This window comes from Schistocerca gregaria, chromosome 1 (assembly GCF_023897955.1).
Source record: "Schistocerca gregaria isolate iqSchGreg1 chromosome 1, iqSchGreg1.2, whole genome shotgun sequence".
Classification (NCBI taxonomy): Eukaryota; Metazoa; Arthropoda; class Insecta; order Orthoptera; family Acrididae; genus Schistocerca; species Schistocerca gregaria.
In genome coordinates this window covers 668,174,263-668,315,784 of record NC_064920.1, presented here as the reverse complement: position 1 = coordinate 668,315,784, position 141,522 = coordinate 668,174,263, and the positions used below count along the sequence as shown (strand labels likewise).

At 42.1% G+C, this 141,522-nt stretch overlaps 1 protein-coding gene and 1 long non-coding RNA gene across 4 annotated transcripts; one reads left to right on the top strand and one right to left on the bottom strand.

Annotated features, from left to right (window-relative positions):
- The first annotated feature begins 27,938 nt into the window (after positions 1-27,938).
- LOC126362350 (glutathione S-transferase C-terminal domain-containing protein homolog) lies at positions 27,939-75,200 on the top strand. Of its 3 annotated transcripts, none has more exons than XM_050007873.1 (5): positions 27,939-28,162; positions 33,896-34,041; positions 51,443-51,539; positions 53,722-53,901; positions 73,295-75,200. In XM_050007873.1, the coding sequence occupies exons 1-4, from the start codon at positions 28,107-28,109 to the stop codon at positions 53,882-53,884; spliced, it is 462 nt and encodes a 153-aa protein (XP_049863830.1). In that variant the 5' UTR covers positions 27,939-28,106; the 3' UTR covers positions 53,885-53,901; positions 73,295-75,200. The 3 variants fall into 3 exon arrangements, with proteins under 3 accessions (XP_049863830.1, XP_049863831.1, XP_049863829.1); XM_050007874.1 differs by lacking the exon at positions 73,295-75,200 and adding an exon at positions 65,010-65,249 and having other exon boundaries at positions 28,019-28,162; XM_050007872.1 differs by lacking the exons at positions 27,939-28,162; positions 33,896-34,041; positions 51,443-51,539 and having other exon boundaries at positions 53,720-53,901.
- LOC126362386 (uncharacterized) lies at positions 55,444-86,075 on the bottom strand. The gene is made up of 3 exons (XR_007566238.1): positions 85,854-86,075; positions 84,687-84,843; positions 55,444-55,574 (listed from the first exon to the last, which is right to left on the bottom strand). It is a non-coding gene; the product is annotated as an uncharacterized LOC126362386 (long non-coding RNA).
- Positions 86,076-141,522: the final 55,447 nt, after the last annotated feature.

Here is a 141,522-nt window from a genome sequence, read left to right as displayed (position 1 = left end):
ATGCAAGTCGAACCCCATGATGAACCCCGTGATGAGCCATTTGGTAAGAAGGCAAGTCTCTGTTTTTAAGTCCCAAACCAGCATGCAGTTTCAATCTATGTACCAGAAAGTTTCAAAACAGTACCCACTTCACTTCAAATGTGGTTCCTTCATTCTGCAAAGAATCTCTTACATTGCTTGAAATTACTTTCAAAGTTTTAGTAACTACACACATAAAAAAAAGTTTTGCATAACCTCAGTTCCGAGAGTTCCGGAACCTATCAGAAAATTGGAATAGAGTTCAACATAAACATCATTTCCTCCCTTTTTACTACTCATGTAAACCACACATTATATTTTGTACCACCATACAGAGAAACATTTAGATGTGATGGTCCAGATTGCTTAACACACCGGTATCCCTAATACCTAGTAGCACGTCCTTTTGCATTGATGCATGCCTGTATTCATCGTGGCATACTATCCACAGTTCATCAAGGTACTGTTGTTCCAGATTGTCCCACTCCTCAATGGCGATTCGGCTTACATCTCTCAGAGTGGTTGGTGGGTCCCGTCGTCCATAAACGGCCCTTTTCAATCTATCCCAGGCATGTCCCATGGGGTTCATATCTGTAAAACATGATGGGCACCATAGTCGGACGATGTTGATATTCTGAAGGAAGTCATTCACAAGATGTTCACGATGGGGCCGCGAATTGTTGTCCACGAAGACGAATGCCTCGCCAATATACTGCAGATATGGTTGCACTATGGGTCGGAGGATGGCATTCACGTATTGTGAAACCGTTATGGTGCCTTCCATGGCCACCAGCAGCGTACGTCAGCCCCACATAATGCCACCCCAAAATAGCAGGGAACCTCCAACATCCTATAATCGTTGGACAGTGTGTCTAAGGCGCTCAGCCTGGTTAGGTTGAATCCAAACACGTCTCCGACGATTGTCTGGTTGAAGGCATATGCGACACTCATCGGTGAAGAGAACTTTATGCCAATCCTGAGCGGTCCATTCGGCATGTTGTTGGGCCCATCTGTACCACGCTGCATGGTGTCGTGGTTGCAAAGATGGACCTCGTCATGGACGTTGGATGTGAAGCTGCTCATCTTGCAGCCTATTTGCGCAGATTTTGATTCGAAACACGACGTCCTGTGGCTGCACGAAAAGCATTATTCAGCATGGTGGCGTTGTTGTCAGGGTTCCTCTGAGCCACAATCCGTAGGTAGCGGTCATCCACAGCAGTAGTAGCCCTTTGGCGGCCCGAGCGAGGCATGTCATCGACAGTTCCTGTCTCTCTGTATCTCCTCCATACCCGAACAACATCGCTTTGTTTTCACTCCGAGACGCCTGGACACTTCCCTCGTTGAGGGCCCTTCCTGGCACAAATCAACAATGCGGACGCGATCGATCGGCGGTATTGACCGTCTAGGCATGGTTGAACTACATACAATACGAGCCATGTACCTCCTTCCTCTCGGAATGACTGGAACTGATCGGCTGTCGGGCCCCCTCCATCTAATAGACGCTGCCCATGCATGGTTGTTTACATCTTTGGGCAGATTGTGCGACATCTCTCAACAGTCAAAGGGACTGTGTCTGTGACACAATATCCACGGTCAACTTCTGTCTGCAGGAGTTCTGGGGACCGGGGTCAATGTGTGTATATTTCAATCTGAAAAACAGTTAGCCAGAAAGAAAAAGGTTTATGGTCACTTGAATACAGGGCTAGCAAAACAAAATCACAAAGGGTAATACAGTAGTTCGTCTAATAATTTACAATGAAGTAAGAATGAAGGTTAACTACTGTGAACAATAATAGCGTCTGGATTATAGTTTTAAAGATAGTCAGAGATCCACAACTCACTAACACAGTGCATGGGCACTTGGTTAGCAGCTCCACATTTGATGAGAGAGATTGAGAAAAATATATAGTGAGACAATTATTCAGTAAAATAAGGATGACGAAAATTTAATTGTGTTGTGGAACTGGAATTCGTTAATAGGGAAAGAAATAAAAAGGGGATGTGGAATGCAGGAGAGGAAACAAATGAGAAGGTAAAACGCTCTAGAGAACACAAATTAAGTATTGAAAACACTTGGTTTTAGGAATCTTGAACCAAAGCTAGATACACTAGAGAGCATTCCGGTAACTTTCAGATAGAGGATATAATACTCCATCTGAAAATCCCTCGGAACGTCCAGTGGTACCGACCGACCTTCGTGCCATCTTCAGCTGATAGGCATCACTGGGTACAGATATGGAGGGGCATGTGGTCAGCATACGACTTTCCCGTCTGTTGTTAGAGCTGCTACTTCTCAATCAAGTAGCTCCTCATTTGGCTCAGTTGGTCTCACCAGGGTTGAATACACCCCATTTGCCAACAGCATTCGGCAGGCCTGAAGTGACACCCTTCCATGTGCAAACCAAGTGCAACAGTGTTTAACTTCAGTGATCTGACAGGAAATGGTGTTACCAGTGTGGCAAGACCATTGGCTTAAAGGATATAATAGAAATATAAAAATTTAAACACAAGTTCTTAAATGGCATAACATCTGCTGCAAATGTAGTCTCTGACCATTATTTTTTAGTTATGGAAACCAGACTATTGCAGAGAAATTTGCAGAACGTCAAGGAATTGAAGAAATGAGGACTGGATAAGCTGAGGAAACCTAATGCTGTTGAAAGTTAGGCGTTAGGCATTGAATAACTGAATAAGCAAAAGGAATATAATGAAAGTCGAAAGGAAGCTCTGGGATAATAACCAGAGAGAGTGGCACAGGAAAAATTAAGTAAAAACTCAAAATTGCAGCTGAAATACTTGGCTCACGCCTAAGATATTAATTTGATGAAAGAGTAAAATATTAAAAAACCGTTAATGAATCAAGCAAAAGGGTGTGTGAATGTCTAAAAAATTAGAATGAATGTTTAGAAGATGAGTGCAAAGCTATAGAAACATGTTCCACTGGGAGAAAGATGCCATTTATAAGAAAATTAAAGAAAACTTTACAAAACACAGAAGCAACTTATGAGCATTAATGATGCAGATGACAAATCGGACTAATCAAAGTTGAGGCAGTTAAAAGTTGGAAGAAGTATATAAAAGCGCTATACAAAGAAACCAAAGTCGAAGATAATATTGTGCAAAGGGAATATGAAGTAGATAAAAATGAGATTGGAAATATGAAAGCGAAAGAATAATATCTTAGAATATGGTATGTGGAGTAGATGAAATTCTATTAGAATAACTGAGCTCATTGGGGGCATCACTACGACAAAATTGTTTCAAAAATAGCTGTGGTTCATCACTAAGAGCTTGTAATAAATATTACTTTATTACAAAAGGATTCAGTTCTCAGATCATCATCAGGTACTATAAAACATTTCAAACAGCTTACATTTGGCATCTAATACATACTTGAGAACAGTGACTTACGCTGGATACCATGCTAATTTGCGCCATAGGCTCTATATCGCCACATAAGCTGTTTCAAAAATCTGATGATGGCCCAAGGACTGAAACGGCAGTAATTAAGAAATATACAATACATTATTGTCTCTTGGTGATGAACTCCGACTTTGCCGGCCTGTGTGGCTGTTCGGTTCTAGGCCCTTCAGTATGGAACTGCGTGACCGCTACGGTCGCAGGTTCGAATCCTTCCTCAGGCATGGATGTGTGTGATGTCCTTAGGTTACTTAGGTTTAAGTAGTTCTAAGTTCTAGGGTACTGATGACCACAGATGTTAAGTCCAATAGTACTCAGAGCCATTCAAACCATTTTTGAACTCCGACTTTTTAAATACACTGACTCAAATATTGCAGCAACAATAAATAATTAATGTAGAGTAACGAAATTTTGCGAATAAATTTGCGTAGGTAATATATGTAAGTGATTAACATTGCAAGGACGCAGGTTGCCGATTTAAGCTCAAGACCTTGCAGTAATGTGAACGAAAAGTACAGTCCTACAAATATTGTAAAGGAAAATAGATTTCTCATAGATAACATTTGGTGGCATCAAACACACTAGTGAAAGTGTTGTTTAAGTGGCCAAATAGTCATTCTAGAAGTAAATGAATGAGCAACACTCTTTTTGAACTCCATTTCTGGTACATTTGTTGACTGCACAGAAATCAGATAAACTTATGTGGGATGGTACTGAGATAATTGACAAGGTAAAACCTCTTCATCATCACTGAAATATGCTTACTGCGTTCCTGGAAGCACAGTTTCCAAATTTTAATGTCAAAGTGTGTGTTATTTACAATATTATCGAGGCACATCGAAAAATATGGCTTTTTTCTCCACAGATCTGCTTTGCTTTATTTTTTAGAGTTAATAAAGGTTCTGATAAGAAGTTGTCAGTATGCTTCCTTTACATAATGTTGCAACCAAACACTAACCTATTGTGTAGAATGATCATCATTCAGTGATTTTGCCAATAAGAACACTATTATATTTACATAGGATTTTAATTATGTAAATAGTAGCTTTAGATTTGTGAAGACACTAATAAATATACTTTGAGTTCAGTCCAAGAGTCATGCTAGCACCAGCCCATACACTTGGCTCATAATACCAACTCATCGGTACAGTTTATGCTGGCACCATACACAATCTGTACTGTCTATGGCATTGTGCTCCATCATCCCAATCAGTTTAATCGTGGAGTACCACTTTCAGCATGCTATCTGTTTCTGTCTTGGAATGAAAGATGAGACTTGGCTGTGACCAAACACTTTGTCATGCACCATGACTATTTAAAAAACCTATCATCTGAAGATGCACCTCAATCGATGCAAAACTGCGAGTGATTTTCTAATAAAAGTATCTTAACCTCCAGTGTGGCAGATTTTATTCACCATATTTCCACTTCATTGTAATATTTACACTTCATTACTATAGCAACAAAATTATCATTGTATTACAATTATACTGCATTTACAATATTGACATTTCTGCAGAAATATGAACCCTACAAAGTCCATACTCTCAATTACAATACTTTTTGAATATGCTGCATCACTTTTAATGATACTGTGTTACTTGATAACAAATACGTGATTAGAAGGAATTGTTGAAGGCTAGAATAGTTTCGCATTACAATGTTTAAGAACATTTAGCCATCTTACAAAGTATTTATGTACTTCGTTGAAACCAAGCCCACTTATTGTCATGACACTAATTATTCACATACTGTACACAAACGAACGATTCAGTACCTTTACTGCCAAACTAACGAAAGCAGATAGAGAGTAGATCCACCTAGTCATTGTCGCTTAAGATCTTTGACGCTAGTGACAAAAGGATTACGTGGCCAGAAAATTAAACAGCTTTCAAATTTTCTGATTGTCGAGCCGGATTTCCTCATACAACTTATGTCAAAGCACAGTAAATGGCATGTTGGTTGATATAGTCTGTCGGTAAACTGAAGAGCAAGCGCGCGAGTCCCCACTCTGCCTACCCTGCTACGTCACAGGGCGCTTCTACAGGCTGTTTCACAACGTAGTACCAGCCCTGCCGCGGCGCGCGCTTTAAACCTGTGGCGACGCCGTGTACAGATACGTCACGGCTGAGTTCATTTTTAGACAAATGCATTAGGACCATAAGGAATACAAAAGACGATAGCTTCTTTCGAAATACAACAATAGAGTAAATAATATTAACATAACGGAAGTCAGGATTCTGCTATAAACATAGAACCGAATGCCTGCTCATGTGAATATGGTATATGTTCTTCTGCTGCTCTATGTCTACATGATTACTCAGCAATTCAAGTTAAGTGCCTGGCTGAGGGTTTGTCGAACCACCTTCAAGATATTACTCTACTTTAACGCCCTGTACCAGCGCGCTTAAGCCTTTCCGTGCGAGCTCTGATTTCTCTTACTTTATTATCATCTCATTACTCCCTATGTACGTGGGTGCCAATAAAATATTCACACACTGAGGAGGAAGTTAGTCGTTATAATTTCTATTATGAAACCCTGCCGCAGCGAAAAACGCCATTCGCGTATCCTAGCAGTACTCCAGAAGAGGATGAAAACGTAGTGAAAGCAGTCTTCTTCGTAATTCTATTGCATTTTTTTACGTGTTCCGCAATAAATCGCAGTCCCTGGTTTTTTTCCGACAACATTATATATGCGATCGTTCCAGTTAAAGTATTCGTAATTTTAATCCCTGAATACTTAGTTGAAATTACAGGCTTTAAATTTACATGATTTATAATGCAACCGAAATTTAGCGGATTCCAGAACAAATGAAATCACGCTATTCCAGGGCACTAAATGTAACAAACCGTTGACGTGCAGTTACAATCAACACAGAGAATGACTTCTGGTCAGCTCATGTGTGGCGTGAGACTGGCACTGAAATCTATGGGAGGATGTTACTTTGTTAATTTGAGGGACAATACTACTGTCACGTTGTTTACATATTAAAAAAATCACATTCTTAAGATCTGGATTTGCGACGTAGATATTAGATAGAAAGTATTTTATGTGTTACCCCTTTCTGACACGAACTTGTTTTGTAACACCTGGGAAGGTTATTCAGACGAGCTCCTATTCGTAGAACAGGCCCCTACCAGTTATATCCACTTTAAAACTTTTAGAGACAATCTTGCCTAGAATTGAGGAAGTCACGCACGCTTCTGTCGACCGAAAGAGCTGCAGTTGCTGCTGGTGACATTACTCTCGTTACAGATAAAAGGCTTTAAACACTTTCTCCGTGCTGAAGATTAAGTTTTCCGTTTCAATAGTTGCCGCCTGCGCTGTTGTACTGCCACATCGTTAAACGTCAGGGCTTTCTTTTCCTGCGTCATCACTTTTAGACTGAGTTAGGTTGGCACCGACTAGAGCGTATGTGCACACTGTCTCTAATAAACTGATCCGCAAGTAGTTCCTTACATTCAGAATCAGTGGGCTGAGTAAGTCGTCGTAAAATCAGATTTAAATACTCAATGTACCTGTAGATTGTTAGTGGAAAAAAAGAAATATCACCAACCACAGGGCGCATGAAAACAGCACTGCTCCCCTAAGCGCTTTCCTAAAAGGTCTATCCTTCTAACAGCTTCTGAACTAATTAATTCAGTAAGCACACGAGTTACACAACGTAATTTTGAATACAAGGAAAGGACATTAATTTGGGATTCCCAAATGCAAAGCATATAGTTTAAATTTTTGAATTAAACTACTGCTATATATGGGCCACGCCATAACCGCTCCGTTCACTCATGGTGCGTACCGTAAATACGCCGTAAACAGCCAGTTTTACTGTGCGGCTTGCCTCTTTCTAACAACAATAAGCAGTTAGCCCTTGGTGACAACCATCACTGGCTCACAAATTCCGCGGGGCATCAAGAGCCTCTACTTAGACAACAAAAACATTATCCCAGGGGTCACCTCGCAACCTGTGCTGGTGTTACCCCGCTTCTAACGTAGGAACTGCACACAACCGAGAACTAAGGACTATTTCCGGTAGCAATTTCGGCTCATTTCAATTATTAGACCACCACAAAAGCAATGTTCCCTTCAGCTACCAACAACACGATCAAGTGGTTTGGCTTTTCCGTTTAATTTTTTTTTTTAATAGTGTAAAACTTTCGTCCCGTAATTTACGAAATAAAAGACTACCGTATTAGATAGCCTCATTTACTCTCCAATTAATAGAACATCACATTTAAGCGAATATTAAAAAAATGGTTCAAATGGCTCTGAGCACTATGGGACTTAACATCTGTGGTCATCAGTCCCCTAGAACTTAGAACTACTTAAACCTAACTAACCTAAGGACATCACACACATCCATGCCCGAGGCAGGATTCGAACCTGCGACCGTAGCAGTCGCGCGGTTCCCGACTGCGCGCCTAGAACCGCTAGACCACCGCGGCCGGCAGCGAATATTATTCCAAGTTCCAAATCCGATGCTGCTATTCTTAAAAGGAACCGTACATAATTCAATCAATCTGTAGAATTTAAGGCTTTTTCTTACTTTGTGTTTCTACTGAAAGGTAGAAGTTTTCTTTGAAAGACTGTATTGAAACTTAACAATTCTTGCAACGTGAAGAGTGTTTAAAAAGTAAGCAGAAATTTATAATTTTGTGTGTTAGTCCGATTTGCACTATTTTTTTGCCACTGTCTTCGTGAACATGTCTCTAAAGTATGTGTAAAATGTTATGCATATTGGCTATTTACTCTGTTGTCAGTTGTCAAAAAGATTACATGTGTTTTGGTAGCATCAACAATTATTTGTTTTGTATAAAAATAGATTAGAGACTCTGTGTCAAATTTCGTTGTAAGAATGGAATAAAATACATGAAATTTTTAGAAATGTTGAATATTGCTTTTGGTGAACTTGTTATGAGTAAACCAAGGGCATAGAAGTGGTATAAACATTTCAAAGTGGGTCTTAAGGGGCAGCAGTTTTACAAGTAGGGATGAGATTAAAAATGTGCAGTTAGAAGACCTATAAACTATCCCGAAGAAACAGTTCCTAAAACGTTTCGGGAATTGGAAAAGGCACTGGCATATGTGTGTAGTATCTAATGGGGAATATTTTTAAGAGTATAACATTGCTGTAGACGAACAAATAAAGTTCTTATCAAAAAATAAAAGTTAATATGTAAGCGCACCTCGTATGTCAAGCTTTCTGCTTGGAAGTCCAGAATCGGGGTATTTGTTTCGAAGGAAATTTCAGCGGTGTTTACAATAGCTATTGCGCACTTGTTTCAAGCAATATGTCTTAGAATCGGGTGAATAGTGAACGAGACAGAGATTTGGTGTTCCATCAGCATCAAAGGTTTTACGTGATTTTGAAACTGTCTATAACGATGGGTTTCCTCACAAAATTATTAATTTCCTAAGTGGCGATTCCAGTAAACCATGCGGCTTATTTTCGTGTTTCTTCTTTATGCATCCTATTGGGCGAGGCTGACGTTTGCCGTAATTGCAGCCGTTTGGTTGGGAGAAGTAATATTAGCCAATAGCTCTTTTCGCTTCGTCTCTGTAACATACGCTGTTCTAACAGAGACGATTAAACGCTCGTTACTCTCCAAATACCTCCTCTTCTTCGTATTCTACACATTTCATTTGCAATGCCAGACGCTTATCTATCACTTCCGGATATCGAAGTACATCAGTAAGTACACAAAGTTAACTCGATGACACTGTCAACTAAGTTCCCAGGAACAGAAACGACGTATATCACTGCAAGCCGATCCACACCGCTAGACAACGAACAACAGATTTTGGGTGGCCCTGTAGGCCGGTGGCAGCGTTCTTCCGGGAAAGGCCACTTCCCCCACCAAAAGCGCTGCTCGCTCTTGAGTTTACAGACAGGTGGCAGCGTTCTTCCGGGAAAGGCCACTTCCCCCACCAAAAGCGCTGCTCGCTCTTGAGTTTACAGACAGACTATACAGCAGTGGTGCTGTATGCTACGTTTCCACATTGTCCTGTCAAAATTCGTGTAGTGCTGTTCCAATATGGCGTCAACTGGGCGCATTCAGATTGACATTGGCGTTGTCATTCATGTTATGGTGAAGAATCCACTAAGAAGTAGAGAAAGCATAATTGGTGGATTAGGAGGTGGGTTTTGTTCAGAAATAATACAGAGGGATCAAATAAATTTAGAAACACAGTAGCACTTGTAAATGAAAATCCATTCTAAAATTACTTCCAAGTGACAAAAGTAAATTTTAAGGACATGTAGACCTGTGTTCCAAGCTCTGTTAAAGTACCCACACTCACATTTGAGACGCAGTAATTGTTAGAGTGAAACAACAACCGACACTTTGATATTTGATTTCTGGAAACTGTCTGTCACTTCTCCATTATATGCCCTGTTCCCAAAAGTACATTTCCAACAGTCTTGTGCAGCATGTCAGATGCTAAAACCTTTATGCTCATTTGAAAGCTAGTATACTGCTCAGCAAGTTAAGCACTAGATAGATGAAGTAACACACACTGATCTGCCAGATCATTATAACCACCTACCTAACAGCTGGTACATCCATCTTTGATTGAGATAACAGTGGCATGGAAGCAATTAGCCCTTGGTAGGTGGTGGGAGGGAGCTGGCACAACGTTTGCTCACACAAGCCACCTAATTCCCATAAATTCTGGGGAGGGGGCAATGAGCTTTGACGCCACATTCAGTCACATCCTAGATGTGTTCAGTCTGGTTCAGATCTGGTTACTTCGGAGGCCAACAAATCAACTGGAACTCGACACTATGTTCCTTGGACCACTCCTGGCTTTGTGACAAGGTGCATTATTTCGATGAAAAATGCCACTTACATCAGGAAATACGATCGTCACGAAGGGGTGTACGTGGCCTGCAATCAGTGTGTGATACTCCTTGGCCGCCATGGTACCTTGCACGAATTCCACTGGGCCAATAGTTGCACACATGAGTGTTCCCCAGAGTATGATGGAGCCGCCGCTAGCTTGTCCTCCTACCGTCATACAGATGTCAAGGAGCTGTTCCCCAGGAAGACGACAGATTCGGCCCTTCCCATGGCATGATGAAGAAGGTATTGGGATTCATCAGACTCTGCAACGCTCTGCCACTGCTCCAACATCCAGTGCTGATGGTCACATTCCCATTTCAATTGTAGTTGCCAATGCCATAGTATTAATATTGGCACATGCATGGGTCATCAGCTGTGGAGGCCCTTTGTTAGGAGTGTTCAGTGCACTGTGTTTTCAGACACACTCGTACTGTGCCCAGTATTAAAGTCTGATGTTAGTTCTGCAACAGTACTGTCGTGTTTTGCCAGTTTGTCCAGCCTACGACATCTGGCATGTGTAATGAGGGGCGGCTACCCAACCCCATGATGTCTGGACGTGGATTCACTTTGTTCACCAGTTTGAAGACACTCACCACAGCACTCCTTGGAAACCCAACAAGTTGTGCAGTTTCTGAAATGCTCGTGCCAAGCCTCTGGATCATCACAATCTACCTTCGGTCAAACTCAAATAGATCATGCACCTTCCACATTGTACACATGGACAGCACACTCAATGTTACTACAAGTACCATGAGTGTATGCAAGGTGACGCTGCTATCTCCTGGATGGATTTATGTTGATAGCAGGTCGGTGGTTATAATGCTCTGGCTGATCAGTGTATTCACTACTCAGTGGAAACGAATGTAAGTGCAGGAGCATGTAGTTAGAGGACCCTCAGTCAGAAAGCTGAGTGTCACATGGTATGAAGTCAGTGTAACTCTATCACCATATGGACTGGCGCCACAGCATGAGGCAGTTGAAGAAGTGGAAAAAGACAGTATGCATCCATCAGTGAACAGTTACAATGCAGTGTGGTCGTGTTATTCGTTACAGCATTAACTGGAGACAACAACTGTATGAGTTTACAAGGAGAAGAATCACTGGGAAACTGGAAGAAGGGCGAAGTGTGACGAGTGTAGTTCAGGAATCTGGCACTGCTCACAGCATTGTTTTACATCCATGGAGAGCATTCTGAACTAGAAGAATTGCTGCTCAAAGGAGAGGGGCTGGTTGCCGAAGATCAGATATAGCAGCTGATGACTGCTACATTGCACAACAGGCAAGGAGGGACCTAAGTCAAACAGTGGGTGAACTGCAAACACATTTAACATGACTGCAAGACACGTGGTCCCACACTCCACTGCAGCTCAGCACCTCTATGATGATGGTCTCCTTGCCCATCTACTGTTATGTTGTGTTCTATTGACAACCTCAAGTCGACAGCACCATCTGCAATAGTGCCAAGAGCATAGGGACTTGTATGAAATTAGATTCAATATGAGTAGTGATTCTGGTTTCACCCTGATATGGTGAGATGGGGAAACACACAATGCACCCAGGGACATTGTCGAATAGATTGTTTTGGTGCTCCAGGTTTTATGGTGTGGAGAGGTATAATGTTGCATTGGCATACTGACCTCAAGATCTACAAACACAGTACATTCACTAGCCAATGTTAATGTTGCACTGTGGTCCTTCTCCATTTATGCATTTTCTAGGGTACGTTCAGTCCTGAATCCATTTTTGGGATTGACAATTCGTGATCACATCGGACAGAGACGGTGGAGTTATTGGAAGGAGGGGATATTTGGTGAACGGGCTGGCAAGCCCATTCCCAAACTCAAATCCCATTGTGCAGTTGTGGGAAGTGTTAGGGAGACATATTACCCAGTATCTCAACTTGCACCAATGAGCACCCAGCATATGTCAACTGTGCTGTTGGAGGGATGGAACGCCCTACCACAAGAACTCCTTACTAAACTTTAGGCTGGCATGGAAACGTGATGCCTAGGATGCATTGCTGTATGTGGCGATCACACACCGTATGAATAAATCGTATCCTACATTAGTAATGCCCAGGGGATCATCGTAAACCGTGGGGAGTCCATTGTCATTATTCTCTTTGAATAAATGTGTAATTTCTGTTGGTCCCATTGTGTATTTCCTTCAGTTACCTTCTGTAATGTAGTAGCTCTTTCTACCCATGGTCTATGTTTCATCAAGTTATGTTACTTCCCAGAGACACATCATCTAAAGGTTACTTTCATCCTTAAGTTTTGTACACCAATGTGTATTCACTCCGGCAGCCCACATTATCTACAAGAGACGAAATACTAAGGTTGACTGAACATGTGTTTAAGTACATTTGTGTTCCAGTAGTAGAGTCTGAATATACTGCCAGTACTGCAGTAATTTGCATCATTTGTAGAATTAAGTGAGCTACTGTGAAGTACACAACTCCATGGCGACCACTGCAGTCCACTTCACTCTTCCGCCCCCCCCCCCCCCCCCCCAGGGAACGTCTCACGCCAGATGAGTGTAGCCCCTATGTTTGCGTGGTAGAGTAATGGTGGTGTACACATACATGGAGAACTTGTTGGTGCAACAGTCGCCGACATAGTGTAACTGAAGCGGAATAAGGGGAAACAGCCCGAATTTGTCGAGGCAGATGGAAAACCGCCTAAAAACCATCCACGGACTGGCCAGTTCACCGGACCTCGACACAAATCCGCCGGGCTGTTAGTGCTGGGGACCAGGCGCTCCTTCCTGCCCAGAAAGCCGTGCGTTAGACAGCACGGCCAACTGGGCGGGCTTCATTAATTACTTAATAATATTTACTAACTCAACACACAAGTGTTGACCATTCATCAGATAATAGAAATATCATATACTCTTACCACATAAATGAACCTTTTTTGCTGGTAATGGCAAAGGCAAATCCTTTAGCTACCAGTAGCCTTGAATGTTGAAAGGTGATATTATATTACTGTTAAAATACACATGTTGTCATGGATCTAGGACATATCATTTAGAACATAAACAGATAAATCAGGTTGTTGGTACTCAACATACATGAGGGAACATCAGAATGTAACACACAATAATTTTATTACCAATAAAGTTTAACAGGTAACAGAACAAAAAAATTGCAAATGAACTTACATCTTTTACCTATTTTTTTTTACAAAGTCACGAACGTTCTCAACGCATTTCTCCCATTGTGGTGCCAGCTTCAATAAGCGCTGTTCATAGAATTTCGTTTTGATATAGTATAGCCATCTGTGGACTGCTGATTTCACTTCCATGTGCATTGCAATGTATTGCCAGACAGGAATTTCTTCATGGGACCAAAGAGATGAAAGTCTGGTGGTGAAAAGTCCATATTTAATGTTGGGTGTTGGAGCACCTCACACACGAATTAGGCGATTTTCTCACAAACAGGACCAGCAACATGAAGGCGAGATTTGTCATGAAGAAGTTTGGCAGCGTCAGCATTTATGTTGTGGTGTTTGTCACGAAGGACACTGTGAAACTTCAGCAAAATTTTAATGTGGACTGCAGCATTGGCAATGGTTCCACATTCAGCAAAGTCCACCAATACACGCCATGCACGTCCCTGGACAGTATCACAGACACTTTCCTAGCAGACTGAGTCACTTAAAACTTTTCTTGTACTGGGGAACAAGCAAGTTTCCACTCCATAGAGGCTTACTTAGTTTTGGATGTATAGTGGTACGCTCACGAGTCTTTACCATTAGCGATTTCTTTCAGAAATTCATGCTCCTCTGCGGCATAACAAGTCAAAAGATCCAAGCTTATCATCATTTGCTGGTCCTTGTGGTTCAGATTCTTAGGCACCCAGCGAGTACCAACTTTACGAAATTTTAATGTGTCGTGAACAACATCGTACACCGCACTACCGGAAATGTTGAACTGCTCCTATAAGGTTCGCAGTTGCACACGCCAGTAATCCAAAAGTGCTGCCTCAATTGCTCTCAGATTCTGAGGGATTGCAACTATTAACAGCCACTCGGAGTGTGGCGAATCACTAAAGTTCCCACGGCTCTCATGAAAGACTGCACACCATCTTGAGACGTGGCTGTGGCCCATACAGTCGTCACCATACACGCCATGCATGTCCCTGTGAATTTCACTCGGTTTAAGCTCCTTGGCCCACGAATATTGAATTACACTTCACTGCTCTTCATAAGTTGACGATAGTAACATGTACGCAATGACGTTTTGCCATTCATGCACCCAGGTTCGGCGTTGAGTACACCATCGCAGGCTCTCCCGTCTGTGATGCAGCGTCAAGGGTAAGCGCAACCATGGTCTCCGAGCTGATAGTCCATGCTGCTGCAAACCTCGTCGAACTGTTCGTGCAGATGGTTGTTGTCATGCAAAGGTCCCCATCTGTTGACTCAGGGATCGAGACGTGGCTGCACGATCCGTTACAGCCATGCAGATAAGATGCCTGTCATCTCGACTGCTAGTGATACAAGGCCGTTGGGATCCAGCACGGCGTTCCGAATTACCCTACTGAACACACCGATTCCTTATTCTGCTAACAGTCATTGGATGTCGACCAACGGGAGCAGCAACGTCGCGACACGATAAATCGTAATCGTGATAGGCTACAATCCGACCTTTATCAAAGTCGGAAACGTGATGGTACGCATTTCTCCTCCTTACACGAGGCAACGCCGGTCAACTGCTGTTTGTGTATGAGAAATCGGTTGGAGACTGTCCTCTTGTCAGTACGTTGTAGGTGTCGCCGCCGGCGCCAATCTTGTGTGAATGCTCTGAAAAGCTAATCATTTGCATATCACAGCATCTTCTTCCTGTCGGTTAAATTTCGCGTCTGTATCACATCTTCGTGGTGTAGTAATTTTAATGGCCAGTAGTACATTTTCATCTAACTTTCACAAATTATCTCGCTTGTATTTTAAAATAACCGTGGGAAATTTTTTATGCACTCACTTGATAGAAAGTGACAAATCTCTTAGCATAATTTATATTGTTTGCAACTAGCGGTATACACTTGCTACATAGTTTTCAAAAAAGTTTTTCGGTTGCAAATGGACGTGGAGACATTATTCTTATAAGATTTTAACGCTTTGCTGTGTTCACTGATGAAAGCATCGTGAATGCTTCTTTTAGCTTTTTCAATAAATACGAGGGTAATGCCAAAAGTAAGGTCTCCTATTTTTTTTATAAGTACATAGACCTGTTTATTTCTACAATGGTTTACATTAGTTTACAGCTTGGTCATTTAGCTATTTTTCGACATAATCACCATTTCTGTCGATGCATTTTTTTAGATGCTGTGGCAGTTTTTGTACGCCCATGTCATACCAGCTCGCCGTCATGCTGTTCAGAAAGTTATGAACCTCTTCTTTTACCTCGTCGTCGGAGCTGAATCACTTTCGGGACAGATGATCTTTTGACCTAGAGAACAGGTGATAGTCACTGGGCGCCAGGTCAGGACTCTAGGGTGGGTGAGTGATTATGTTCCATTGAAACTTTTGCAGGTAAGTAACGGTTTGCCCAGCGATGTGTGGGTGAGCGTTGTCATGGAGAGTGTGTACGCCCTTGCTCGACATTCCTCTTCTCTGGTTCTGAATTGCCCGTTTGAGTTTTTTCAGAGTCTCACAGTACCTGTCAGCATTAATTGTGGTCCCAGTGAGCATAAAGTCGACCAAAAATACCCCTTTCCGATCCCTAAAAACGGTTATCATGACTTTACCGGCAGACTATGTTTGTTTGAATTTCTGCGGCTTTGGAGAAGTAGGATGCCGCCACTAGCGTGATTGTTGCCTTTTCTCAGGTGTAGCAAACTAGATCTGCTGATGATGAAGAAATTGATGATAAAAGAAATTATTCAGGTAGTGAAGGGAGACGAAAATTTAATAGTCATGGGTGACTGGAATTCGAGAGTAGGAAAAGGGAGAGAAGGAAACATAGTAGGTGAATATGGATAGGGGCTAAGAAATGAAACAGGAAGCCGCCTGGTAGAGTTCTGCACAGAGCATAACTTAATCATAGCTAACACTTGGTTCAAGAATGACGAAAGAAGGTTGTATACATGGAAGAATCCTGGAGATACTAGAAGGTATCAGATAGATTATATAATGGTAAGACAGAGATTTAGGAACCAAGTTTTAAATTGTAAGACATTTCCAGGACAGATGTGGACTCTGACCACAATCTATTGGCTATGAACTGTAGATTAAAACTGCAGAAACTGCAAAAAGGTGAAAATTTAAGGAGATGGGACCTGGATAAACTGACTAAACCAGAGGTTGTACAGGGTTTCAGGGAGAGCATAAGGGAACGATTGACAGGAATGGGGGAAAGAAATACAGTAGAAGAAGAATGGGTAGCTCTGAGGGCTGAAGTAGTGAAGGCAGCAGAGAATCAAGTAGGTAAAAAACGAGGGCTGGTAGAAATCCTTGGGTAACAGAAGAAATATTAAATTTAATTGTTGAAAGGAGAAAATATAAAAATGCAGTAAATGAAGCAGGCAAAAAGGAATACAAACGTCTCAAAAATGAGATCGACAGGAAGTGCAAAATGGCTAAGCAGGGATGACTAGAGGACAAATGTAAGGATGTAGAGGCTTATCTCGCTAGGGGTAAGATAGATACTGCCTACAGGAAAATTAAAGAGACCTTTGGAGAAAAGAGAACCACTTGTAAGAATATCAAGAGCTCAGATGGAAACCCAGTACTAAGCAAAGAAGGGAAAGCAGAAAGGTGGAAGGAATATATGGAGGGTCTATATAAGGGCGATGCACTTGAGGACAATATTATGGAAATGGAAGAGGATGTAGATGAAGATGAAATGGGAGATACGATACTGCATGAAGAGTTTGACAGGCACTGAAAGACCTGAGTAGAAACAAGGCCCCGGGAGTAGACAACATTCCATTGGAACTACTGATAGCCTTGGGAGAGACAGCCCTGACAAAACTCTACCATCTGATGAGCAAGATGTATGAGACAGGCGAAATACCCTCAGACTTCAAGAAGAATATAATAATTCCAAACCCAAAGAAAGCAGGTGTTGACAGATGTGAAAATTACCGAACAATCAGTTTAATAAGCCACAGCTGCAAAATACTAACGCGACTTCTTTACAGACGAATGGAAAAACTAGTAGAAGCCGTCCTCGGGGAGGATCAGTTTGGATTCCATAGAAATATTGGATCACGTGAGGCAATACTGACCTTAGGACTTATCTTAGAAGAATGATTAAGGAAAGGCGACCTACATTTCTGGCATTTGTAGACTTAGAGAAAGCTTTTGACAATGTTGATTGGAATACTCTCTTTCAAATTCTAAAGGTGGCAGGCGTAAAATACAGGGAGCGAAAGGCTATTTACAATTTGTACAGAAACTGGATGGCAGTTATAAGAGTCGAGGGGCATGAAAGGGATGCAGTGGATGGGAAGGGAGTGAGACAGGGTTGTAGCCTCTCCCCGATGTTATTCAATCTGTATATTGAGCAAGCAGTAAAGGAAACAAAAGAAAAATTCGGAGTAGGTATTAAAATCCATGCAGAAGAAATAAACTGAATAATGAACGGAATGGACAGTGTCTTGAAAGGAGGATATAACATGAACATCAACAAAAGCAAAAAGAGGATAATGGAATGTAGTCGAATTAAATTGGGTGATGCTGAGGGAGTTAGATTAGGAAATGAGACACTTAAAGTAGTAATTGAGTTTTGCTATTTGGGGAGCAAAATAACTGAGAGAGAATATAAAATGTAAACTGGCAATGGCAAGGAAAGCGTTTCTGAAGAAGAGGAATTTTTTAACATCGAGTATTTATTTAAGTGTCAGGAAGTCGTTTCTGAAAGTATTTGTATTGAGTGTAGCCATGTATGGAAGTGAAACATGGACGATAAATAGTTTGGACAAGAAGAGACTAGAAGCTTTCGAAATGTGGTGCTACAGAAGAATGCTGATGATTAGATGGGTAGATCACATAACTAATGATGAAGTGTTGAATAGAATTGGGGAGAAGAGAAGTTTGTGGCACAACTTGACAAAAAGAAGGGACCGATTAGTAGAACATGTTCTGAGGCACCAAGGGATCACAAATTTAGCATTTGAGGGCAGCGTGGAGTGTAAAAATCGTAGAGGGAAACCAAGAGATGAATACACTAAGCATATTCAGAAGGATGTAGGTTGCAGTATTTACTGGGAGATGAAGAAGCTTGCACAGGATAGGGTAGCATGGAGAGCTGCATCAAACCAATCTCAGGACTGAAGACCACAACAACAACAATAAAGTGGTATGCCCAGGTTTAGTCACCCATGACAGCAGAGTCCAGAAAGTTGTCCTGTTCGGCTGCAAGGCGGTTAAGAAATGTGTGGGAAGCATCAACTCGTTGCTGCATGTGGTCCTCAGTCAGCATGCGTGGCACCCATCCTGTGCACACCTTCAGGTACTTCAATTCTGTGAGCGGTGCTTCGGGAAACCTCAGAAAGTAAAGCGCAGAGATCATCCAGGGTGGTCTTCTTATCTTCACGCATGCTTTGCTCAACCTTGAACACTGTCTCCTCAGAAATTGACAGTCTCCCGCTTATTTGTTCGTCATGAATTTCGGTCCGACTAGGTGCAAACTCTCTACAACACTTACAGACATTTTGGACATCCATACACGACTCACCATCACTTCCGCCAATTGGCGATGGATTTCAATCGGCCCAGTGCCCTTTGCGTTCAAAAACAGAATACCTGATTGCAGTTTGCACTTGGCGGTAACATCCAATGGGACCTCCATTCTCAACTGCTGGCAAGCTAAACTGAGCGCTTCAGTAGGGTGTGACCATGTCTACGCACAGCACATGAAGCACTCATCGTAACAGTGTGACCAACTGCCACAAAAACAGAGTTCTGTACTTATAAAATAATAGGAGACTTTACTTTTGGGATTACCCTCGTAAATCACAATTGGGGCTCAGTTCCTACATACAATCCACAATTTCAAGCAACAGATTTGTAGCACACGTTTTGTATTTCCATAAATAAACTCGCTCTTTGTACAGTTCAGTAAACTGTACACACACGCTTTGTACATTTTAAGTACTGTGAAACACACACACAGCTAAATCGTTGACATGAAAACAAACGTACTGTGGTGGTGATGCGAAATTCACCCAAGACATGGCAGTCGAAAGACATTAATCGATGGTGGAGGAAGTTAAAGCGACTTTAATTTTCGTAGCATCGCAAAAACAGGCGTCACTAGATTGTTGCTATAGGAATATGGGTGTTTCCATGTAACTTCTGTGATACCACTCGGGTGGTGCTAAGAAACATCACTTTGTCGCTCCTGCAAACCCAGATTCAGGCCAGATGGTGCGGTGTTTCCACAGGCCAGTTTACTGGCCAGAGTGGTGGTGTGAGACCCCTGTGGAAGTTTCTGTCGCATGTGGAACCAGGGCTGTGGATTAGTGCTCAACAATATTACTGTGTGAGGGGTACAGACACACAGGTGGATTTTTGTTTTTGTATTAAACTGCAGTTACACTGAATTTAAAAACATGTATCTTTTTGCAACACTGTTCCACCAAAGTCAGCAACATGTTGGCAACATTGTTTGTTGTTCACGTCACCCTCTACATTAGCGACAAATATTTCTTCATATGTATTCTCATCAGTTGCTACACTGAACTGGCAAAATCATTTTACATTGTGTATTCACCTCAAGAACTATGCTACCACAAGTAAAGAGGAAGAATTAACGATATGTGGTGCTGCATTACAAATACTCTACGACATAAGCAGATGAAGAAAAAGATGGAGTCATTGTTGGTGGACAAAAATATTCCAAAGAAGACATGGTGGGAATGGCACACTGTGTAGGCTGAATTTGGAAGGTAGTTGTGGTTTTCGTAACGTTAGTAGGATGTCATCGTCTGATTTAAAAATTCTGATGAATATTGGAAGGCCAGCTGTTTCGAAGAAAGATACAAAAATCAGAAAAAGCAATTGCTGTGAAGTACAGACTTGGTGTTACTCTTCGTTTTCTTTTTTTTTTTTGGCGCTGGGAGATTACTATCAATGCCTTGTACATTTATTCTTCATTTCAAAGCCAGCCTTATCTCATATTCGTCCTGCAGTGTGTGAAGCTTTGGTTGAAGATTGCTGGTATGTAAAGGTAATTCATTTATTTTAATAGCACTGAAATACAGTATATTTTATTGTTCATATATTTGCATTTTGGAATTAATCAAAATTATTCGAAATTATCATTTTCAATAACAAAATTCTATTAGCCTCAGTGTCACACACACTTCCGATGAATGTGACAGGGTAATCTTCATTTGATGATCCCTGTCCGATACCCACATTTACTTATACTGCCTGCTCTCTCTTGCACACATTCACTTATTTTTTTCTCACAGTTCTTTCATAGATGGCTCCTCAGGTAATTTTCTTAAGACATATCTTCCAAAGTTATTTATCCAATCTTGTTGTCTTCATTGTTGTTCCTGCAGCATACTCTGTAAATTTTCTGTTGCTGTGTTCAAAGATGCGCTTTTTCCACCTCCTCTCTTCACCCGTTTTCGTGGAGGCATAGTTCCTGGTTTTCCATACCCACTGTTTCTACCATTTTTTCTGTAGGTAACTCTTGTGGAAGCTGACATCAAATTTACTTATTTTAGATGCCAGCGACTGCAGACGAGTGCTGTGAAAAAGAAAGTGTATTCAGTCAGGTACTCCATTTCCCCCATTGCATGGGAGCAGTTGATGGCAAGCATGTTGTCCTAGTGCCTTGTTGTTACTGGGACGGAGTTTTACAATTACAAAGGGTAGTTTAGCTTTGTGTTGCTTGCTGTTGCTGATGCCAATTATAACTTTTTTATGCTGATGTTGGCTGTCAAGGAAGGATTTCAGGTAGAGGATTTTTTGAAGAATAAATCTATAAGTAAACTATTCTTTTTAAAAAATTGAACTTGCCACCTCTTGAATATTTACATGGAGGAACAAAGCCGATACCATAAGTATTCAGGGCAGATTATGCTTTACCATTGCAGGAAAACATCATGAAGCCATATCCAGAAAGGAACGACCAAGGCTCAAAAGCAAAGATATTTACCTACCAATTGTCTATGGAAAGAATGGCTGTATAAAGTGCTTTTGGTATTATGGTCTCAGTATTTTGTGTCTTCCAGGAACAAAGTTGTTACAACCTGAAAAGGCATTAAGTGTCACCATAACAGCAAAGTATTCTATAACTTGTTTAGGGGAACGCCAAGTCAGGGAGCTATTACAGCCCACAAGGAAGCTTCGATTCCTATTGCCTAAAGACACGTGAAGTTATCTCAGTAGTGTGGAGATGAGATAGACAAGATGGTGCTGCATCACCTATTACTGAACTCCCAAGTATACCATGAAGAACTCCAAACATATGCAAAGAAATTCATGATGAATTTGCAAACTACTCGTTAAGTCCACAAAGAGTGGTACTATGGCAAAGTAATCTTTGCTGAATATTGTGGTATAGTACAGGTAACAAATAAACATAAGCAAGCATATCCTTGATTACCTCTTTATTCATTGTATTTGTTGTTTCAGTTTCTTACAGGAACTATGGGCAACTGAAACCAAGACACTTGGACTGATACACAAAAAATCCGCACTATTCCCATATTAGTTTCTCACATAGGCATTGAGAAATGAGAGACTACTGTCAAACGATTGGTGGCTGCTGTGAATCAGTTTATTGGGAGAGTTCCTTAGAGTCGTTTACCATAGTTAAAAGTCCTATCCTCTCCTGTGAATGCTGGATCCTCTAGGAAGTATGGGATCTTTCACCATTTATACATTTGACGTCGAGTAATGTCTCAGTGGTAGGTATAGGCGTTGTGTACAGGTCAGACAGGGACTAGAGAGGACTCAGGATGTCCCCCTAATGAACATGGTCAATGTGCTGTCTTCCACTGAAACTGAACCAGTGGTACTTGCATAATCTGTTGGGAAACCAGCTTTCTCCCATGTAGAGATGAGGCAAATGCAAAAGGGTGTGGGTCAATTAACCACTGGCACTTCAAACATACAACAAATAATGGTACCCATTAGACAAATGGCAGCAAATAGAGCTCACCTCTTTGTAGATGTCCACATTGAAACTGGCGTCAGTGACCATGAGGCAGTTGTGTCAACAATGATTATCAAAGTACAAAGGGCAACTAAAACAAGTAGAAATGTATATATGTTCAACAAACTAGATAAAAATGCAGTAATGTCATAGCTCAATAAAGAACTGGAAACTTTTAGCACAGAAGAGAAGTATGTAGAAGAACTATGGATCAAGTTTAAAAGTATAATTGACTATGCACTGTACAGATATGTACAGAACACTTAGAAAATGCAACAAGTCTAGTAAAGAGATGCCTGCAATATGCTTGTCTGTAATCTTCTGAAGGATTGCTATGTGGTGTGGGATAAGCATCAGATATGATTGATGGAGGACATTGATAAAGTTCATCGAAGGACAGCCAAAATAGGTGAGAGTGTTCCACAGTTATGATACGCGAAATGGAATGGTAATCATTAAAACAAAGGCGTTTTTCGTTGCAATAGGACCTTCTCATGAAATCATTTGTTGCGAGGAGACACAGATCACTCCCATTTACAAGGGAGGTAGTAGAAGGGATCCACAAAACTACTGTCCAATAGCCTTGCCATCGATTTACTGCAGACACTTGGAACGCACTCTGGACTCAAACATAATGAGGTGTCTCCAACAAAAAAACTTTCTCCATGGCAGCCATGATGTAGTCCGAAAACATCAATCGTGAAATGCCACTCGCACCTTTCTCACACAAGGCAGTCAAGTAGAGGTAGTATTTTGATTTCTCAAAAGCATTTGACTCAGTACTACGTCTACATTTATTATAGAAAGTAAGATGTATGTCGTATCAAGTGGAATTTGTGACTGAACTGAGAGATTTTCGGTTGGGAGGCTGCAAAAATTATGTTGGATAGAGGGTCATCAACAAATGTAGAAGTAGTTTCGGGTGCGTCGCACGAAGCGTGTTGGGACGATTGCTGTTCATATTACATATTGATGACCTTGCAGACAATATTAATAGTAACCTCAGACATTTTGCAGATGATACATTTATCTATAATGAAGTACAGTCTGCAAGGAGCTGCATAAATATTCAGTCAGGTCTTGGTAAGAGTTCAAAGTGCTGTAAAGTTTGGCAACTTGCTTCAAATTTCAAAAATGTAAAATTGTGCATGTCACAAAATAAAAAACGGTGCATGCTATGACTGTGACATTAGTGAGTCATAGTTGGAATTACTACCGCAGTGTAGCGCTTTGTAGGGATATGAAATGAAAAGAGCACATAGGCTCAGTCATGAGTAAAGCAGGGGGTAGACTTCAGTTTATTGGTAGAATACTGGGGAAACACGATCATTCTATAAAGAAGATTGCTTACAAATCACCCGTGAACTCATCCTACAGTATTGCTCAAAGGTGTGGGACCCACGTCAAACAGGACTAACAGGGGATATTGATCAAATACTGAGAAGGTCAGCACAAATGCTCACAGGTTTGTGAGCCTACTTACAAAGGTCCAGGATTTGTCTTTAAATGATGATTTCGTGAATATTGTGCAACCCACCTACATATCACTCCCATAGGCACATAAGAACAAGACTAGATTAATTAGAGCATGCGCGGATGCATTTAAAAAAGTCCTTTTTCATGTAAATGGCATGGGAAAATAACGTAATAACTGGCAACCCTCTGTCGTGCACGTCACGGTGCTCTGCATACTATAGATGTAGATGCAGACAGAGAGGCGACAGACAACATGCAATACTACAGACAGGACATAGGCTAACACTAATGTTGCGTAGCAGCATTTAGCGGTAGCAGGCCAGGCCGACCATGGTGCCGATCCAGCCGTGTAACGCCCCTATTGTGTTGCCAACATATTGCGAAAATTTGTAGTCTGCAGACCATTACTATATAGCCGCGGACAATGTTGCAGACCCCCCATGAACCATGGACCTTGCCGTTGGTGGGGAGGCTTGCGTGCCTCAGCGATACAGATGGCCGTACCGTAGGTGCAACCACAACGGAGGGGTATCTGTTGAGAGGCCAGACAAACGTGTGGTTCCTGAAGAGGGGCAGCAGCCTTTTCAGTAGTTGCAGAGGCAACAGTCTGGATGATTGACTGATCTGGCCTTGCAACATTAACCAAAACGGCCTTGCTGTGCTGGTACTGCGAACGGCTGAAAGCAAGGGGAAACTACAGCCGTAATTTTTCCCGAGGACATGCAGCTTTACTGTATGATTAAATGATGATGGCATCCTCTTGGGTAAAATATTCCGGAGGTAAAATAGTCCCCCATTCGGATCTCCGGGTGGGGACTACTCAGGAGGATGTCGTTATCAGGAGAAAGAAAACTGGCATTCTACGGATCGGAGTGTGGAATGTCAGATCCCTTAATCGGGCAGGTAGGTTAGAAAATTTAAAAAGGGAAATGGATAGGTTAAAGTTAGATATAGTGGGAATTAGTGAGGTTCGGTGGCAGGAGGAACAAGACTTCTGGTCAGGTGACTACAGGGTTATAAACACAAAATCAAATAGGGGTAATGCAGGAGTAGATTTAATAATGAATAGGAAAATAGGAATGCGGGTTAGCTACTAAAAACAGCATAGTGAACGCATTATTGTGGCCAAGATAGATACGAAGCCCACACCTACTACAGTAGTACAAGTTTATATGCCAACTAGCTCTGCAGATGATGAAGAAATTGAAGAAATGTACGATGAAATAAAAGATAGTGAAGGGAGACGAAAATTTAATAGTAATGGGTGACTGGAATTCGAGTGCAGGAAAACGGAGAGAAGGAAACATACTAGGTGAATATGGATTGGGGCTAAGAAATGAAAGAGGAAGCCGCCTAGTAGAATTTTGCACAGAGCACAACTTGATCATAGCTAACACTTGGTATAAGAATCATGAAAGAAGGTTGTATACATGGAAGAACCCTGGAGATACTAAAAGGTATCAGATAGATTATATAATGGTAAGACAGAGATTTAGGAACCAGGTTTTAAGTTGTAAGACATTTCCAGGGGCAGATGTGGACTCTGACCACAATCTATTGGTTATGACCTGTAGATTAAAACTGAAGAAACTGCAAAAATGTGAGAAATTAAGGAGATGGGACCTGGATAAACTGAAAGAACCAGAGGTTGTACAGAGTTTCAGAGAGAGCATAAGGGAACAATTGACAGGAATAGGGGAAAGAAATAGAGTAGAAGAAGAATGGGTAGCTCTGAGGGATGTAGTAGTGAAGGCAGCAGAGGATAAAGTAGGTAAAAAGACGAGGGCTGCTAGAAATCCTTGGGTAACAGAAGAAATATTGAATTTAATTGATGAAAGGAGAAAATATAAAAATGCAGTAAATGAAGCAGGCAAAAAGGAATACAAACGTCTCAAAAATGAGATCGACAGGAAGTGCAAAATGGATAAACAGGGATGGCTAGAGGACAAATGTAAGGATGTAGAAGCTTATCTCACTAGGGGTAAGATAGATACTGCCTACAGGAAAATTAGAGAGACCTTTGGAGAGAAGAGAACCACGTGTATGAATATCAAGAGCTCAGATGGCAGCCCAGTTCTAAGCAAAGAAGGGAAGGCAGAAAGGTGGAAGGAGTATATAGAAGGCTTATACAAGGGCGATGTACTTGAGGACAATATTATGGAAATAGAAGAGGATGTAGATGAAGACAAAATGGGAGATACGATACTGCGTGAAGAGTTTGACAGAGCACTGAAAGACCTGAGTCAAAACAAGGCCCCCGGAGTAGACAACATTCCATTAGAACTACTGACGGCCTTGGGAGAGCCAGTCATGACAAAACTCTACCAGCTGGTGAGCAAGATGTATGAGACAGGCGAAATACCCTCAGACTTCAAGAAGAATATAATAATTCCAATCCCAAAGAAAGCAGGTGCTGACAGATGTGAAAATTACCGAACTATCAGTTTAATAAGCCACGGCTGCAAAATACTAACGCGAATTCTTGACAGACGAATGGAAAAACTGGTAGATGCAGACCTCGGGGAGGATCAGTTTGGATTCCGTCGAAATGTTGGAACACGTGAGGCAATACTGACCTTACGACTTATCTTAGAAGAAAGATTAAGAAAAGGCAAACATACGTTTCTAGCATTTGTAGACTTAGAGAAAGCTTTTGACAATGTTGACTGGAATACTCTTTTTCAAATTCTAAAGGTGGCAGGGGTAAAATACAGGGAGCGAAAGGCTATTTATAATTTGTACAGAAACCAGATGGCAGTAATAAGAGTTGAGGGGCATGAAAGGGAAGCAGTGGTTGGGAAAGGAGTGACACAGGGTTGTAGCCTCTCTCCGATGTTATTCAATCTGTATATTGAGCAAGCAGTAAAGGAAACAAAAGAAAAATTTGGAGTAGGTATTAAAATTCATGGAGACGAAGTAAAAACTTTGAGGTTCGCCGATGACATTGTAATTCTGTCAGAGACGGCAAAGGACTTGGAAGAGCAGTTGAACGGAATGGACAGTGTCTTGAAAGGAGGATATAAGATGAACATTAACAAAAGCAAAACGAGGATAATGGAATGTAGTCAAATTAAATCGGGTGATGCTGAGGGAATTAGATTAGGAAATGAGACACTTAAAGTAGTAAAGGAGTTTTGCTATTTAGGAAGTAAAATAACTGATGATGGTCGAAGTAGAGAGGATATAAAATGTAGACTGGAAATGGCAAGGAAAGCGTTTCTGAAGAAGAGAAATTTGTTAACATCGAATATAGATTTATGTATCAGGAAGTCGTTTCTGAAAGTATTTGTTTGGAGTGTAGCCATGTATGGAAGTGAAACATGGACGATAACTAGTTCGGACAAGAAGAGAATAGAAGCTTTCGAAATGTGGTGCTACAGAAGAATACTGAAGATAAGGTGGACAGATCACGTAACTAATGAGGAGGTATTGAATAGGATTGGGGAGAAGAGAAGTTTGTGGCACAACTTGACTAGAAGAAGGGATCGGTTGGTAGGACATGTTTTGAAGCATCAAGGGATCACAAATTTAGCATTGGAGGGCAACGTGGAGGGTAAAAATCGTAGAGGGAGACCGAGAGATGAGTACACTAAGCAGATTCAGAAGGATGTAGGTTGCATTAGGTACTGGGAGATGAATAAGCTTGCACAGGATAGAGTAGCATGGAGAGCTGCATCAAACCAATCTCAGGACTGAAGACAACAACAACAATGTTGCAGAACGTGTTTCGAATTCAGTGTAAACGCGCCTTTGGACGATGCTGTATCCAGTCTCGATGATGCTAGCAGTAGCATATTATTGTAAGATACTAATAAATGCCCCAATTGCAGTTGCTATTAATATCCTGGTGAATAGCTGCGGAAGCATTGCTACAAAGTATGAAAGTCTGAAGATCCTTTAAAAGTGTGGGAACACGGCTTGGTATGTAAAGTGCAATCGCTTATCGCACATTATATTTGGCGCCAGTTGTAAATGCTTGTGTTTATGCATTTTGTAGATTGATATTATTTTGGCTTTAATTCGGTCCTTTACTATATAATCAGAGTCACCTGTGTATTATCTGGCGTTGTTATAGCGATCTTCTGTGTATTGTTTTGTAAGTAAGCAGCGACCTACAAATTATCAATTGCAGCTGCATTGGCAATACTGAAAAAAGAAACGACACGTGATTTCTGCTCATTGGCAATGTGTGTTTATGTGTTGTGTTTACGGTCGAAGTACGTGCGGAAAGGAGAATGATAGAATCTTGCACTAAAAAACGTATGGTTTTTGCTGTTACATGTCTCGGCGGGTGGGTTTTCTTCTGATACATGACAGTGAGTCTGCCATATTATCTGTAGTGAAATCTGAGTTTCGACACTAAATGTTTACTGAATTTCCTGTCTATGTACGGAGTTACTTCGTTCCTTTTACCATTTAATAGAGGGTGTTCATCATTGTGTCTATTGAAATTTTGCCCCTTGCGTTTATGTGGAGCGTATGTAGTTGATTCTGTATGATGAATATATGGAACAATCAACTGTGATGACTGTAGACGTGTGGATCTTTCTAGTCATATTTTATTGTAGATAACGGATGAAAAGTAAACGTTCATTCGTTTTCAGTTCGTCATGATAGCTATTTGGGTGGAATAAATATTACTATTTAGGCTTTGATGTACCCGTGCTTTGTTCGTATTTCGGAGAAATTTTTTTACCTTAATGAACTGCTTTATTTAACCATCAGTAATGATGATTTATTACACATTTTAATTTTGTAGATGTGCTTAGTTACCGTATTAGTAACTGCGTTACAAGTCGTATAAAAGAGGTTACGTTTGACACCTTCTACTGCGCCATTCAGTTATTTACATTTCCTCTTGTAACCCATAATAGCAGTTAGGTATTGGTCTTCAACACTAGTGACATATACAGATGTTTTGCTGGTATTAGTTAAATATGTCTTCATTGTATGTTTTCTCTTCCCTTGGAAAGTGTTACCGTAAAGCCCGACCCAACACACACAACTGTTGTGATGGTATGACTCCCATATTAGTTTCTATCTTGTTGTTGTTGTTGTTGTGGTCTTCAGTCCTGAGACTGGTTTGATGCAGCTCTCCATGCTACTCTGTCCTGTGCAAGCTTATTCATCTCCCAGTACCTACTGCAACCTACATCCTTCTGAATCTGCTTAGTGTAGTCATCTCTTGGTCTCCCTCTACGATTTTTACCCTCCACGCTGCCCTCCAATACTAAATTGGTGATCCCTTGATGCCTCAGAACATGTCCTACCAACCGATCCCTTCTTCTGGTCAAGTTGTGCCACAAACTTCTCTTCTCCCCAATCCTATTCAATACCTCCTCATTAGTTACGTGATCTATCCACCATATCTTCAGCATTCTTCTGTAGCACCACATTTCGAAAGCTTCTATTCTCTTCTTGTCCAAACTATTTATCGCCCATGATTCACTTCCATACATGGCTACACTCCATACAAATACTTTCAGAAATGACTTCCTGACACTTAAATCTATACTCGATGATAACAAATTTCACTTCTTCAGAAACGCTTTCCTTGCCATTGCCAGTCTACATTTTATATCCTCTGTACTTCGACCATCATCAGTTATTTTACTTCCTAAATAGCAAAACTCCTTTACTACTTTAAGTGTCTCATTTCCTAATCTAATTCCTTCAGCATCGCCTGACTTAATTCGACTACATTCCATTATCCTCGTTTTGCTTTTGTTGATGATCATCTTATACCCTCCTTTCAAGCCACTATCCATTCCATTCAATTGCTCTTCCAAGTCCTTTCCTGTCTCTGACAGAATTACACTGTCATCGGCGAAACTCAAAGTTTTTATTTCTTCTCCATGGACTTTAATACCTACTCCGAATTTTTCTTTTGTTTCTTTCACTGCTTGCTCAATAGACAGATTGAATAACATCGGGGATAGACTACAGCCCTGTCTCACTCCTTTCCCAACCACTGCTTCCCTTTCATGTCCCTCAACTCTTATAACTGCCATCTGGTTTCTGTACAAATTGTAAATAGCCTTTCGCTCCCTGTATTTTACCCCTGCCACCTTCAGAATTTGAAAGAGAGTATTCCAGTCAACATTGTCAAAAGCTTTCTCTAAGTCTACAAATTGCTAGAAACGTAGGTTTACCCTTCCTTAATCTTTCTTCTAAGATAAGTCGTAGGGTCAGTATTGCCTCACGTGTTCCAACATTTCTACGGAATCCAAACTGATCTTCCCCGAGGTCAGCTTCTACTAGTTTTTCCATTCCCTGTAAAGAATTCGTGTTAGTATTTTGCAGCTGTGGCTTATTAAACTGATAGTTCAGTAATTTTCACATCTGTCAACACCTGCTTTCTTTGGGATTGGAATTACTATATTCTTCTTGAAGTCTGAGGGTATTTCGCCTGTCTTGTACATCTTGCTCACCAGATGGTAGAGTTTTGTCAGGACTGGCTCTCCCAAGGCCGTCAGTAGTTCTAATGGAATGTTGTCTACTCCGGGGGCCTTGTTTCGACTCAGGTCTTTCAGTGCTCTGACAAACTCTTCACGCAGTATCATATCTCCCATTTCATCTTCATTTACATCCTCTTCCATTTCCATAATATTGTCCTCAAGTACATCCCCCTTGTATAGACCCTCTATATACCCCTTCCACCTTTCTGCTTTCCCTTCTTTGGTTAGAACTGGGTTTCCATCTGAGCTCTTAATATTCATACAAGTGGTCCTCTTTTCTCCAAAGGTCTCTTTAATTTTCCTGTAGGCAGTATCTATCTTACCGCTAGTGAGATAAGCCTCTACATCCTTACATTTGTCCTCTAGCCATCCCTGCTTAGCCAATTTGCACTTCCTGTCGATGTTATTTTTGAGACGTTTGTATTTCTTTTTGCCTACTTCATTTACTGCAATTTTTATATTTTCTCCTTCCATCAATTAAATTCAATATTTCTTCTGTTACCCAAGGAATTCTACTAGCCTTCATCTTTTTACCTACTTGATCCTTTGCTGCCTTCACTACTTCATCCCTCAAAGCTACCCATTCTTCTTCTATTGTATTTCTTTCCCCCATTCCTGTCAATCGTTCCCTTATGCTCTCCTTGAAACTCTGTACAACCTCTGGTTCTTTCAGTTTATCCTGGTCCCATAGCCTTAAACTCCAACCTTTTTGCAGTTTCTTCAGTTTTAATCTACAGGTCATAACCAATAGATTGTGGTCAGAGTCCACATCTGCCCCTGGAAATGTCTTACAATTTAAAACCTGGTTCCTAAATCTCTGTCGTACCATTATATAATCTATCTGAAACCTGTCAGTATCTCCAGGTTTCTTCCATGTATACAGCCTTCTTTTGTGATTCTTGAACCAAGTGTTACATATGATTAAGTTGTGCTCTGTGCAAAATTCTGCCAGGTGGCTTCCTCTTTCATTTCTTTGCCCCAGTTCATATTCACCTACTACGTTTCCTTCTCTCCCTTTTCCTACTACCGAATTCCAGTCACCCATGACTATTAAATTTTCGTCACCCTTCACTATCTAAATAATTTCATTTATTTGATCATACATTTCTTCAATTTCTTCGTTATCTGCAGAGCTAGTTGGCATATAAACTTTTACTACTGTAGTAGGTGTGGGCTTCGTATCTATCTTGGCCACAATAATGCGTTCACTATGTTGTTTGTAGTAGCTTACCTGCACTCCTATTTTTCTATTCATTATTAGACCTACTCCTGCATTACCCCAATTTGATTTTGTGTTTATAACCCTGTAGTCACCTGACCAGAAGTCTTGTTCCTCCTGCCACCGAACTTCACTAATTCCCACTATATCAAACCTTAACCTATCCATTTCCCTTTTTAAATTTTCTAACCTACCTGCCCGATTAAGGAATCTGACATTCCACGCTACGATGCGTAGAACGCCAGTGGCTTATTTGGATATATTGTGTGAATTTGCAAAATCCACAGAATGCTTCCAGTATCTTGTCTATTTTTGTCACTGCTTCTACACTGTCTCTGGATGACCAGGATGTATGGGAGGGTTTATTTTGGTTTGGAAGGGAAGGCAGCTGTCGAAATTCAGGTACTGTTGCTTGTTGGGTGGTTTGAAGTGGACAGAGATGTGGATGAAACCATAACAGAGGAGGAGGTCAACATCAGGTAAGATAGTACACTGGGTTAAGGAGCACCATGTGAGATGGATGGGAGAGAAGGTATTGAGATTGTGAAGGAATAAGATAGGGCACCTTGATCCCAAATTTAATACATGTTGGTATCATCAATGAACCTGAACAAGACCAGGGTTTTGGGGTTTTTGGTGGCTAGGAAGGTGCCATGCAGGTGCCTCTGGTGTGGCTCAAATTCATTGGTAGGGTCTTCATGATCTGGACTCAGGGCAAAGACACCCAACCCTAATTCTGTCTGAGCCTTAACACCTTTTCCCTCAGCCTTTTCACCTTGTCTTGCTCAACCCAGCGTGTTACCTTCCTAGATGTTGACCTCTTCCTCTCTGATGGCTCCCTTCCACACCAGAAAATCCCACCCATACAGTCTTTCCACCAGGAGCCAGTGTGTCTACAAGGATAAGAACTGCCTTGCCAAGTATGCTAAAGGTCTCTCAAAGGCGTTCATAGGCAGGCAGTATTCTCCAGATCTAGTCCACAGACAGATTTCCCATGCCATATCCCCACACAGCCTCAGTCCTACCACCTTACACCAGGTCTCCACACCGTCCACCAAACACTTTCTGCACCCCCTGTCCTATCACTTCCTTCCAATTCACATCCCTTCACCTTCATTGTCTGTGTGTTTCTGCCAACACACCCACCAGTCTTTTCCCCTCTCTGCTCCACCCCATTTCTGCCTCTCCCTCCCCTGCTCACCTCTCAAAGCTTCTTGATGCTGCATCTGGCAACTTTGTTGTGCATGCTCTGCGCCAGTGTGTGCTCTTCTCTCCCCCAACCTGTATCCTGTTATCCCTCTCCCATTCGTGATTGCTGCTTTTGTCAAATGCTTGTTGACTCCTCTCTCTCTCTCTCTCTCTCTCTCTCTCTCTCTCTCTCTCTCTCTCTCTCTCTCTCTCTGTGTGTGTGTGTGTGTGTGTGTGTGTGTGTGTGTGTGTGTGTGTGTGTGTGTTGGGGGGGGGGGGGGGTTGCAGTGGACCAAATGAAGCAGACATTGGGACTGTAACTGACTGGAGGCTTGTAATGTACTCAGGTGAGACATAATTTTGCCTCTTTTTCAAATGATGCTAGGCATAGAATGCATGAGCAGCCCAGTGAAGCACCACAGTGCTTGGTGGGTGTAGTTCAGCTGAAAGTGATTTTGTGCTGTTTTGGGAGTGTTTTTTGTACCATGATTTGGGGCCCTCTCATTCATGTTACCATGAACATTAAACAGGGCATTTATTTCAACATTCTAAGTGACCAAGTGCTACCCTTTTTCTACATCTTCATGGTGAATATGCATTTGACACTCCTATTTTCCAATGTAACGGACATCTTCACGAGGCTGCATGCACACCTTTCTGGTTTGAGAAATACTCAGGCACCCTTTGCACCTTGACTGGTCTGCTATCTCATCCAACCTTAATTCCATAGGAGATGTCTGAGACTATTTGAAATTGTAGGTGAAACATGGAAGTCATAGCTTTAGATAAGAAATAGCATATGGCATTAATGAATACAAATATGAAAGTAAACTAACATTCGATAGTTTCATTGGCTTAGGAGACAATACTTCCAATTAAAGTACTTACAAACCATTGTTCATAAAATTTTCAGACTTTGTTTTTCAATTATTTCCTTCTGTCAGATACAGAACAGTGTGAACATTGCTTCGTGAAAGTTTCTAATTTGCAGAAAAACATGGTGACCACTATAGGCATTTCATTTACTGCTCCATGGATTGGTGTTTATGTGGTGGACTTTGTTGTGATTCTTATCAATGAGAACCAAAGTTTTTAATTACAAATACTGTTTCACCATCAGTTTCAGAGAGAATTTTGATCACTGAAGGATTTGTTTCAGGCTGACTTTGTTTGTACTAATAATAGAAAGCCATCTTACATCGAGCTCAGGTGCAAACCATTCAAATCCTGTTACAAGAAATTCTACAAATGATTGCTGGTTAAAAGAAGACTATGAAATTGTTGAATCATGCCATCCCTGTACAGGTATGTTACGAATTTCACACTGATAAGAACAACCAATTTCTACTTACTTCTTGTGGAAATGAGTAGTCTGTACTGTTGCCTGCTGTTCAAAGAAATTAGAACTTCATTGTAAGTTTGTGTGTAATCGTTAATTTGGTAAGTTGTAATACATTAATTTTACTGATGGTTGATCATTAGAATGTTTTAAGAATCTGAAACATAGCAAGTGAGCTGAATATCTCCTCTATGTGTTAGTGTGATGTTACATTAGCAATTGTGTTTTACTCCAGGCAGTTTGTTTATGTTGTGAAGCTTTAGTATACTTCAGTCCTCACACTAATTTTAAGACCAGCTTCTCTTTTATTAAAACTCTGTTTCATTCTGTATTTAGAAGTTTTTTATGCTGAATAGTTAATACAGTGTGTACAGTTCTAGTATGACTTTTCCTCAGTTAAATAAGTCTCTCACATTATTCTTGGTTATTTATGTATGCACTACTACAGTCAAAAAGTCTGATAGGCAGAACTGGACAGTATATGTAATTCAGATTCTTTACAGAAAATTACCATTCCATTCCAAGGAGGTAATGAGAACTGCTATGATTAACCAAAATATTACATTATTAATGCCTCCCTTTTGTTGTATAATTTTTTTAAGCTTCCAGCAGGAGTGACTTATTTATTTACAGATACCTGTGTAGTTGCTAGATTATTTTTGTTATTTCTTGCATGTTGGAGTGCTTACTAGGCACAAGCTTTTATTTTAATAACAGTTTAGCATACCGTACCGCCGTTGCTATCGACCCTGGAATCGCACGGGCTTTTGTTAGTTTCGGTTAGTATAGCTCAGTGTTGGATAGACCATCGGTGACAGAGCACCTCGTGTTCCTACTGCTAAGAAGGCGAGTACACCGTTTGTTTGTTCTATATTTTTACGAGCTTCAAACAGGAGTGAGTGCTGTAATGTATAGGAACTGTGATTGCTGTGTACAGATGCGAGCTGAGTTGGCAACCCTTCGCTCACAGCTCCAGGCTGCGTTGGTTTCTGTCACAAAGCTTGAGGCTGCTGCCAAGGGGAATCACTGGGGGGGGGGGGGGGGGGGGGCGAGAGGAGGAAGGAAGCCATTGTGCACTCTGTGGTGCACACCGGAGGGAGTCATTTCGGATGTGGAAAGGCTGCTTCCGGATGCAATGAAGAGTACAAGGTGCATCAAATTGCAGGTGGTGGCACATGTCGGTACCAATGACGTATGTCACTTTGGATCGGAGGAGATTCTCATTGTGGGCAGCTAATGGGAATGGTAAAGACTGCCAGTCTTGCTTGTGAGATTAAGGCGGAGCTCACCATCTGCAGCATTGTCAATAGAACTGGCTGTGGTCCTTTGGTGCAAAGCCGAGTGGAGGCTCAGGCAGTTCTGTAACCGTGTAGGCTGCAGATTCCTTGACTTGCACCATCGGGTGGTGGGTTTCCAGGTTCTGCTTAAGAGGTCAAGAGTCCACTGCACACAGGAAGTGGCTAGTGGCTACACAGGTAGCGGGGGCTGTGTGGAAGGGACAGGGTGGTTTTTTAGATTAGAGGGCCTCAGGGAACCACAGAAAGGGTGTCTGTCTAAAAGGGGGCAGGTAAAACACAGTAAGTTAGTTGTAGAAACAATCGGTATTGTAATTGTAAATTGTCGTAGCTGTGTTGGGAAAGAACCAGAGCTCCAAGTCCTAATTGAAAGCACTGAAGCTCAAATAGGTAGAGATACAGAAAGCTGGTTAAAGCCGGAAATAAGCTCAGCAGAAACTTTTTCTAATGATTTAACAGTGTTCAGAAACGATAGATTAAATACATTTGGTGATGGAGTATTTATTGCTGTCAGAAGTAGTTTGCCTTGTAGTGAAATTGAAGTAGATTGTTCCTGCAAAATAGTGTGAGTAGAGGTTATACTTGACAGTTGGACTTAACTATTAATTGGGTAATTTTACAGACTCCCCCCCCTCCCCCCGCCCCTCTGCCCGATGACTTGGAAGGTATAGTTGCTGAACAGTTCAAAGAAAACTTGAGTCTCATTTCAAATAGGTATTCCACTCGTATAATTATAGTTGGTGGTGACTTTAATCTACCCCCGATGTGCTAGAAAAATTATATGTTTAAAGCCGGCGTCAGGCATAATAACTCATCCAAAATTGTACTGAATGCTTTCTCAGAAAATTATTTTGAACAATTAGTTTGTTAGCCCACTCGAAGCATAAATGGTTGCGAAAGCATACTTAACCTCTTAGCCACAAATAATCCTGGACAAATAGTGAGTGTTGGACGAATACAGGGTTTGGTGACCACAAGGCAGTAGCTGCTAGGCTGAATACCGTAGCTCCTACAACCATAAAAAAGAAACACAAAGTATATCTATTTAAAAAAGCTGATAAAAATGCTCTTATACATCTTTTTAAGAGACAGTCTGCACTACTTCCAATCTGATCATGTATGCGTAGAAAAGTTGTGAAATGATTTCAAAGAGATAGTATCGACAGCAATTGAGAGATATATACCACATAAATTAATAAGTGATGCTACTGATCACCCACAAAACACAAAATGGGGCAGATCGCTGTTGCAGAAGCAGTGAAAAAAGCATGTCCAATTTAAGAGATTGCAAAATCCCCAAGACTGGCAAAGTTTTGCAGAAGTTCAAAATATAGTGCATACATCAATGCGAGATGCTTTCAGTAATTTCTACAATGAAACTCTGTCTTGAAATCTGGCAGAAACCCCAAAGAGATTCTGGTCATACATACAGCACACCAGCGGCAAGATGCAGTCAGTACCTGCACAGCGCAATAAGAATGGTGAAGTCACTGATTACAGTGCCACTAAAGCAGAGTTATTAAACATGATTTTTCAATACTCCTTCACAAAAGAAGACAAAGTAAATCTTGAATTCCAATCAAGAACAACTCCAAGATGAGAAACATAGAAATAGATATCCTCAATGTTGCAAAGCAGCTTAAATCACTTACGAAAGGCAAGGCCTCTGCTCCAGATTGTATACCAGTCAGGTTCCTCTCGGAATATGCTCATAAAAAAGCTCCATATTTAGCAATTATATACAACCACTTGCTCACACAAAGATCCGTACCTAAAGACTGGAAAATTGCTCAGGTCACACCAGTACCCAAAAAGGGAAGTAGGAGTAATCCACTGAATTACAGGCCTATATCACTATTGTCGATTTGCAGTAGGGTTTTAGAACATATACTGTATTCAAACTTTATGAAGTACCTCGAAGAAAATGATTTATTGACACGTAGTCAGCTCGGATTCTGAAAATACCGCTCTTGTGAAACACAACTAGCTCTTTATACTCATGAAGTAATGAGTGCTATCAACAGGGGATGTCAGATTGATTCCATATTTTTAGATTTCCAGAAGGCTTTAGACACTGTTCCTCACAAGCTTCTTCTAACCAAACTGCATGCCTGTGGAATGTCGCCTCAGTTGTGTGACTGGATTCGTGATTACCTGTCAGAAAGGTCACAGCTCATAGTAACAGATGGAAAGTCATCGAATAAAACAGAAATAATATCTTGGGTTCCCCAAGGAAGTGTTATAGGCCCTCTATTGTTCCTGATCTATATCAACGACATAGGAGACAATCAGAGTAGCCCTCCTAGATCGTTTGCAGATGATGCTGTCATTTAGCATCTTGCAAAGTCATCAGATGACCAAAACAAATTGCAAAATGATTTAGATATGGTATCTGTATGGTGTAAGTGGCAGTTGGCGCTGAATAAAGAAAAACATGAAGTTAATCACATGAACACTAAAGAAAACCGCTAAATTTCAGTTACACAATAAGTCACACAAATCTGAATGCTGTAAATTCAACTAATACTTAGGGATTACAATTACAAGTACCCTAAATTGGAACAATCACATAGATAATGTTGTGGGTAGAGCCAACCAAAGACTGCGATTCATTGGCAGAACTCTTAGAAGGTGGAACAGGTCTACTAAAGAGACTGCTTATACCACGCTTGTCCACCATATTCTGGAGTATTGCTGTGTGGTGTGGGATCCGCATCAGATGGGACTGACAGATGACATCAAAAAAATACAAAGAAGAGCAGCTCGTTTTTTATTATCGGGAAGTAGGGGAGATAGTGCCACAGACATGATACGTGAATTGGAGTGTGTAACATTATGTGATTGCCTTATCACTTTAAATCATTCACTAATCAAGCAGTCGCTCGGCAACAGCTACAGTTAGCAAATAATGTTGCGAGAATGTAAAGGGTGAACGACCTGTGACGTAACTTGTTTATTGTCGAAGCGCCGTCAGAGATGCAGTGAGTTATTGACTTTGAAAATCGCGGCGCGAAAAACGGACAGAAGAAGAACACTTTTACACATGTTCTTTTTTTATTTACGAGATATTCTCTATGAACAGTTACTCATTCTTCTCTTGTCTCTTGTAACATGTGTCGGACGCGCATGTCTTGCCGCCGTATTATTATTGTCGTTAAAAATATTATTATTTTAGTGTAAAGTAAAAGTGCAATACTGCATAGCAGTAAATTTATTGTGCGACGTGTATGTGAAAACATCAAAGGAGCTATTGTCATTACGAGAAGAGAAGTGCCAGTCAAAACGGCATCCATGTTAAAATTCTTCATTGTAGTGTAAGTTCTTCTGTTAATTGCCATAAATTCAGATTTAAATGGAATTGGTGTATGGACTATTTATTTAGTGTAGAGTCTATGTCTCACTCCTTCATGAAGTTATTTAATTTTCTTTATGTTTCTGCCAAATAGAGAGTTCACAGTCACAAATTCTTTCGTCGAAATCGGACGGAAGTTGTATGCGGCGAAATATTTTCTCCGCGCCACATTCTACTGGTAAATGCATGATAAACTACGGTCCCTTAGGAAATTCATGTTGAGCTATCCAAAATTAATTATATTTTGAATAGGCATTTACTCTCCTCTGCAATGCAACTTCCGACTGATCAGACGATCCAACAAGAGGCAGCCGCACACGGTCGGCGTTTGCAAATATATTTCCACCACTGATTATAGCCATATGTTGCAGCACAAAAGAAACATATATTGTTATAATTAGCGACTACGAACGGGGACGTTTATAACGTATGTTTATGTATACACATTACGTAAACATATCGTTATAAGTTGCAATCGTTAAAACAAAGGCATTTTTTGTTGTGACGGGATCTTCTCATGAAATTTCAATCACCAGTTTTCTCTTGCGATTGCGAAAATATTCTGCTGGCATGCACCTACATAGGGAGAAATAATCATCACAATAAAATAAGAGAAATCGGGTCATGCACAGAAAAATTTAAGTGCTCGTTTTTCCTGCACGCCGTTCAAGAGTGGAACAGTAGAGATACAGCTTGAAGATGGTTCATTGAACCCTCTGCCAGGCACTTTATTGTGAATAGCAGAGTAATTTCATAGATGTAGACGTGTAGATGTAGGGATAAGTTCATACTTTCATGACAAAAAGCAGAGGGTCAGTATTGTTTGTTTAACTTGACATGTTGCACATTCACGGGGGCACTCCTTCACAGAATGCAATGGAACTTTCAAGCAGATTAAAGCTGTGTGCTAGACAGGAACTCAAACCCAGAACTGTTCCTTTCGAGGACGATGTTCTTATTGACTGCGATATTGAAGCAGCTTGAATTCTGCCTGTAACCCCTTCTAAGCTAAGGGTAAGCCTTTCTCTGCTGTGTCTGCCCTTCAGGGAGTTCTAGTCCAGCAGAGCAAAAAAAGTAGTAAATGAAGGATACTGGCAGAATTGAAACTTTGAGGGCAGATACCAATAGCTCAGTCAGTAAAGGCATTGCTTGTAAAAGACAAAGTTCCAGCTTAGAGTCCCTATTTGGCACAGTCTTAATCTGCCAAGAAGTATCAAGCCTAGACAAACTTCTTTAGATTCATAGTCACAGAACAACTGCACGTGATGCTATTGGAAGAAATGGGCACTACAAGTCAGAACAACTGGGGAAAAAGCTGAACCCAGAAGAAATTCAGTATGTCAACTGATACTGTACTTAGAAATCAAGCTGAGTGACAGAAGCAAAACCTGGATGGTGACACCTATTGTATCTCGAATATGCCTGAACTGGAAAGGATGAGCTGGAAGTAAGTATCAATAGACTGCAATTTTCTATTGATTACAACTTGAATATGGGGGCAGGTGCTCCCTCTGACCTTACTCATATTGGAATGTAATATTGTGTAACAGCACTGAAAGTTCATTTTTAACATCCTCGAACTGTGAATTTTTATTTCTCATACCCTACACTGCATAATAACAGGACAATGTATAGTGTTTAGTCTGTCTCTGGTATGAGAACTGATAAAGACTGGGAAAAGTGTGGCAGTGGAGGAGGCTTTGATAATGAGAATATTCTACTTCATACTGGGAGACATTTTGAAAATGTTTTGTAAGGGACAATTCCAACAAAGATGTCTGCGTCTGCTTGAAATATGAAGTGTGCCATGAAAACCCATGTGAAAACAAAATGTGCAGTATACCATTCTGTATTGTATTGTGTTCTGAGATGTACCACAGAAAAAAAATTCCTGACCACCATCTCCAAAACAAGAAATATTGAAACGAAGGTGCAGTTCTTAGTTAAGAAAGCAATTTAACTTGTATGTGTTTGCCAAAACAGTTGCTCATTATATATAAACTTCGAGGTCAGAAATGAACTGCCTGAATGAGTTACAGTCACTGTGAAATATTCAGCTCAGTGGAAGCAACTTTCAGCACCACCAACGTAAAGCCCTCAGCGTGGATCATCCGATTAGGTAATAATACCTTAGATCCCAGCAGCAATGGCTCAGCAGTTAGCCCCCTGCGGGTCTGGTTGTTGGAATAGCCACAAGGTATGCCTGTCGTAAGAGGTGACTAAAAGGAGTCTCAGACTTTTCGGCCCTGTGGGTTCAGGTCCCATTCTATGGTTTGACCTTCCACGTTCAAAATTGTACACAAGTGCGGGTAATGTGGGGAAGGACGCCTTTACGTGGTGCACGAGTTATCCATAGTGCCCTTAGATTCAATCTCCTGAATCTCTTATCATGGCTTTGCGTCTCCATCTGCGATTCAGCAATTTGGGTGAAGACAATTTCTGGGGTATGTCATCTTCTTCCGTTATCTCCTGCCCTCTTTCGCCCCAATGCCAATATTGGATTTCTCTGCACCCAATATCCGACATGGTAGCCGTTTCATTGTGGTGGGGCCATCATGTACCCATTTGGTGGTAGCCCCCTGACAAGAAAGGGATCACACAGCTGATGCCTAAGCTGTAACCTCCCCACGGTGTTCATTTCATCCGGTGCATTTACAGGGGACCCAGAGACAACAGGGTTGCTACCGGTGTCTTCATCTTGGCCTTTGAGGGTGATTCATTGCCTGAAAAGGTCAAGGTGATGGTTTATCGCTTTGATGTTAAACCATACGTCCCTCCGCCTGTGCGGTGCTTTAAGTACTGGAAGTTTGAGAACATGTCTTCCCACTGCACTTCCAGTGCCACATGTCAAAACTGTGGACATCCACTGCATCCAGATACTCCATGTGTGCCTCTTCCCACTTGTATCAGCTGTGGAGAGCACCACTACTCCTGCTCGCGAGACTGCCCAGTACTCCAAAAGGAGTGGACAATCATGGAGTACAAGACCCTGGACCGGTTGACTTACACAGAGGCTAAACGTAAATTCGAAAGATTACACCCCATTTGGTTGACGTCGACATATGCTGCAGCTACATCACCATCGCCATACCATGTGCCAGTGGTTCATCACTCTGTGCCACCAACAGTGAGCCCTCCAGGCCACCAGAATACATCTGCCCCTTGGTAGTAGGGGGCAAATCTTCGTCCATTGCTCCCAAAGCACCTACTTCAGGAGCAAGGCCCCCCCAAACACAGGGGACATTGGTCCCTTCCTCCCTGCCAGAGAAGGAACAGCTTTCTCCAGCTCCTCTTGTGTGGAAGGGGTCCCTTGTGGCCCTCTCTCCCAAGGTTTCCACTAACGCCTTGGCGGACACTCGTCCAAGGCTCAAGGAGCCAAAAGCTGCTGGATAACTGGACAAAGAGCTCCATGGTCTTCCTCCAAGCCTTGATGCTGCTTTGGAGAAGTCTTCACAGCAAGCCTCTAAAGAGAAGAGAGAGAGAGCAAGCAAACCAATAAGAAGGTCTGCTAAGAAACAGGACCCTCTGGTGGCCTCAACACCACCACTCCCTATCAGTTCTGCATCTGAGGATGTGGTGGAGATCTTAGCGTCCCCTGCGGACCTGCTTCTCACTGATGCCTCATCCACCATAGAAATGACTACAATTACTCAATCTGTGGTAGCAGGTGATCATGATTCATAACCTACCTCCCTGCACACTTCATGCCTTCCCAGCCTCATGATAACGTTATCCTCCAGCGAAATTGCGGCGGTTTTTTCCATCACCTGGCTGTGCTACGGCAACTTTCAAGCTTTACACCTGCATTCTGCATTGCCTTTCAGGAAACCTGGTTCCCCGAAATGCGAACCTCTGCCCTCCACAGCTATAGCGGATATTACAAAAATCGTAGTGACTATAACAGAGTGTCAGGTGGAGTTCACTTGTATGTCCTGAACTCAGAATGCAGTTAACCTGTGCCCCTTCAAACCCCTCTTGAAACTGTGGCTGTCAGGATAAGGACAACACAGGAAATAGCTGTGTGCAACGTATATCTTCCTCCAGACGGTGCAGTACCGCTGAACTCATTGACTGTACTGATTGAGAAACTCCCTAAACCTCTTCTGCTTTTGGGAGATTTTAACGCTCATAACCCTTGTGGGGTGGCAGAGTTCTTACTGGCCGAGGCCGAGATGTTGAAAATTTACTTTCACAACTTGACCTGTGCCTCTGAAATACAGGTGGCCCCACACATTTCAGTGTGGCACATGGCACATATTCGTCCATTGATTTCTTTGTTTGCAGTCCTGGCGTTCTCCCTTCTATTCACTGGAGAGCATATGACGACCTGTGTGGTAGTGACTACTTCCCCATTTTCCTGTCACTGCCCTGGCATCAGGCCCATTGACGCCTGCCCAGATGGGCTTTAAACAAGGCAGACTGGGAAGCCTTCACCTCTGCTGTCGCTGTTGAATGTCCCCCACATGGTAACATTGATGTGGTGGCTGAGCAGGTAACCACAACGATCGTTTCTGCGGCATACAATGCGATCACTTGTTCTTTAGGGTGCCCCTGGCAAAAGACAGTCCCTTGGTGGTCGTCGGAAGTCACTTAGGCAATTCAGGAGCAATGGCGAGCTCTACAGTGACATAAGTGGCACCCTTCCCTGGAGCACCTCATACCCTTTAAACAGGTCCCCATTCACCAGCTTATCAAATGACGAAAACAAGAATGTTGGGAGAGGTATGTGTCGACCATTGGGTGCCATACGTCACCTTCCCAAGTCTGAGCAAAGATCAAACGAGTTTTTGGGTACCAGACCCCAACAGGCATTCCTGGTGAAGTCCTCTCATCCACTACATGCCACAGTGAACCCTATAACGCCCCATTTACAGAGTGGGAGCTCCTCATTGCCCTTGCATATTGCCCTGACACAGCTCTTGGGCAAGATTGGATTCACAGTCAGATGATTAAACATCTCTTGTCTGACTACAAGTGACATCTCCTAGTAATCTTCAACCGGTCTGGTGTGATGGCATCTTTCCATCCCACTGGCGGGAGAGCACCATCATACCGGCGGGAGAGCACCATCATACCAGTGCTCAAACCCGGCAAAAACTGCTCGTGTGGGTAGCTATCGGTCCATCAGCCTCAACAACGTTCTTTGTAAGCTGCTGGAATGTATGGTGTGTCGGTGAGTCATGTGACTTACTGGCTCCAAGCCAAGGCGATTTACGCATGGGTCGCTCTACAACTGATAATCTTGTGTCCCTCGAGTCTGTCATCCGAACAGCCTTTTCCAGATGCTAACACCTTGTTGCTGTCTTTTTTGATTTGTTGTTGTTGTTGTGGTCTTTAGTCCTGAAACTGGTTTGATGCAGCTCTCCATGTTACTCTATCCTGTGCAAGCTTCTTCATCTCCCAGTACCTACTGCAACCTACATCCTTCTGAATCTGCTAGTGTAGTCATCTCTTGGTCTCCCTCTACGATTTTTACCCTCCACGCTGCCCTCCAATACTAAATTGGTGATCCCTTGATGCCTCAGAACATGTCCTACCAACCGATCTCTTCTTCTGGTCAAGTTGTGCCACAAACTTCTCTTCTCCCCAATCCTATTCAATACCTCCTCATTAGTTACGTGATCTATCCACCTTATCTTCAGCATTCTTCTGTAGCACCACATTTCGAAAGCTTCTATTCTCTTCTTGTCCGAACTAGTTATCATCCATGTTTCACTTCCATACATGGCTACACTCCATACAAATACTTTCAGAAAAGACTTCCAGACTCTTAAATCTATACTCGATGTTAACAAACTTCTCTTCTTCAGAAACACTTTCCTTGCCTTTGCCAGTCTACATTTTATATCCTCTGTACTTCGACCATCATCAGTTATTTTACTTCCTAAATAGCAAAACTCCTTTACTACTTTAAGTGTCTCATTTACTAATCTAATTCCTTCAGCATCGCCTGACTTAATTCGACTACATTCCATTATCCTCGTTTTGCTTTTGTTGATGTTCATCTTATATCCTCCTTTCAAGACACTATCCATTCCGTTCAACTGTTCTTCCAAGTCCTTTGCTGTCTCTGACAGAATTACGATGTCATCGGCGAACCTCAAACTTTTTATTTCTTCTCCATGGACTTTAATACCTACTCCGAATTTTTCTTTTGTTTCCTTCACTGCTTGCTCAATATACAGATTGAATAACATCGGGGATAGACTACAGCCCTGTCTCACTCCCTTCCCAACCACTGCTTTCCTTTCATGTCCCTCAACTCTTATAACTGCCATCTGGTTTCTGTACAAATTGTAAATAGCCTTTCGCTCCCTGTATTTTACCCCTGCCACCTTCAGAATTTGAAAGAGAATATTCCAGTCAACATTGTCAAAAGCTTTCTCTAAGACTACAAATGCTAGAAACGTAGGTTTGCTCTTCCTTAATCTAGCTTCTAAGATAAGTCGTAGGGTTAGTATTGCCTCACGTGTTCCAACATTTCTACGGAATCCAAACTGATCTTCCCCGAGGTCGGCTTCTACTAGTTTTTGCATTTGTCTGTAAAGAACTCGCGTTAGTATTTTGCAGCTGTGACTTATTAAACTGATAGTTTGGTAATTTCCACATCTGTCAACACTTGCTTTCTTTGGGATTGGAATTATTATATTCTTCTTGAAGTCTGAGGGTATTTCGCCTGTCTCGTACATCTTGCTCACCAGATGGTAGAGTTTTGTCAGGACTGGCTCTCCCAAGGCCGTCAGTAGTTCCAATGGAATGATGTCTACTCCAGGGGCCTTGTTTCGACTCAGGTCTATCAGTGCTCTGTCAAACTCTCCAAGCAGTATCGTATCTCCCATTTCATCTTCATCTACATCCTCTTCCATTTCCATAATATTGTCCTCAAGTACATCGCCCTTGTATGGACCCTCTATATACTCCTTCCACTTTTCTGCTTTCCCTTCTTTGGTTAGAACTGGGTTTCCAGCTGAGCTCTTAATATTCATACAAATGGTCCTCTTTTCTCCAAAGGGCTCTTTAATTTCCTTGTAGGCAGTATCTATCGTACCTCTAGTGAGATAAGCCTCTACATCCTTAAATTTGTCCTCTAGCCATCCCTGCTTAGCCTCAAAGCTACCCATTCTTCTTCTATTGTATTTCTTTCCCCCATTCCTGTCAATTGCTCCCTTATGCTCTCCTTGAAACTCCGTACAATGTTTGGTTCTTTTAGTTTATCCAGGTCCCATCTCCTTAAATTCCCACCTTTTTGCAGTTTCTTCAGTTTTAATTTACAGGTCATAACCAACAGATTGTGGTCAGAGTCCACATCTGCCCCTGGAAGTGTCTTACAATTTAAAACCTGGTTCCTAAATCTCTGTCGTACCATTATATAATATATCTGAAACCTGTCAGTATCTCCAGGCTTCTTCCATGTATACAGCCTTCTTTTATGATTCTTGAACCAAGTGTTACCTATGATTAAGTTGTGCTCTGTGCAAAATTCTGCCAGGTGGCTTCCTCTTTCATTTCTTTGCCCCAGTCCATATTCACCTACTACGTTTCTTTCTCTCCCTTTTCCTACTACCGAATTCCAGTCACCCGTGACTATTAAATTTTTGTCTCCCTTCACTATCTGAATAATTTCTTTAATTTCATCATACATTTCTTCAATTTCTTCATCTGCAAAGCTAGTTGGTATATAAACTTGTACTGCTGTAGTTGGCGTGGGCTTCGTTTCTATCTTGGCCACAATAATGCGCTCACTATGCTGTTTGTGGTAGCTTACCCGCATTCCTATTTTCCTATTCATTATTAAACCTACTCCTGCATTACCCCTATTTGATTTTGTGTTTATAACCCTGTAGTCACCTGACCAAAAGTCTTGTTCTTTCTGCCACCGAACTTCACTAATTCCCACTATATCTAACTTTAACCTATACATTTCCCTTTTTAAATTTTCTGACGTACCTGCCCGATTAAGGGATCTGACATTTCATGCTTCGACCCGTAGAACGCCAGTTTTCTTTCTCCTGATTTACGAAAAACATATGACACCACCTGGCGACATCATATCCTTGCCACATTATACGAGTGGGGTTTCTGATGCCAGCTCCTGATTTTTATCTAGTATTTCCTGTCCAAGTTGGTGCCTCCCATAGTTCCCTCCATATCTAGGAGAATCGGGTCCTGCAGGGCTCTGTATTGAGAGTGTCTCTGTTTTTATTGGCCATTAATGGTCTAGCAGCAGCTGTAGAGCTGTCTGTCTCACCCTCTCTGTATGAAAATGACTTCTGCATTTTGTACTGCTCCTCCAGTACTGGTTTTGCTGAGCGATGCCTACAGGGAGCCATCTACAAGGTGCAGTCATGGGCTCTAGCCTACAGCTTCCAGTTTTCGGCCGCAGAGTCATGTGTTATGCACTTCTGTTTGCATCGTACCATTAATCTGGAACCAGAACTTTTACGTCATTGATGTTCCCCTCACTGTAGTGGAGACGTTTCGATTCTTAGGACCTGTTTTCAATGCCCGATTGACTTGGCTTCCTCACCTTCATCAGCAAAAGCAGAAGTGCTGGCAGCTCCCAGGTAGATGCCATTTTCCTTGAATCCGAGAAGGCGTTCGATACAGTTCCGCACTGTTTCCTGATAAACAAAGTAAGAACCTATGGAATATCAGACCAGCTGTGTAGCTGGATTGAAGAGTTTTTAGCAAACGGAACACAGCATGTTGTACTCAATGGAGAGACATCTACAGACGTTAAAGTAACTTCCGGCGTGCCACGGGGGAGTGTTATGGGACCATTGCTTTTCACAATATATGCAAATGGCCTAGTAGGTAGTGTCGGAAGTTCCATGCGGCTTTTCGCGGATGATGCTGTAGTACACAGAGAAGTTGCAGCATTAGAAAATTGCAGCGAAATGCAGGAAGATCTGCAGTGGATAGGCACTTGATGCAGTGAGTGGCAACTGACCCTTAACGTAGACAAATGTAATGTATTTCAAATAAATAGAAAGAAGGATCCCTTATTGTATGATTATATGATAGCGGAACAAACACTGATAGCAGTTACTTCTGTAAAATATCTGGGAGTATGTGTGCGGAATGATTTGAAGTGGAATGATCATATAAAATTAATTGTTGGTAAGGCGGGTGCCAAGTTGAGATTAATTGGGAGAGTACTTAGAAAATGCAGTCCATCAACAAAGGAGGTGGCTTACAAAACACTCGTTCCACCTATACTAGAGTATTGCCCATCAGTGTGGGATCCGTACCAGGTCGGGTTGACAGAGGAGATAGAGAAGATCCAAAGAAGAGCAGTGCATTTCGTCGCAGGGTTATTTGGTAAGCATGATAGCGTTACAGAGATGTTTAGCAAACTCAAGTGGCAGATTCTGCAAGAGAGGCACTCTGCATCACAGAGTAGCTTGCTGTCCAGGTTTCGAGAGGGTGCATTTCTGGATGAGGTATCGAGCATATTGCTTCCCCCTACTTATACCTCCCGAAGAGATCACGAGTGTAAAATTAGAGAGATTCGAGAGTGCACGGAGGCTTTCTGGCAGTCGTTCTTCCCGCAAACCATACGCGACTGGAACAGGAGAGGGAGGTAATGACAGTGGCACGTAAAGTGCCCTCCGCCACACACCGTTGGGTGGCTTGCGGAGTATAAATGTAGATGTAGGTGTAGATGTACACCCCACGGCTCTCTGCTGTCACTTCATCTCAATTCTTGACATGTACCAAGGCCATTAAGTGGTTTACATTGACAGCCTGATGGCTGATGGTCACATCAGCTTTCCGTATGTCCATGGAGGACATACTGAACAGCATTCCTTGGCTGATGGCTGCAGTGTTCTCACTGCGGAGCTGTTGGCTAATCTTGCTATCTTGAGCAAATCGATTCATGCTCTGGGGAGTTGTTTCTTCTGTTTACTGACTCCTTGAGCAGCCTACAAGCTATTGACCAATGCTACCCTCATCATCCTATGGTAGCGAGCATCCAGGAGTCCATCTATGCCGTGGAATGGTCCGGTTGTTCAGTGGTGTTTGTGTGGACCCCGGGAAATGTCGGAATCCCAGGCAGCGAACTTGCTGACAGGCTGGCCAAACAGGCTACACAGAAACTGCTTATGGAGATTTGCATTCCAATAACTGATCTGCATTTGTTTTTATACCGCCAGGTTTTCGGCTTTGGGAGACGGAATAGCATAGTCTCAGTACACACAACAAACTGCATGCCCTTAAGGAGTCTGCGAATGTGTGGCAGTCCTCTACATGGGTTTCTCACAGGGTCTCTGTGGTTATCTGCCGGCTCCGCATCGTCCATGCTTGGGCGACCCACGGCTACCTCCTATGCTGTGAAGACATGCCTCAGTGTCGACGCGGCGCCCTGTTGACTGTGGCCCATACTCTGGTGCACTGTCCCATTTTTGACTGCCCTGCGTCGAAATCTTTGGTTACCAGACTCGTGGCCGCTAATTTTATCTGACAACGCCTCATCGGCTGATTTAGTTAGTTTCATGTTTTATTTGTGAGGGTGGGTTTTATCATTTGATCTAAGTTTTAGCGCATGTCCTTCGTCCCTCTGTGTCCTCCACCCTAGTGCTTTTAGGGTGGAGGTTTTAATGTGTTGCAGAGTGGCTGGCTTCTCCTTTTTGTTCTCATGGTGAGCCAGCTATGGTAATTTGTTTTGTCATTTTAATCTCTTTCTACCTGTTGCATTTCTGTGTTTTTCTTCTCCTCTTTTGTCCATTTAAGTGTTTGTTATCCTTCCGTTGTTCTTGTGGTTTTTTTTTTCTTTTTCTCAGTTTTGTGCTGTCAGTCTTGCTTGTTTTATTCTCATCCTTGTGACATTGTTTTATTTGGAACAAGGGACTGATGACCTAGCAGTTTGGTCCCTTCCCCCCTCTCTTAAACCATCCAACCAACCTCTGCAGTTACCATGCTATGTAACAGGCATTGTTGCAACAGTTACATTTTTTATAATTATGTAAGGGTGTAAAAATTGATTTTGGTCCAACATATTTGGGTGAAGAGAACTTGGAGATACAAATTTTTCATGTGGATTTTTACATTGGTTAGTCATTACAGAAAAAGTAAAATTCATATCTATGTTACTAAAATCTCTCTTGGAGTAAGATACCAGCTGCAGTGCAAGGGCAACAAAATTTCAATTTTCTGAATTTCACATGATTATTAACCAATTTAAAATCTGTCATAATCTACTCATCGAGAGGAATAATCTTTTATTGAAAGCGTAACATAATAAGTCAAATATTACAGTTAGCAGTCGTGTGTTGTCTTGAGGGAGTGTATCTGGTTGCACACAAATACATGAACTTCATTAATCCAGTATTTGCAAAAAGAGCACTTTCCGGCTTCCAAAGCAAAATTTACACTTAAAGTCGAACCTTTTTGAAAGTTTTTTTGCTGAGACTCCCAACAAAATAACTAAAGAAAAAAGTTTACCGCTTGCTACATGAGCACTGTTCATGCAGTAAAACTGCAACATTGAACGTGATATTTTAATTTATTACTTTTTTACTAAGAACTCTGTTCGTAACAGATTTAGCATCAAGTATCTACAAATATCACTCAATATATCTGCAAAATTATATCATTGCATGACACAATTCAGAAGTTATGACGTCATAAACAGTGAAATGTGTGAAAAACTAACTTACCCATAAAATAGATTGCAAATTACCAAGACTGTTTCATCTAGTATTTCAAACCTTTCCGAAGCTTTTTCTGGCTTCCATACTTGAAGACATGCTTAGTTCTTTAAAGAACTGGGTACTGGTTTGAAGCCAATGTAAGTGCAAGGAAATTAATCCTTTAATTTCTGCATAAAGTTGCTTTTGTGACAGGTTTGTTGAGAGAGAAATTTATTTGTTATTTGCAGGATTCACATAATGTTGTTGGTATTTGGTGAGGGTAAGAAAGAGAAATTGAAGTGTGGCACTGGTAAATGATGTACTAGGTTTTTACCAGTTAAAAAATTCTGTAGTATTGTGGTACATTTTTACATAAATTTAAGTAGGACCTCAGCAAAGGATGGGCTCTTTCCCTTTTTCTACTAAACCTGCAACCATGAGGATAACTGAACACTTCAGTGTATTAGAAGCATACCTCTACCATGGAAATTAAATTACATTTAAGGACAATTCACAGATTTTATTTCATCAATGTAATTTAGTGTATGTAATGCTTGTTTGTAGTAATGTAAATTTTTTTAGGCTGATACTGAATTAACATGATAGCAGTACTGAACAGGAAGCTGTAGTTTAAGAACTGATATTACAGCATTAAAATTTAAATTATTTTAAAAGTAACAGTATAGAGTGGATTAGACATTTGAACGTCTATAACCAGCCATCTCCAATCACATGATAACAGATTTGATTGTTTCTTCTCTCTTCTTGCCATAAAAATTTCATATTTATCAATGAATACTGGTTTTCATCTTGAAGACGCTATTGTAAGACAATAACCTAGCAGTCCTCTTGCAAACCAAAAACTAGCCCACAACTAAAATAAGCATTTTAGACATTCACAATTTGTTTTCTTTACACGACTCTTCCTTGCTTGTACATAATTTCTTGTGATATTTTCTAATGTTGTCAGACTGAAGTGAAGTGTTAGAATTCTTCATAGTGTTTTAACTGTTATAACTTATGCAACTGTGTAATTTAATTAAGGAAATCAATTAACTGTGAAATGGATGGTTATTGTGCATTTCAGCATTTGAAATACGCAGCAGGATGATAGCTGCATGCCTGCCTACACATTATAAGGAAGTTTTAAGGTGCACAAACTCAGGCTCAAATGTCATAAGAAGGTAAGTTGTATTCAGAACATCGTCTGAGCTTAGGAGTAATTTTTGAATATTCGCTTTTGATATTTGTGTTTATTTCTGAAATGCATTAGCATTTCAGTTCAGCAAGAAGTTTTGTAATAAGATAATTAATCTATATGGAAATAATTCTATCATGTTAAGTTTTAGACCTTGGCCTATGCTTACAAGCCTGAATGCGAGGTTTCAAACATCTTGTCCCATGCACATTGTCCACTGTGCACTGAGCATAAAATTGTTACAGTTTTGACGGAGAGAGTGGGATCTAGTGTTTTTGCCCATACAGTAGATGCCACAACTAACAGTAATCATCAAATGGTTTGTAGATAAACATTTTCCTCAAGAGGAAAATAGGTTATTCACTTGCTGTTTTTTGTTGGTAAAAGTCATGTCTCAAGTTGCTTATGCACCTGACTGGGTTCTCATGGCTGTCAGCCAGGATGGTGAAAGCTAAAGCAATCCCCTCTCTGTTCATGTTTTTAGGATATTTTAATATTTAAATGACCCCTCAAAATCTTGGGCTTCTACATCCCCTTCAATGTAAAGTGCTCAATGGAAGAGTCATGATGAAATATAATGGCCTCCAAGCAACAAAATTACGACCAGACTGAGAGGAACACCACACAGCTGTGGTCAAAATGTTGGTTTTATTCAGTGACAGTTCTACATCTACACCTATACTCTGCAAACTATTGTGATGTACGTGGCAGAGGATACATCCCACTGTACCAGTTATTAGGGTTTCTGCCTGTTCCATTACCGCGTGGAGCATTTTGTGAATGCCTCTATGAAAGCAGTAATTATTCTAATGTTATCCTCACAATCCCTATGTGAGCGATACTTAAGGGGTTAGGGGACTGATGACCATAGATTTTAAGTCCCATAGTGCTCAGAGCCATTTGAACCATTTGAACTTAAGGGGTTGTAGTATTTTTGTAGAATGATCATTTGAAGCTGGTTCTTGAAACTTTGTTAATAGACTTTCTCGTGATAGTTTATGTTTGTCTTCAACAGTCTGCCAGTTCAGTGTCTTCATTATCTCATTAACTCTCTCCCACTGATCACACTGACCTGTGACCATTGATGCTGCCCTTTTCGGTATATGTTCAATATGCTCTGTTGGTCGTATTTGGTTGGGGCCCTACACACTTCAGCAGTATTCTAGAACTGGTCGCACAAGTGATTTGTAAGCAATCTACTTTGTAGGCTCATTACTCTTCCCCAGTATTCTACCAAGAAACCAAAGTCCACTACCTGCTTTACCCATGACTGAGCCCATGTGATCATTCCATTTCATATCCCTAAAAAGTGTTATACCCTGGTATTTGTATGAGTTTGCAGGTTCCAACAATGACTCATTGATATTATAATTGTAGGATTTTCGGGAAGAGAACTATTTTACATTTCTGAACATTTAAAACAAGTTGCCAGTCTTCGTACCTCTTTTGATTATTTATGCAGCTTCTTTCAGACAATACTTTGTTATAAATAACTGCAGCATCTGCAAAAAGTGTGAGGTTACTATTAATATTGTCTGCAAGGTCTTTAATAAACATGAACACGAAGGGTTCCAACACACTTCCCTGGGGCACATCTGAAGTTACTTCTACATCTGATGATGACACTCCATGCAAGATAAACTGTTGCATCCTCCCTATCAAAAAGTCCTCATAGCAGTATCAAATTTCACTTGGTACCCCATGTGATTGAACTTTTGATAATAAGCGTAGGTGTGGCACCGAGTCAAATGCTTTTTGAAAATCGAGAAATACTGTTATTGTGTGATAGGGCATGTCACTGTACCCAGAAACCTTCAGTGTTTATTTGTTGAACTTTATGCATTAGTATTTAGTTGTGTTAGTAATTGTAGTAGTGTCACCAAACTATCTGCTCACTTCAGTTGACTTTTAACTTTGACATTTGACTACACTACTCCTATACTACAGGTGCACTTGTTATATTCACTGTTGGCTGCAGGAGGTATTTGTTTCATAGTTGCAGTTTTGGTCTTAAGGCTGAAATTGAAATTAAGAAACAAATAATTTATACAACTATGATGTTCTTTAAAAAATTCTACATGATTTGAACCCCAGCCATTAGAAGTTAAACAGTGTTTACTTTTGTTTTGTGCTGATTGTTTTGTATTTTCCCTGGAATCTTGTTTCAGTTGTGACAAGGTAACTTGGCTTGAGGAAAGAAACTTCTGGATATTTGAAGGATTGGCATTTGCTACTGGATTTGTCTCTACAACTGTTGTGTATGTAAGGCAGAAAATACTAGATCATCGAATGCTACGCCGAATTCAAAGGCAATTGGCAAGTGGAGTTTGAATAGACAGATTAATTTGGTACGTACTCAGCTAGTTGTAAACATTTCAAAGGCAGTAAGCTATGTATTGTGTGAGAGGTGCAAGCTAACAACAAATTACTGTTTTAGAAATTTTGAAATGCTGAATAGAATATGATTTCCGTAATTTTTGGGTCACGTAATCTGAAAATGAAGCTTAAATTTCTTGATTGGCTCTCATTTTCGAGAGTGTGGTTCTTGTTGTGTGTATCATACAAGAAAACATGAAAATACATGAAAAATTATCAGCTGCTTGAGGTCATTGAGCTCCCCTTTTGTCATTTATGACGGTAGGAGGACTAAATTTTCTGTTTAGCATTTATTAGGGCTGAGAAGAACCTTTTCTCAAGATTCAGATTGGACATTCTTTGTAATGAGGTGCAAGGTGGGTGACAGTGTGTTTATTAGGATATACAAGTCTTGTTCTTCTTTATAGGTATTCCTTTGTGGATATAAGTAATTCATTAGTGTGGTCAGTAAGTGTCATCAGCAGGCCAAATGGCATCCATCACAATGACATCTACACATTGAGATTGGATTAATTTGTCGTACAGCATACATGTAGTGTATATTTTTTGCCCTGGTCGCCTATCTTAAGGCCAGAACACCAGAATAAAGCCCTTTTTTAAAACAAAAGATGTAATTTAACATTTCCTGGAACAAAATAACATTTAACTGCAAATATAAGAGACCTTAGCTGCATTATTAACAAATCAATGGACTGTTTTTACAAACTTTTAATACTAGATTGCCAACTGCAAGTATGTCACAAGACAGTTATCACTAAATGACTCAAAAAATTTGAAAATACAGCCCTTTCATTGTAGCAGCTTTTAAGAACTGAAGAATCTTATCTAACCACAACACTGCTGATCATGTTCTAAATGCATGCAGAGCATGTACCTTGTTGTGTGATGATATTAGACACGTTCAGACAGTGCTGGCAAACTGCTTAGATGTGGAGTCGAATATTTATCAGAAAATTGTAGTTATAGATAATTGCTGCAAAAAAACAAGACTAATATTTGAATTTCAATGTCATTTTTAAATTAAGTAACTGCAAATTAACAAAGTTAAATTCATTCTGTTTTTGTTAATTTTTGTTATTGGCATAATATTTGATAACTGTCTTTGAATTAAAATGTGTAGTACATAAATTCAGAAAACATATCTATCATAAATTGTCAACACCTCAAAAATTTGGATTTATAGTTAAGTTCGAACAATCTCCAACATTCACTCATTTAACAAGTGTGCTCTTTTGTTTGAATTGAAAATTGAATAGGAGTTCTGAGTGTTGTACAGTTTGGCACATAAGTAGTGAAAGTTAGGTTAAAAGGGAGACATCCTTACAAAATATAAACTAGAATAATATAATTAAGGATCTAGCAATACTACTAGTTCATTAGCAATTTTCATAGTGGATCTTTTTCACAAAAGTCTTGTGATAAATTCTTCATACAGCTGAGAACAGAAAGAATGGCAAAAGAGTTGTCCAAACACGTCAAAAAATCAACTTTTATTTGATTGAGAAAGTATTTACTTACAAACACATTGAACAATATTTAGAAGGCAGTACATATGCCTGTTTACTTTATCCTTTGTGTATTCTTGTGTTCTCTTAGTGCCAAATAACATCAGAACTCTGTCTCCTCCAATAGAGCTGACTTCACACTGTTGAAACAATTTTTATTAAACAAACATTTGCAATATAATAATGTACAATGTACACTTTTTCTTTGTACACATTATGTAAAACTGTAGTACCATTTTGCTGCTAGATATTTTGTCTTTCTTGTGGGAGAACACTCACAGGAAAAATAATAAAGTCCTCATTCAACGTTTTCAGAATGTTGTGAAAACAAAGTAAAGAATAAACTAAAAATCAAGAAGATCCAAAAGCACGTTATCTGTTCCTATAACACTAGTAAGCATGGAAAGAATTGGTTAACTTACAATGTTAGCAGGGGAAGGCCACTGTCTACTGCCTCTGTGGTGCAGTGTTCAGTATACTCATTTGTAATTCTGGGCTCAGCACAATTACTTAATCATTGATGATGTAAACTTAACAACCGGCTATACTACTTTTGATGGTTTTTACGTACTTTAAACAAATATTAAATAGTTTTATATGACACAGTCAAGTTTAATTGTAGCTTTATTATTCATTTATTGCTCTTAAATACTCTTGATGATCACCTTGTTGCAATGAATTATATTGATTTAACAACACAGGTCAGTAAGCAACAATTTCCCGAGGGCACGCAGCTTTATTGTATGGTTAATTGATGGTGGCGTCCTCTTGGGTAAAATAGTCCTCCATACGGATCTCCGGGGAGGGACTACTCAAGAGGACGTTGTTATCAGGAGAAAGAAAACTGATGCAGCTCTCCATGCAACTCTATCCTGTGCAAGCTTCTTCATCTCCCAGTACCTACTGCAACCTACATCCTTCTGAATCTGCTTAGTGTATTCATCTCTTGGTCTCCCTCTACGATTTTTACCCTCCACGCTGCCCTCCAATGCTAAATTTGTGATCCCTTGATGCCTCAGAACATGTCCCACCAACCGATCCCTTCTTGTAGTCAAGTTGTGCCACAAACTTCTCTTCTCCCCAATCCTATTCAATACCTCCTCATTAGTTACGTGATCTATCCACCTTATCTTCAGCATTCTTCTGTAGCACCACATTTCAAAAGCTTCTATTCTCTTCTTGTCCGAACTAGTTATCATCCATGTTTCACTTCCATACATGGCTACACTCCATACAAATACTTTCAGAAATGCCTTCCAGACTCTTAAATCTATACTCGATGTTAACAAACTTCTCTTCTTCAGAAACACTTTCCTTGCCTTTGCCAGTCTACATTTTATATCCTCTGTACTTCGACCATCATCAGTTATTTTACTTCCTAAATAGCAAAACTCCTTTACTACTTTAAGTGTCTCATTTCCTAATCTAATTCCTTCAGCATCGCCTGACTTAATTCGACTACATTCCATTATCCTCGTTTTGCTTTTGTTGATGTTCATCTTATATCCTCCTTTCAAGACACTATCCATTCCGTTCAACTGTTCTTCCAAGTCCTTTGCTGTCTCTGACAGAATTACGATGTCATCGGCGAACCTCAAACTTTTTATTTCTTCTCCATGGACTTTAATACCTACTCCGAATTTTTCTTTTGTTTCCTTCACTGCTTGCTCAATATACAGATTGAATAACATCGGGGATAGACTACAGCCCTGTCTCACTCCCTTCCCAACCACTGCTTTCCTTTCATGTCCCTCAACTCTTATAACTGCCATCTGGTTTCTGTACAAATTGTAAATAGCCTTTCGCTCCCTGTATTTTACTCCTGCCACCTTCAGAATCTGAAAGAGAGTATTCCAGTCAACATTGTCAAAAGCTTTCTCTAAGTCTACAAATGCTAGAAACGTAGGTTTGCCTTTTCTTAATCTTTCTTCTAAGATAAGTCGTAGGGCCAGTATTGCCTCACGTGTTCCATCATTTCTACGGAATCCAAACTGATCCTCCCCGAGGTCCGCATCTACCAGTTTTTCCGTTCGTCTGTAAAGAATTCGCGTTAATATTTTGCAGCTGTGACTTATTAAACTGATAGTTCGGTAATATTCACATCTGTCAACACCTGCTTTCTTTGGGATTGGAATTATTATATTCTTCTTGAAGTCTGAGGGTATTTCGCCTGTCTCGTACATCTTGCTCACTAGCTGGTAGAGTTTTGTTATGACTGGCTCTCCCAAGGCCGTCAGTAGTTCTAATGGAATGTTGTCTATTCCGGGGGCCTTGTTTCGACTCAAGTCTTTCAGTGCTCTGTCAAACTCTTCACGCAGTATCTTATCTCCCATTTCGTCTACATCTACATCCTCTTCCATTTCCATAATATTATCTTCAAGTACATCGCCCTTGTATAAACCTTCTATATACTCCTTCCACCTTTCTGCCATCCATTCTTTGCTTAGAACTGCGTTTTCATCTGAGCTCTAGATGTTCATACAAGTGGTTCTCCTATCTCCAAAGGTCTCTTTAATTTTCCTGTAGGCAGTATCTATCTTACCCCTAGTGAGATAAGCTTCTACATCTTTACATTTGTTCTCTAGCCATCCCTGCTTAGCCATTTTGCACTTCCTGTCGATCTCATTTTTGAGACGTTTGTATTCCTTTTTGCCTGCTTCATTTACTGCATTTTTATATTTTCTCCTTTCAACAATTAAATTTAATATTTCTTCTGTTACCCAAGGATTTCTAGCAGCCCTCGTCTTTTTACCTACTTGATCCTCTGCTGCCTTCACTACTTCATCCCTCAAAGCTACCCATTCTTCTTCTACTGTCTTTCTTTCCCCCATTCCTGTCAATTGTTCCCTTATGCTCTCCTTAAAACTCTGTACAACCTCTGGTTCTATCAGCTTATCCAGATTCCATGTCCTTAAATTCCCACTTTTTAGCAGTTTCTTCAGTTTTAATCTACAGGTCATAACCAATAGATTGTGGTCAGAGTCCACATCTGCCCCTGGAAATATCTTACAATTTAAAACCTGGTTCCTAAATCTCTGTCTTATCATTATATAATCTATCTGATACCTTTTAGTATCTCCAGGATTCTTCCATGTATACAACCTTCTTTTATGATTCTTGAACCAAGTGTTAGCTATGATTAAGTTATGCTCTGTGCAAAATTCTACCAGACGGCTTCCTCTTTCATTTCTTAGCCCCAATCCATAATCACCTACTATGTTTCCTTCTCTCCCTTTTCCTACTGACGAATTCCAGTCACCCATGACTATTAAATTTTCGTCTACCTTCACTACCTGAATAGTTAGGGTTATAAATACAAAATCAAATAGGGGTATGCAGGAGTAGGTTTAATAATGAATAAAAAAATAGGAGTGTGGTTAAGCTACTACAAACAGCATAGTGAACGTGTTATTGTGGCCAAGATAGACACGAAACCCATACCTACTGCAGTAGTACAAGTTTATATGCCAACTAGCTCTGCAGATGATGAAGAAATTGAAGAAATGTATGATGAGATAAAAGAAATTATTCATATAGTGAAGGGAGATGAAAATTTAATAGTCATGGGTGACTGGAATTCGAGTGTAGGAAAAGGGAGAGAAGGAAACATAGTAGATGAATATGGATTGGGGGTAAGAAATAAAAGAGGAAGCCGCCTGTTAGAATTTTGCACAGAGCGTAACTTCATCATAGCTAACACTTGGTTCAAGAATCATAAAAGAAGGTTGTATACATGGAAGAATCTTGGAGATAGTAAAAGGTATCAGATAGATTATATAGTGGTAAGACAGAGATTTAGGAACCAGGTTTTAAGTTGTAAGACATTTCCAGGGGCAGGTGTGGACTCTGACTACAATCTATTGGTTATGAACTGCAGATTAAAATTGAAGAAACTGCAAAAAGGTGGGAATTTAAGGAGATGGGACCTGGATAAACTGACTAATCCAGAGGTTGTACAGTGTTTCAGGGAGAGCATAAGGGAACAATTGACAGCAGTGGGGGAAAGTAGTACAGTAGAAGAAGAATGGGTAGCTCTGAGGGATGAAGTAGGTAAAAAGATGAGGGCTAGTAGAAATCCTTGGGTAACAGAAGAAATATTGAATTTAATTGATGAAATTAGGAAACATAAAAACGCAGTAAATGAAGCAGACAAAAAGGAATACAAACGTCTCAAAAATGAAATCGACAGGAAGTGCAAAATGTCTAAGCAGGGATGTCTAGAGGACAAATGTAAGGATATAGAGGCTTATCTCACTAGGGTAAGATAGATACTGCCTACAGGAAAATTAAAGAGACCTTTCGAGAAAAGAGAACCGCTTGTATGAATACCAAAGTTCAGATAGAAACCCAGTCCTAACCAAAGAAGGGAAAGCAGAAAGGTGGATGGAGTATATAGAGGGTCTATACAAGGGCGATGTACTTGAGGACAATATTATAGAAATGGAAGAGAATGTAGATGAAGATGAAATCAGAGATACGATATTGTGTGAAGAGTTTGACAGAGCATTGAAAGACCTGAGCCGAAACAAGGCCCCGGAAGTAGACAACATTCCATTAGAACTACTGACGGCCTTGGGAGTGCCAGTCCTGACCGAACTCTACCATCTGGTGAGCAAGATGTATGAGACAGGCGAAGTACCCTCAGACTTCAAGAAGAATATAATAATTCCAATCCCAAAGAAAGCAGGTGTTGACAGATGTGAAAATTACCGAACTATCAGTATAATAAGTCACAGCTGCAAAATACTAGTCCAAATTCTTTACAGACGAGTGGAAAACCTATTAGAAGCTGACCTCGGGGAAGATCAGTTTGGATTCCGTAGAAATATTGGAACAAGTGAGGCAATACTGATCTTATGACTTATCTTAGAAGAAAGATTAAGGAAAGGCAAACCTATGTTTCTAGCATTTGTAGTCTTAGAGAAAGCTTTTGCAAATGTTGAATGGAATACTCTCTTTCAAATTCTGAAGGTGGCAGGGGTAAAATGCAGGGAGCGAAAGGCTATTTACAATTTGTACAGAAACCAGATCGCAGTTAGGAGTCGAGGGGAATGAAAGGGAAGCAGTGGTTGGGAAGGGAGTGTGAAAGGGTTGTAGCCTCTCCCCAATGTTATTCAATCTATATATTGAGCAAGCAGTAAAGGAAACAAAAGAAAAATTCGGAGTAGGTATTAAAATACATGGAGAAGAAATAAAAACTTTGAGGTTCGCCGATGATATTGTAAGTCTGCAGAGGCAATGGCAAGGAAAGCTTTCTGAAGAAGAGAAATTTGTTAACATCGAGTATAGATTTAAGTGTCAGGAAGTCGTTTCTGAAAGTATTTGTATGGAGTGTAGCCATGTATGGAAGTGAAACATGGATGATAAATAGTTTGGACAGGAAGAGAATAGATGCTTTCTAAATGTGGTGCTACAGAAGAATGCTGAAGATTAGATGGATAGATCACATAACTAATGAGGAGGTATTGAATAGGATTGGAAAGAAGAGAAGTTTGTGGCACAACTTGACGAGAAGAAACCGCTTGGTAGGACATGTTCTGAGGCATCAGGTTATCACAAATTTAGCATTTGAGGGCAGTGTGGAGTGTAAAAATCATAGAGGGAGACCAAGAGATGAATACACTAAGCAGATTCAGAAGGATGTAGGCTGCAGTAGGAACTGGGAGATGAAGAAACTTGCGCAGAATAGGGTAGCATGGAGAGCTGCATCAAACCAGTCTCAGGACTGAAGACCACAACAACAACAACAACAACAATAACCAACTGAATACGGATAACTTGGTACAACTATAATTTAATGACTCAGATTGACTAACATACCTACTATACGTCACAATGGCTCGATCAAGTCTGACTTAACGAGTAAACTAACAGTAATTGTGCCCTTGGATTGATAGCTGCTGACTGACTGTGGCTTTGTGTGTGATGACTGTTTAAAGACGCACATTGGACATATATTATAAAATGTTAAAAAGTAAAAGTTTTTTGAAATTACTGCAAAAGTATTAATATGGATGTAAAAGTAAAATTATTATCCTTATCATCATCGTTATGCTTATTTTTGTGTTCCGTGACTTATTGTTATTTTTCTTCTCGCTTTCCAGCACAACGTTAAGTCTTAATTATAATCACTTAATATTTCAGTTTTTTAAATGTCCTGTGTTCATGATTGAACTAGACAGAAAAAATAAAAATACTCTTTAACACACAAGGCAGAGACACTGTTTCACTTAACTATTGGATGTATGTCCTTAAATTTATACAAATAAGCGTTGTGTTTCATAAGGCTGAAGTTTTGGTGCACACTCCAATCATCAAAAGTGTACCAAGGATTTTCTGAAACTCATATTTTCTAAAGGCATTTCACAATCTAACAATTAGGCTAGAAAAGGTTTAAATTTTTGGAATCAGAAGAGATGGGACTAAAAGACAATAATGATGAAATTGTTGAAAGGATTATAGTTTACGATTCAATCGTTTTAGATGTTGACAGTTTTGAATAAAAGTAACTTTTGAATTATGCAGTTTACAGAAAAAACATGCTGTTATTTAGAAAGATTGGAATAAAGACTATCAAGTAAGGTCAATCTAAAAGCAGACAGTTATTAGCAGGGTCAAATTTTGAAATGCATGTGGTTTTAGTGAAGTGTAAATGTAGAATATTTCTCTAAGTAAAATGTTTCCAACTTAACTGTCTATGCTTGTGTTGTATTTGAACTTTCTCTAGCTGAACTATCTACGCTTGTTATATTTGAACTTTTCTTTTCGTATATAGAAACGCCATGTCTTTCTGTATCCAGTTGTTTTTTATTTGCTGTGCTCACATAGTTACGGTATGCTTGTGCAGAATTACTGCTTTGTGTGTTGTGTTAATAAATGTGTGTTAGCATCCTAACTATTTCAAGGATTACCAATACTTGACCTCTAATCAAATGCCAAATTATCTTCCCCCAGTTAATTTGTGGGTGGGCTATAGTGAATCCCATTGTGACAAATCCTTGTTGATCTCATAAGTTCAGTTGATGTCCCATAAATCTGTGTATTTTCTGATTCAATCCCTAAAATATCCTGGGATCCATTTTCATCCCATTCTACTGCTGATTCTGGGAACAGATGAATAGAATTCATCTTCAGTTTCATGTTTCTAAGTATTCTTCCAGATGCTGCATTGGTATTGATGCCTTTTGATAGTTCCGTAAGGCAGCTCCATGATGTGCGGCATAATTACCAGCTGTTTGATTACACTACTAATGATCCCGGTGATCCAAGTAACAATCTCTCTGAGAAGTGTTTCGCGTATGCTTGATCACCAGCCTAGAACTTTGTACTAATCTTGTCTTTATGCCCTCTTTAGACGGAAGATATTATCTTCAGCTAATGGCTGTGAAGTAGCTCAGAAAGTGATTTTCCAGTTATTGGTTTTGGAGTTGTGCGGTAAATGCATTTTCTGTAGAGTATCTTGCTTGTCGGCCTTTTTCATAACATCCTTGAAAGTCCTGACAAATGTTTCTGCTTCACCATTTGAAGATGGATGAAATGGAGCTGTAGTCAGGTGTTCTATGCCATTCTTGCCACGGAAATCTTTGATTTACTTTGATACAACTTTTGTAGCATTGTCAGAAACTGTGGTTGTGGGGAATTGCTCTGTGCCAAAGATTTTTTTAGTGCTTTTATTGTGGCTTTTAAGTAATTTCGATTATATGTGGGAGCTGTGTGTGTGCGTGTGTGTGTGCGTGTGCGTGTGCGTGTGCGTGTGCGTGTGCGTGTGCGTGTGCGTGTGCGTGTGCGCGCGCGTGTGCGTGTGCGCGCGCGTGTGCGTGTGCGCGCGCGTGTGCGTGTGCGCGCGCGTGTGCGTGTGCGCGCGCGTGTGCGTGTGTATCCATCCTGGTACATGTGGATACCCTGGTACATGTGTGCACCCGAGCGCGCGCACCCTCGCGTGCACACATGTACCAGGATGCTTTTCAGAATGGTTCAACATGTATTCTTTCCCATGGTTCTGTTGCTTAGTCCCAGTTTTGACAAGGCTCACATTGTGAAACCATTTCTTCAATCATTTTTTGCCACTAACAATTCCTTCTTGCCATTTGTTTCGTTCTGACAACAGTCTCATGCCCGTCATGAAGTGAGTTCAAAGTTTTCTTTTGGTACATTTTGGATATGATAAGGCTTGTGAAATCTGTCTGAAGAAGTAACAGTCTGTGGCTGATGCTTATAGTAGGCTTTTTTTTCATTAAAATATGGTTGCAGTTTTTTTTATCCTTTGACAAATAATCTGATCTGTTTTTCTCATAATACAGAATCAGTTTTAGTGCTACATGTTTGGTCATGGTTTCTCGAATTTTTCAGTGATCAACTGAAAATGAATTGATCTGTTTAATAATTTCTTCATCAATTTGCAAGCAGGGCTCTTCAGACAAAGCAAATTTTTGAAACGAACCAAATGGCAGTCTTGTTTTTCTGTGGACCTGTATCTGAATTTCATACTTCTATCCTATCAATGTGATTGCCCAGCTTTGTAGTCTCTGAATGGTCATTACTGGCAGCTGTTTGCTTGGGTGGAATATTGAAACCAGATACTAGTGATCTGTGACCAGTTGAAATGTTTTTCCGCTCTAATGTAGTGAAATTTCTTGACCCATAAATTATGGATAGTGCTTCCTTTTCAGTTTGGCTGTATCTGACCTGATGTTCATTTAAAGTCTTGGAGGGAAAGGCAATGGGCTTTCCTGATCTATGCGAGCACCTGTGAAGCAATACTACTGTGATTCCACATGAAGGTGCATCAGTGGATAATACCACAGTTTGATTTGGGTCAGTGTGCATCAACTTAGTTTCAATGATAATTTCCTTCCTGTGCTTCAGAAATGCTGCCTCTTCTTGCTTGGTCCATTTGAATTGTGCAATCCCTCCCTTTCCGATGTTGATGTAGTGAGCCAATGATTTCAGCAAATCCCTAGGTGAATTTGTCATAGTAATTTACTTTTCCTGTGAAATATTGTTGTTCCTGGATATTCTTTGGATGCGGCAGCTTGTTTATTGCTTCCACACTAGCTTCAGATGGTTGGATTCCACTTGCACCAGTGATGTGACCTTAAGTGTTCTACTTCATTTTTCAAGAGTTCACATTTATTTCTGTTGTACCTGAGACCATTTTCTCCCAGTCATGTGAAAAGCATCTTCAAATTTTCCACATGATCATCCATATTTGTGACTGACGATTATATATTGGCCAATAAGTGGCACATCCATGCATGGTACTTGTGATTTGTTTCACAAATTGTTGGGACATTAGGCAGGAGCACTTACTATGTTTAATGGTAAAATTTGATATTCAAACAGTCCAAATGGAATATTGACAATTGTTATCTTTTTGGATTCATCCAGTTCCAATTGAAGATATGCATACTATAACTCTATTTTTATAAGACATTTGAGATTTCTGATTTTCTGAAAGAGCTCTTTAGGTCTCGGACTGCGCACTGCTCTATTTCCAGTTGTCACTTTAAAATCTCCACAGATTCTTATTGTACTGCTACAATTGGTGTAGCCCATTGATCTTCTCTGGATTTCAGATTCCTTCCTTGGCCAGTCTTTCAATTTCTTCTTAAACTTAATCCACTGCAGCAGGTGATACTGGTCTTGGATTGGAAAAAAATTGGTGTGGCTCCTTTCTTCAATATCAGAACTGCTTTGGAGCTTTTGCAGGTGCCTAAGCCAGACTGGAAAAGAGAGCCATGATCCTGGCACATTTTCTTCTGCACTTCTTTAAAGCTATTTTGATCCACTGTGTTTGCCATCAGTGACTTATCAGCAGATTGTAAATTATGTAGTAAATAATAAAGTTTTGAAAACTAGAGCTTGTGTATGAATCTGGAGATTTCACATATTCAAACCACATAATTATGTATGGAATAGTAGATGGGAAGGAAAAAAAGAGATATTTAAGGAGTGGGATTTCAGCAAGTGGATGTATTCCACCTTGCCATGTTTCAACATCACTGACCCACTCATGACATGATACGCAGCTGATTTATACACTTACACCACATGTTGTCAGCTTTGGCTAGAAAATCACACACGTCGAATAAAATTTAATCACAAAATTAATGTTAATGTGTGCGTGAGCAGGGGGAAGGGGAAGAGAAGGTTGTTACATAGGCCTCATGACGACAGGGTGCAGGAGGTCAAGCGGTCAGGATTAGTGTGTGGGCATCCAGGGCTGCTGTTAAATGACAAAACAGAAAATTAGGTACAATAAAAAGAATGTATTCCAATGTACAATGTACGAGGGGTGCACCTAGAGTTGGAAGTTACCAGGTTTAGGCCAGTCTCGGAGGTCGAACAATTAATTGAAATGGGCAAAGGAAGGGGAAGCAGTTCATGTTAACTTACATTGGTGGCCGATCGTGAAAAGCAGAGCCTGAGGCTCTGCCTTCCAAAAGGACATCTCATTTGCTCGAGGTCTGGATTACAAGAGAGAGAAGCAACTGTGTTAGGCTCCGCAGAACACTCCAGCGTCCACACATGATTGGTATCCCACGCACGCTATTGGCTTAAACTAGTGGTGTGAATTCACTAGCAGTTTCAGCAGAGGGGTCAAGGCATCTCTTGTCAGCAGCTTTCACTGGACAGAACTGCCTCGGTTTTGAAAGACAAGCGACTTGTCACAGAGGCACGGTGTAAGTTACTTGGGGAGAACACTTGTAAAGATTTGACTGGGTCTTTGACATAAATTTTTTAAACCAATTCCCTAAAATATTACTTGACATGGCTGCCACCATGTACATTAACTTTATTTCTTTTTTACTTAAGAATACATTTCTACGACAAGGTTAATAATAGCACACTTTATGGTTTTGTATTTGTATGAAGTTGTTAGTGAAGGGTACCCCTTTGCAGCTACTCGCCTGGATAATTTTTTTCCTTTGTTCAACTATACACTGATCAGCCAGAACATTATGAAGCCACTTACTATCAATATAAACCTTTCCAGGTGATAGTAGCATCACCTGGTGAGGAATGACTGCTAATCAGAAATACTCATGGTACATGTAGCATCATTGAGGGTAGTGTCCATGTGTAGAATGTGGAAGGTGTGCAATCTATCTGAGTTTGACAGAGGGCAGATTGTGATGGTCCAGAGGCTCAGCATGAGCGTTTTGGAAACTGCACATCTTGTCGGGTGTTAAAGGCGTGTCGTGGTGAGTGTCTTAAAGACTGGTGAACGAAGGCGAAACCACATCCCTACATCATGGGGTTGGGTAGCCACCCCTCATTACACATGTTGGATGACGTATGCCGGGCAGACTGGTAAAACTGGACAGGACTGTTGCTGAACTAACATCAGACTTTAATGCTGGGCAGAGTACAAGTGTGTCTAAACAGACAGTACATTGATCACTTCTAACGATGAGTCTCAGCAGCTGATGACCCGTGCATGTGCCCATGTTAACACCACAACATCGGCGATTACATCTGAAATGGGCATGTGATCATCGGCACTGGACATAGGCACAATGGCCGAGTGCTGCATAATCTGATGAATCTTGATAGCTCTTTCATCGTGTCAGTAGGAGACGCAGAGATGTTGCCTTCCAGGGGAACAGCTCCTTGACACCTGTGGGGCAGGACAGACGAGCTGGCGGTGGCTCCATTATACTCTGGGAAACGTTCATGTGGGCATCCGTGGGTCCAGTGGAGCTCGTCGAAGGCACCATCATGGCAAGGAGTACTGTACACAGGTTGCAGACCACGTACACCCCTTCATGATGACCTTGTTTCCTAAAGGTAATGAAGTGCTGGCACCCACCTTCCCTCACTCCCCCACCCCTCCAACTCACCAGACCTGAACCTGATCAGACACATCTGGGATTTGATTAAATGTAGCGCCAGAGCTCATCACCCCCTCCACCGTAATTTATGGGAATTAGGTCTCTTACGTGTGCAGATCTTGTGCCAGCTCCCTCCTGTGGCCTACAAAGGCTTCATTTCTTCCATGCCATGACGTGTCACCACTGTTATCTGTGCCAAAGGTAGACATATCAGCTATTATGTAGATGGTCAAAATGTTCTGGCCCTTGAGTGCACGTACGGCATAGTAATGATCAATGGCTTCCCGCAACTGCAGTACAATGCTGTGATTACATTTTATATTCATGAAAGACGGAATAACTTGTTTAGCTGCCCTCTCGGATGGAGCAGAGGTGACTGAGGTTCAAATTTTTAAATGTTATGAAATGTCCAACTCCCTACAGAAACTACAGGACAGACTTCTTAATGAATTATCTGGATGGCTAGGTCATAATTTTTTGTTTGTGACCATTCACCCTCACATTCCTGAAATTTGGTTTTAAACATCAGTTAACAGCTTTACATTCTGTATGCTTGGATGGACAAAAGTGAGACTCTTTCATGTCTGGATATTTTAACAACATTCCTAATAGCCATGTTGTTGAGTGCTTCCTGTACATTGAAGTAGTTCTCCACATGAGGCTGATGAATAACCCCCACTCAACTGTGTAGTATATTGTTTTTGGAAGAATTTTTTGCGTGATAGGTGTTTCAAAGAACTGTACTCCATCAAGTATTTGCAGTGTCGAATTATAGTTTGCTGATTTGCATAATCTTCTTTTTCCAGTTGTATAGAGGCTTTTTGTATTCTGGTGGTTCTATCAAGTGTGAAATGAATGAACTGGGCCACCATTAAGATTCATAGGAAATATTGTTTTGTTCTCACTTTGATGAAAATGAAAAGAACCTGCATCAGGCAGTAAAATATCAATTTTTCTCAAGTCCAGAGTGGTTTACTGTCTAAAATGGTTTTGAAAATCACTTTGTTCCACACCAGGCATTTATAGAATAAATAAAACAGTTTTAACTTTTGGGGACTTACATGTAAAAACAGATTTGGTTAAGTTAGATGCATGAATTAGCTTTGTTTACACATCATCCAAGGTGATCTGATTTGAGAGATTTCTTCATTTGGGGATATGCCAGAGAGATTGTTTGTGAACGTCCACATCTACGAATCCTTGTAGAGCATTGAATGCTGCTTTGATGACAATTAGGGACAGAGATTTTTCATAGAATATGAACCAGATTCAGCTGCTGGTTGGAAATGTGCATTGGAATGCAGATGAAACGTTTATACCATACCAAATGTAAACTTTCAGCAGGGTGTACATGCCCTGAGGGAACCAGGCAAAACATGCGAATTTTTTCATCTGGGAAAACCACAGGAATTTTTCATTGTTTTAGTTTTCAGTTAATTTTTTGTAATTTTGACTAGTAAGAACTAATACTTTAACAAAGAATTTTGCTTTTGCCCACTACTGCAGCTATAAAATATAAACAATAGAATTAACATTAAAATAAAACTTTGGTTGCAAAGAAAATGTACAATTTACAACAACGAAACACAGTGCACACACAAGTGTTTGCTGACAGCAAAATGCATCAAAGACTTTAGGACAAAGACTATGCAAACTACGCAACAATAAACTTTTTTTAATGAGCGTGATGTCACAGCTATTTACATTTGTGAAGGTCCCCACACACGAGCAACCCTTTTGCAACAGTCCATTGCATGGGTGACTAATCGCTTCGTAGATTGCGTGTAAGTGGGCAAATCACACCAATCAGTTGCTGATAGCTAGTCGCGTGAAAATCCCAGGCAAGCTGATGGATCACATGCAATTAATGTATGCACTATGTGTACCTGGCTGGTTAGCAGTGGTACGTGGCAATATTGTAGTGACTCATTTATCTGATTATGAAGCATGGTTGTGCAGATTTGTTTTCTTTCACATTGCCCATATTGAACAAGGAATTTATGTTGGAATTTAAAGTTACCTGTGGGCCACGAACTGCTCTGAGAAGTGAATTGGAAGCTGATGTTACCATTTATATTACAAAAAAAAAAAAAAAAAAAAAAAAAAAAAAAAAAAAACACCCTCTGATTTTGCAAAAATTAGCATTCTAAAGCTTATACTATAGAAATAGAATTGATGAGAAATTCACAGTTATGATACAGTGGGCTCCCTTTTACGATTCTAATTTATTTTATGAAATAATTACATGCATTATTAAAGTTTCTAACTAGTAAACAGAATGACATATGTACCTACTGTAATGATAAGAGGACAGTTCAGTTTAAATGTTCAGGGCAAGTCTATTACACAGTTACACTCAAATCCCATTTTATACAATCTAGCTCTCCTACATACAGTTCATAACGAGGTTTATGATAATCAGTATGCTGCTGTTGACAAAATCTCTATATACATGTTGAGTAAATTGTGTAAATACTTGCAGTAAATTGTAAGGCTATTGAATAAAAAGGAATTGAGGACTAATAAATGTAAAACAAATTGTATTGGGACACTGGAAAGATGTACACAGCCCATTTGGCAACAGTGAAAAACAAGTTTAATAAATTATAATGTTTATTTATGTAATATTTATGTTTGAGAAGTATTATTGGGGATAGGGAAATCAGCTGCAACTACTGTTAAACATAGCACTTCATTTTCCATAGCAGAACTTTATGATGCAGTGGCATTCATAATACTGATTGAAAATACTGGGCAAATTGCTCATGTTTGGAATATCAAGGCAAGTGACTGATTATAGGCGAAATTGCATTCGAGGGATGACTGCTATCTGTCGCTTGTATGTTGGGCTCTTAACAGGTTGCAGGAAAATATTGCAGATGATTGTTTGAGAAGCAGTACTTTCAAAGTAAGTTTTGTTTTACCGTATTTACTCGAATCTAAGCCGCACTTTTTTTCTGATTTTTGTAATCCAACAAACCGCCTGCGGCTTAGAATCGAGTGCAAAGTTAGCGAAAGTTCTGAAAAATGTTGGTAGGTGCCGCCACAACTAACTTCTGCTGTCAAATATATGTAGCACTACACAGGCATGCTTTGCAGGCACAAAGATAAATACAGGCACCAAAACCTCTACGTCAGTAAAAAAATAAGAAATAAAGGTGGAAGACAAGCTTTTTTCTTCGCCTCGAGTTTCGACCACTGCATTTTCGTACATTATCGAATGAAGCAAATACAAATTCCGTATTGTTCATCTTCGAATGTAGCTGCATTTCAATGTACTACGAAAATCCGACTGGCAGACTGGGATGTTCGTCAATATGGCCAACTCTACATTCTGAATTTTTTCCTACCTGTGAGAAGAGATGGTTGCTAATAGGAACTTTTATGAATTGTGAATCACATGCAGTATTCTCATCACCATAAGAATAATACGAATATAAACATTTTGCCATGTATTCTTTCGTGTTTGTTGCTATCTCATTTAAATCCTGTCTGCCTAATAAACTACGAAACTAGAGTGAGACAACAGCAAACGCGGAAGAATATACATATCATGTCATGTTTATATTCGTATTATTCTTATGCCTAATAGTGATACAGTCAGAATTGAAGCAGCGATAGGTTGTAGGATACTCTTAGCAGTGCCAGTTGTGTTGACAGTTCGAGCGACGTGGTCTATTGCCCAACGAATTTGTAGCAGTTCTAAACTGAATGACATGAAGTGTTTCCTTCAGTTTAGAAATCGAGTTAAATTTAAAAGGGCTTACGTCAGGGGAGTGCAGTAGGTGGTATAGCACTTATCAGCCCCATCAGTCAAACAAATCAGTAACAGCTTACACTGTACGTGCTTGAGCATTGTCCTGCAAAATGATGGTCAGGTCCTACAGAAAGTGTCATCACCTCTATCTCTAAGCTGGTCTAGGTTGTGTTCCAAAAATGAACAGCATAGAGACAGAAGTTTTGACACTTTCTGCAGGACCTGACCATCATTTTGCAGGACAATGCTCAAGCATGTACAGTGCAAGCTGTTACTGATTTGTTTGACTGATGGGACTGCAAAGTGCTTAAACCCTTGTAAGTTCAACTCATTTTCTAAACTGAAGGAAACACTTCATGGCATTTGCTTCAGAACTGCTACAAATAAGTCGGGCAATAGACTGCACTGCTCAAACTGTCAACATAACTGATACTGCTAAGAGTATCCGATGACTTCCACATCGCTGGCAATGGGTTATACACAATGCAATGCTTTGAAGGTCAGTAAAACTGAAACACGTATCTGTTTTGTACGAGCTGTAAGTCAATAGTTGCCACTATTAAAGTTCCAACCCTCGTATATTTCATTTAAAACATTAACTTTTTCTCTTTGTGTGTTCTAACTACTTAACAGTAACGTTGCTATTGGCCAACTGCATCACATGTTCTTGCTCTGAGTAACATATATGCTGTCATTGGCAGGCAAGATCATGTGTCATGAGCTACGGCTGGCTGACTGAAGTACATAATCTCAATTTCTGCACTTCAGAAGCTACCGTGCTGTATTTAGTGGAATTTGTATTTATACTTTCATAATGCAAAAATATGAAGTGTACATGATGCTGCGCATCAAAGACATTTCCAAAATGAGTCGTTTGTTGCTGGATTTCGTTTGCTAAAGTGTCAGGAAGTTGTATGCCAGTGTATAAAACCGTAACCACGTGAAGGATTGATATGTTATACAACTTCCAGGGAAAGTGTATTGTCATTTAACATGTAAAAATGTATTTTTCCTGGGAAATTAATGAAAAATCCTGATGTCTCTCTCTCTCTCTCTCTCTCTCTCTCTCTCTCTCTCTCTCTCTCTCTCTCTCTCTCTCTCGTCGATGTATACATCCTGAGAAATACTTTCCACAGTCATTTTGATGTGAGTAGTGCTGTGGAAAAGTAACATTTTATTTAAAGAAATGACTTACTTACAATAGCTGAATTATTATACCAGTATGTGTGGATCTTAGCTTGCAAAATAAGTTCTAGACAACAAGAGTCCTTAAAGCTTACAATAACGAGGTACAAATGTTTTAAGGTGACCATAAATAAAATTGTAAATATACTTGTGCACTGGGCTTTGACTGATTTGTTTACTTTCTTTATAGATGTGAAGTCGTACCATGAATTTCAGGATAGCTTAATGTTTATAGCTGTGATTTATTTTATACCACTGGTGGGCACATCTCAAACTGTCAGCTGATGAACAGTCATCACTATCAGTTTGCATGGAATTAACATCACATTCTGCTTCACATTCTGATCTGCTAAATTCAGTTTCAAATGCAGGATCACTATAGCCATCCCCTTTCTGAAGTGCTGCTTAAACAGGACCGATGCTGAAAGTGGGCTTTTTGCTGTCATATATCCAAAGGTGCACATAGAATAGGGGATATTTACCGACAACCACATCAACTCAAAACATAACAGCAAGGATACAAATGCAGGACTGGATGCACTCTAGCACTGAGACGGACATAAGTAATGACAAGGGAGGTTTTATTTTTTCAGAGGTTTCTTCTTATGTTGCCATGTATACTCATAAGTTTAAGTTTATATCGAGGGAGAGAGAACTTGACAGTATGTTATGAGATTAATCCTCAGTTGGTACTACTACATTTTCTGTTGCTTTTCACTTCTTCCACCTCTGGCAATGATTTGTTAATTTGAAGAATTTCAAGTTGAGGACAACTTCAGTTGTGGAAGTATAATTAAGAAATTTTGCAAACAAAATTTCTAATATCATAAAAAATTATAGCAAGATTGTAGAAAGGCCGCAGATTAGGCTGTTTAAGTGTAAAATATGTGCTGCTCTACTTCACTATCATTTTTAAAATAAAACATTTTTGCTTTGAGTAAAATTTGTCCAGATGTAAATAACATTAAATCATTTTTTAACCTATGAAATGTTCTGTTCTTTATTTCTGGAAACTAATACCAATAGCAGGTATGTTCATAAATTTCAGAACTATGTAAATTTTTATTTTATTTTATTTTCACAGAAATGGATGGACTGTATGTAGAAGTAGCAGAGGAGCCCGGAAGTTCAGCTAATGTGCTAGCACCACTGGAAACTGCTGTATGCCTGTTTGCTGTGGATTACCTGCAGTTGCACAATGAAGTGTCAGTGGCATTTGTAGTGAAGAAGACTAATGATCATGAACCGCTCCTCATTGACATATCGAAATTACAGTATTGTGTAGTCAGTGAGCCTCCACCTACCTCTAAGCTGTGTCGCTTACCGCTCATACTAACTGTTTCTGGCAGAATTTGTGTGGCAGGTCTATGCAGTGTTTTGCGCCAACTTGTTAAGATGTGCCCTGCGAGTTCTGGAGCACAACAGCTATTAGGTTTTCGTCAGGGCTGCCTTGTAGCTTCAGCTGAGTCTTCACTTTGGACACGCTTCTGTGAAGTGGATATGGTTTGTACTGTTAAGCATATTCTTAGGTCCAAACTGCAGTCAGGAGAAGTAATGCTTCCTCTTGATTTGGCACGTTTTGAGATTCACATGAGCCAACCTGTTCGTATTCACAATATTGGGAAGCAAAAAAATGATGCACTTAAGTGCAACCTGACGAATGTGATAGAACACAAGTTTTCAGAAGGACCAAACATGACACTTGCGGACATCATGTTGCTGCCATGCATCCACATTTTATTTCAAGCACTTAATGTGGTTTATCTTAAGCAGCACATTCCCTTAATGATAAAATGGTATGAGAATATGCTGCTGCAGAATGGTGTGAGAGAAGCGCTCTCTGTTATTAAAGACATTACAAGTAGAGTGTCTGATTACTCGTATATCAATTATGTTCTTCCTCAGGTGGAAGAATACAGCCTTTACAAAAGTGATCCTAAGCGTTACAAACCAAAGAGCAGGATATTTACACATCAAACGGAAGTTGAAGAGTCATTGAGAATAGTTTCTCAGTTGGGAATATTCCCTCGTAAAGCACAGATGCCATTTGGAAATGAAGTACCATTTGACTGGTCATGCCTCCCATACAGATCACTGCCTGAAGGTGGCAATATCCCACCATCAAGAATGCTGAGGAAGAAACAGCAGTTGGAAAATTTAGCTAAAGCCGTTTTAAAAATTGCAAAACCTGGATTCACCATAGTTGATTTCTGTTCAGGCACTGGACATTTGGGTATAATACTTGCTTATATGCTTCCACGTTGTCGCGTAGTCCTGTTAGAAAATAAGGAGGAGTCTTTGAATCGTGCCTGGGAAAAAGTCTCTCTGTTAGGATTGGCAAATATTGACCTTTGTCAAACAAATCTAGATTACTTTGATGCATCATTTGATATTGGTGTATCTCTGCATGCATGTGGTGTAGCAACAGATTTAGTAATTCAATGCTGTATTACTCAGAAAGCTGCATTTGTATGTTGTCCGTGTTGTTATGGAGGTGTCCAAGATAATCATGTCTTGAGTTATCCTCGCAGTAAAGAATTTCGCAATTCAAGCTTGAATGTTCATGATTATTTAGTATTAGGCCATTGTGCAGACCAGACACATGGATCTGAAAATGCTAAGACAGTTCAGGGACATATGTGCATGTATGTTATAGATACTGACCGTTGTCTTTATGCTAAAGAACATGGCTATACTGCACACATAGGAAAGTTGATACCAGAAACATGTACTCCCAAAAACAATCTTATAGTTGGCATTCCTCCAGGAAGGAAATATCTTTGTAATGCATTTAGTTAACGTACTACCATATTTCCCTTTAAGAAATGGAACAAGTATTGTTTCAGGAAATATAAAGAAATTTTATGATTTTTGTGTTCGTGTTTAGACCAACAATAAAAACTGTAATTTTGATAATTATTGTATTAACAATTATTGTTTTTATGTAAGTATTGTGTGTTTGTTAATAATGAAATTATTTATATTTTTAAGCTTTTTGGTTTCCTGCATTAATTTTCTAAAGAGCTTTGTCTAGTTCTTACAATTTGCCCCTCGCTGTAAAGAAACTGCGTACCGTAAAGCAGACAAATAGTGAAGAACTTATTTATGCTTGTTATATCAACAGAAACATAGAACACATCATTGCAGAGTTGTTTAAGGAAACATTAGAACACATCATTGCAGAGTTGTTTAAGGAAATATTGCAAGGAGACCTGACACCTTACCTGTTAATGTACAAGTAATTCTCTATTCTCTCTTCATAATAATTCAACATTTTTTGGAAGTATGCAGCATTTTTTACCAGTTGTTATATGTATTTTGTCTTACACACACACGGGGGGGGGGGGGGGGGGGGGGGAGAGAGAGAGAGAGAGAGAGAGAGAGAGAGAGAGAGAGAGAGAGAGAGAGAGAGGGGGGGGGGGGGGAATTCTAAGAACGAGGATAGAATACAGTCCAAAAGGAACTTCATATAGGATCCTGGTGCAAGAGTGGAAAAACAGACTAGAAAGACATCATAATTTACATATAGAGTTTGTGACAAAATTGTACTGACAGACTTTGAGGGATTGTAGAGAGTATATTGAACAACCCATTTCCAAAAAGTCTTGAAATGAAACTGTAGAGGGTCAAAATTATATGGTTACCTTTTCAGCAGCAGACTTAAGTTTTGACATTGGGTTTAGTGGGCTCTACAGCACTGTTAGAGCTGTGAACATGTTCAACACCATTTAATGCTGTGAACACTGTTTGACACCTAGCGAGAAGTTCCACTTGTCGCCCGGGCTACAAATTCACATTTGGTGCTGAAGAGGTAGCCAGGTTTATACCATGGGTCCGTGTATGTTGTTGTTGTCTTCAGTCCTGAGACTGGTTTGATGCAGCTCTCCATGCTACTCTATCCTGTGCAAGCTGCTTCATCTCCCAGTATCTACTGCAACCTACATCCTTCTGAATCTGCTTAGTGTACTCATCTCTCGGTCTCCCTCTACGATTTTTACCCTCCACGCTGCCCTCCAACGCTAAATTTGTGATCCCTTGATGCCTCAAAACATGTCCTGTAACTATGACACTTATCGAGAGTCACTGAATGTTGTTTCCAGACAAGGAGTGCTGTTCTCACTTGGTTTCTTGTGAGATCCTGTACAATCCATCAAACACATTCGTAGCTTTCTGTTAGCTCGTAAGTACGAGATGTGTGAGAAAAGTATTGAGGCTGATTTTTTATCTATCAAAGTTTTTATTATTATTATTATTATTATTATTATTATTATTATTATTATTATTATTATTATTGTTATTTCAAACAGTATGGTCCCCTTCAAAGCAGTTTCCTTTGGTAGCTGTACACTAGCATAATAATTGTTTCCAGTCTTAGTAGGTTTGCTGAAAGCCTTCAACTGGTAGGACCTTTAAGATGTCTTCTCACATTGATTTGAATATTTTCTGGAGTCCCAAAATGACATTTTTCAGTTTCAGGAAAAGAAAAAAGGTCACGACGACTCAGATCAGGTGAATAGAGGGACTGTGCAACAACCAAAATGCCTTTTGAGGTAAAAAAAATTCTGTGATAGAAGTGACCATGCGACATTTTTTTCATGATATAGCATCCACCTATCTGCAATATCCAGTCTCACTCAATTGACTCTTTTCATGAGCTTTTCAAGGACATCTTTGTAAAACACTTGATTGAAGTTTGTCCTAGAGGAACAAATTACATATGCGTGATACCCCTCCAGTCACAAAAGCAAATCAGCATTGTTTTGATTTACTCATTTTAGCTTTTCTTGGTTGAGAAGATGTCTCAGTGTGCCACTCCTCACTTTAGTGCTTTGTCCGAGGTTCGTTTTCAAAAATCCATGGTTCTCGACGTGTGGTCACAAGGCTGAACAATTCATGGTCATTGGCTTTCCTGTCAAGACGATCAATGCACACATTTCTTTGATTGTCTTTCTGATGAGTTGTAATGTTTTTCAGCATCATTTTGGTGCAGACCTTTCTCATTTGCAAACCAGTGGGATACAGAAACACTGAGGAATGGTGAGATGCATTTGAAGTCATCGGGTGCTATGGATACTGCGATAATGACTACTGCAGTAGGCAGTTGAGTTGAAGAGGAATGCACAGCTCTCAAAACAGCAGTAACTGAAGTTGTATAGTCAAATATATGTACGAGGAAGGTAACTGTGAAAACACCATGGGTAATAGAAGAAACACAACAACTGATTCTTGAATACAGAACCATAAATCAGTTAGGAAAGAAATAAACAGTACGTGCAGGGATGCCAAGATGAAATGGTTGCATGCAGAGGATACGTAGGGGTTCAACTAACAGCTAAATAGCGCTTTGGAAGTCTTGTGATCAAATAAGGCAGTAGGAATAGGTAATGTTCCTTCAGAATTTCTTAAGTCATTGGGAGGGTGGAAGGCATGGTAACCAAGTGACTATTCAAGTTGATGGGTAGAATCTATGAGTCTGGAGACATACTATCAGACTTGGAACGATATCATCCACACAATCCTGAAAGTAGTAAGAGTGGATAAGTTCGAGAACTATCGCATAATCAGATTAACAGTTCATGCCTTCAAGTTGTAGGTAAAAATAATAATCAGAAGAACTGAAAATAAAATAAAGTACTGTTAGATGATCGGTTTGGGTTTCAGAAAAGTAGGTACACAGAGAGGCAGTTCTAAAATTACAATTGATAATAGAAGCAAGAATCAAGAAAAATAGACACACAGAATTTTCAGACTGGAAAAGATTTTCAACAATATAAAATGATGCAATATGTTAAAAATTCTTGGACAAATAGAATTTAGCTACAGGGAAAGACACATAATATACAATATGCACAAGAATGAAGAATACGTAAAAGGAATGGAGGACCTAGAACGACATGCTCAGATTCAAAAGTGTAAGACAGGGTTGTAGCCTTTTACCCCTACTGTTGAATGTGTACATTGAAAAGGCATTGACAGAAATAAAGAAAATGCTCAAGAGCAGAAGTGAAATTCATGGTGAAAAGATATCAACAGTAATATTCACTGATATATTGTCATTACAGGATCGGTTGATTGGAATAAAAAGTCTGTGTACAGACTGTGGATAAAGAGTAAACCAAAAGAAGACAAAAGTAATGAAGATTAGTAGAAATGAAATAAGCAATAAATTTAATATAAGATGAAGCTAACTTGGAAGCAAAATATGCATGACAGATGGTGCAAAGAGGCTATAAAAAACAGATTATCATAGGCAAAGAGGACATCCTTACCAAAAGTTTTCTATACAGGATTGAACATCAGTCTTAATCTGAGGAAGAAATGTGAGAAAATTGGAAAAGATCTGAAGCATTCAAGATGTGGTAGTGTAGGTGAACTAATAAGGAATGAGTAGGTTCTCCACAGAACCGGTGAAGAAAAGACGATAAAAAAACACTGACAAGCTGATAGGACATGTTAAGACATAAGGTGGATACCAGAATGAGATTTTCACTCTGCAGCGGAGTGCAGAGTGAAAATCTCCCTCTGAAAACATCCCCCAGGCTGTGGCTAAGCCATGTCTCCGCAATATCCTTTCTTTCAGGAGTGCTAGTTCTGCAGGGTTCGCAGGAGAGCTTCTGTAAAGTTTGGAAGGTAGGAGATGAGGTACTGGCAGAAGTAAAGCTGTGAGTACCGGGTGTGAGTCAGATGGTAGAGCACTTGCCCGCGAAAGGCAAAGGTCCCGAGTTTGAGTCTCGGTCGGGCACACAGTTTTAATCTGCCAGGAAGTTTCATAAGGTGGATAACACTCTTGGCAACGTACTAGAGGGAGGTGTAGAGGGCTACACTGTAGGAGAAGGCAAAGACTAGAATACATACAACGAATAATTGAGGATGTAGGGTGTGAGTGCTTAATAAGTTGAAGAGGCTGACATATGAGAGGAATTCATTGTGTGCCTTATCAAACTGTTCAGAAGACTGATGCCTCAAAAAAGATAATAGGTGTGACAAGAGATCTAGAAAACGATATTAAATGTCTTTCATGGAAACTAATTGGAAGCCCATTGATTATGGAATTACCAGATGGCTGTACATACTGGTCTTATTTGGGCTGCCCATATTGAACTAGTATGTGTTCATAACTAAGCAGTAGCAACGGTGGTTTCTGAAATGCAAATGGCAGCTAAAACAACTACAAAGATTTACATGTTCAGTAGTATTGATAGAGGCTGTAATGTCACATCTGAAGGCAAAAACAAAACTTTTAACTGTAGGCGTTAACATGTAGAGGGACTGTTACTCAGGTTCTGAAGAATGCGTGACTGAGAATTGGATAGATATGTACCCAGTAGAACAGTTAGTAATGGTATAAAATCTCCTTAAAGAAACCACTAAAGAGCAGCAACTGCTGCTCAATAAGTGTAAATCACTGACAGGGCCAGAGGTAGAGTAGTAACAAAAGAACCATCTTGGGCTACCAGGACAGTGCGTCAGGCCTTGCACGACTACTGTAGTAGAACTTATCAAGAAACCTTTTACAAAATGTGAAGACCATCTGGTCATATGTAAAGGCCATCCATGACATTAATGTTAGTATCCAGACATTCATGGATGACACAGGAACTGAAACTGATGGTAGTGAAGCAAATAGAGAAAGGCTGAACATTTTCAAATGTTCCTATAAAAAGGAGGACTCTGCAATATTGCTCCAGTTTGTCACACAATTTGTGATTTAGTTCTCTCCTCTTTTAACCATAATCTTCCACAGGTCCCCAAAGAAAATGTTGTGGCCAATATTTGGGAGAAAGTACAAGTCGGCATTGTTTTACGAGAAGTGAAACATATCAGATCCACAGAACTATGGGTGACTTTGTTAACCTCTGTGCATTGTAGAATCTTAGAACATAGATAATATGAATTTGTTTTATCAATGAGATGGACAGGGTGAGACAGTTCCCACTAGGCTGAAGCCACATTTATCTCAGGAAAAGTATATCCTGATACTTCGAATAATGTAGGAGGAATTCAAAAAAGTAAGTTACATATTATTTTGGCAGGCCAGGTAGCTCTTATTGAATACTGTACTTGAAGTGACATCGATACATGACACTGTTTTTCAACATGATCACCAAGTCTATTTAAAAACGGTCGAAACGTTCTACCAGTCTTTCAGTACCTTGATGATAGAAAACTTCTCCTTTGTCATGTAACTATTTGAGAATAGCTGTGTAAATGTTCTCATTCCTGGAAAATGTGTGATTGCTGCAAATCAGATCTTTGATTGCCTGGACTTTGTGTGGCCTTGGTCAAATGGTTGGCACTATTTCACCACAGGTGGACACTACACTACATTTGGTGCATGTATCACCAGAATTTCATGGTGAATCTGTGTGCAATTGTGACTTTCTGCCCACAGGAATTGCACTTTCCCACATAATTCAACTCTGGAGTAAGTTACCATTTGCTGCACCATTTAATACGTACACTGTGAGGCATCTGTTGATCCTATGGCAGCAGAATGTAAGTTGGGAATGCAGAACATTTGCTCTTGTCTGACAGTAACAATTCTGTTACTTCCATCACACATCTCAATTACAGACCACGAGAATGTTATTTGCTTTTTCCTCGGTCTATATACAAATGGAGTAAGACAAAGTGCTTTACACCAGACCACAGAAGGGAAATTTCATTTTCTGTTTTGTTGAAAACACCTATGAAACACAGAGGTGTGTCTACCTAGGGATTGGATGGTTGCATTCAAAACTACCGTAATACTAATTTTATACTAGATATAAACATGGGCAACAGATTCATTTTACTTGAGAGACAAGACTTCTATGCACTTCAGACTCACTCGTTTAATTGGGCCCTCCTGTAAATTAAATTGAAATTAGGGTGAAATTGTCAAGGATTATGCGAATACTGAACCTCAGAAAGTACATTTTCTATACATGGTTTAGTTATTTTTAAAATTAAGACTATTTGTATCTTTTAGTGTTGTATATATGATAATACACAAAGACAAAAAAAGTGAAGCACCCAAAAAATTATAAAGTCTTCATTTATAACTGCTACAGTTGTGTTCACAGCATCCAGCAGTTATTCTAAACGGTGAAGGATGTAGTAAGTGGAGTTTCGTATCGTTCTAGCATCTTCAATGAGCGTTTTTGTTATTAATACCAAGCTATTCTGAGCTGCAGTTAGTTTTCTAGCACATGGTATATACTTTATGCGTGTCTGCAGAAACTGTGTTTGTTTTGCAGATAATAATGAGTTTGAGCTATTTGATAATTGAAAAAGGCTGGAAATCGATTATGCATCACTTTAAGAGAATTAACTGCATTTGATGTCATCTGTGAATTGATGGTTTATTTACTGGATGCCCTCTCTCCACATATTTTTCATGTTTTTTATAGCTGTTCTGAAGCATACTGGTTAATAACAACTAGTACATGAGGTTACCTGCCATTAGAAACGTGGGTGCACTCAGCAACTTTGATACGATATACAAATGATAGAAAACAGTAATCAGTCGGCCTTTTTTGCAGGTTTTATTTGGCAAATCTAGATTTCGGTTAGTGCCTACCCATTATCGATGCATTATTTCATAGTACCAATGCATGTCCGTTCCCAGCTGTTCGGGCGTGTGTCATAGTTCTTTCAACTCTGCAAAAAAAAGGATGACTCATTGCTATGCTGTATCATTTGTAAATTATTGCATTGTTAGTTTCGTCTCTTAAAGAAAAAATGTTCCCATAAGAGGGGAAAGTAGCACTTTACTCATTGATGACAACAAAGCTACCGGATGTGCCCCCCCCCCCCCCCCCCCCCCCCACACACACACACCTTGCTACACTCTACCGCATTATTACAGTAAGCGAGAACAGGCCTATTCGAAAGAGTACATGATAATCACGCTATGAATTGTGAACGAGACACATCTTATCCAACGGAACTCGGTACAACTTGCTTGAGTGCAGAACGGTTGAAAATGCTTCAGAAGGAATCAAACTCGACCCAGACATGATTACTTATCGTTACGTAACCGACAGCGAGCTGCAGCTCTGAGGCTGCTTATCACAGTGAAAATAGCATGAATATTATTAATTAATTGGTTGGTTGATTGGGGAGGGGACCAAACCGGAGGTCATTGGTCCCACTGGATTAGGGAAGGATGTGGAGGGAAGTCGATCGTGCCTTTCCAAAGGAACCATCCCAGCATTTGCCTGAAGCAATTTAGGGAAATCACGGAACACCTAAATTAGGATGGCCGGACGCGGGTTTGAACTGTCATCCTCCCGAATGCGAGGCCAGTGTGCTAACTTCTGCATCACCTCGCTCGCTAAAAAACAGAACAATGAAAACCATTACAATATAAAGAGAAACGTTTTATGAGCTAACCACAAACGAGGCAAGTGGAGAAAACTTAAATATTATTGAAGAATCATACTATGTTAAAATTTTAATTGGACACATCATAGAATGAACTGTTTGCTTAATACGTACGACTCAGTAACGGTGATACTTTAATCTTTATGTCAAATACCGCCCATCTCTGTGGTATACTGTAGGGATGAGCGATATCGAATCTTGTTATTAAAATAATACTGTTACTGGTCCCGGTAGAGGTTTGAGTCCTCCTATGGTCATGGGTGTGTGTGTTTATCCTTAGGATAATTTAGGTTAAGTAGCGTGTAAGCTCAGGGACTGATGACCTTAGCAGTTCAGTCCCATAAGATTTCAGACACATTTTTAATACTGTTACTGCGTCGTGCCAATTAAGCAAATAATATGTTCCACGCTGGACGCAAATAATACTATAACAGATATTATTCCCGAAATAAATTGCATTTTACCTTTCACTTTATTTTTGGCTAGGAATTTAAAAAAACATAGTGACAAAACTATTCTTATTGCTATTAATATTTCAGTAATTCTAAACAAATCCCCTCCAGTCGTGTCTTGTCACTGCCATCCTCCGTTTCGCAAAGAATACATTATATATATATATATATATATATATATATATATATATATATATATATATATATATATAAAAGATGCACCTCGAAGGAAGAGTCCGAATGGGACGGAAATCAATAGACGTGATGTACATGTGCAGACGAACAAATGGTTACAATTTCAGAAGAATGTGACGATTTATTCAAGAGAAAGAGCTTCTAAAAATTGAACAAGTCGATAATGCGTTGGCCCTTATGTAAGCATTTATTCGGCTTGACATTGATTGAAAGAGTTGTTGGATGTCCTCCTGAGGGATATCGTGCCGAAATATGTCCAATTGGTGCGTTAGATCGACAAAATCCCTAGCTGGTTGTCGGGCGCCGCCCATAACGCTCCAAACGATCTCAATTGGGAAGAGATCTGGCGGCATTATTGGCCAAGGTAGGGTGTGGCGAACACTAAGGCTACAGCCACACTTGCGTTTGTTTGAAGCTGGACGCTCAGACTCTAAAGAAGCAGCTTCAAAAGTCGCCTAGTTGTGGCCACAATCAGCGCAACGCGTCCTAGCGACCAAAGACGTGAACGTAGCCATTTATGGCTCAGTAGCGTTTCAGACCCGCCTGGTGATATGTGCTACATTATTACCCATTCGACGGGGACGACGTAGACAAAAAAGACGTTTTGGACGCATCCAATAATTGAGGACAGATCAGAGAGGAGAACATTCAATCTGCTACACAACAAACTTAAAGAAAACGCAGAAAAGTTTTTTTTTAGTACTACAGGATGTCTATTAAGTCATACGAAACTCTGCTGTCTAATATGTCGAATGCTATTGCTGGAAGAAACACTCGACTTTGTGATTCTATAAGGGCTGAAGAACAACTATCATTACTCTCTGAGGTAAGTGAAGTTTTAGTACTTATCGTATTTGCATAAAAGGACAGGATTGAATCTTTTAATTTTTCCTCGAAGATCGTTATCGGTGAGCTGCTTGTGAACTGAGATGATTGTTGGTCACTTTCAGATGTAATTCTGGGCGGCTGTGTAGGACTGAACCAATTGTAAATATTTCAATTGAAAATACCTCTTGTAAGCTGGGCTAAAGTTCTTAATAAGGGCATTTGCGAAAGTAAGAAAATTTAATATGGATCATTAGTTCTAGGTTCCTTTGTATGTGATTGTTGTAAACTCGTTTCCAAAACGCCCAACAACTTTTTTCAAACTCGTCCTGTTTTCGTTTCTTCGGAAAAGGACTTTCTTTCTCCCTTTGCGTTGTGCGAGCATGGGGAGAGGCTTGGATGTAGTTACTACATTGTAGTATGTTGTATTTCCGGTGTCGTGCTTGCTTCTTGTTGTGCAGTGTTGTTGTCAGCGTGTTGCGTGCTATCTGTTAGATCGACAGTCATATTCCCAGATGTCCCGTGGTAAAAAGAGAAAACTGTAATCGTCCATAATAAAATTTTATAATTTGTAACCATGCATGGCTCAGTCTGGAACTTAAAAATACACGAACATTATAAATATGGAATACTCACTCTCATTCTCTACATAAAGATTGGAGAAATGACAACTGTTTGTGATAAATGTAATGTTTCCTGGGTTTTGATGAATCTCCACTTTTGCCATCGTGCATTTTCACATTTTTGTAGTAGCAATCCTTAATGATCTTCCACTTTTTTTGCACGTCCTTCCCTAAAAAATAAAAATAAAAAACAATATAGATACTGGTTTTACTTTTAACCCATTATTAATGTTTCATTGTAGGTACCTCGCAACTGGCAATTCCATCAGATCTCTACACGTCCAGTTTCTACTTGGACGTTCAAAAATTTCAAAGATTATTCGCGAGACATGCTCAGCAATCTGGGTAACAATGCAAGGCGAATACATGAAACAATTAACTGCTGAAGATTGGTTGAATATTAGTTTACAGATTGAAAAAAAGGCCAGTTTTCCACAATGCGTAGGATGTAATGATGGTAAGCATGTTAGAGTGATCGATCCATGGGGATGGAGTAGTAAATACTTTTAACTACAAGAAATATTTTTCAGTAGTTTTAATGGCAGTAGCTGACGCAAATCACTGCTTCAGATATATAGATGTTGGGGCCTTTGGACACGAGGGAGATTCAAACAGCCTGAAAAAGTACTAATTTTGGCGAGAAACTCTACTCCAACAATTTACCATTACCACCACCAGCCCCCTTACCAAACGATACATCGGTCGATTACTGCCGTATGTGTTTCTGGCAGGTGAAGCCTTTGCTGTGTGTGAAAACCTGAGACCATATCCCGGTAAAGACGTGACTAACATTAAAAGAATTTTTAACTACCGTTTATCGAGTGCCAGGCGGTAAGTGGAAAACTTTGAAGACACGGTATCATATCCTTCGGACAGCATTCCGGCCCAGGGGACAAGAGGGACCGTGAAAGGAACACACACAAGATATCAGTTTGCTGAATAATTCTGTTCTACCCCAGGTTCGGTACCCTGGCAAAGCCGATACGGAAACATTGATGAGTGAAAGAGTACTGACATAACGAGATACTAATATTGTACAATAAAGTGCATATATTGGGGCTTGTTGTACTTACTTAATTTAACAAATGTAATTCACCAGATGTCTTTCATACAATTTAAATATTTTATTGTATTTTTGATCTTTTATACTACCCAAATTAAATGTTTTTACTACACTCACCTATTAGATGTCACAGCTAGCCAACCGTCTCTTCTTTTTTGTCTGTTTTTATAATCCGCATTTTGAATGTCGTTTCCATCGCACACATCGAAAAAACTATAGTGAAACACTTCACTACACACACTACTTTGTGTTGACACACTGCAAAGTTACTGCTGAGTTCACGTGGGAAGGCAATGTGCAAGCGTCTTTTGACGCAGGGAATGGGCCCCGCCCATCCGACTAGCGTCTGACCTTGAGGATGTGTCTTCCCGTTGGACGTTGGACGTTGGCAGAAAAAGACGCTATGTGTGGCCACTACCGGCCTTCTACAGCCTGCCTATAACTGTGGCGTCTTTTGACGTTGAGCGTCGAGCTTGAAAAAACGCCAAGTGTGGCCGTAGCCTTAGACAAGCAGTAGATCTTTCGGCGTGCGCGAGCGGACATTGTCTTGCTGAAATGTAAGCCCAGGACGGCTTGCCACGAAAGGTAAAAAAAGGGGGAGTAGAACATCGTCGACATACCACTGTGCTGTAAGGGTGCGGCGGATGACAACCAAAGGAGTCTGGCTATGAAATGAAATAGCACCCCAGACGATCACTACTGGTTGTCGAGCCGTATGGCGGGCGACAGTCAGATTGGTTATCCACCTCTGTCCGGGGTCTGTCCAGACACGCCTTCGGCCTGGAGTCTCTCAGACTGGGGTAGAACTGTCTTCAGTGATGAGCCCCACTTCGAACTGAACCCCAATGACAAGCGAAGAAGTGTCTGGAGACGCCCCGGATAGTGGTGGGATATCAACCTGACTGTCGCGCCCTATCGGCCCGACAGCCCAGAGTGGTGGTTTGGGATGCTATATATATATAGGCCGACAGCCCAGAGTGGTGGTCTGGGATGCTATATATATATATATATATATATATATATATATATATATATATATACTTTTTTTTTTTCATAGCAAGACCTCTTTGCTTGTTACCCGCGACGCTGTAGCACAGGGCTAAATTTCTCTCTCTCTTTTTTTTTAAATTGCCAGTTTGCATTTCATATCCTCTACTTCGCCTACTGTCAGATTTTTGCCCACCAAATCGCAAAACGTGTCTACAATCTTTAGTGTCTCATTTCCTAATATAATTCTTTCAGCATCGCCTATTTTAATTTAACTACATTCCATTACTCTTTTCCCTTCAACTGAACTTTCAAGTCTTTTGCTGTCTCTGACAGAATTACTGTCTCATCAGCAAAACTCAAAGTTATATTTCTTCTTACTCGACTTTAACTTTCTCTGCAAATATGTCCTTGGTTTCTTTTACTGCTTGCTCAATGTACAGTTCGTTTAACATAGGGATAGGCTAAAACCTTATCCAGCTTTCTCAACGAATGCTTCTCTTTCATGGCGCCTGGTTTCTATGCACGGCTTTCGCTCCCTCTACTTTACCCCACTATCTACAGAATTTAGAAGAGACTATTCCAGTTAACATCGTTAAAAGCTTTCTCTAAGTCTACAAAAGCTATAAAAGTAGGTTTGCCTTTCCTTAACCTATATTTTAAGATAAGTCTTAGAGTCAATATCTGCCTCACATCTTGTTACATTTCTCTGGAAACCAAATTGATTCTCCCTGAGGTCGGCTTTATCAATTTTTTTCTTTTTTCTGTAAATAATTTGTGTCACTATTTTGCAACTATGACTTATTAAACTGCCAGCACCTATTTTCCCTGGAATTGGGATTACAACATTCTTCTGGAAGTCTGATAGTATTTCCCTAGTCTGAGACATCTTGCACACTGGGTGGAATAGTTTTATCAATTGGCTCTCGCAAAGGTGTCGATAATAATTCTGAGGGAGTGTCGTGTAATACTGCATCGTTTCAACTTAGGTCTTTCAGTGTTCTGTGAATTTTTACCTCATCATATTTTTCATGTCATCTTCTTATGTGTCCTCTTAGTGTAATATTGTCTTCAAGTTAGTTTTCTTCAGCAGACCCTCTCCATATTCTTTACGCCTTTCAACTTTTCCTTCTTTGCTTACTTATCAATGATTGCTACTCAGCCTAGTATTTGGCTGTGTGATCTTCTGGAGCTTTCATTATTTCGTCGCTCAAAGACACCCGATCGTCTCCGTCCTCTGTTTCAGCTCTCTTTACAACTCTCCACTGCCGGTGGTCTTTCAATTTGTCCTTTTCCGATCTCCTTAATTTCATATTTTTTGCAATTTCGTCAGTTTTAATTTGCAGTTCATAACAAATAAATTATTATGGTAGTCCACATCCGCCACTGGAAATGTTTTGCAGTTTGAAATCTGATTTCGGTAACTCTGTCTTACTATTATGTAACATATCTTAAACCTACCGGGTCTCCAGGTCTCTTCTACCTATACAACCACCCTTTCTGATTCTTAAACCAAGTATTAGCAATGATTAAATTGTTCTCTGTGCAAAATTGTACGAGGCGGTATCATCTCTCGTTCCTTTTTCCTCAGTTCATGTTCTCCTACTATTTTCCAGTCGTCAGTAACTATTAAATTTTCTTCCTCTCTAACGCTTTGAATAGTTTCTTTTATCTCATCGTTCTCTCAATTCTCATCGTCTGCGGAGCTAATCGGCTACTGTAGTGGGTGTTGGCTTTGTATCTAACTTGGTTACGATAATGCGTTCCCTATCACTACTCCTAGGGAAAATGTCGAAGTAAACCCAGCCTGAAAAATACTTCTCACTCAGAGCAAAATTTCCTACTGTCATTGAAAGAATATTGCTGCTATATGGGCAATATGGAGAAACACAAGAGTGTGTCATACTACGGTATAGAGGAAGGAAGGAAGATAAGAGTTTAACGTCCCGTTGTCAGTGAGGTCATTAGAGACGGAACACAAGCTCGGTTTACGAAAGGAGGTGATAAAAAAAATCGGCCGCCCGTCTTTCCAAAGGAACCATCCCGGCTTTAGTCTGGAGCGACGTAGAGAAATCAAGGATAATCGACATCTGTATGGCCGGAAGTGGATTTGAACCGTCGTCGTCCTGAATGCGAGTCCAGTGTGGTGCCACTGCGCCACCTCGCTCGGTAAGATGTAGAACAGTGCTTTGGCGTGCCTGCACCTGCAGCTGCTTGTATTCTGAAAAGCCGTTCTGAAATAAGAATTCTCTGTTCCCTACGGCTCCCACACGTCTTGTTAGAGACAACGCTTGTTTCAGGGTGCAAGGAAAGGTAAACATACTGAAAAATTACCCAACTAGCTATGTGAATAACACTGTAAGTTGAAGCAAAAGCTAGCTTACTAAGATGTTCCAATAAAGGCATTACAAAAGTGAGCCTTATCAATAAACGAAATTCTTTGCCTCTATTATGTCTAACTTATTTTTGGATGGTCGAAGTCGATCTCGCACCCTTCAACACCGATATGTACACACAAGTTATTGTCAGCACTGAATAAACTTTTGTACTGTTCCTACCTGAAGCAGGGTCTCCATCTGTGACTGACTACACAGTGAAAAGTGGTCCAGCGACCGATAACCTTGTTCGTAGCCGCGCCTTCAGCAATCTGTTTTGACCGGTCTTATCTGACACTCTGAAATCATCAACGGTTCTAACTCGTTTTCTGGCCGCTGAGATGTTAGAAATTCACCGTTTGATGCGTTGGTCCAGCGTCATGTCGGCACACCAATGCTGTCAAGAACTAGGAAGATAGTCACGTGCAACGTCATGTTGATACTGGTATCTGCTGAAGCACAGACGACATTCCACTACCACTAGCTGGACAATTCTCTTGAGGGTCCATTCGGATTACTGCAGGCCGCTGATCTTACTGAGACTCAGTTAACTTGGGGATCTGTGTTTACTAACTCATTCAAAATGTTGAGCCGGCCGCTGGTGGCCGAGCGGTTCTAGGCGCTTCAGTCTGGAACCGCGCGACCGCTACGGGCACAAGTTCGAATCCTGCCTCGGGCATGGATGTGTGTGATGTCCTTAGGTTAGTTAGGTTTACGTAGTTCTAAGTTGTAGGGGACTGATGGCCTAAGATGTTAAGTCCCATAGTGCTCAGAGCCATTTGAATTTGATCCAAAATGTTGACAGAACAATAGGCTACTCTTTTTAGCCATTCCAGTAAGGCTGTTAAGGGCTCATAGTTTTGATGCTCAGAACGTGGTTCGTATTCTGTAAACTGCATAGCGCCATTAACCATTTCTTTTACTAATCTGTTTTATTGCCCCATTGTACGTCACATCTTTAGAGGGTTTAGTGTATCATTTGCCTGTAATGTATTTATGATGTATATTTAATATTGTGTGTATTATATTAAAGACAAATGAGACGTTAAATAATATACTTAAAAATACATCGAGTTTATCGAAATGTTGCACTGTTAAGACCCAGAGAAACTATACGGATGCTAACATATTTCGGGATAGAAAAATTGTGTAAAGCATGCTTCAACGTAAATGCAGATGCTACCCAAGCCTGCAGGTGGCCCTGTTGTGTTTGACCACGAACGGCACTGGTGCACTGTTCAAATGGTTCAAATGGGTCTAAGCATTATGGGACTTAACATCTAAGGTAATCAGTCTACTGACTGGTTTGATGCGGCCTGCCAAGAATTCCTCCCCTGTGCTAACCTCTTCATCTCAGAGTAGCACTTGCAACCTACGTCCTCAATTATTTGCTTGACGTATTCCAATCTCTGTCTTCCTCTACAGTTTTTGCCCTCTACAGCTCCCTCTAGTACCATGGAAGTCATTCCCTCATGTCTTAGCAGATGTCCTATCATCCTGTCCCTTCTCCTTATCAGTGTTTTCCACATATTCCTTTCCTCTCCGATTCTGCGTAGAACCTCCTCATTCCTTACCTTATCAGTCTACCTAATTTTCAACATTCGTCTATAGCACCACATCTCAAATGTTTCGATTCTCTTCTGTTCCGGTATTCCCACAGTCCATGTTTCACTACCATACAATGCTGTACTCCAGACGTACATCCTCAGAAATTTCTTCCTCAAATTAATGCCGGTATTTGATATTAGTAGACTTCTCTTAGCCAGAAATGCCTTTTTTGACATAGCGAGTCTGCTTTTGATGTCCTCCTTGCTCCGCCCGTCATTGGTTATTTTATTGCCTAGGTAGCAGAATTCCTTAACTTATTGACTTCGTGACCATCAATACTGATGTTAAGTTTCTCGCTGTTCTCATTTCTACTACTTCTCATTACCTTCGTCTTTCTCCGATTTACTCTCAAACCATACTGTGTACTTATTAGACTGTTCATTCCGTTCAGCAGATCATTTAATTCTTCTTCACTTTCACTCAGGATAGCAATGTCATCAGCGAATCGTATCATTGATATCCTTTCACCTTTTATTTTAATTCCACTCCTGAACCTTTCTTTTATTTCCATCATTGCTTCCTCGATGTACAGATTGAAGAGTAGGGGCGAAAAGGCTACAGCTTTGTCTTACACCCTTCTTAATACGAGCACTTCGTTCTTGATCGTCCACTCTTATTATTCCCTCTTGGTTGTTGTACATATTGTATATGACCCGTCTCTCCCTATAGCTTACCCCAACTTTTTTTCAGAATCTCGAACAGCTTGCACCATTTTATATTGTCGAACGCTTTTTCCAGGTCGACAAATCCTATGAACGTGTCTTGATTTTTCTTCAGTCTTGCTTCCATTATTAGCCGTAACGTCAGAATTGCCTCTCTCGTGCCTTTACTTTTCCTAAGGCCAAACTGATCGTCACCTAGCGCATTCTCAATTTTCTTTTCCATTCTTCTGTATATTATTCTTGTAAGCAGCTTCGATGCATGAGCTGTTAAGCTGATTGTGCGATAATTCTCGCACTTGTCAGCTCTTGCCGTCTTCGGAATTGTGTGGATGATGCTTTTTCGAAAGTCAGATGGTATGTCGCCAGACTCATATATTCTACACACCAAAATGAATAGTCGTTTGTTGCCACTTCCCCTAATGATTTTAGAAATTCTGATGGAATGTTATCTATCCCTTCTGCCTTATTTGACCGTAAGTCCTCCAAAGCTCTTTTAAATTCCGATTCTAATACTGGATCCCCTATATCTTCTAAATCGACCCCTGTTTCTTCTTCTATCACATCAGACAAATCTTCATCCTCATAGAGGCTTTCAATGTATTCTTTCCACCTATCTGCTCTCTCCTCTGCATTTAACAGTGGAATTCCCGTTGCACTCTTAATGTTAGCACCGTTGCTTTTAATGTCACCAAAGGTTGTTTTGACATTCCTGTATGCTGAGTCTGTCCTTCTGACAATCATATCTTTTTCGATGTCTTCACATTTTTGCTGGAGCCATTTCGTCTTAGCTTCCCTGCACTTCCTGTTTATTTCATTTCTCAGCGACTTGTATTTCTGGATTCCTGATTTTCCCGGAACATGTTTGTACTTCCTCCTTTCATCAATAAACTGAAGTATTTCTTCTGTTACCCATGGTTTCTTCGTAGCTACCTTCTTTGTACCTATGTTTTCCTTTCCAACTTCTGTGATGGCCATTTTTAGAGATGTCCATTCCTATTCAACTGTGCTGCCTACTGCGCTATTCCTTAGAACTTACGTATCCCACTTCTTTGCGTATTGATTCTTCCTGACTAATGTCTTGAACTTCAACCTACTCTTCATCACTACTACATTGTGATCTGAGTCTAAATCTGCTCCTGGGTACGCCTTACAATCCAGTATCTGATTTCGGAATCTCTGTCTGACCATGATGTAATCTAATTGAAATCTTCCCGTATCTCCCGGCCTTTTCCAAGTATACCTCCTCCTCTTGTGATTCTTGAACAAGGTATTCGCTATTACTAGCTGAAACTTGTTACAGAACTCAATTAGTCTTTCTCCTCTTTCATTCCTTGTCCCGAGCCCATATTCTCCTGTAACCTTTTCTTCTACTCCTTCCCCTACAACTGCATTCCAGTCGCCCATGAGTATTAGATTTTCGTCCCCCTTTACATACTGCATTACCCTTTCAATATCCTCATACACTTTCTCTATCTGTTCATCTTCAGCTTGCGACGTCGGCATGTATACCTGAACTATCGTTGTCGGTGTTGGTCTGCTGTCTATTCTGATTAGAACAACCCGGTCACTGAACTGTTCACAGTAACACACCCTCCGCCCTACCTTCCTATTCATAACGAATCCTACACCTGTTACACCATTTTCTGGTGCTGTTGATATTACCCGACACTCATCTGACCAGAAATCCTTGTCTTCCTTCCACTTCACTTCACTGACCCCTACTATATCTAGATTGAGCCTTTGCATTTCCCTTTTCAGATTTTCTAGTTTTCCTACCACGTTCAAGTTTCTGACATTCCACGCCCCGACTCGTAGAACATGATCCTTTCGTTGATTATTCAATCTTTTTCTCATGGTAACCTCCCCCTTGGCAGTCCCCTCCCAGAGATCCGAATGGAGGACTATTTCGCAATCTTTTGCCAATGGGGAGATCATCATGACACTTCTTCAACTACAGGCCACATGTCCTGCGGATACACGTTACGTGTCTTTAATGCAGTGGTTTCCATTGCCTTCTGCATCCTCATGTCGTTGATCAGTGCTGATTCTTCCGCCTTTAGGGGCAATTTCCCACCCCTAGGACAAGAGAGTGCCCTGAACCTCTATCCGCTCCTCTGCCCTCTTTGAGAAGGCCGTTGGCAGAATGAGGCTGACTTCTTATGCCGGAAGTCTTCGGCCCCCAATGCTGATTATTTATCAAAATTTAGGCAGTGGCGGGGATCGAACACGGGACCGAAGACGTTTTGATTATGAATCAAAGACGCTACCCCAAGACCACGGGTACCCCTAGACTTAGAACTACTTAAACCTAACTAACCTAAGGACATCACACACATCCATGCTCGAGGCAGGATTCGAACCTGCGACCATAACGGTCGCGCGGTTCCAGATTGAAGCGACTAGAATCGCTCGGTCACAGCGGCCAGCGTGAACTGCTGACAATACGTTCCAAGTCTCAGTAGTGGTCAGAACAGTGTTCTGTGTAGTTGTGAGCGCATAATGTCGGAACTCAGTGCTTTCGAATGTGGGAAAATTTTTAGTGCTCGTATGGTGGATGTTTCCGTAACCAAGGTAGCTGACGTTTTTGGTGTTTCAAGAGTAACCTCATCGAAGGTATACACTACTGGTCATTAAAATTGCTACACCAAGAAGAAATGCAGATGATAAACGGGTATTCATTGGACAAATAAATTATACTAGAACTGGCATGTGATTACATTCTCACGCAATTTGCGTGCATAGATCCTGAGAAATCAGTACGCAGAACAACCACCACCAACGGCCTTGATACGCCTGGGCGTTGAGTCAAACAGAACTTGAATGGCGTGTACAGGTACAGCTACCCATGCAGCTTCAACACGATACCACAATTCATCAGGCGTAGTGACTGGCGTATTGTGACGAGCCAGTTGCTCGGCCACCATTGACCAGTCGTTTTCAATTGGTGAGAGACCTGGAGAATTTGCTGGCCAGGGCAGCAGTCGAACATTTTCTGTATCCAGAAAGGCCCGTACAGGACCTGCAACATGCGGTCCTAAATTATCCTGCGTCAAGGGTAACCGCAGCCATGGTCTTCCAGCTGAACGTCCATGCCCGTCCAAACGTCGTCGAACTGTTCGTGCAGATGGTTGTTGTCTTGTAAAAGTCCCCATCTGTTATCTCAGGGATCGAGACGTGGCTGCACGATCCGTTACAGCCATGCGGATAAGATGCTTGTCATCTCGACTGCTAGTGATACGAGGCCGTTGGGATCCAGCACAGCGTTCCTTATTACCCTTCTGAACCAACCGATTCCATATTCTGTTAACAGTCATTGGATCTCGACCACCGCGAGCAGCAATGTCGCAATACGATAAACCGCAATCGCGATAGGCTACAATCCGACTTTATCAAAGTCAGAAACGTGATGGTACGCATTTCTCCTCCTTACACGAGGCATCACAACAACGTTTCACCAGGCAACGCCGGTCAACTGCTGTTTGTGTATGAGAAATCGGTTGGAAAATTTCCTCATGTCAGCACGTTGTAGGTGTGTGTGAATGCTCTGAAAAGCGTATCATTTGCATATCACAGCATCTTCTTCCTGTCGGTTAAATTTCGCGTCGGTAGCACGTCATCTTCGTGGTGTAGCACTTGTAATGGTCAGTAGTGTATACCGCTTACAGGGAAAGCATCAATCGTGAAGTCCCAACACGTACGAAAATGTGTGGTGCATCATCATGACAGACGATCATTGAAGAGGACTGTGAAGAAAAATAAGATGACGACAGCTGTAAAAGTCACTACAGAGAAAATGTCGCACTTGCGAACCCTGTCAATGCCTGTAGCAGCAAACAGTGGCGCCGAAGCCGTGGAACGTGGTCTATGGAGGAATGGAAGAAAGCCATTTGGTCGAATGAGTCTTGTTTCACACTCTTTCCACCTTTTGGCAGATTGCACGTCCCAGGAGTGAAACATCGCTGGGATTCGATGACGATTTGGGCAGTCATACCACGGTATATCACTGGCGCTATGGTTACCCTGCAAGATCGTATCACTGCGTAGGATTAAGTGACCATTTCCGCTGGTAAAATTCATCCCATGGCGAAGTGTTTGTTCCCTGTGTTTGCTGCATTCAAAGACGACAGGACTCCTGGTCACACAGCTCACCTCGTCAGGCACATGTTTTGTAAACACGAGGATGAAATGCTGCATCTCGCCTGGCCACCAAAGTCACCTGATCTCCTTATTATTGAGTCTTTTATAGTCTACTTTGGAGAGAAGAGTGCTGATCGCTATCCATTTCCATCACTGTCATCTGAGCTTGTCTCTATGTTGTAGGAAGAATGATCTAAGATTCCCTTTGAATCGATACAGGACCTCAGGACCTGTATTTATCCATACCGAGAGGACTGGTAAACTGTCTCGTATGTCATTTTTCCCTACACCGTATTATGCATGGTAAAATGTATGGTTCGTGAAGTTCCCATATTTCCCCACTGTCCCCCCCTCCCCTTGCGTGCAAATACAACTGTGTGTTTACGAGCCACAGTTGGCTTCAGTATGGAGTATTGGATTACTCTGCACAGCTGTATTTTAAGTGTAAACGTTTCAGTTAAGTCCCCATGTAACTGGGCTCTAATTTCACCCATTATCTATGGTTGGGGAATGTGGTGTATACAAGAAGGGGCATCGAAACATTTCGCTGGTGATGTAAGACGATACCTAACGCAGCAGTAAGGACCAAGATGGGTGGGTCGAGCAGGGCCTTTACCTTGGATCCCAACACCTGAACTCTCTTGTCAGTACTCTAGCTTTGTAAGTCTACAGCCATCTAACAAGTAAAATGCGCAGCACTCCCCTTGGTACGGCTGAAGAACTTCAGCAGCTAAGCGTACAGTCTTGTCTGGATTTCCAATGTGATCTGGTTTTGGCTCTGAGCACTATGGGACTTAACTTCTAAGGTCATCAGCCATCTACAACTTAGAACTACTTAAACCTAACTAACCTAAGGACATCACACACATCCATGCCCGAGGCAGGATTCGGACCTACGACCGTAGAGGTCACGCGGTTCTAGACTGTAGCGCCTATAACCGCTCGGCCACCTCGGCCGGCGATCTGGGTTTGTTTGAAAGACAAGGCTCTATTGTATGTAAATGCGGGAATGACACATGGGAAACCTTTTTTAACAACTTAGAGGGTATGGTAACGTGCTGAAGTTAACGTGGACTAAATATGAAATTTGAGCTCCTTCAGATGGAGACTATGTAGTTTATATTTCAAATAGATTTTTACTAAAGTGGGGGAATATTTCACACTGGAATCAAATCAATGGTGACCCGTAATCACACATTTCGGACTGTGTCATTTGAGATTGCATGTGGATCCTTCTATACTGGAAGGTTGTTGCTTCCGTTTTCGTATTGTTTCACTGTTAACATCGTGATACACCCTGAGTAGTGTTAAAACTAATTACTTCTCCATAAAGGCGGAGAAACGATACCTAATGTTGCCAAAAAATATTCGTTCCCTAAGATGTTCAGAACCGTGTTCCAATGTACACTCCTGGAAATGGAAAAAAAGAACACATTGACACCGGTGTGTCAGACCCACCATACTTGCTCCGGACACTGCGAGAGGGCTGTACAAGCAATGATCACACGCACGGCACAGCGGACACACCAGGAACCGCGGTGTTGGCCGTCGAATGGCGCTAGCTGCGCAGCATTTGTCCACCGCCGCCGTCAGTGTCAGCCAGTTTGCCGTGGCATACGGAGCTCCATCGCAGTCTTTAACACTGATAGCATGCCGCGACAGCGTGGACGTGAACCGTATGTGCAGTTGACGGACTTTGAGCGAGGGCGTATAGTGGGCATGCGGGAGGCCGGGTGGACGTACCGCCGAATTGCTCAACACGTGGGGCGTGAGGTCTCCACAGTACATCGATGTTGTCGCCAGTGGTCGGCGGAAGGTGCACGTTCCCGTCGACCTGGGACCGGACCGCAGCGACGCACGGATGCACGCCAAGACCGTAGGATCCTACGCAGTGCTGTAGGGGACCGCACCGCCACTTCCCAGCAAATTAGATACACTGTTGCTCCTGGGGTATCGGCGAGGCTGGGCTACGGTCCCGCACACCGTTAGGCCGTCTTCCGCTCACGCCCCAACATCGTGCAGCCCGCCTCCAGTGGTGTCGCAACAGGCGTGAATGGAGGGACGAATGGAGACGTGTCGTCTTCGGCGATGAGAGTCGCTTCTGTCTTGGTGCCAATGATGGTCGTATGCGTGTTTGGCGCCGTGCAGGTGAGCGCCACAATCAGGACTGCATACGACCGAGGCACACAGGGCCAACACCCGCCATCATGGTGTGGGGAGCGATTTCCTACACTGGCCGTACACCTCTGGTGATCGTCGAGGGGACACTAAATAGTGCACGGTACAACCAAACCGTCATCGAACCCATCGTTCTACCATTCCTAGACCAGCAAGGGAACTTGCTGTTCCAACAGGACAATGCACGTCCGCATGTATCCCGTGCCACCCAACGTGCTCTAGAAGATGTAAGTCAACCACCCTGGCCAGCAAGATCTCCGCATCTGTCCCCCATTGAGCATGTTTGGGAGTGGATGAAGCGTCGTCTCACGCGGTCTGCACGTCCAGCACGAACGCTGGTCCAACTGAGGCGCCAGGTGGAAATGGCATGGCAAGCCGTTCCACAGGACTACATCCAGCATCTCTACGATCGTCTCCATGGGAGAAAAGCAGCCTGCATTGCTGCGAAAGGTGGATATGCACTGTACTAGTGCCGACATTGTGCATGCTCTGTTGCCTGTGTCTATGTGCCTGTGGTTCTGTCAGTGTGACCATGTGATGTATCTGACGCCAGGAATGTGTCAATAAAGTTTCGCCTTCCTGGGACAATGAATTCACGGTGTTCTTATTTCAATTTCCAGGAGTGTATTTGCATCAAGACGTATTCACCCATGACTGGAAACTTACGCGACCGAGCGAGGTGGCCCACTGTTGGGATCACTGCACTCGCAATCGGCAGGAGCGGTCTTCAAATCGTCGCACATCCTCTCTAATGTGAGACATCTGTAATTTTCACAAGCTATATTTTTCTAGAATGTCTGCTGGTCTGTTAAAACAAGGCCAATGCCGACCCGCGATCCTATTCTTATTCAGCTGACCTATCGACCAGTCTTGAAATGGGCAGGACGGAAACCACTACTGTTCGTTCCTCCTCTCCTTCATTCAACCCCGGTGCGGGCGCGTGCCGTCCTAAGAGGCAGGCTTTCTACGTGCGCCTATCAGCAGGCAGCAGGAGGCAGCGGGCAGCGGCTCTTCCCTTTTATCGTCGCCGGAGTAGTGCAGTGCGTGAGTGCGTGCGGTCCGCGCTTTCACTCTGCGCGTGTCACGCCGGTTGCGTGGCGTTTGTGCAATCGAGGCCGCCCATCTGTCCCGACGGGATCCTGGTCATCGCGCTGTCCGGCTCCGCGCCGCAGCTGCGGGAGCCTCCGGACGCTGTGCCTCGCCCACAGAATTCGCGCAACAGACCTCTGTGGAGGGGGGCTCTGGCATATGCGTGAGAGTGGCGGACAAGCCGGACCGCGTTTCAAAACCACCTGCTACAGCAGCGAGCGCGCGTGCCTGTGTGTGTGTGTGTGTGTGTGTGTGTGTGTGTGTGTGTGTGTGTGTGTGTGTGTTGTCTGTCACTGTGTTTACACGCGTCCCCAAATCAGGTTTTCTGTCGACTGATTTCCCAATTATGGCATTGGCTGGTCGTGTAAACCGTTTTTATATCGATTCTGAAAATGCGCGACAGGCTGCTGAATTTCAGTTCACATAAATGAGGTGACACAGATCATGAGATGCCTTCTAATATCGTGTGGTACCTCCTTTCGTCCAGAAGAGTGCAGGAAATCATCATGGCATGGACTCAACGAGTCATAGGATTTCCCCTGCAGAAATATTGAGCCATGCTGCCTCTGTAACCGTTCATAATTACGAAATTGCGGTAGTGTTTCCAGTGCAGAAAGTTGGGCACGAACAGATCTCTCGATTATATCTCATAAATGTTCGAAGGGATTCATGTTGGGCGATCTTGATGGCCAAATCATTCGCTCGAACTGTCCAGAGTGTTCTCCAAACAAATATCAAACAGCTGTCAGCTGTGTTTGGAAACATGAAGTCCATGAATGGCTTCGAATGGTCTCAAAGTAGCTGAAGATAACCATTTCCTCCAAGATCAGCCCAGTTGGACCAGAAGATCGAATCCATTATGGAGCCACCACCAGCTTGCGTCTATGGCTTCGTGGGGTCAGAGCCACACTCGATCCCTACCATCAGCTCTTACCAAGTGAAATTGGGACTCACTTGGCCAGACCACGGTTTCCCAGTCGTCTAGGGTTTAATCGATATGGCCACGAGTCCAGGAGAGATGCTGCAGGCGATGCCGTGCTATTAGTAAAGCCACTCGCATCGGTCATCTGCTACCATAGCCTATTAAGGCCAAATTCCGCTTCGCTGTCTAACGGTTACGTTCGTCGTACGTTCCACATTGATTTTTGTGGTTATTTCACGCAGTGACAACTCTACACAAACACCGCTGCTGACGGTCGTTATTTGAAGGCCGTCGGCCACTGCCTTGTCCGTGGTGAGATGTAATGCCTGAAATCTGGTATTCTCGGCACTCTCTTGACAAATGGTGCAAATGGCTCTGAGCACTATGGGACTTAACTTCTGAGGTCATCAGTCCCCTAGAACTTAGAGCTACTTAAACCTAACTAACCTAAGGGCATCACACACACCATGCCCGAGGCAGGATTCGAACCTGCGATCGTAGCGGTCACGCGGTTCCAGACTGTAGCGCCTAGAACCGCTCGGTGACTCCGGCCGGCCATCTCTTGACACTGTCGGTTTGCAGTAGGGTTTTGGAGCATATACTGTATTTAAACATTATGAATCACCTCGAAGGGAACGATTTATTGACACGTAATCAGCATGGCTTCAGAAAACATCGCTCTTGTGCAACGCAGTTAGCTCTTTATTCGCACGAAGTAATGGCCGCTATCGACAGGGGATCTCAAGTTGATTCCGTATTTCTAGATTTCCGGAAAGCTTTTGACACCGTTCCTCACAAGCGACTTCTAATCAAGCTGCGGAGCTATGGGGTATCGTCTCAGTTGTGCGACTGGATTCGTGATTTCCTGTCAGGAAGGTCGCAGTTCGTAGTAATAGACGGCAAATCATCGAGTAAAACTGAAGTGATATCAGGTGTTCCCCAGGGAAGCGTCCTGGGACCTCTGCTGTTCCTGATCTATATAAATGACCTGGGTGACAATCTGAGCAGTTCTCTTAGATTGTTCGCAGATGATGCTGTAATTTACCGTCTAGTAAGGTCATCCGAAGACCAGTATCAGTCGCAAAGCGATTTAGAAAAGATTTCTGTATGGTGTGTCAGGTGGCAGTGGACGCTAAATAACGAAAAGTGTGAGATGATCCACATGAGTTCCAAAAGAAATCCGTTGGAATTCGATTACTCGATAAATAGTACAATTCTCAAGGCTGTCAATTCAACTAAGTACCTGGGTGTTAAAATTACGAACAACTTCAGTTGGAAGGACCACATAGATAATATTGTCGGGAAGGCGAGCCAAAGGTTGCGTTTCATTGGCAGGACACTTAGAAGATGCAACAAGTCAACTAAAGAGACAGCTTACACTACACTCGTTCGTCCTCTGTTAGAATATTGCTGCGCGGTGTGGGATCCTTACCAGGTGGGATTGACGGAGGACATCGAAAGGGTGCAAAAAAGGGCAGCTCGTTTTGTATTATCACGTTATAGGGGAGAGAGTGTGGCAGATATGATACACGAGTTGGGATGGAAGTCATTACAGCATAGACGTTTTTCGTCGCGGCGAGACCTTTTTACGAAATTTCAGTCACCAACTTTCTCTTCCGAATGCGAAAATATTTTGTTGAGCCCAACCTACATAGGTAGGAATGATCATCAAAATAAAATAAGAGAAATCAGAGCTCGAACAGAAAGGTTTAGGTGTTCGTTTTTCCCGCTCGCTGTTCAGGAGTGGAATAGTAGAGAGATAGTATGATTGTGGTTCGATGAACCCTCTGCCAAGCACTTAAATGTGAATTGCAGAGTAGTCATGTAGATGTAGATGTAGATGTGGAACTCTGAATATTGAATTCCCAAACGATTTCCGAAATGGAATGTCCCACGCGTCTAGCTCCAACTAGCATTCGGCGTTCATAGTGTGTTAATTCCCGTTGAGCTGCCATAATCACGGCGGAAACCTTTTCACATGAATCACCTGAGCACAAATGACAGCTCCGCCAATGCACTGCCCTTTTATATCTTGTGTACTCGATACGACCTCCATCTGTATACGTGCATATCGCTGATCCATGTCAACTCAGTGTAAGCGGAATTCCCTTCATCTAAAGGCACTACCGCATTTTCATGCTAAGCAGCTTGTCAGATTGCTACTTGTTTTCCACATGTTCAATGTGGAACAAACAACGTTGTGGGGAGTGAAGGAAAGAAGTACACCTACATCTGCATCTACATGACTGCTCTGCAATTCACGCTTAAGTGCCTGACAGAGGGTTCATAGAAACACTTTCATACCGTTTCTCTACCGTTCCACTCTCGAGCAGCGCACGTGAAAAACGAACGCTTAAATCTTCCGTGCGAGCTCTGATAGCTTTGATTCCTCGTATTTTATTACGGTGATCATTGGTACCTATGCAGGTGGGTGACAAGAAAATATTTCCGCATTCTGAGCAGAAAATTGGAGATTTAAATTTCTTGAAAGATCTTGCATTTTCTTAACAATTACCACAGCAACTCGCGTGTCATATCCTCGACACTCTGTTCCCTATTTCGCGGCAATACGAAACGAGCTGACCTTCTTTGAAAGTTTTCGATGTCCTCCGTCGATTGTATCTGATAAGAATCCCATACCGCCCAGTAATACTCTAGCAAAGGACAGACAGACATAGTGTAGGCAGTCTCTTTATTGGATCTTCCAAGTGTTCTACCAATGAAACGCAGACTTTGGTTTGCCTTCCCAAGAACATTATCTATGCGATCGTTCCAATTGAAGTTGCCTGTAATGCAGAGGTATTTCGTTGAACAGACAGTCTTTAGACTTGTATGATTTATTTTGTACGTTTTGTACCCGATACTTTTGATTAATTTTACAGCTAATGTGTATGACCTCATACTTTTCACTATTAAGAGTCAATGTCCTCTTGTCGCATCATGCGGATGTTTTGTCTAAGTCATTTTGCAATTCGTTTTGGTCTTCTGATTGCTTTACTAGGCGACGAGTGACAATATCATGTGCAAATAATCTAAGAGGGTTGCTCTGTCTCCTAAATCATTTACGTACAGTAGCAACACCAGAGCGTCTATAACACTTCCTTGTGGAACGCCATATAATCATTTCCGTTTTATTCGTTGAGTTTCTGTTAATTACTACGAACAGTGATCTTTCTGAAAGGAAATCACGAACCCAGTCGCATAACCAAGACGATAGTCCCCAGCCAAGCAATTTAATTAGAAGCCACTTGTGAGCAACGATATCAAAAGCCTTTTGGAATTCTAGAAGTATGAATCAAGTTGAGGTCACATGTCGATAACACTCATTACACCATGAGAATGCAGTGCTAGTTGTGTCGCACAGGAACGATATTTACTGAATTCGTGCTGATTACTTCTCAATAAATCGTTCTCTTCGAGGTAATTCATAATGTTCGAACATGGTGTATTTTCCGTAATCCTATTGCAAATCGAGGTCACTGATATGAGTCTGCAATCCAGTGGATTACTCCTGTTTCCTTTCGTGAGTATTGGTGGGCCTATGCCACTTTCCAGTATTTAGGTACCGATCTTTCGTCGCTCGAGCTGTTGTGTACGATTGCTAGGTCACGAGCTATTATATCAGCATACTACGGGAGGAATCTAATTGGTATACCATCTGGACCGGGAGACTTGCCTTTTTAAGTGATTTGAATTGCTTCGCTACACCGAGGATATCTATTTCTAAGTTGCTCATGCTGGCAGCAGTTCTTGATTCGAATTCTTGAGTACATTAAAAAAAGAAAGAAATGAAAAAAGGAACCGAAGCACCTTCGAGAAATTTCTGAATGTGACGGAAATTGGTAGATGAGCTGTACATGTACAGGCAAATAAATAATTACAATTTCAGAAGAACTGGATGATTTATTGAAGCCCGCATCTCGTGGTCGTGCGGTAGCGTTCTCGCTTCCAACGCCAGGGTTCCCGGGTTCGATTCCCGGCGGGGTTAGGGATTTTCTCTGCCTCGTGATGGCTGGGCGTTGTGTGATGTCCTTAGGTTAGTTAGGTTTAAGTAGTTCTAAGTTCTAGGGGACTGATGACCATAGATGTTAAGTCCCACAGTGCTCAGAGCCATTTGAACCATTTATTGAAGAGAAACAGCTTCACAAATTGGGCATCTCAATAACGCGTCCACCTCTGGCTCTTACGCAACCAGTTATTTGGCTTGTCAATGGACACCCTCCATGAACCATGGACCTTGCCGTTGGTGGGGAGGCTTGCGTGCCTCAGCGATACAGATAGCCGTACCGTAGGTGCAACCACAACGGAGGGGTATCTGTTGAGAGGCCAGACAAACGTGTGGTTCCTGAAGAGGGGCAGCAACCTTTTCAGTAGTTGCAAGGGCAACAGTCTGGATGATTGACTGATCTGGCCTTGTAACAATAACCAAAACGGCCTTGCTGTGCTGGTACTGCGAACGGATGAAAGCAAGGAGAAACTACGGCCGTAATTTTTCCCGAGGGCATGCAGCTTTACTGTATGATTAAATGATGATGGCGTCCTCTTGGGTAAAATATTCCGGAGGTAAAATAGTCCCCCATTCGGATCTCCGGGCGGGGACTACTCAAGATGATGTCGTTATCGTCAGAAAGAAAACTAGCGTTCTACGGATCGGAGCGTGGAATGTCAGATCCCTTAATCGGGCAAGTAGGTTAGAAAATTTAAAAAGGGAAATGGATAGGTTGAACTTAGAGATAGTGGGAATTAGTGAAGTTCGGTGGCAGGAGGAACAAGACTTCTGGTCAGGTGACTACAGGGCTATAAACACAAAATCAAATACGCGTAATGCAGGAGTAGGTTTAATAATGAATAGGAAAATAGGAATGCGGGTAAGCTACTACAAACAGCATAGTGAACGCATTATTGTGGCCAAGATAGATACGAAGCCCACACCTACTACAGTAGTACAAGTTTATACGCCAACTAGCTCTGCAGATGACGAAGAAATTGAAGAAATGTATGATGAAATAAAAGAAATTATTCAGATAGTAAAGGGCGATGAAAATTTAATAGTGATGGGTGACTGGAATTCGAGAATAGGAAAAGGGAGAGAAGGAAACGTAGTAGGTGAATATGGATTGGGGCTAAGAAATGAAATAGCAACCCGCCTGGTAGAATTTTGCACAGAGCACAACTTAATCATAGCTAATACTTGGTTTAAGAATCATGAAAGAAGGTTGTATACATGGAAGAACCCTGGAGATACTGAAAGGTATCAGATAGATTATATAATGTTAAGACAGAGATTTAGGAACCAGGTTTTAAATTGTAAGACATTTCCAGGGGCAGATGTGGACTCTGACCACAATCTATTGGTTATGACCTGTAGATTAAAACTGAAGAAACTGCAAAAAGGAGGGAACTTAAGGAGATATGATCTGGATAAACTGAAAGAACCAGAGGTTGTACAGAGTTTCAGGGAGAGCGTAAGGGAACAATTGACAGGAATGGGGGAAACAAATACAGTAGAAGAAGAATGGGTAGCTTTGAGGGATGAAGTAGTGAACGCAGCAGATAATCAAGTAGGTAAAAAGAGGGGGGCTAGTAGAAATCCTTGGGTAACAGAAGAAATATTGAATTTAATTGATGAAAGGAGAAAACATAAAAATGCTGTAAATGAAGCAGGCACAAAGGAATAAAAGCTTTTCAAAAATGAGATCGACAGGAAGTGCAAAATGGCTAAGCAGGGATGGCTAGAGGGCAAATGTAAGGATGTAGAGACTTATCTCACTAGGGGTAAGATAGATACTGCCTACAGGAAAATTAAAGAGACCTTTGGAGAAAAGAGAACCACTTGTATGAACCTCAAGAGCTCAGATGGAAACCTAATTCTAAGCAAAGAAGGGAAATCAGAAAGGTGGAAGGAGTATATAGAGGGTCTATACAAGGGCGATGTACTTGAGGACAATATTATGGAAATGGAAGAGGATATGGATGAAGATGAAAAGGGAGATACGATACTGCGTGAAGAGTTTGACAGAGCACTGAAAGACCTGAGCCGAAACAAGGCCCCCGGAGTAGAAAACATTCCATTGGAACTACTGACGGCCTTGGGAGAGCCAGTCCTGACAAAACTCTACCATCTGGTGAACAAGATGTATGAAACAGGAGAAATACCAGAGGACCTCAAGAAGAATATAATAATTCCAATCTCCAAGAAAGCAGGTGTTGACAGATGTGAAAATTACCGAACAATCAGGTTAATAAGCCACAGCTGCAAAATTCTAACACGAATTCTTTACAGACGAATAGAAAAAGTAGTAGAAGCCGACCTCGGGGAAGATCAGTTTGGATTCCGTAGAAATGTTGGAACACGCGAGGCAATACTGACCTTACGACTTATCTTAGAAGAAAGATTAAGGAAAGGCAAACCTACGCTTCCTTCATTCGTAGACTTAGAGAAAGCTTTTGACAATGTTGACTGGAATACTCTCTTCCAAATTCTAAAGGTGGCAGGGGTAAAATACAGGGAGCGAAAGGCTATTTACAATTTGTACAGAAACCAGTTGGCAGTTATAAGAGTCGAGGGACATGAAAGGGAAGCAGGTGTTGGGAAGGTAGTAAGACAGGGTTGTAGCCTCTCCCCGATGTTATTCAATCTCTATATAGAGCAAGCAGTAAAGGAAACGAAAGAAAAATTCGGGGTAGGTATTAAAATTCATGGAGAAGAAATAAAAACTTTGAGGTTCGATGATGACATCGTAATTCTGTCAGGGACAGCAAAGGACTTGGAAGAGCAGTTGAATGGAATGGATAGTGTCTTGAAAGGAGGATATAAGATGGACATCAACAAAAGCAAAGCGAGGATAATGGAATGTAGTCAAATTAAGTCGGGTGATGCTGAGGGAATTAGATTAGGAAATGAGACACTTAAAGTAGTAAAGGAGTTTTGCTATTTGGGGAGCAAAATAACTGATGATGGTCGAAGTAGAGAGGATATAAAATGTAGACTGGTAATGGCAAGGAAAGCGTTTCTGAAGAAGAGAAATTTGTTAACATCGAGTATAGATTTAAGTGTCAGGAAGTCATTTCTGAAAGTATTTGTACGGAGTGTAGCCATGTATGGAAGTGAAACATGGATGATAACTAGTTCGGACAAGAAGAGAATAGAAGCTTTCGAAATGTGGTGCTACAGAAGAATGCTGAAGATTAGATGGGTAGATCACATAACTAATGAGGAAGTATTGAATAGGATTGGGGAGAAGAGAAGTTTGTGGCACAACTTGACCAGAAGAAGGGATCGGTTGGTAGGACATGTTCTGAGGCATCAAGAGATCACCAATTTAGTACTGGAGGGCAGTGTGGAGGGTAAAAATCGTAGAGGGAGACCAAGAGATGAATACACTAAGCAGATTCAGAAGAATGTAGGTTGCACTAGATACTGGGAGATGAAGAAGCTTGCACAGGATAGAGTAGCATGGAGAGCTGCATCAAACCAGTCTTAGGACTGAAGACCACAACAACAATGATTGACAGAGTTTTTGGATGTCGTTCTGACGCATATCATACCAAATTCTGTCCAACTGGAGCTTTAAATCATCAAAATCCTGAGCTGGTTGGAGGGCCCTGCCCATAATGCTCCAAACGTTCTCAACTGATGTGAGATCCACCGACTTTGCTGGGCAATGTATGACATGGCAAGCACGAAGACAAGTAGTAGAAACTCTCCCCGTGCGTGAGCGGGTAGTATATTGCTGAAATTTAAGCCCAGGGTAGCTTGCCACGAAGGGCAACGTAACGGGGCGGCCGGTCGGAGTGGCCGTGCAGTTCTAGGCGCTACAGTCTGGAACCCCGCGACCGTTACGGTACGGTCGCAGGTTCGAATCCTGCCTCGGGCATGGATGTGTGTGATGTCCTTAGGTTAGTTAGGTTTCAGTAGTTCTAAGTTCTAGGCGACTGATGACCTCAGAAGTTAAGTCCCATACTGCTCAGAGCCATTTGAACCATAACGGGGTGTAGGATGTCGTCGACGTACCGCTGTGCTGTAAGGGTGTCGCAGATGAAAACCAAAGGGGTCGTGCTATGAAAAGAAATGGCGCTTCAGATCATCACTCCTGATCATCAGACAGTGTAGCGGGCGATGGTCAGGTTGGTAACCCATCTCTACGTGAGGCGTCTACAAACACGTCTTCGGTCTGGACTCTCAATAATTGGAGTAGAATTGTTTTCAGTGATGAGGCCCACTTCGAACTGCGCCTCGATGAACAGCGAACACGTGTCTGGAGATGCCCCAGACAGGAATGGGATACCGAAGGCGGGTGACGGTCTTGGATGCCGTCCCCTTCATAGCAAGACCCATTTGGTTGTCAACCGAGGCACCCTTACAGCACGGCGGTAAGTCGACAACATTCTATGTCCCGTTTTGTTGTCCTTCATCGCAAGCGATCCTGGCCTTAACGTTTCAGCAAGATAATGGCCATCCGCACACAGTGAAAGTTTCTACTGCCTGTCTTCGTTTTTGCAAAACCCTGCCTTGGCCTACAAGATCGTCGGATCCCTCCCCAGTTGAGAAAGTTTGGAGCATTATGGGCAGGGACCTCCAAAAATCTCGGAATTTTGACGATCTAACGCGCAAATTGGACAGAATGTGGCACAATAGCCATCAGGAGGACATCCAACAATTCTGTCACTCCGTGCTAAGTGGAATAACTTCTTGGATAAGGGCGAGAGGTGGACCAACACGTTATTGAATTACTCAATTTCTGAAACTCTTTCTCTTGAGTAAATCCTCCTTCGTGGTGCGTCTTTTTTTGCTTAGAGTGTATTTACTTCATGTTCTTGGACGAAGGAACTTAGGAATTTCGGAAAACCGTATTAAATAGTAGTAGTACTGGACTGACCAGGAAGTTATTCACTTTCTGTATTTAACTGAAGGGAGGCACATGTCATCCGTATTACGTGGCAAAAGATACAGAAGTGGTGACACACACTGCTGGCAATTACAACTGCAACACTGAGAAGACGGCATGCCGCAAATGGCGTGATGTGTTCCACATGTTTGGACATGCAAATGATCGATATTTCAGCGCACCGCACTAAGCTGATAACAGCAAAGCCACCAACATTCTCTACATCAAGAAGATTAGGCAGCGGGTTTCTCATTCACAAATCGCATCTGGATGTTGGTTGTTTCTGAGAAGATTGTATCGCATCCAATGTGAGGTCAGCCATTACCGACAGGTTCAGATGGAGCCGGCTGTAAACGTTTATGTTACTTTTGTTGTTGCTTACATTAAATGTTGTAAAAAGCGCACAGCTAATAGAAACAACAACATATGTAATATAAACGTGAACAGCCGTCTGAAGATTATCCTGTCTATTCGAAACCGGTGATATGGGTAGCAGGTGTTACCTATCTGCCATATTAAGGCCGGTGAATGCTTCCCATATTCTTCTCCCTGACGTTATCTTGCAACAAGATAATGCGAGACCGAATGCTGTCTTTGCTGTGCAGACCTGCTTTAATGCAGAGTGTATCCAACTGTTGCCGTGGCCAGCACGTTCTCCAGATCGCTCACCCATTTTGGGACCGGATGGCCTCTAATACCCATGCACACTTAGGTTTGTCATTGTTTTCCTAAAACACCACACAACGGTTTCTTTGACAACGAAACAACTTTCTGTCCTACCTCTGTCCAGTCTAACCTTGTACACTATTTCTAAAGACATAATGAGCGATAGAACGTTAAACTGTGATCTTGTTTCTTGCGTTTCCTGTTTCTCTTATGCTTTGACAACATTATCAGTTTTTCATTATCACTTTAAATTTGCTTTTCGCTGTGGAAATACACTCCTCGAAATTGAAATAAGAACACCGTGAATTCATTGTCCCAGGAAGGGGAAACTTTATTGACACATTCCTGGCGTCAGATACATCAGATGATCACACTGACAGAACCACAGGCACATAGACACAGGCAACAGAGCATGCACAATGTCGGCACTAGTACAGCGTATATCCACCTTTCGCAGCAATGCAGGCTGCTATTCTCCCATGGAGACGATTGTAGAGATGCTGGATGTAGTCCTGTGGAACGGCTTGCCATGCCATTTCCACCTGGCGCCTCAGTTGGACCAGCGTTCGTGCTGGACGTGCAGACCGCGTGAGACGACGCTTCATCCACTCCCAAACATGCTCAATGGGGGACAGATCCGGAGATCTTGCTGGCCAGGGTAGTTGACTTACACCTTCTAGAGCACGTTGGGTGGCACGGGATACATGCGGACGTGCATTGTCCTGTTGGAACAGCAAGTTCCCTTGCCGGTCTAGGAATGGTAGAACGATGGGTTCGATGACGGTTTGGATGTACCGTGCACTATTCAGTGTCCCCTCGACGATCACCAGAGGTGTACGGCCAGTGTAGGAGATCGCTCCCCACACCAGATGCCAGGTGTTGGCCCTGTGTGCCTCTGTCGTATGCAGTCCTGATTGTGGCGCTCACCTGCACGGCGCCAAACACGCATACGACCATCATTGGCACCAAGGCAGAAGCGACTCTCATCGCTGAAGACGACACGTCTCCATTCGTCCCTCCATTCACGCCTGTCGCGACACCACTGGAGGCGGGCTGCACGATGTTGGGGCGTGAGCGGAAGACGGCCTAACGGTGTGCGGGACCGTAGCCCAGCTTCATGGAGACGGTTGCGAATGGTCCTCGCCGATACCCCAGGAGCAACAGTGTCCCTAATTTGCTGGGAAGTGGCGGTGCGGTCCCCTACGGCACTGCGTAGGATCCTACGGTCTTGGCGTGCATCCGTGCGTCGCTGCGGTCCGGTCCCAGGTCGACGGGCACGTGCACCTTCCGCCGACCACTGGCGACAACATCGATGTACTGTGGAGACCTCACGCCCCACGTGTTGAGCAATTCGGCGGTACGTCCACCCGGCCTCCCGCATGCCCACTATACGCCCTCGCTTAAAGTCCGTCAACTGCACATACGGTTCACGTCCACGCTGTCGCGGCATACTACCAGTGTTAAAGACTGCGATGGAGCTCCGTATGCCATGGCAAACTGGCTGACACTGACGGCGGCGGTGCACAAATGCTGCGCAGATAGCGCCATTCGACGGCCAACACTGCGGTTCCTGGTGTGTCCGCTGTGCTGTGCGTGTGATCATTGCTTGTACAGCCCTCTCGCAGTGTCCGGAGCAAGTATGGTGGGTCTGACACACCGGTGTCAATGTGTTCTTTTTTCCATTTCCAGGAGTGTAGTAATCATGACTCCCTCTAGCTGTCACGCAGCAATGCTTTCTTTGTGGGTTATCTGTCTTCCGACTAGTTTGATGCGGCACGCCATGAATTCCCCACGTGCTCTAATCTCTTCAGTCTGATCAGTACTTCTTGCTAGATATATTCCAATCTTTTTCTCTTTTTTTTTTTAATTTTTCTGCCATCTACAGCTTCCTCTATTACCAAGGAATTTATTTCGTGATTTCTTAACATGTCACATCGTCCTAGCCCATGTTCTGGTCAGTGTTTTCCAAATATTCCATTCTTCGCCAATTCCGTGTAGAACATTCACATTTTTTATGTGATCAGTCCAGCTAATTGTCAGGATTATTCTGTAGAAGATATAAAATACACACTGATAATAGCAAGAAAAACATTTCTAAAAAGAGAAATTTGCCAACATCGCATAGAAATTTAAAAGGTTGGAAGTCTTTACTGAAAGTACGCTAAACTCTCTCTAATCCGGCCCTCAGTGTCTGCCCTCTTATTAATCTGGCCCACATCCAGCCTATAGTCGTTCAAGTGGAAAGGACATGCACAACAATGAAATATCATGTGCAAAATGTTGTTACTTAATTACAATATTAAACAATGCTGTGTATGTTAGGAGGAGAAAATTATGAAGAATATGTTGCTAAGTAGCTGAATGAAGAAAACTGTGAGATAGATCAAATTAACACAGGAAGAAATAATAAAAAGTGTGCAGAAAAGTAATGATGAAAGTGCTGAAGGTTAGGAAGTAGGAGGAGAGAGCATGAAGATTTCTTACACTGCTGGTGCTGAAGCTACCGAAACCTCCCCAGAGTACATTGTGCAAAAACCAAATATTTTCATTTATTCACATAATTTCCATCCCTCTCAACTGCCTTAAGCCATCTTGGAACCAGCAACTGTATACCTGCATGGTAAAATTCTGGACCAACCTGTTGGAGCCACTATTTGGCAGTGTGCACAAGGGAGTCATTATCTTCAAACCTTGTCCCACTAAGAGAGTCTTTCAGTTTCCCAAAGAGATGATAGTCACATGGAGCCAGGTCAGGACTGTAAGGCGGATGTTTCAGTGTTGTCCATCCGAGTTTTATGATTGCTTCCATGGTTTTTTGACTGACATGTAGCCCTGCATTGTCGTGCAACAGCAAAACATCCTGCTTTTGCCGATGTGGTCGAACACGACTCAGTCAAGCTTGAAGTTTCTTCAGTGTCACATATGCATCAGAATTTATGATGGGTCCACTTGGAATGAGGTCCACAAGCAAGAGTCCTTCGGAATCGAAAAACGCTGTGGCCATAACTTTTCCAGCAGAAGGTGTGGTTTTGAATTTTTTTTTCTTGAGTGAATTTGCATGATGCCACTCCTCTTCGTTTCTGGTGAAAAATGATGGAGCCATGTTTAATCACCTGTCACAATTCTTCCAAGAAATTCATCTCTACCATTCTCGCACTGTTCCAAAAGTTCGCTGCATACCGTTTTTCTTGTTTCTTTGTGAGCCACTGTCAACATCCTGGGAACCCACCTGGCACAAACCTTTTTTAACGCCATCACTTTCAGTATACTGCAGACACTTCCTTCCCCTATCCCAGCGTAGCATGACAATTCGTTCACTGTGATGCGTCTGTCAGCAGTCACCAATTCGTTAACTCTCTGCACATTGTTTGGAGTGTGTGCAGTACGAGGCCTGCCGCTGCGAGGACAATCCTCAATATTACCGTGTCCGCTTTCATCACGTAATCTGTTTGCCCACCAACTAACTGACTGGGATCGACAGCAACACCTCCATACACATTTTTCGACCTTTTGTGGATGTTTCCCAATGTCTCGTTTTCACAGCACAGGAATTCTATGGCAGCACGTTGCTTCTGACGAACGTCAAGTGTAGCAGCCATCTTGAAGATATGCTGTCACGGCACCACTCACGGTAACAGGTTGAACTAAGTTTGAAAACAAGCGGGAAGGGTGTATCTACACACTGTAAGACTTTCACACATGCAGAATGAAAACTTTATTATTACAAAAATAGTGTGCATTTCTTTTGCAGTGACCCTCGTATTTCTTCGACCTTGCGCCTTTCCCTTCTTTGCTTGACGTCCAAGCTCTTGATATTCACACAGTTTCTGCCTTTTTCTGCAGACGTCTCTTTAACCTTCCTGTAGGCAGTACCTATCTTTCTCCTAGTCGCAAATGCTTCTACAGCCTTACATTTGTCCTCTAGCCATTCCTGTTTAGCCATTTTGCACTTTCTGCCAATCTCATTTTCTAGACGTCAGCATTCCCCTCCGCTTGCTTCATTTATTACGCTTAACAGTATTTCAATTAAATTCAATATCTCAATTGGCCTTACTGGTTAAAATATCGCCGTAGAGTATATATTTGCAAATAAACGAGCTCCCAGGATGTGGAAAATTTTCTAAATGCAAAAATCATTTTAAAAGTACCGGCAGTTCCGGATTCGCAAACCACATATTGAAAGTGAGTTCTTGTAACTTGCACACTCCAGCAGAAGTTGAAGTAGGAGAGCACGAGAAATCGTCCTTCCACGTCCCCCGTCGTCGGCGCAAGACAACAAAGTTACTGCCGCTTTCTCGTAATTTCCTTATGATCGATCTAGTGTGGCCTCCGTGCACGCAACTGACGGTAGAAAACTGTTACATAAGTCGCCCCACATGGAATTTCGCATGAGAGGCTACTTTAAAACAAGAGCTTTTTTCCTTCTTTGATGCTGAAAATATACCTGCACACTTTACGCAGATTTACTTATTTATTCCCCTCATATATAAGGTAATATTAAAGTAATCTCTATAACACTGAAAGTAATTAAAAAGTAGTTTAACGTTTCTGACAAATGACGGACAAACTAAGAACTACGGGAGTCACTCATAATCTGACTGCTCATAATCTGTTACGCTTAGTTATTTTTCATAATTTAGAGGGTCACGAGACCAATACAACGTGGGAAAAAATGAAACAGTTGACACACAGATTTATAAAATTGTTACCAAGAACACTGCTAAATGGAAACAAGTGGCGATAAACTCAGGTTACGGCATCCGTACGCAGCATCATCTTTTTAGGTAAGTGGTACGTTGGGCTGTGAGGGGAGAGGGAACACGTCAGCTGGAGACTCAACTATGTTGGATGACGTCGACCGGCCGGCCGGTGTGGCCGAGCGGTTCTAGGCGTTACAGTCTGGAACCGCGCGACCGCAGGTTCGAATCCTGCCCCGGGCATGGATGTGTGTGATGTCCTTAGGTTAGTTAGGTTTAAGTAGTTCTAAGTTCTAGGGGACTGATGACCTTAGAAATTAAGTCCCATAGCGCTCAGAGCCATTTTTTTTGACGTCGACAAATAATTTAGCTTTCCTATAAAGTAATTGCAGAGTAGAGGTACCTCAAACTGTGATGCATGTGGTGAGGTGCATAGAGTTTCGTCCTCTGTCCCCAAGTTTGTGTTCTCGACATGTAGACGGGTTAGCTGAGATGGAGAAGAGTGTCGACGCGCAGAAACAACCGACATCCGCTGCTAGTCTCTAAGGAACAGAACCGACTCTCCGTCCCGAAAACTATCTGGCCTTGCTGCGGGTCCGAGAGCACAACATCATGGAGTAGGTGGAGTTACGGTGTGGTATCTCAAACCTGACATTGTTATTAAAGTCATTATTTTGTTTAATGTCTATACTATAGAATCGTTTTTTCTTAAGCCGAGGGTAGGCTACTTTGAGGAGACACACAGAGCCACCTAGAAATGAAGAAATGTCTGTATTTAAGCGATATATTTTAATGATTCAGTTATTCATTAAAAATTAATACTATTTGTATTATTGATTTATAATTGCGAAATTTTTTAAATGCCTTATGCAAAACTGTCATTTATGTGAAACATGTTTTCATAAAGACAGTACGTAATGAGCGAAATTATAACAGGAAATTCTGTTATTACGTTGGCGAAGATGACTTGTAACCAGCTAGGAGTAAGTACAGCAGTTCCGAAACCATTAATACAATACATTTGTATCCAGCATTGAAAGGACGTGTTTCGTGTTCTTTTCTCATAATAGAATTCGTTGAGTCCATTTAGATTTGGTTTGCATCCAATAATAGCTGCCAACGGAACATAACTCCAGCTTTGGTGAGAGACAAGATGCCAGAGGCAAAGCAAGTGAACAGGCAAGAAAAAAAACTGATCGAAAGACCTCAGTCGGAACTTATGATGTTAACACTTATTGTTTGTGGAGTGGCTCTTCAAATTTTGACTACCAAAAACTTTTTGGATTTTCGGAGTGAAATTCAACTAGTGAGTTACAAGAACAACTAGCAGATTTTACGAGAATATTAAAAGGGAAACGAAAACATGTAGTGTAGGCAACTGTTTTTCTTTCAAGAAAAAGATTTAAGTCCGAATTTCGCAGGTTTTTATCGGGGTCGGAGCTGGAATTTTCTTACGCCTAATTACAACTCGCTATTCGTCATCCAGAATATTAAAAATACACCATACCTCAAAGTCTGCCCCTCCTCCCCCCCCCCCCCCCCAATCACCCCATCTGACCAAGCAGCCGCGGTGAGAACTATGTATGGAACAACGAAATGGATAAAGATTCAGAAAGGGGTCCGGCAAGGCTGCATACTGCCACCGTACTGATTCAATCTGTATGCAGAACATGTTATGAGGAATGCGAGGCTAGGTGAAGGAGAAACATGAATTCAAATAGCTGTACTAAATGTAAACAACCTCAAGTACGCGGATGATACGATCCTGTTGGCAGAAAGTGAAGAAGAATTGAGAACACTCTTTCTGAAGGTGAAAACGAAAGTGAAAAGGCCGGTCTTAGGCTCAATGTGAAGAAAACGAAAATTATGGCAACTACACCTACAAATTCGTTGGATATAGCAGGAGAAATCATGGGGGTAGTGACCACATTCAGTTATCTCGGACCCCAGATCTTTGCTGATGGCGACTGCAGCCATGACATCCGGAGACGCCTGTTGTTCGGTAGACAGGCGATACCAAACCTTGACAAGGTTATAAAGGTCCAGAGATATAACACTAGCAACAAAGATCCGTATTGTGAGGGCTATGTTCTTTCCAGTTGTGATTTATGGATGTGAGACCTGGACCATTAGAAAGGCTGAACGACGAAGAATTGACTCCTTCGAATTGTGTTGTTGGAGGAAACTTCTTAGAGTTCCATGGAGTGCAAAGAGAACCAACAGATCAATATTGGAGCAAATAAAACCAGATTTTTCCATGGAAGGTCTAATGTTAAAACAAAAGCTGACCTACATCGGACACACAATGCGAAGGCATGCCTCGCAGGAAAAAAACATTAATGCTGGGTAAGATTGAAGGAACTAGAAGAAGAGGACGTTAAAGGATGGCATCACAGGAGCAATGTGTTCCAACCTGGGAGGTCTACGGCAGAAAGTGCAAGACAGCAAAAAGTGGCGTGATTTGGTTCAGGGGGTCACGAAGAGTCGGGACCGACTAAACGAATAGACAGAGAGAGAGAGAGAGAGAGAGAGAGAGAGAGAGAGAGAGAATGGTTGTTTCCAGGCGTGCACTTCCTCTTCCTAAGCAAATCGCCGGCTACGAATTTCTTTCTTCATCGCTACAGAAATTTGGAAGTTGTATGGGAATACACTATTGGCCATTAAAATTGCTACACCAAGAAGAAATGCAGATGATAAACGGGTATTCATTGGAAAAATATATTATACTAGAACTGACATGTGATTACATTTGCACGCAATTTAGGTGCATAGATCCTGAGAAATCAGTACCCAGAACAACCACCTCTGGCCGTAATAACGGCCTTGATACGCCTGGGCATTGAGTCAAACAGAGCTTGGATGGCGTGTACAGATACAGCTGCCCATACAGCTTCAACACGATACCACAGGTCATCAAGAATAGTGACTGGCGTATTGTGACGAGCCAGTTGCTCAGCCACCATCGTCCAGACGTTTTCAGTTGGTGAGAGATCTGGAGAATGTGATGTCCAGGGCAGCAGTCGAGCATTTTCTGTATCCAGAAAGGCCCGTACAGGCCCTGCAACATGAGGTCGTGCATTATCCTGCTGAAATGTAGGGTTTCGCAGGGATCGAATGAAGGGTAGAGCCAGGGGTCGTAACACATCTGAAATGTAACGCCCACTGTTGTAAGTGCCGTCTATGCGAACAAGAGGTGACCGAGACGTGTAACAAATGGCGCCTCATACCACCACGCTGGGTGATACGCCAGTATCGCGATGACGAATACACGCTTCCAATGTTCGTTCACCGCGATGTCGCCAAACACGGGTGCGACCATCATGATGCTGTAAACAGAAACCTGGATTCATTTAAAAAAAAATGACGTTTTGCCATTCATGCACCCAGGTTCGGCGTTGAGTACACCATCGCAGGCTCTCCTGTCTGTGATGCAGCGTCAAGGGTAACCGCAGCCATAATCTCCGAGCTGATAGTCCATGCTGCTGCAAACCTCGGCGAACTGTTCGTGCAGATGGTTGTTGTCTTGCAAACGTCCCCATGTGTTGACTCAGGGATCGAGACGTGGCTGCACGATCCGTTACAGCCATGCGGATACGATGCCTGTCATCCCGACTACTAGTGATACGAGGCCGTTGGGATCCAGCACGGCGTTCCGCATTACCCTCCTGAACCCACCGATTCCATATTCTGCTAACAGTTATTGGATCTCGACCAACGCGAGCAGCAATGTCGCGATACGATAAACCGCAATCGCGATAGGTTACAATCCGACCTTTATCAAAGTCGGAAACGTGATGGTACGCATTTCTCCCCCTTACACGAGGCATCACAACAACGTTTCACCAGGCAACGCCGGTCAACTGCTGTTTATGTATGAGAAATCGGTAGGAAACTTTCCTCATGTCAGTTTGTTGTAAGTGTCGCCACTGGAGCCAACCTTGTGTGAATGCTCTGAAAAGCTAATCATTTGCATATCACAGCATCTTCTTCCTGTCGGTTAAATTTCGCGTCTGTAGCACGTCATCTTCGTGGTGTAGCAATTTCAATAGACAGTAGTGTAGATCGGGACTGTGTAGAAGATGTTTAGGGGCTTCCCAGCGAAACTTCTGCAGCGTAGTATGCCTGTTCTGGGAAAGTCATGATGGCTTTTTCATTTGACTGCAAGCGCCCGCTGCCCATTGAATTTTTGGAACGCAGCGTCAGGTGTTCACGTACAGTGGTACGTGGACAGGTTGCAAAAATTGAAGCGCACCATAAGTCCAAACGCTCAGTAATTTTAACGGAAGGGATCATTCTGCTGGGATAATGCCCGCTCACATGCTGCCGACTGTTTCGACTATGCACATCCTCCATACAATCTCTACCACTTCCCATACGGTTTCCATACTTTTGGAGCCCTGAAGAAAGGCATTCATGGCCGTCAATTTGCTTCGGGCGAAGAGGTGCATACCTGGGTACAATCATGGTTTCGTAGACAACCGGAAACATTTTTCATTGAAGGTATTGATCGCCATTTCTCACAGTGGCATAAACGTTTAACGGTTCTAGCAATTACTTTTTGAAATAGTAAATAGTTTATTTACTTTTTCTCATCTATCTCGTTTTCATTCGACTACCCCTTATACACTGCTAGGAAATTGTTGGGAAATTGAGAAAACTGTTGTATTCACCAAATGACCTTGGCGCCCAACATTAAGGTACAAAGAAGAGACATCCTATCACGGGAAGCAGTTGCTGTGTTGAGATATTGTACTTGCGTAAAGCAGCTGTGTTGAGATATTGTACTTGCGTAAAACAGCTCTCTCGTCACAGGGCACATTAGAACTATAACAAATACAATTTTGGCAATACAATAAGTAACAACTAACAATCATTTGTTAAAAGAATATGCACAAATACCCAGATTTATGGTGGTGATGATTAGAAGGCGTGTCACTCATCTTAAAGTTCTGAACATTGGTCTAAACCTAACTCCCCTCAGTGACAAACCTAAGTTCTGGGATACACTGTGATACTCGTCGGTTACTGCGACATCGTGCGGTGACTGGAGCAACTCATGACAACCAGTCACAAGTGGTGGCAACTGGTCGAATGAAGCTCTGCTTTTGCATCTATTTGCTATTGGCGCATGAAGGTTCGTTTGTAAAAGCAGGATGAAGTTCCTGTAATCAGCGCCCTCAGTGGCGTCAGAGAATAACTATGGCCGCTGAGTGGGACTGTCAGCATGACTTACGGCAGATGCACAGTGTGGTACCTCTTCGGTGTGCCGCCTTCGACGACTAACCATAACCATGTGGCGTCACGCTAGAAACTGACCCTCAGTGTTTCGCCCTCTCTGTATGCACTGATCAGCCAGAACATTATTACCACCTACTTGATAGCCGATACGTCCACTTTTGCCACTGATAACAGCGGCGATGGGTCGTGGTATGGAAGCAATGAGGCTTTGGCAGGTCGCGGGAAGGGGTCAGCACAAATTCTGCACACACGTCACCTAACTACTGTAAACGCCTTGGAGGGGGGCGATGAGCTCAGACGCCACGTTCAATCACATCCCAGATGTGTTCGGTCGGGTTCAGGTCTGGCGAGTTGGGAGGCCAGCACATCAATTAGAACTCGCCACTGCTTTCCTCCAACCACTCCATCACACTCCTGGCCTTGTGACATTGCGCATTATGTTGCTGAAAAATGCCACTGCCGTCTGGAAACATGATAGTCATGCAGGGGTGTACGTGTTCTGCAACCGGCGTACAATACAAATGGGCCGTCATGGTTCCTTGCACGAGCTCCACTGGACCCATGGATGCCTACATGGATGTTCCCCAGAGCATAACGGAGCCGCCGCCAGCTTGTCTCCGTCCCTCAGTGCAAGTGTCAAGGAGCTGTTCTCCTGGAAGACGACAGATTCGCACCCTCCCTTCGGCATGATGAAGGAGGTCTCAGGATTCATCAGACTATGTAATGCTCTGCCAGTGCCGATGGTCACGTGCCCATTTCAGTTGTAGTTGCCGATGTCGTGGCTGTGGAGGCCCCTCGTTAGGAATGATCGGTGTACTGTGTGTTCCGGCACACTTGTACTCTGCCCAGCATTAAAGTCTGATGTTAGTTCCACCACAGTTCGCCACCTGTCCTGTTTTACCAGTCTGCTCAGCCTATGACGTCTGCAATGAGTGGCCGCCCAACACTACGATGTATGGACGTAGTATCACCTTGGGTTCGCCACATGTTGAAGACACTCACCACAGCACTCCTCGAACACCCGACAAGTCGTGCAGTTTCCGAAATGCTCGTGTTGAGTCTCCTGGCCATGACAATCTGCCTTCCATCAAATTCAAATAGACCGCGCTCCTTCCCCTTTCTACACACGGACACTACATGCACCGTGCGCGTGTCTGACTAGCAGCCATTCCTCGCCAGGTGACGCTGCTATCGCCTGGACCGGTTTATATCGTTAGGTGGTCAAAACGTTCTGGCTGAACAGTATACAGCTGTGTATCGTATCTGGCGGCAGACCCCAAAACAAACTCCACATCTCAGGTGGCAATGTAGTCAAAATTATTATCTTTGAATAAAGATGGAAAACTCAACATATCTTCTCTGAATAGGTTTCCAGTATTTTACGCTGATTCAACATATTAAAAAACTCTTCCTGGCAATATACGAGAGTGGTTTGAAAAGCTCTCGCTGCGAAGCAGAGTAAAAGGTACTTACATCACTGAACCTTTTTTTAAATTTTTCATTGTAGTCTGCTTGTAGATTAATGCACTTGGTCCAACGATGTTCCAGTGCCTTGATCCCATCTCGAAAATGAGTTTCCTCCAGGCCTGCAAAATATTTGTCAACTCTGGCTATCAAGTCTTCGTCTGAAGTGAATATTCGTCCACCAAGAAAATTTTCAGTCTTGGGAAAAGATGGAAGTCTGATGGAGCCATATCAGATGAATAAGGCAGGTCTAACATTCTGCGTGGTGTCTGTTCTAAGTCGCGTCTTCCTACCACCTTCGCGCAGCGACGCTCTGAGCGTGTTTTTTAGGTTGGTTGGTTGGTTTGGGGAAGGAGACCAGACAGCGTGGTCATCGGTCTCATCGGATTAGGGAAGAAAGTTGGCCGTGCCCTTTCAGAGGAACCATCCCGGCATTTGCCTGGAGTGAAATCACACGTGTTTTTTAGGGAATTGACTATTTTGTACCTGGGACCTGTTGCTGGTAAGGAGACGCCAGACCACACATGACATGTAGAGTTCAGAAGAGTTCAGTGGGACTAGCGATGATATAATCAAGTACTTAATGATTTCAGTGTCAGCTCCACTGCACTCCCTGTGAAAGAATCTTAATACTAACTAAATTTAGTGGAAGGTGTTCAAGGCTTTCCTATTTTTAGTTAGATGTTAAAATAACGTCGAAAAAGCAGTTAAGTTTACCATTGGAAATTTTATTCTACTCACAAAACATTGTTTATAAATTGCGCTTTTGATAAAAGGAAATATTTTAATATAGGATGATAAAAACCAACTGCGTTCAACAAAAATGTGAACGAATATTCCCTGAATGGGTCTCCAGGTTCTACAATGGATAGAACAATGACATATGCCATATCACATCTATAATATAGATTTAAGTTAAGTTTCATAAAAGAGAAAACTATCAAAATGGTCTACAGTGACCCTCAATTATCTTTAACTACTTATCTAACTTTTCGTAAATTATAGTGGCTGATGTGGCTTCTCAATAACTACATAACAGAAAAATCATCATGTTTCAGATTTTAACTTACGTAGCAAATGTGAATACCATGAGCTTTACTTGGCGATCAACACTAGTATTACGCAAAACGGGGGTGTAACAGATGAGACTTCTGCAGTTCTGAGTGAAGCTTTATGTCTTCAAAAATGCGGAATCGCGTGCGTTCATTACTTCGTCGGTGTTTAGGCAGAGTCGGGGGGCGGCGGGCGGCGCAGCTCCACGCACCTCGCCGTCTCGGAAGCAGCTCTCTCCTAACTTCTCCTTATTACAATTTACCGAAGTTGGTTTAAAAAAAGCTATCTGGCTGTGTTTTCATCTGACCAATCAGGGTCTCAATGTTAACCTAAAGCTCCGCCTACAAAAATTCTGTCTATCCAATGAGAAACGTTATGCTTTTCTTGGTGGGGCAATGTTTTTAATGTTTGCTACGTAACAGAGACTCGAAAAAGTCTCACGCTAAAACTTGCAGCTGGTGTGGGCCTTTTAGTGTTATCGTAAGATCTATACTGTTCTTCTGGAGGGCTCTATCTTTTAACATGGGCTGGGGGGTGGTCCTAGTGTTCGGCAGGCTTTGTGGGTGTCCGTCCCTTATCGTACGGCCTTCTTGCTTAGCACAGTTCTGCTCTCGGCTTCTGTTCTCGTTTCTCCCCTCGGAACTGCATCTGTTTAATGATGGGAAGGTATGACATGCATTTAGGCTTTCTTGTGTTAGTCTGTGGTATTCCATTTGCTCACTCGTTGATCGTATTACTTTGGTTAATTTAATGTCAGGATTTATTCGGAGCTATGTGACATACTGCCGGATTTGCTATCATGTCAGGGTTTTCATGGAAGGTGTTGGATTTGCCTGACACCTTACACCAGGCCCGGCCAAACGCTGCACAGTGTGCAGACGTGCGGAGGTGCTGCACATGTGCGCACGTGTGCGACAGGGAGCGACAGCCACATCTGTTATGAGACATGTGTCCTAAATGAACGGCGTCGGCTCCACTTCCCTGTTTATGTGGTACAAGCAAGAGGAAAATTGGTGATTAAACCGATTGTTTCAATTTATACTTACGTTTTTTCTTTTTTTTTGTATTTTTTTTAATGTGTGAAGGGCTACGCTCAGCTGAAGTCGTTAAAACATAACATTCATCTAACTGTCGGTTATTATACAGATTTCAGATGGAACTGATGAAAGATATAGCAATAATGGTATTGAAATAACAGGTGTCCATCGAGAGGTCTGCAGTCATCATTCTGTTCAGAGGTCTGTGAGACAGAAATTATGTGGGTGTATCTGAGGGCACCGAGAAAGTTATAGGAAACCTTGCATTAGTTTAATGTTATTTGCAATTATGAATGAGGTTCGTTGGAAGTCGTTAAGTGCTCTCTTTATTAAATACTAGCTCAAAAACATTACGCATATTTACCTACCGTCAGGCAAGCTTCCTTAATAAAAACCCACGGTATTACATGTCTTACTGGGTTAAACTGTTAACATGAAAGTAGATGTCTCAATGAGTAGACTGTGACAGTATTTTAAATGTTTAATACGCGAAATACCTTTCCCTGTCGCTCCCTGTCGCACACGTGCGCACATGTGCAGCACTTCCGCACGTCTGCACACTTTGCAGCGTTTGGCCGGCCCTGGTGTAAGGTGTCAGGCAAATCCAACACCTGACATGATTGCAAGCTGTGGAAAGAGCACTAGAATGTAGTGATGGGGAGCTCGTGAATGAGTCGTTCAAATGAACGCTTCACTCCGGTGAAGTGGTACTTCAAACTCTTCACAGATAACACACTCCACACTTTCTTCTAGTTCACTCACTATCTTCCCCTCTCCCTCATCCCATTACATCGGCGCTACGTCACTCCTCCTCTCGTTCACTTCAGTCCCTCTACTGCCTGTCGACGAATCGCGCGGCGTTTGTGGGAAACTATAGGTTTGCGAGGGGTGGTGGAGGTGAGGGGCGAGGGGAAGGCAGCGTCATCTGCCTCCTGCAGTGCTGACATCATTACCCGTGGTGACTCTTTGTGTAGTTCAGTTATACTTCGCGTCTACCGGGTGCCTACCGTTGGCAGCGCTTTCGGACAAATTAATATTACAGATACAAACGAAGAGGCTGGCTGTGTGAGCACGCACAGCCAACATGAAAATAAAAGTTTTGTTGATGACACTGAAAGAGGGATTTTACCTGAAATCGTACCAATGACTACAGGCGGCAGTTTACGTTTTGAATCTGGAGGGTTATATTATTCTCAACAAAAATAAAATCTACAGGAAAACTTCTGAATAATTACTTAACGTAGATATATAGACTTTGTGACAGTAGTAAACATACTCACTCTATTTTGGATTAAATTTTAAAAGGAACATGAAATTGGACTGCATTTTGTTGGTAGCCCTAGTTTTCAGTCCATGAATACAACAATAATGTTTCACTTGGCAGATAAAGACTTTTTTGGGCGCTTCATGAGAAAATGTCGAGCAAGATTAAATGAAATACCTTCTTTATACGTGACAGGCTTCTCTGTTTATCTTTCCTTTGTCCCCTTCGACCATGCTCTATTTAAGTAAGCTCAGACGCTCTAAGAGCGTAAAACGTCGCGTGCACGTTACTGCATAGTTGGCCATCTGTTGGTAAAATTATGAAGTATTATGAAGCTTTATTGTACGAGCGAGGCGAAGGAGCGTAGCCGCGGCTGAGCGGCGAACTGGGCAAATTCGCCAGGCTTCCGTACTTCATGAATGAACTACTTCATTTGAACGCTTCACGGCAAAGAGTGAAATGAATGAAGTAGTTCACGGCAATGAACGAGTTCGACCCATCTTTACTAGAATGGGCCGGTACAGAATATCCCAGAAAGTGGATAAAGCGACATCTGTGCGTAGAAACGTGCACTACATGAACGCTGACGGCTGCGGCGTGGACACTGTGACCCGGAAGTCGCTCACGTGCCGGAGCACCGTACGCGTGCAGAATTTCTGGCCGGCCCTGCCTTACACAGATGTGTCAACAGTTCATATCTCATTTCGTGTAATTTTGCCATGGTGGCGGCACATGTGTGCGGGAGCGCATTGTCTTCATGGAAGATGAATTTCTTCCTTGCTAAACCTGGCCTTTTTTCGCATATCTTTCGTTGCAGTTTGTCCATAAGGTTAGCATAGTATTCTCCAGTAATTGTTTGCGAATTGGGGAGATAATCTACAAACAGAACACTGATACCATGACCTTTCCCGCCGAAGGTATTGTCTTTGCTTTCTTTGGTGGCGGAGAATCAGCATGTTTCCACTGCTTTGACTGTTGTTTTGTCTCTGGGGTATAGAAGCGCACCCAGATTTCATCTATGGTCACGAACCGGCGCAAAAAATCTTGTTCGTTTCTCTAAAATGGGCCAAACATTGTTCCGATATGTCCATTCTAATACGTTTTTGATCCAGCGTCAAGAGGCGCGGCACCCATCTTGCAAATAATTTTTTCATTTCCAATTCTTCAGTAAAAATGTGATATGCCCTTTCAGATGACATCTGGCAAGCGTGAGAAGTTTCACGCACTTTCAGTTGGCGATCCTCCACGACCATCTTGTGCACGTTTGCAATGATTTCTGGAGTAGTGATACATCTTGGCCGACCACTGCGCGAGTCATAATCTAAGTTCTCCCGACCACCTTTAAATCTAGTTGTCCACTTGGCAACAGTTGAATATGAAGGAGCAGAGTCCCCCAGTGTATTACAGAAATCGGCAAGAATGCCCTTTGCTTTCATATATTTCTTTACGAAGTACTTAATCACTCGAATCTCGATTTTTTCCGTCTACGCAAATCACTACGTGGGAACAACAACAGAGCCACGTCACCGCTACAGCTCTCTTCCAAGAGCACTGAGGTGGCACGTGTTTATAGGTATTATCACGTGAACGGCTCGTTGCCCTAACGCTGACTTCTCTTGGTGATTCCGAAAGCTTTTCAAATCATCATCGTACAATACAACGCCAACTCAAGGCAGCTCAAACGAGGCATTAGGGAACTGTTAACACCAGACATTAAAACTTGAACTTGCACTGCTAGTGCTGTATCTTGTTACAGTTTCTTCGTCAAAGATTTCTGTCGTGGTTTTTAACGTGCTCATTTTACTCATTCAGAATTGCATTATTCAGACGAAGAAGCATTTAGTGTGGTACTAGAAGTATGTCGACAAAAATAGCGGCTAGCAGAGAAGGATTATGCAGAGAACGATCAAGATCGTCGAATACACATTAGCTCTTCATCGGCGCCTGCAGATCGCATAATCAACGACTATCTGAAAAAATTATGAACCAATTCACACATTCTAACAAACACTTCCTCGAAGAATTATAATTTGTTACTTCCATTATATTCCAACGTCTGCTCAGTAAAGTACATAGTTATAGTTGAAAAACGGAAGTAGGTATTCACAGCCGACTCCCAAAGGGGAATGGAACTGCAATTTAAACAAAATCAATATTTTCCACTCCGATAAAGACATATTTTTCCATTATTGGAAACAAGGATTCACGAGTCACTTGACGCAACCAAATCATTATAAAAACATGTAAGTCGAAAGACGTGTTAGAGGCGTCACATGTGCAGAGACTCTTGCTGCAATGAAGTGCATCCCACGAAGAATTGTTCAAGATTTTCGCAGAGCAAAAGTACCGCATGGAGCATTCGGCAGGATGGTATCAATGGTGACCTGTTCCGGGAAATTGTGTAAGGTGTGATCAAAAAGTTTCGTTCGAACACCGTTCAGTCTAGAATCGGTATGAAACTTCCTAGCAGATTAAAACTGTGTGCCGGACCGAGACTCGAACTCGGGACTTTGCCATTCGCGGGCAAGTGCTCTACCATCTTTTTTAAAATCTTGTTTTGTTCTATATTGTTCGTTGACTTTGTTCATGGCGGACGTCAGATGACACTCGTTCAGGTTGTTCTTGATCCTTTCACTCAGTTTTTTTATTACAGAGAGTAGCTAAACCATCTGACCGAACACGCTGAGCTACTGTGCCGACAACCTCATGTTGTTCGTTTTAGTTCGTTGCAATTGTTCGTGGCGGACGTCCCCTGACGCCCATTGAAGTTCATTATTGATCCATTCACTCAGTTTTTTTTTATTACAGAGGACAGCTAGCCCTCTGACCGAACACGCTGTGTTACCGTGCCGACTACAATCTGAGCTACCCAAGCACGACTCACGCCTCGTCCTCCCAGCTTTACTTCTGCCAGTACCTCGTCTCCTACCTTCCAAACTTTACAGAAGCTCTCCTGCGAACCTTGCAGAACTAGCACTCCTGAAAGAAAGGATATTGCGCAGACATGGCTTAGCCACAGCCTGGGGGATGTTTTCAGAGGGATTTTTTCACTCTGCAGCGGAGCGTGCGCTGATATGAAATTTCCTGGCAAATTAAAACTGTGTGCCGGACCGAGACTCGAACTCGGGACCTTTGCCTTTCGTGGGTAGAGCACTTGCTCATTCTGATAGAATCGATATGGCAATCAGGCAAAATCGTCGTGAGCACTGAGGCAATCAGACCACTGAAGCACTGGTTGAAGACACCCGTTTGGTAAAACATCGTGCCCTGCTGCGTGAAGAGGTCAGTTACTGCCTACACCATATCCTCATCTGTCGTCTGACAGGAATCGTCGTCCCTTCAATGCCTTATCTAAGGCGCCATAGTCGCATGGTGACAGGAAAGGACTATAAGGCGGGTTTTCGAGTGTCCCCTCTTGAACTGGCGTAACTTCTGCGTTAGGACAATGGCATGTTGGGGACGTGCTTACCCACGATGGAGCAGCATCCTTTGGTGTACTATTCAACAACGATGATTTTCGACAGACATGTTGCTTCACACACATTCTTCTTTCTCCGACGGATGTGTTTATACTTCGGCTGCCAAGAAAAGAATAACGGCACGTTGGTCCTGTTTGGACGCGTTTGGCAATAACGTGGCCATAGTTCATGTTTTCCCATTCACCGTACGCGCGTCGGAAAGACACGAATGCCCCTTGTCGCTGCTTATATGCTCTCATCGGAGTCGCACGACGTGGTACATACGGTGCAGCAACGCCGTCAAACAGAAACTTCTGATTCCCCCTTATATAAAAGATCACGTTCGCAAAGCACGCAGATCGCTCCCAGGTTCAGAGATACGTTGGGATATTCCAAGTGCCCAAATACGGACACGACAGTCTAGAAATGGAAAGTTAAGTTTAATCAAACAGTACACTGATGTACTACTGGTTCATTATGACGAACAGGCTCAATATTTCGGCGATCAAACATCTCACAATCGTTACGTGCGCTGACGAACTGAGGTCATGAAGGCTCGTGGCCGACTAATATTCCGTGCCCCGACGAGCAGCTCCGTCCGCGGTCTGGGGCTCGTGGCGTCGCCGTCTGTAATGACGTTGATGTAAGTTCTCTGTCCGCCTGGTCGCTAGATCGATTTGTTTGCTGACAGTATTCTTAATTAAACAGTGCTGGCTGCCAAACCTTGCTAAGATTACAGCGCAACTTCGGTTGTTATCGGCAACGATCTTCGACGGTGCGCACGTCTGTCCAATATACAGGGTGGTCCATTGATCGTGACCGGACCAAATATATCACGAAATAAGCGTCAAACGAAAAATCTACAAAGAACGAAACTTGTCTAGCTTGAAGGGGGAAACCAGATGGCGCTATGGTTGGCCCGCTAGATGGCGCATCCAGCGGTCAAACGGATATCAACTGCGTTTTTCAAAATAGGAACCCCCATTTCTTATTACATATTTGTGTAGTACGTAAATAAATATGACTGTTTTAGTTGGATCACTTTTTTAGCTTTGTGATAGATGGCGCTGTAATAGTCACAAACATATGGCAAATGGTTCAAATAACTCTGAGCAGTATGGGACTTAACACCTGGGGTCATCAGTCCCCTAAAACGTAGAACTACTTAAACGTAACTAACCTAAGGACATCACACACATCCATGCCCGAGGGAGGATTCGAACCTGCGACCGTAGCGGTCGCGCGGTTCCAGACTGTAGCACAAACATATGACTCACAATTTCAGACGACCACTTGGTAACAGGTAGGTTTCTTAAATTAAAATACAGAATGTAGGTACGTTTGAACATTTTATTTCGGTTGTTCCAATGATACATGTACCTTTGCGAAACTTATCATTTCTGAGAAAGCATGCTGTTACAGCATGATTACCTGTAAATACCACATTAATGCAATAAATGCTCAAAATGATGTCCTTCAGCCTCAGTGCATTTGGCAATACGTGTAACGACGTTCCTCTCAACAGCGAGTAGTTCACCTTCCGTAATGTTCGCACATGCATTCAAAATGCGCTGACGAATGTTGTCAGGCGTTGTCGGTGGATCACGATACCACATATCCTTCAACTTTCCCCACAGAAAGAAATCCGGGGACGTCAGATCCGGTGAACGTGCGGGCCATTGTATGGTGTTTCGACTACCAATCCACCTGTCATGAAATATGCTATTCAATACCGATTCAACCGCACGCGAGCTATGTGCCGGACATCCATCATGTTGGAAGTACATCGCCGTTCTGTCATGCAGTGAAACATCTTGTAGTAACATCGGTAGAACATTACGTAGGAAATCAGCATACATTGCACCATTTAGATTACCATCCATAAAATGGGGGCCAACTATCCTTCCTCCCATAATGCCGCACCATACATTAACCCGCCATGGTCGCTGATGTTCCACTTGTCGCAGCCATCGTGGATTTTCCGTTGCCCAATAGTGCATATTATGCCGGTTTACGTTACCGGTGTCGGTGAATGACGCTTCGTCGCTAAATAGAACGTGTGCAAAAAATGTGACATCGTCCCGTAATTTCTCTTGTGCCCATTGGCAGAACTGTACACGACGTTCAAAGTCGTCGCCATGCAATTCCTGGTGCGTAGAAATATGGTACAGGTGCAATCGATGTTGATGTAGCATTCTCGACGCCGACTTTTTAGAGATTCCCGATTCTCGCGCAATTTGTCTGCTACTGATGTGCGGATTGGCCGCGACAGCAGCAAAAACACCTACTTAGGCATCATCATTTGTTGCAGGTCGTGGTTGACGTTTCACATGTGTCTGAACACTTCCTGTTTCCTTAAATAACTTAACTATCCGGCGAACGGTCCTGACACTTGGATGATGTCGTCCAGGATACCGAGCAGCATACATAGCACACGCCCGTAGGGCATTTTGATCACAGTAGCCATACACCAACACGATATCGACCTTTTCCGCAATTGGTAAACGGTCCATTTTAACACGGGTAATGCACTGGCGGAATGTTACGTGATACCACGTACTTATACGTTTGTGACTATTACAGCGCCGTCTATCACAAGGCGAAAAAAGTGGTCCAACTAAAACATTCGTATTTCTTTACGTAGTACACAAAAATGTAATAAAAATGGGGGTTCCTATTTAAAAAACGCAGTTGATATCCGTTTGACCTATGGCAGCGCCATCTAGCGGGCCAACTGTAGCACCATCTGGTTCCCCCCTTCAACCTAGACGAGTTTCGTTTTTGTAGTTTTTTCGTTTGATGCTTAATTCGTGAGATATTTGGCCCGGTCACTATCAATGGACCACCTTGTATGTCTTCCCTATTCACACGGAATCTGGTATACGCCGTATTCCACAAACCGAGGTCATGGTTGACACTTTCCTACAATGCTCGTGTTATATTGGGCGCACGAAAGACGGTTTTTCTCGGCGCTTCTTCAGTATGCCTCCTATTTTTCCCTATAGTGCGCCAGTGTACGGTGTAAAGGCAGTGGCTACCTCTTCCTCCGTAGCTTCTTATGTCTCCATAGACTGTATTTGTGGTGAGACTGAGAACGCGCCTAATTTGCCATCGAAATAAGTGTCCAAGGAATAGAAAAGCAACTGGAATCACTCAACAGAAGAACGTCCACTGCACCTGACGGGATACCAATTCGTTTCTACACAGAGTACGCGAAAGAACTTGCTCCCCCCCCCCCCCCCCCCCCCCCCTTCTAACAGCCGTGTACCACAAGGCTCTAGAGGAACGGAAGGTTCCAAATGATTGGAAAAGAACACAGGTAGTCCCAGTCTTCAAGAAGGGTCGTCGAGCAGATGCGCAAAACTATAGACCTATATCTCTGACGTCGATCTGTTGTAGAATATTAGAGCATGATTTTGCTCGAGTATCATGTCGTTTTTGGAAACCCAGAATCTACTCTGTAGGAATCAACATGGATTCCGGATACAGCGATCGTGTGAGACCCAACTCGCTTTATTTGTTCATGAGACCCAGAAAATATTAGATACTGGCTCCCAGGTAGATGCTATTTTCCTTGACTTCCGGAAGGCGTTCTATACAGTTCCGCACTGTCGTCTGATTAACAAAGTAAGAGCCTACGGAATATCAGACCAGCTGTGTGGCTGGATTGAAGAGTTTTTAGCAAACAGAACACAGCATGTTGTTATCAATGGAGAGACGTCTACAGACGTTAAAGTAACCTCAGGCGTGCCACAGGGGAGTGTTATGGGACCATTGCTTTTCACAACATATATAAATGACCTAGTAGATAGTGTCGGAAGTTCCATGCGGCTTTTCGCGGATGATGCTGTAGTATACAGAGAAGTTGCAGCATTAGAAAATTGTAGCGAAATGCAGGAAGATCTGCAGCGGATAGGCACTTGGTGCAGGGAGTGGCAACTGACCCTTAACATAGACAAATGTAATGTATTGCGAATACATAGAAAGAAGGATCCTTTATTGTATGATTATATGATAGCGGAACAAACACTGGTAGCAGCTACTTCCGTAAAATATCTGGGAGTATGCGTGCGGAACGATTTGAAATGGAATGATCATATAAAATTGATTGTTGGTAAGGATGGTATCAGGTTGAGATTCATTGGGAGAGTCCTTAGAAAATGTAGTCCATGAACAAAGGAGGTGGCTTACAAAACACTCGTTCGGCCTATACTTGAGTATTGCTCATCAGTGTGGGATCCGTACCAGATCGGGTTGACGGAGGAGATAGAGAAGATCCAAAGAAGAGCGGTGCGTTCCGTCACAGGGTTATTTGGTAAGCGTGATAGCGTTACGGAGATGTTTAGCAAACTCAAGTGGCAGACTCTGCAAGAGAGGCGCTCTGCATCGCGGTGTAGCTCGCTGTCCAGTTTTCGAGAGGGTGCGTTTCTGGATGAGGTATCGAATATATTGCTTCCCCCTACTTATACCTCCCGAGGAGATTACGAATGTAAAATTAGAGAGATTCGAGCGCGCACGGAGGCTTTCAGACAGTCGTTCTTCCCGCGAACCATACCCGACTGGAACAGAAAAGAGAGGTAATGACAGTGGCACGTAAAGTGCCCTCCACCACACACCGTTGGGTGGCTTGCGGAGAATAAATGTAGATGTAGAGGTAGATTCTGGGTATCCGTTTTTTCGGAATACAGTTCGGAGGTGTTCCAGCTCCTGGGGCAGACTTTCTGGGTCTGAAATGATGCGCGCCCTGTTTACTAGTGTTTTTGCTATACCATTCCCCTGCGAAGAGTAGTGGGAGCTCTCTGCTTGCAAATACAGTTCAGTGTGTGTTTTTATTTCGATATACACTGTGGCCCAGCGTGCCATCAGCTTCTGCTTCGGTCTCCGTAGTGAATTTGATGTTGAGTTGTATGGAGTTCAAATGTGTAAGGAAGTCAAGGAGTTTGTCCATTGCATGCGGTCAGATGACGAACGCGTCATCTAAATAACGGGAAAACATTTCATTTGGATGACACGTAACTGAAAAAGCATTCCATTTGGATGACGCCAGGGCTTCCTCCTCGAAGTACCTCATACACAAATTCGTACCTCAGGCGAGAGTGGCCTGCCCGAGGAGTCGCAATGGCTGCGGGCGCGGACCGCCGTCGTAGCTGCTCGTGGGGGCAGGGTATACTACACTCCTGGAAATGGAAAAAAGAACACATTGACACCGGTGTGTCAGACCCACCATACTTGCTCCGGACACTGCGAGAGGGCTGTACGAGCAATGATCACACGCACGGAACAGCAGACACACCAGGAACCGCGGTGTTGGCCGTCGAATGGCGCTAGCTGCGCAGCATTTGTGCACCGCCGCCGTCAGTGTCAGCCAGTTTGCCGTGGCATACGGAGCTTCATCGCAGTCTTTAACACTGGTAGCATGCCGCGACAGCGTGGACGTGAACCGTATGTGCAGTTGACGGACTTTGAGCGAGGGCTTATAGTGGGCATGCGGGAGGCCGGGTGGACGTACCGTCGAATTGCTCAACACGTGGGGCGTGAGGTCTCCACAGTACATCGATGTTGTCGCCAGTAGTCGGCGGAAGGTGCACGTTCCCGTCGACCTGGGACCGGACCGCAGCGACGCACGGATGCACGCCAAGACCGTTGGATCCTACGAAGTGCCGTAGGGGACGGCACCGCCACTTCCCAGCAAATTAGGGACACTGTTGCTCCTGGGGTATCGGCGAGGACCATTCGCAACCGTCTCCATGAAGCTGGGCTACGGTTCCGCACACCGTTAGGCCGTCTTCCGCTCACGCCCCAACATCGTGCAGCCCGCCTCCAGTGGTGTCGCGACAGGCGTGAATGGAGGGACGAATGGAGACGTGTCGTCTTCAGCGATGAGAGTCGCTTCTGCCTTGGTGCCAATGATGGTCGTATGCGTGTTTGGCGCCGTGCAGGTGAGCGCCACAATCAGGACTGCATACGACCGAGCCACACAGGGCCAACACCCGGCATCATGGTGTGGGGAGCGATCTCCTACACTGGCCGTACACCTCTGGTGATTGTCGAGGGGACACTGAATAATGCACGGTACATCCAAACCGTCATCGAACCCATCGTTCTACCATTCCTAGACCGGCAAGGGAACTTGCTGTTCCAACAGGACAATGCACGTCCGCATGTATCCCGTGCCACCCAACGTGCTCTAGAAGGTGTAAGTCAACTACCCTGGCCAGCAAGATCTCCAGATCTGTCCCCCATTGAGCATGTTTGGGACTGGATGAAGCGTCGTCTCACGCGGTCTGCACGTTCAGCACGAACGCTGGACCAACTGAGGCGCCATGTGGAAATGGCATGGCAAGCCATTCCACAGGACTACATCCAGCACCTCTACGATCGTCTCCATGGGAGAATAGCAGCCTGCATTGCTGCGAAAGGTGGATATACACTGTACTAGTGCCGACATTGTGCATGCTCTGTTGCCTGTGTCTATGTGCCTGTGGTTCTGTCAGTGTGATCATGTGATGTATCTGACCCCAGGAATGTGTCAATAAAGTTTCCCCTTCCTGGGACAATGAATTCACGGTGTTCTTATTTCAATTTCCAGGAGTGTATTTCCACAGCGAAAAGCAAATTTAAAGTGATAATGAAAAACTGATAATGTTGTCAAAGCATAAGAGAAACAGGAAACGCGCCCTCAGAAGCTCATTTCGGCAGCGCACCTGGCGCTGGCGACACGGTTGATCACTTGCTTCCCCAGTTCGTATGTAAATTCAAAACCATCAGAGTCATAAAATGTTTTCAGGACCACATATAACATACCATGCTTTCGATACTCACAAAATTGAGTTCACTATAATTAAACAGTCAGCACTCTGTTTAATAATAGTGAGTTCACTATAACGTACAGCTTTTCTTCTTCGTGTGAAGATGGTCGCTACGACCGAAACAAGGTAGAAAATAAATAATAAATTTGTACAGCTGACAGCCAACATACGGTTGTTCAAATCCCTGACAGTTGTATCGAGTCACTTCATTAAACTGTCAGTTCGAGAAATTGGTCTATAATGAATAAATAAATAATAAACACAAGTATATACATTCAAACATCCATCGACATTACGGCCATTCGCCGCGATAAACAATTCCTCGTACTGACCAAAGTGACAAGAACGAAACAAAAACGGTCAAATGTGTGTGAAATCTTGTGGGACTTAACTGCTAAGGTCATCAGTCCCTATGCTGACACACTACTTAAGCTAAATTATCCTAAGGACGAACACACACACACACATGCCCGACGGAGGACTCGACCCTCCGTCGGAACAAGCCGCACAGTCCATGACTGCAGCGCCTTAGACCGCTCGGCTAAAGAACGAAACCTTATAAATGGCTTCTATCTAGTCGTTTGTCAGTCTGGCGTTGCATTATAGGGTGCTCTGGAGAAGTTAAATGCTGATTTTTGAGCGGTGTATGGGTAGGGGTGCCACGCATCGGGACGCAAAACTTTCTAACCGGAAAATTCTTTCCGCTTTCAGCATATGAATTTTTGAGCATCAGATCTACTGCCATTACACGCAGTATAAAATATTGTTTTGCCGGTGACCTTCTTTAAATTTTATTACATATCCAGTCTAATCATAAGTGGAAAAAGATGGTCGTATTTTATGTTTTGTAAAACGGACGCAGCTCCATTAGCTGTTTTTCTCAGGCACTAAAGCAATAAGGGAATGGTCACAAGGTTGAGTCAATTCAGGAATATACAGTTTCAGTTACTTTTGCGGCGGCGGCATAATCATCTACCCTTGTGAGCTTCTACATGTGGAGGTTTTCAATCGAATGTGTCTAGTATGGCTTACAAATTGCACTGCGAAAAGTGGGTACTGCAATAGCTCGGCACACTCATACGACTGCAATAAATGTGTGTGTTTAATTGCATTGATCGTTAGCGTGGAGAGAAAGAGAGAGAGCGGGAGAGAAAGAGAATAAGAATGAGATTGAGAGAAGGAGGGAGCGAGGGAGATATAACGAAGGGCAGAGAGACACAGTGTGCATTCACCGTCTAATGCAGCTGGTTCTACCTACGGTTTACAAGCATCACTGCACGCGGAAACTAGTTTGGAACGTAACCAGAGCAGAGCAAGTGCCGTAATAATTTCTTCTTTTTTTTTTTACTTTCATTGCGCTGCGCTGGTTTCAGTACGATCGGGACATTTTCTTACTGTACACCTGTTATACAACCGCTCTCTCCTGGAGGATAAAGTGATACGTTTGGAACCTTAGTAGAATACTAATTGCGATTGTTGGACAGCGCTTTACGGGAGATTGGCTGCTTTTTTTTTGCAAGAACGGCAGTTCTCTGTGACAGTTTTGTTGTTGAATTATGTTGTACAGCTCAGAGGTAATATTTACACGTACGCCAAAATGGCAGATATTGAGACAAGCGAATGCGGAATAGAAAACCAACTAAAATTTCTTCTCAGTGGAAAGGGATCTGGAACGAATGGGACGGCTATGACATTCTACACCGACGATGAGGAAGAACCTGCATCCCTTTTAACTCTAGTTTATCGTAGGTCGCTGCTGCAACGAAGAGTGCCAAACAATAGGGGGAAAAAACCAGGCCATCCCATTTTCAAGAACAATTGTTAGACGGCTGCACATATTTATAAGCTATATCGCTGACGTCAATCTGTTGTATGGAACATGTGTATGGAACATGTTATACTCAAGTATTATGATGGATGTGGAGGACGAAAATTTCCACCATAAAATTGATAAAAATGAAGATGAGATCATTACGCAGACCTCTTGTAAAATTAAACTCGATCAGTTCGTTCATGAGATATATGTTGATAACGCAGTTCTTGACTTCCGGAAGGTTCAAATGGCTCTGAGCACTATGGGACTTAACTACTGAGGTCATCTGTACCCTAGAATTTAGAGTTACTTAAACCTAACTAACCTAAGGACGTCACACACATCCATGCCCGAGGCAGGATACGAACCTGCGACCTTAGCGGTTGCGTGGTTCCAGACTGTAGCGCCTAGAACCGCTCGGCCAACTCGGCCGGCACTTCCGGAAGGACTTCGACACACTTCCACACTGTCGATTAGTGATAAAGTACGAGCTTGTAGAATACCGGACCAGATTAGTGATTAGATCCAAGTTTTCCTTCCGGAAAAATTCAACACATTGTTCTTGATGGGATAAATTCGACAGATTTGTAGAAGTCGACCTCTGGGAAGGTCAGTTTGGATCCCGGAGAAACGTAGCAGCACGCGAGGTGATGCTGGCCCTACGACTAATCTTAGAAAAGAGGTTGAAGAAAATGTAAACCTGCTTTTATAGCGTTTCTAGATGTAGAGAAAGCTTTTGATAGTGTACTGGAATGCACTCTTGAAAATTATGAAGCTAACACGGATAACATACAGGTGATACAAGGCTGTTTACAACTTGTACAGCTTACTACCGTAAACTAAAGTGGCAAATGTCATAGGATACTTCCTAACGTCGTGTCGGACCTCCTTTCGCGCAGCTCGACGTGACATAGACTCAACAAGTCATTGGAAGTCCCCTGCCAAAATATTGAGCCATTTTGCTTCTATAGCCGTCCCTGTTAGCGAAAGTGTTGCCGGTTCAGGATTTTGTGCACGAACTGGCCTCCCGATTATGTTCCACAAATTTTCGATGGGATTCATGTCGAGGGATCTGGGTGGCCAGACGATAAGTTCGAATTGTCCAGAATGTTGCTCAAACCAAAAGCGAACAATTATGGCCATGGGACTGGCGCACTGTCATTCATAAACATTTCGTCGTTGTTTGGGAACATTTACTAATTTTATATACTCGTCAAGTTCCGTAGGACCAAATTGAGGAGCAAATCTCCAAGGTCATGGAACGTTTCAGTACATGAACTTACAACATAAACGTAATAACAGATAAAAATAAATGTTCATGAATCTTAAAAAGTCAGTCCATCAGTTTAAGTAAACGCTATCAGCAGTACAATAAAATTCAGCTTAATTTTTCAAGGATTTCCTCGACAGAATAGAAGGATTGACCCATGACTAAACTCTTCAGTTTCGATTTGAAAGCGCGTGGATTACTGCTAAGATTTTTGAATTCGAGTGGCAGCTTATTGAAAATGGATGCAGCGGTATACTGCACACCATTTTGCACGAGAGTTGAGGAAGTCCGATCAAAATGCAGGTCTGATTTCTGCCGAGTGTTAACCGAGTGAAAGCTGCTTTTTCTCATGAATAAACTAATATTGGTAACAAGAAACGACAATAAGGAATATACGTATTGGGAGGCCAATGTCAAAATACACAGACTCGTGAACAGAGGTCGACAAAAGGTTCGTGAACTAACACCACTTATTGCCCGAACCGCCCGTTTCTGAGCCGAAAATATCCTTTTAGAGTGAGAAAGGTTACCCTAAAATATAATACCATACGACAATAGCGAATGACAATAAGCAAAGTAGACTAATTTACGTGTCGAACGATCACTCACTTCCGATACCGTTCGAATAGTAGAAATGGCAGTATTAATCTTTGAACAAGATCCTGAACGTGGGCTTTCCACGACAGCTTACTATCTATCTGGACACCTAGAAATTTGAACTGTTCAGTTTCGCTAATCATATGCCCATCTTGTGAAATTAAAACGTCATGTTTTATTGATTTGTGTGTTAGAAACTGTAAAAACTGAGTCTTACTGTGATTTAGAGTTAGTTTATTTTCTATATTTTCTACAAGCCATGGACTTAGGTCATGTACTGCACTATTCGAAACCGAGCCAATGTTGCACACAACATTCTTTACTGCCAAGCTAGTGTCATCAGCAAACAGAAATATTTTAGTTATCCGTAATCCTAGAGGGCATATCATTTATATAAACAATGAACCCCCCCCATGAACCATAGACCTTGCCGTTGATGGGGAGGCTTGCGTGCCTCAGCGATACAGATAGCCGTACCATAGATGCAACCACAACGGAGGGCTATCTGTTGAGAGGCCAGACAAACATGTGGTTCCTGAAGAGGGGCAGCAGTCTTTTCAGTAGTTGCAGGGGCAACAGTCTGGATGAGTGACTGATCTGGTCTTGTAACACTAACCAAAACGGCCCTGCTGTGCTGGTACTGCGAACGGCTGAAAGCAAGGAGAAACTACGGCCGTAATTTTTCCCGAGGGCATGCAGCTTTACTGTATGGTTAAATGATGATGGCGTCCTCTTGGGTAAAATATTCCGGAGGTAAAGTAGTCCCCCATTCGGATCTCCGGGCGGGGACTACTCAAGAGGATGTCGTTATCAGGAGAAAGAAAAATGGCGTTCTACGGATCGGAGAGTGGAATGTCAGATCCCTTAATCGAGCAGGTAGGTTAGAAAATTTAAAAACGGAAATGGATAGGTTAAAGTTAGATATAATGGGAATTAGTGAAGTTCGGTGGCAGGATGAACAAGACTTTTGGTCAGGGTTATAAATACAAAATCAAATAGGGGTAATGCAGGAGTACGTTTAATAACGAATAAAAAAATAGGAGTGCGGGTAAGCTACTAGAAACAGCATAGTGAACACATTATTGTGGCCAAAATAGACACGAAGCCCATGCCTACTACAGTAGTACAAGTTTATATGCCAACTAGCTCTGCAGATGATGAAGAAATTGAAGAAATGTATGATCAAATAAAAGAAATTATTCAGGTAGTGAAGGGAGATGAAAATTTAATAGTGATGGGGGACTGGAATTCGAGAGTAGGAAAAGGGAGAGAAGGAAACATAGTAGGTGAATATGGATTGGGAGAAAGAAATGAAAGAGGAGGCCGCCAGGTAGAATTTTGCACTGAGCATAACTTATCATAGCTAACACATGGTTCAAGAATCATGATAGAAGGTTGTATACATGGAAGAATCCTGGAGATACTAGAAGATATCAGATAGATTATATAATGGTAAGACAGAGATTTAGGAACCAAGTTTTAAATTGTAAGACATTTCCAGGTGCAGATGTAGTCTCTGACCACAATCTATTGGTTATGAACTGTAGATTAAAACTGAATAAACAGCAAAAAGGTGGGAATTTAAGGAGATGGGACCTGGATAAACTGACTAAACCAGAAGTTGTACAGAGTTTCAGGGAGAGCATAAGGGAACGATTGACAGGAATGGGGGAAAGAAATATAGTAGAAGAAGAATGGGTAGCTGTGAGGGATGAAGTAGTGAAGGCAGCAGAGAATCAAGTAGGGCTGGTAGAAATCCTTGGGTAACAGAAGAAAACTGATGAAAGGAGAAAATATAAAAATGCAGTAAATGAAGCAGGAAAAAGGTCTCAAAAATAACATCTACGGGAAGTGCAAAATGGCTAAGCAGGGATGGCTAGCGGACAGATGTAAGGATGTAGAGGCTTATCTCACTACGGGAAAGATAGATACTGCCTACAGGAAAATTAAAGAAACCTTTGGAGAAAAGAGAGCCACTTGTATGAATATCAAGAGCTCAGGCGGAAACTCAGTTCTAAGCAAAAAAGGGAAAGCAGAAAGGTGGAAGGAGTATACAAGGGCGATGTACTTGAGGACAATATTATGGAAATGGAAGAGGATGTAGCCGAAGATGAAATGGGAGATACGGTACTGCGTGAAGAGTTTGACAGAGCACTGAAAGACCTGAGTCGAAACATAGCCCCCGTAGTAGACAACATTCCATTGGAACTACTGACTTCCTTGGGAGAGCCAGTCCTGACAAAACTCTACCATCTGGTGAGCAAGATTTATAAGACAGGCGAAGTACCCTCAGACTTCAAGAAGAATATAGTAATTCCAATTCCAAAGGAAGCAGATCTTCACAGATGTGAAAATTACCGAACTATCAGTTTAATAAGTCACAGCTGCAAAATACTAACGCGAATTCTTGACAGACGAATGGAGAAACTAGTAGAATCTGTCCTCGGGGAAGATCAGTTTGGATTCCGCAGAAATGTTGGAACACGTGAGGCAATACTGACCTTACGACTTACTTAGAAGAAAGATTAAGGAAAGGCAAACCTACATTTCTAGCCTTTGTAGACTTAGAGAAAGCTTTTGACAATGTTGAATGGAATACTCTATTTCAAATTCTGAAGGTGCCAGGGGTAAAATGCAGGGAGCGAAAGGCTATTTACAATTTGTACAGAAACCAGACGACAGTTATAAGAGTCGAGAGACATGAAAGGGAAGCAGTGGTTGGGAAGGGAGTGAGACAGGGTTGTAGCCTCTCCCCGATGTTATTCAATGCAGTAAAGGAAACAAAAGAAAAATTCGGAGTAGGTATTAAAATCCATGGAGAAGAACTAAAAACTTTAAGGTTCGCCGATGACATTGCAATTCTGTCAGAGACAGCAAAAGACTTAGAAGAGCAGTTGAACGGAATGGACAGTGTCTTGAAAGGAGGGTATAAGATGAACATCAACAAAAGCAAAACGAGGATAATGGAATGTAGTCGAATTAAGTCGGGTGATGCTGAGGGAATTAGATTAGGAAATGAGACACTTAAAGAATTAAAGAGTTTTACTATTAGAGGACCAAAATAACTGATGATGGCCGAAGTAGAGAGGATATAAAATGTAGACTGGCATGGCAAGAAAAGCGTTTCTGAAGAAGAGAACTTTGTTGACATCGAGTATAGATTTAAGTGCCAGGAAGTCGTTTCTGAAAGTATTTGTATGGAGTGTAGCCATGTATGGAAGTGAAACATGGACAATAAGTATTCTGGACAAGAAGAGAATAGAAGCTTTCGAAATGTGGACGATTAGATGGGTAGACACATAACTAATGAGGAGGTATTGAATAGAATTGGGGAGAAGAGGAGTTTGTGGCACAACTTGACAAGAAGAAGGGACCGGTTCGTAGGACATGCTCTGAGGCATCAGGGAATCATAAATTTAGCATTTAAGGGCATTGTGGAGGGTAAAAATCGTAGAGGGAGACCAACAGATGAATACACTAAGCCGATTCAGAAGGATGTAGGTTGCAGTAGGTACTGGGAGTTGAAGAAGCTAGCACAGGATTGAGTAGCATGGAGAGCTGCATCAAACCAGTC

What these genes read in the sequence shown, in the direction of transcription:
- LOC126362350 (XM_050007872.1), top strand. Translation starts at nt 73,297, where the DNA reads ATGGATGGACTGTATGTAGAAGTAGCAGAGGAGCCCGGAAGTTCAGCT.